At 43.2% G+C, this 144,179-nt stretch overlaps 1 protein-coding gene across 2 annotated transcripts; it reads right to left on the bottom strand.

Moving 5' to 3' along the window:
- Positions 1 to 38,762: 38,762 nt before the first annotated feature.
- On the bottom strand, positions 38,763 to 136,590 carry KITLG (KIT ligand). Of its 2 annotated transcripts, none has more exons than XM_084810341.1 (10): positions 136,335 to 136,590; positions 80,931 to 81,044; positions 69,274 to 69,336; positions 63,504 to 63,683; positions 61,679 to 61,841; positions 59,401 to 59,493; positions 45,837 to 45,946; positions 43,533 to 43,609; positions 41,589 to 41,673; positions 38,763 to 39,734 (listed from the first exon to the last, which is right to left on the bottom strand). In XM_084810341.1, exons 1-9 carry the CDS (start codon positions 136,347 to 136,349, stop codon positions 41,634 to 41,636), a joined length of 855 nt encoding a protein of 284 aa, XP_084666467.1. In that variant the 5' UTR covers positions 136,350 to 136,590; the 3' UTR covers positions 38,763 to 39,734; positions 41,589 to 41,633. The 2 variants fall into 2 exon arrangements, with proteins under 2 accessions (XP_084666467.1, XP_084666468.1); XM_084810342.1 differs by having other exon boundaries at positions 38,766 to 39,730.
- Between the last annotated feature and the right edge of the window lie 7,589 nt (positions 136,591 to 144,179).

Raw genomic sequence — 144,179 nt, 5'->3', positions numbered from 1 at the left:
TGCGAAGGGGAATCCCACTGTTATCTCTAATTACTAATTGCGGATGACAGAGGGGATTCTCCTAGTGGGCTGCTCATCCCAAGTAGGAGGGTGAGCAGTGTGCTAAGTGCTTCGCTCACTCTGCATCCTCCCCAATGGGGGAACGTGCAGGGCAGGCAAAGTGGTCCTGGCTGAGGCATCAGGTGGGGCACCCCTCCACCCAGTGCCTTGGTCAGGGTGGCTTTGCCCACCCTACATCCTCCCTAATTGAGGAAGGCATGGGGCAGGAAAAGCCAGGCTCCCAACTGAACTGGGGCCTGGAGGAGCACCAGACAGCATTTCAGCTGGGGACTGGATGATGTGAGGGGCATGGCCCCACCCACTGATGCTGTCTGTTCCACAGAGGGCTGGGGAAGATCATCTGGCCCCCCTACCCAATCTCAGTTCCCCGCCCCTAATGCATCATACAAGTAGTCTAGGAAGAGCTGAAGACCTCTGATGTTCCCCACTGAATCTTAAAGGTCTTCCTCTCTGTGCAAATTATTTTGTATGGCCAACTGTAGGATGCTTATGCCAGGTCAGACTTTTTGTCCATCTAGCTCAGTATTGTCTACTTTGACTAGCAGTGGCTCTCCCTTGAAAAGGCAGGGGTCTCTCCTGTCATCAACTACTTGGTCCTCCTTCCATCTAGGCATGCCAGGTATTGAACCTGGGTCTTTCTGCTGGCAAACAGGTGCTCTAGCATCAAGCTATGTCCTCTTCCCAAAGGCTCTGAGGCCAAAGGTGGCAAGCTTAGACCTGCGGTTTGGCTGTGACTACTGTCGGATGTCACGCCACTCCATGTACCACATGCTATGGCACCATATCCTATGGCTTTGTTTCTCAATAGTTCCCTCCTTGTGCACCTGCCCACATGAGTGCTATATATCAGTGGTGCCCAACCTTTTTGGCACCAGGGACCAGTCCAATTTTTCCATGGACCGGGGGGGAGGGGCTTTCTGCTGGCGGACTTCCAGCCGCTGGGACGCAAATGGTGTCTGCTGCGCAGACGCCATTTGCATCCCTATTCTTTGCAGTAATCGGCTATGTAAAGATTTATGTAGCCTATTACTTGTAGAACAAGGATGTAGGGATGTCAGAGAATTCTGCCACGGATCTCGGTGAGGTCGAATGCCAGTGCATTTGGCCCCCCGAACTCCGTGGCGGAACGGCCTGCCAACCCCTGCCCCCCCACGGATCCCCCCTGGGATGAGACTCACCTGGGGTGGATCTTCCGGGCGGCGGTGGCTCCGGTGGTAGCTCTGGCAGCGGCGGCCAGTCTTCTGATTGGCTGCCACTGCCGCCATTTCCAGGCTTGTGTAAAAAAAAAAAAAAAAAAGACGTGATAGGCTACGTAAATCTTTACGTAGCCTATCATGGTTGGGCTACGTAAATCTACATAAAAAAGATTTACGTAGGCTAAAACGGGGAATCAAAAAGGGACGCAAATAGCGCCCGCTACGCTATTTTCATTCCCCTTTATTTTCGTCGTCATAGTCTACGTAAATATTTATGTAGATTAAGACGGCCAAAAAGAAGGAACTCAAATGGCGGTGGCCGTAGCTGCCGTCATTTGCGTACGCGGTTTTTTGTGGGGTTTTTTTACCCAGAACCCTCCACGGCTGGAAATCCGGCTGCGGATGGCTCTGGCCTGGCCGGGCCTGGCTGGCTGCTCCATGGAGCTGCCACGGAGCACAGCCGGCTGTTCGAGGATTCTGGGGGGAGGAACGGAGCGCCTCCCCCCCGGCCAGGATTCTGGGGGGAGGGACGGAACGCCTCTCCCCCACCATCAACGTAATCCGCGAAGGTAAGTCACTTTCGTACATCCATACAAGGATGCAAATGGTATCCGTGCAGCGGACGCCATTTGTGTCCGAGTGGCTGGAAGTCTGCCAGTGGCCAGAGCCTGCTGGCAGCTCTGCAGACTCGCCACGGAGCAGAGCCGGCCGGGGGCTGGTGAGGATTCTGGGGGGGGATGGTTCACCTCCCCCCCCACGGACCCCCCACATACCCAAGGTGAGGGGGTTTCACACACCCCTGCGGCCCGGTTGCTGACAGGCCACGGACCGGTACCGGTCCGTGGACCGGGGGTCAGGGACTCCTGCTGTATATGGATGGAGGAAAATTTTGTTCAGTTCACATTTCATTAAGAAATTACCACGTTCACACTCCCGAAATGAATATACAAACGAGAATGCAGTTCTCCTTTGGTATTCACCCTTCTTAGAATTTTGCATGGCAGTTTTCCTTCCCACCCCAAAACATGAATACAAAAATGCATATATTAGGGGAATGTGCATACAAAAACTGGTATATTAGCCTAAAGTGCACACAAATGTGTATTTTAGTGAAAAGTGTGCAAAACTGGTTTAAGGAAAAGTGCTTACAAAATGGGTATATTAGGCAAGTTTGTGTACAAAACTGGGTACATTGGGCAAATGTGTGTATACATATGCATACCTTAGGGGGAAAGTGTACAAAAATGCATACCAATTTTCATGTGAACTTTAAAAAATACTCACAAGCTGATGTGGAATTGGGGTGGAATGGTCTTAAGATGGGGAAAATGAGAATGCAAAATGGACCGAGTCATCCATCCTATATGCTAGGATGGATACAGCAGATCACAGGTAGTAGAGGAACTCTGAATGTAGTTGTATACATGGTTTCTGCTGCAGAATTTTATCCCTCATCTCTTCCTTTGACACTCTTATTCAGGTGACCTCATAGAGGATAGTAAAATGTTCCTTTTCTCCAAGTGTGCTGGTCCAGAGGGCTACATGTGCTTACATGTGCATGTGAGGACTGCTCCATAATTTAATGCAGAAATATTTTACCAAATATTTGTCTAGCTTAAGTCCCATTCATTTCAGTGGGTATAGTCTTAGTAGGACTAACACTGGATACAATCTTACAGTGCAATTCTATGTACGTCTACTTAGATGTAGGTCCCATTGAGTTCAATGGCAGTTACTCCCAGATAAGTATGCACAGGATTGCAGCCTAATTGCGCTTTAATTCTCTCCCCTCAAATATTTCAAGTCAAATAGTTCTGGTGTATCAGGACCAAAAATGAACACAGGTAATTTTTAAGAGCTTTGTTGTTTACTAAATGCAAGTAAAATATGCATGCTAAATTAGATTACACTAGGGAATCAGAAAAATTTCTGATTCAAACTGAAAATTTTGTGATACAAATTATCCTAATTTGCACAGGAAACATTATTCTGAAAAACTTCCAATTCAAAATTTTCCACCAGCACCCCGCCCATATCACTAAAAAGAATGTAGAAAGAGAACATGGAAAGAGAATAAACCAAAACAGAACATTATAGTCCATAGCAGCCTTTTGCAATCATAAACACCTATGTGCTTGAATCCGAGCTCCCTCCCTGATAAGAGATCACAGGGTCGGAATGTTTCCTGTTTTGTAGCCTGGGTAGACTGAGACTAGGAAAATCTTGGCACACAAAATGTTTGCAAAAACAAACACAAAGGATTTGAAAAATGTGGGTCCACCCCCACTCCCCCTTGCTCAACTGAAAAGCAGCAACACTTCAGAGGTCAATCAAATCTTCTGGCTGTAAATAAAGTCAAAATTCCAACAATTACATGCCAAACAGTAAAAAAAAAGCAATGGGGTAAGCGACATAGGTGTTTTATTCTACAAAAATAAGTAGTGACATCGTGTTTTGGATGACGTGTAAGTCCTTCTTCAGGGAAATCTATAGAACAATGTATACAATTGTTCTAAAGTTTTCCCTAAAGAAGGACTTCCATGTGGTCCAAAATGCATTGGAACTATTTATTTTTGTGGAATAAAACACCTATGTGGCTTACCCCATTGCTTTTTGGCATCTGTAAATAAAGCCTGTAATAAAATATTGATGATCAATGACATGAATAGCATTGCAGAGACCCATAGTCGGTGCCCCTGAACCAATACAATTTTTAGCCCAACGTACTGAGTGAAGCAGTACATTGCTTAATGTACTGCCTTCTCTCCTGACCACAAATAAATCTAGAGGCCAAAAATGACTTCCAAAAAAGAATGCAGTAAAGTGCATCTAAAACCATCACAATCTAATAAAACCACTCTCCAAAAATCAATAATGGTCACCTGAAAATAGTTTGTACTATGCTTTTTAGTAAAAATCAGAAAGACTTCCAAGTAAATGTGTCCAGGATGAAATAGTAATTTACCCTTAATCTCAGAGGCCCAGCAATTAACTGTGATCAGCTGCGTGCTGGGGGTGAATGCTGTATCATTTAGGGTGCAATCCTATGCACGTTTAGACAGAGAAAAGGCCTACAGCTCCCAGCATTCCCCAGCCAGGCTGGCTGGGGAATGGTGGGAGTTGCAGGCCTTTTCTCTGTCTAAACATGCACAGGATTGCACCCTTATTTTATTTTATTAATTAATTACATTTCTATGCTGCCCAATAGCCGAAGGTCTCTGGCTGGTTCACAGCAAGTAAAACTACAAAATGTAGCATAAAATACAATAAACATTTAAAACTGGAGTATAAAAGTAAAACCAAAATAAAACCTAGCAGCAATGCAGAGATTTAAAATACCATGATTTAAAACAACAGAAGTAAAAGACTAAAAATGACTGAAATGACTGACTCAGTGTACTTCTGCTGCTGCTTGTGTCATCGTCACAGCTGATGTGGTTCTGCTGGGTGGCAGTGGCGCCAAGCAGAGCTTGGGGCGAGCATGATATGCATGTGCTGACTGGTGTTATTAGCCTGGCGACACCAGCCAGTACACACATGTGGGTCAAGAGAACTGCTCAGCACCACTGGACTGGACTGGTGTAGTCCTCGGTAGGGACTGGAATGGCTGCTCAGAGGTGGCATGGAACAGAGCTCCCAGTCCATGTGGGCATACTAGTGTACTGGCCAGTGCCCCCATGTTAGTGACACCACCATGAACGTACAGAAATCAAGGTGGAGCCAACATTGTGAACAAGGTGACATTGCCAGCCAGTACACTCACATGGCCAGGGAGTTCTGCTCAGCACTGTAGCTTGCCCAACATCAAGGAAATGGTGCTCAGGGGTAAGGATGTAGGGATTTTCTAAAATCTATTCTGTCTGTGTTCCATGGATTGTCAGGGGTGTTTTGTTCAGATGTCTGCTCATTGTCGGAATGGGATTTTTCCCAATTTCCCAAATTTGCACAAATTCACACTTGCGAAAATGCACAAATCCTCCCCAAATGCATATTTTCATGGTTTAGCCTATGGGGAAAATGAGCATTTTTAGCTGGTGTTTTTTGTTTTGTTTTTTACTTTACATTTTTTCAGTGACTAAATTTGCATACAACTCTGGAAAGTAAACAAACAAACAAGTCCACAAGTCTGTAGAATCCATGCAATTTGGGAAAAGCCTGTCTGCTGTGGAATCCAAGGGTCGGATTCATTGAAATCTGAACTCATTTGATTCCATTGCGGATTTCTCCAACATCCCTACTCAAGGGCGGAATGACATTATGGGTATATTTCACCATCAGTGGGTATGGATTGGCTCCCTCTGCAATAAATTACTGAGGGGGACATCACTGACAGGGAGCTCGGTTGTTGGTGGGAATTGACAATGTTGCCATGGATGACAGAGGTGTGGCTGGGGGCAGAGTTGCTCCATTCTGTTTTGTGGTGCTTTCTTTTTCTCCTTAACTTTTGGGTAGATGTGGGTATATAGGATCCTGATTAAGTTACAGCAACATTACGCCATCGTAAGTGGCCCTCTGGCATGCCAACACTATAGGATTGCCTGGTTAATCACGTATAATTAGTGTTGTCAAAGCTTGTTCATTATACAAGGTAAAAAAATGGAGAAACTAAAAAATCTTCAGAACACTCATCTAGCAATATTAGCAATAAGGGAGCACTTGTTTTCTTTGATGCAACAAAGTGCTGATATTTACAAGCATACAGATGCAGATTGAGATTGAGATTGATAAGGAGCTATTTAATGTTCTCAGCAACTGTGAATAAGATTTCATATACAGTCTGGCAATGAACAAGGTGTTGCACAAGTTACTGCTTGCTTCAACACTCTGTCAAATGCTTTTCGAATCACCTGATAAGGATGAAGAGATAATATTCTCTGCATGTAAGAGATTTTGTTTTTGTTTTTTCAGGTGATGATGGTGTGACATGGTGATGCCCCTCCCTCAGTTGCTTTACTCCTCAAGTGCCACTGCCAAGCCGAAAACAGTGCAGGAGGTGTCATCATGCCACTTCTGGCCTCTCTGGTGGTTCCAGGCCAGTTCTGACCTATGGGACATTGTCCTATTTTGTGTGGGGGAGGGCACCAGTCAAATTGCAAGAGGTTTGCTTCCCACCTGGTTGTCAGGCTCCCAGCCAACCTGACCTCAGGGGAGACCTCTTTGGAGGAGGAGCATTTGGTTTCCATGGCACGCCCCACTCCCACAGAAGACATAGGGCAGCCTGAAGACTCCTATCACAGGGATACCCTGCTTGGTGTCCCAAAGAACCCTTCAAACCTATTCTGAGCCCTGCTGGGGCTCCCAACTCTCCCCGCTCATCCCGTGGCTCCCCAGAGCATAGGCGACAATGGATCAGGTGGGAGACTCAAGAGTCATCATCAGGGCATGTGCCTAGCCACCAGAAGACCATTTTATCCAGGGTCTCCTCTGAAGGATGGGTCTCCTCAGGAACAAGTGTCTCCTCAGGAGGAGGGAAAAGACTCAGCTGCAGACAGTGAGAGAAGAGCTGTAGTTGACAGGAATGGGGAATGTGTGGTCCTCCGGACATTGATTGACTGCAGCTCCCACCGTTAGTTATGCTAGCTAGGGCTAATGGGAGTTGCAGTCTACCAACACATTCCCCACCCCTAATATAAGTCCTCAGTCTCATCCCAGACCTTGTTGGGTTAAGAGCTCCCATTGAGCTATTGTTCCAGCTGTGAATGCAGGACACTGGTGCAGGTAGGGGCTGAGCCACTAAACATGGTTTGGGATGCGGCCTAGTTAGCCACCACCCCATTTAAGTCACAGAAATCTCTGCACTCCAGTTAGCATTCTTTATGACACTTTTAGCAAGAAGGAACCCACTGAGTGATATGCGGTTTGGGGTTGTGGTGATTCTCTTAGGCTCTGATGGAATTTAAGCTAAAGTTTCTGTATGTAAAACCTTCTGAAGCTCTCTTTAAAAATGGCTTTGTCTCCATGTTCCAGAATTCACTTAATGAAGATAATGGATTTCGTGGGGGTGGCCGCTATCCTGTGTTTCTTCAAAGAGTGTCTGGTGTCTTGCAAATCTGGCACAAAGTGGCCAAGATTCTTCACTGGTGTAAAGTGGCAGAGCTAATTTGATTTCCATGGAAATCTGTTTCCCAGTTGCTGAGCATCTAGTCCTACCCCTCGCAAGTATGCTTTCAGAGTCTGCTTATTATTTATCCTGTAAGTCCTGTAAGGTGCCCTTGATTCTGAGAATGTACCACGCTGGCTTGGCAGAAGCATAATAGCTTAGCGTGTCCGCTGTGCCATTATTAATCTGAGTTGGAGCTCAGTCAAGGAAACCAGCCAAAGGAATCCCCAAATATACTGGTACTGTTTTGGTTTTTCTCCCTTAGCAGTTGATGTCTTTCTGCCATCTGCTTCTTCTCAACTGGAAGAAGTATTCCTCCTTGTCCTGCTGAAGTTTATTTACACTGCAAAAATCTGTGCTTCTAAAGCTGAATTTAGAAATGACCTGGTGTGCTGTTTCACCTTCTTTGGAGTATGCAAAGTATTGTAAACCATGTGGCTATCCAAACAACTGCTGAGGAATTCAAATGACTCTATAATTTTGAAGCAGCCCCCCACCCCCCAGGAGCTATATGCAGTACCATACGTAATCTTAGTAACACTTCCACGGAAAGCTGAAACTTTTTACACTTCCAACTGCAGTAACTAGAGTGTGGTTGGGTAAATTCCTTATTCCAGTTGGATAGTGGGACCCACACTTATTTTCTTTGTTGTTGGAAGAAGCCAGTTAAACAAAATGAGTAACCCTGAACACCACCTCTAGTTTTTGCAACAATCTCTAGTAGCTTTCAGCACTATTGACCTAAATTTAACCCTATTTAGCTGTCCTGTATTCCCATAGCATTCACTGGGATTTTTTCTTGAAATTTTTTTTATGAGACCCTAGTATGCCTGAGCTGAAATGGACAAAGCTGTCATGAATTTAATGTGACAGATTTGGCAAGTGGGGGTGCAGAGTGCTATAATGCATCTATAACTCATCACTTTTTAGAGGAAAAAGGATATGATTATAATGATGGATTCCTTGTAAAATCTATTAAAGATGTGTAGAGAAATGAGGATGAATCATGCACATGAATCGTGTGTGTGTGTGTGTGTGTGTATGTATGTATGTATCTGTTTTATTCACATTCAGGCAATACTTAGGTGCAACCAAAATTACAAAATATAATGAGCCACCTTTTGAGTTCTCTAGAACACTTCATCAGGCTAGATGTTCAGTAAAGCAGCGCTGGGGTTTGGGGGCAGGAGAAGTAAAAACAAGTGTTGAAGTGTCTCAGTGGTTATTGATGATTTAGTTTTGGAGTTGAAGATTTTGTTTAATACTCAGTCTCCCCTGCCCACACAAGAGGATTCCTCTGTTAATCTCTTAACTTCTATGTTTCTATGAAGAGTTCCAGCATCTTATGCCAGGGCAGGAGTCAGTCATAAGAGTCAAGGGCAAGTGGCAACATGTTTGTAGAGGGGCATTTGTCCCACCTCATTTCTAGATGGAGAACTTTCCCCTATAGTGGTATCACTGTCTCCTCTTTCACTGCTGTCATTACAACCATGATCACAAGGGCTATGGGGGTGAACTGAGTAGAAGAGAGCCAAAATTCCTTAATAAGAATTCCTGGCACAATTTTAGTTCTTGAAAGATGCAATCCTGTACAGGTTTAAGAGTTCAATGGGATTTGATCCCAGGCAAGTAGGATTGCAGCCTAAAACACCGTGGATAAAATCTTGGAAAAGTGCAAACGTTCTCCTAATGCAATGAGTAGAGATTTTATCCAGGTGCTATTTCTACCTTTCATCTCACCTTACCATGCATAATGGCTACCCAAATCTGAAGCACTGCTTTTTGAAAAAGGTTTGAGGGTGGTGGTGATAACACATATTTATTAAATTGACTTACAGGCAGCATTAGAGCCTTCTTTGTCTTCTCTTTGTCTTTGTTTTCTCTTTGTAATTAAATTTAAGATATAATTTTTAATTATGTTTGTTATTCATCAACTGGAACATAAGGATGAAGAGCTATGTGTTCAGATAATTTCAAGAATTCTTTAAATGGGAATTAGGCAAATGTCTTACTGGTACACACAGAAAGTTGGGCCTAAGCTGCAATTAGGGATGGTGGAGAAATCCGCTGCAGATTTAAATGAGGCCGGATTCTCAAGAATCTGACCTGCAAAGTCTGCAGTGGACTGACCTCACTCACTGCCGGGTCCATCGGATTTCCTGTGGGGCAGCTCTCCTCCATTCTAAACAGTATGATCAGCTAATGGCAGCTGCCATTAGCCAATCGTTGGGAAGATACACCCTCAAATTGCATAATTTATGGCATTTGCAGCTGCAAAGCACTTTCTTCTAAGTAAATTGTGGTGCAGATGGCCACAATTTACACAGAAGGAAGTGCCATAAACTATGCAATTTGCTGCCGTATTTTTCCCACAATTGGCCAGTGGCGCCTGCTATTAGCTGATCACGCTTAGAATGGAGGAGAGCTGCCCCGCAAAATCCGACAGATGCGGTAAGGCTCCAGGGAAATCCACAGGGCCCCAAGCAGCCTGAATTTTCCCGCTGCAGACCCACCCCCCTTCCCCCGGACTGGAAGTTGTGAGGTTTGTACATCCCTAGCTACAATACATGTTCAAACACATTACGTAACAATGCAACAAACTCATAGCAGATAAGGCTGTCAGTGGCTACGTGTTATGATGGCAATGTGCTACCTCCAGGGTCAGAGGCAGTTGCTGCGGAACAAAGGCAGGAAGGGGCTGTGGGTTTTTCAGAGGCACCTGGTTGGCCACTGTAGGAAGGAAACACAATACTGGACTAGGTTAGGGATGCATGGGAATGTTGTTTTAGTTCATTAAACATCAGAACTTGCCTTGTTCACAAAGGAGAACGCAAGCGCATTTTTCAGGCACAGTGCACCTATTCCTGAGCTTGAGATCATGTTCCAAAAAATGCAGTTGTTTACTAAAATGTGCACTTTAAAATGCACATTATGAATGCAATGAGCTTTCTCATGCTTTAGTCAATAGAGGGAAGCATGCATTTGGGTGCATTCTTTTAAAAATGTGCGCTCGAATGCACACTTTCCCCGTTCTCATAACAAAAGCTTGCATTCGGGAATGGGAATGAGGCAAACCAGGTGGAAATCAGAGGCCTGGATAAGCTTGAGCCTTGCTGATTCTCCCATCCCTAGACTAGGCCCTTGGTCTGATCCGGAAGGGCTCTTTTAATGTATGTTTTTGTAATTATGCATACGATTGGTATACTGCTTTGAAAACATAATGGTTCCTAAAGAAATTGTAAAAAAAAAAAAAATGAGCACCCACATATCTGGTAAATTAGCCCTCTGGCTAGTCTAGTCCCCTTACTCAAGAGTAGCTATGTTGAATCAATGGGACTGCTCTAGAGGAATGGTTTGAGGGCTTCAGGCTATGTTTGCCTCTCTTTGGCAGCCTTGTGGGGCTGGCTGTTGGGTGTGGTGATGTTGGCTGATGTGGACTTCCCTCTCTGCTAGTGCAGAAGGAGTTCCATTTGCAGGAAGGGAGGTCTCCTTCCAGAGGTCCTCCCTGGACAGCAGTGGAACGTTCTATTGCTCTGGCTGCTCCATCAGTGGTAGGACCAAACCTGGGGTGGTTTGGGGGATGTATCAGGAGCAGTTGAGGATCCTCAGCATCCTAGGCTCCCTCATTACCCTGACACACCCCTCAACAGCAGGGCCAGCCCTACCATTAGGCAGAATGCAGCAGTCACCTCAGGCAGCAGATGCTGGGAAGCAGCAGCAAGGTATTGGAGGGAAGAGTTGTGGGGCACCTGCCCTGCCCTGTGACCCTTAAGTTAGCCTGCTGCCTTCAGGTGTAGTGGAGGATGCTGCCCCACTCTCAGTGTTAAAAAAAGGTTCAACTGTCTGTCCAGTTAGTTTTTGTGTATGGAATGTGAGGAGGACATTCTTTGTTCTTTGCTTCAGGTAGCAAAATATCTTGGCCATCTCTAGTAAACAGGACATAAATTAATTAATTTGCTCCCTTTGGAGCCAATGGAAGAGGGAAAAGGTAGGCAGGGGGATTTTAAGTTGGTCTTTCCGTTCTTGGGTTGGCAAGCCGTTTGTTTTCAGAAGAATTATGTCACTTTAGTATGTCTTCTGTGTCATCAGTTAAATGGGGAGAAAAGCTGTAATCTCTGGGGAAGTAGATTGAGCTTCACAGGAAAGGATAAAACCCTTCCCCTGAGAAAAGAGTAGCTCAGAATAAAATTAGCTGACCTTCCTCTCTCTGTGACTATTTCCCCCCTCTTCCTTCTTAAAATCTGGCAACTTGCTCACATCATACAAGAGCAGCAGAAGCAAACAGGCGTTGTTGTTACGGTGGCCATGTGTCCTGCTTAACAGGCAGTCTTCTATTTGAACTGCTGAGGCACCTCTTTGAAGGTGTTCTGTTTAAAGGGCCATCCAATCCAAAGCCTGTTTAAAGACAGAGAACCATAAAAAGGGAGGGAGCACAGGGCCCTTAAAGTTGCCCATCAACAGTTAACATCTGGACAACAACTGACTGAACAGGCACACAGGTCACCTGGTCATAAGAACATAACAGTCATGCTGGATCAGACCAAGGGTCCACCTAGTCCAGCATTCTGTTCGCACACAGTGGCCAGCCAGCTGCCCACAGGAAACCCACAAGCAGGACCTGAGTGCAACAGCAACCTCCCGCCCATGTCCCCCAGCAACTGGTGTACATAGGCTCACTGCCTCTGGTACTGGAGGTAGCATAGAGCCATCAGGACTAGTAGCCACTGATAGCCGTCTCCTCCATAAATTTGTCCAAACCCCCTTTAAAGCCATCCAAACTGGTGGCCATAACTACATCCTGTTGTAGTTAACTCCATAGTTTAACTATGCACTATGGGAAGAAGTTATAGTCTTTCTCACTATGGTCAGATGTACTGTATTCCTATTTACATTATAGTGATTATTTCTAAATTTGCATCTATATGTCTAAATTAGCATATGCAAATATTACACAAATATGTGTCCTCTTTTGTCCTCTTCGTTGGTGATGCCTAAGCAGCTGCTCCAATTGTTGTGGCTTAAGGAGACCATGTACAGAATCTTGAAGCGTCCACCTGAGTGCCTCTGGGTAGTGGGGGCTGGGGGCCCTGATGTCAGTGGGGCAGTAAATCTGCTCTGGGTTTCAGTTGGAACCAGTCAAAAATCTAAAGGATTTCCTTTAGAGTTCTCACTAGTTCTGACTGAAACCCAGGGTGGATTCAACTGCCCCATTGACATCAGAATCACCAGCCTCCACTGCCTCTGGGATTGGACAAGGCCTCGTGCTCTTTGCAGCTTGCTTCACGGATTGTATACACTTTGTGCCAGCAGGCTGATGGATGGCTTGCGGAGCTGTATAAATATTTCTTAACTTTCTGTGCATTAGATTAAACATGATAGGTGGAGAGAGGGCTTTTTGTACCAAACGGCAATTCTTCATACCAGGGGGGGAAAAAACCAAACCTCTTCTCCGAGACACAGTTCAACCCTAATCATCAGTGAATGCACTGTGTTAGCCCTTGAGACCAATGTTTCTATTTTACAAATAAATAGAGGTGGGGAAAACTTGTAGGATTCTTTTTTTGAGCTACTATCCTAAATTCATCTATTATGGCAGGATGTAACAAAGTGAGAATATATTAAATGAAAAAAGAAATGCTGGAAGGACTCCAGTCTAATTATTTTAAGTGGAAAAGAATGCACAAGATACTATTTCTGTTGAACCACGGGAACACGTTTTTTAAGAGAAGTGCACTCCCAGGGATTGGTCTGTGGGAAAAGCTGTAACAAATCATCTCCCACCATTGTACTGCCAGGCAGATTAAAAAGCAAATAAACAAAACTCTTCCTTTCCATTTATAGAAAATTTCTGCTCTTTATAAGGTTGCTGTTCCTTCAGTCCTCCAAACCCCATGAAGTCTGTAGCAGTGTGCAAGGACGTTGCACATTTCACCAAATGCATCAAGAACAAAATATGCTGTATCCAGACATGATCCAGCTTTGTATTTTTTAAAATGCAATCCTATGCATGTTTAGATGGAAAAACGTCCTACAGTGCACCGCATTCCCCAGCCACCCATGGCTGGGGAATGCTGGGCGTTGTAGGCCTTTTCTCATAGGATTGCGCCTGAAGTCTCTTTTCTCTAAAGGAGGGATGTGGAACGTGTGCGGCTCTGAGGGTCCCACACCACTAGTTCTACTGGCTAGTGCTGATGCAAGTTGCCTTCCAACAATGCCTGGAAAGTTACGCCTTCCCCACCCAGTCTTCAGCCCAAAGGTTTCCTGGAACTATTGGCAAACAATTAGTTCATAGAATCATAGAATAGTAGGGTTGGAAGGGGCCTACAAGGCCATCAAGTCCAACCCCCTGCTCAGTGCAGGAATCCAGGTCAGAGCATCCCTGACAGATGGCTGTCCAGCCTCGTCTTGAATGCCTCCAGAGTGGGAGAGCCCACGACCTCCCTAGGTAATGGGTTCCATTGTCGTATTGCTCTAACAGTCAGGAAGTTAAACAAGATGCTCCTTGCCCACAGGCTCACAATGGATGGAAGAAGGTGTGACACACAAGAAAAAAAGGATGGTTAGGAAAGGGCAGGGGCGGGCAGGGATGATGTAGTCTTTTTTGCATTCCCCCCCAAAGTAAATTGCAGGTATGGGGTTTGCGATCCAGATCAGGACCGTAGTGTGGATCAGGACCCTACACCTGCTATTTGTATTCAGTCCAATGGGAGTTTCTCCCCGCACCCTAATAGAAATAGCAGGAATCGGTGACCCAATCTGGATCAGGACCACAGCGGGGGCAAAGGGTTCAAGCTCCACTCCCTCCCCACATCAGGGTCTCAATCTGCATTGGCTGGCCCATGCCTGCAATTTACTTTTTAAAAGCCATTCACACAAATTATTTGTCTATTTATTTAGGGCTATCCCCTCCCAAACCAATGTACAAAAAGAAGTGAGAGACAAGATACAATTTAACAGTTATCACATCAACACAGGTCTGCGGGATGATTTTGTCAAGCTGCTCTGTCAACATAAGCTATTTATTTACATTTCTAATCTGCCCAATAACCAATGTTCTATAGCACATTGAAGTTCTTGAAGGTCCGTCTAATATTAGAGTGGAAAGGGCAAGGCATAGATCTATTGGAAGGGACTCCCAAAGACCCAGGACCACCACGAAGCAGGCTCTGTCTTTAGGGCACACCAACCTCCCTGGGATTAATGGTGGGCACTCTAGAAGGACTCCTGAGAATGATCTTAGCATAAGGGCAGGATTCTATGGGCATATGTGGTATTTCAGATAACCTGATCCTGAACTGCTAAGGGGATCAGCGCTTTCAACTAGGCCAGGGAATACAGAGGTAGACACTGCAACTGATGCAAGAGAGAGGAGTTATGTGTTTTTTGCTGACCCCCCACTAGCATCCAGGCAGCATGGTTTTGCACCAGGTGTAGCTTCTGGACTGTCTCCAGAGGCAGTGCCACCTAAACCACCTTGCAGTAGTCTGTTTTGGAAGCAACCAGAACATGAGTAGCTAATTGCATGAATAGCATCATGTCTAGTTTGACCCCAACTATAGACTCTTCCCATGTTCCCAAAAGACCTGACGCCATGGGTTAAATAAATGAGGAGACATTTTAGGTAGAACTTTTCATTGGATCAGTGTTTCTCAGTGGGACATAATTCTCATTATTTCACAGAATCATAGAATAGTAGGGTTGGAAGGGGCCTATAAGACCATCGAGTCCAACCCCCTGCTCAATGCAGGAATCCAAGTCAGAGCATCCCCAACAGATGGCTGTCCAGCCTCATCTTGAATGCCTTCAGTGTGGGAGAGCCCACTACCTCCCTAGGTGACTGGTTCCATTGCCATGTTGCTCTAACACTCAAGAAGTTTTTCCTGATGTTTAGCCAGAATCTGGCTTCCTATCACTTGAGCCCATGATTCCGTGTCCTGCATTCTGGGATGATTGAGAAGAGATCCTGGCCTTCCTCTCTGTGACAACCTTTCAAGTACTTGAAGAGCGCTACACTATCTCCCCTCAGTCTTCTCTTCTCAAGGCTAAACATGCCCAGTTCTTTCAGTCTCTCCTCATAGGGCTTTGTTTCCAGTCCCCTGATCATCTTCGTTGCCCTCCTCTGAACCCTCTCCAGCTTGTCTGCATCCTTCTTAAAGTGCGGTGCCCAGAACTGGACACAGTACTCCAGATGAGGCCTAACCAGTGCTGAGTAGAGGGGAGCTAGTACTTCCCTGGATTTGGAAGCTATGCTTCTATTAATGCAGCCCCAAATAGCATTTGCCTTTTTTGCAGTCACATCACATTGTTGGCTCATATTCAGCTTGTGATTTTTTTGTGATCTACCACAATTCCAAGAACCTTCTCGCTTTGATCCTTATTTATTTATTTATTTCAAGGTAATGTACAAGGAATAAAACAGTATAGCTGAGTAACAAGCACCCTGCTAGAACAAATAGTATCTGCGTGCAAAAGTAGTCCCTAGGAGGCAAAATCCTTTGGGTAGTATCCAAACGGCACACCTAGTGGTGCAGCGCTAGCACTAATGATGTTGTGCTAATGATCTTGCATGAACATAAACCAACACCGGTCCAACATCATTAGTGCTTGTTATCGCAGAAGGGAAAAGTGGCGATTTGCCACCGAACATCAGCGGCAAGTCACCACTTTTTGCCTTTGCTCTAGCAAGTGGTAAGAATGCTGTGCTAGCACTGGTTTATGCGAGTGCAGCATCATTAGCACTGCACCACCCCTGGATGCTACCCTTTGCTTGCTTGCCTACTTGTTCGTTTGCTTATCTGGAGAATGTATAGCTCACCTTACAACGGACCAATTCTCTAGGCAGGGAATAGAAATAAAATTGAATGCAATTATAACATCAATAAAACGATCCAAAGGAGGGGATAAGTGGGTAAAATAAATACACCAGCCAATAAAAGCAAATAGGCACACCTGTCAGGAACTGCCCAAACAGGCTGGATCTGAATATCCAGCTAGATGCTAACTGGCTCACCTTTTGAAGTTCTAATGTTAGGAAATACAATTAGAAGCAGAAGGTGCCACCAGATCTTCTGTCAACAGAGTCACTGTGGCTCCTTCTATAGGCCACATCTATATTTGTAGAGTGAATTACAGTACAATTGTCCCTGTCGACTGTGCAAGCTAGAATTTCTATTGGAGTTAAATTTGCTTATTTATATATTGCTTCTCAGTTCTCATAAAAAAGAATTAGATCCATGTTATATGTATATCCGACCACACCCTTCCACATTTCTAGGACTATATAATGTAGCAGTGTTGTTGTTGTTGTTGTTGTTCAGTCGTTAAGTCGTGCCCGACTCTTCATGACCCCATGGACTATAGCATGCCAGGCCTTCCTGTCCTCCGTTCTCTAGTAGTGACAAACATTTAACTTAGTAAATTACTCCTGTTGTTGCTTGTCTTTGTACCTAGCTTCTGTAACTGAGCATGATTAAATGCTTTTCACAAGTTGATGATGATGATCGTAAAGAATATTTATAAGTAACATCTTAGGTTATTGCAGTTATTCAGATTTCCAAAGGAATCTTATAAACAGTTTGGTGAAAACTGAATGATCTACTTCTGTAGTAAATGAATTGTTTGCAAAATTATTTCATTACTGCATTATTACAACATGACTGGAGGAAATATATGAATAGCAGAATCTCTTCTGGTCTTCCTGAAGAAAACGGGAAGTCAGACAGATGGCCTGCAGAAGTGATGTGCTTTGTGTCCGACTCATCAATCTACAAGGAATGTTGCAAACTGAATTTCTGCTGTTTGTGCCACAACATACCCAAGGAAAGTGCACACTGTTCTGGCCCCTGCATTGCAAAGAAAAGGGCAGCTTGTGTGTAATCAAAATATGTGGGTTCATCGGAACGCAGTGCTCTGGATACTGAAGTGCATGTATTTTTACTCAAAAATGAATTTCCCCCCTTCTGTTTTATGTAGATAGCCAATAGGGAAATAGTAAAAGGGAAGTTAATTACAAATGCCTAGCCTGTGCTAAAACAGGTAAGAAATCTGTCAACTATGGCTTGAATCCTATGATAAGCTAACTTACACTAGAGTCCAAACAGACAATAAGACATGCAAAAAAAGCACTTTGAGGAGCATATCACTAACAACAATATAGAATTCTTTAAATATATCAGAAGGAGAAAACCAGCTAGGGAGGCATTTGGAACACTGGATGACAATGGAACTAAAGAAGGATAAGGAAATTGTGGAAAAGCTAAATGAATTATTTTCATCTTTCTTCACTGCAGAAGATGTAGGACAGATACCTGTGCCTGAACTGATGTTTTCAGGAAGTGAGACTCAGGAACTGAGGCAAATAATGGTGACAAGAGATGACGTTCTCAACCTTATTGACAAATGAAATAAATCACTGGGCCCAGATGGTATCCATCCTAGAGTTCCTAAAGAACATATGTGTAAAATTGTAAAAAAAAACCCAAAAAACATGCATGCAGAATCATCTAACAAAATAAGATCAGCCTCTGTACCAGAGGCCTGGAAAATGGCCAATGTAACACCAATTTTTAAAAAGGGATCCAGGGGGGAACTGGGAAATTACAGGCCTGTTAGCTTAACATCTGCTCCAGGAAAAGTAGTTGTGAAAGCATTATTAAAGATAAAATTAGTAAGCATATAGAAGGACAAGACCTACTGAAAAAGAATCAACATGGCTTCAGTAAAGGTAAGACCTGTCTCACTAAGCTTTTAGAGTTCTTTGAGAGTATCAATAAACACGTGCACAGGGGTGAGCATTGGTTACTTGGACTTCCCAAAGGCTTTTTGACAAATTCCCTCACCAGGTCTCCTGAATAAACTTAGTCATGGAATAAGAGCAGAAGCCATCTTATGGATCAGTAACTGGTCAGAGAATAAAAAGCAAAGTGTATGAATAAATGATAATCCCACAGGCATCTGTATAGGGACCAATGCTTTTCAACTAGTTCATAAATGATCTGGAATTAGGAGTGAGCAGTGAAGTGACCAAGTTTGCTGATGACACCAAATTATTTAGGATGGTTAAAACAAAAAGAGATTGTGAAGAGCTCTAAAAGGCTCTCTCCAAACTGGGAAAATGGGCATCAAAATGGCAGATGCAGTTCAATGTAAGCAAATGTAAACTGATGCACATTGGGGCAAAAAATCCCAACTTCACATATTAGCTGTTGGGAACTGAGCTAGTGGTGACTGACTAAAAAGAGATCTTGGGGTTGTGGTGGGCAGCTTGATGAAAATGTTGACCCAGTGTGCAGTAGCTGTGGGAAAAGCCAATTCCATGTTAGGCATAATTAGGAAAGGAATGGAAAATAAAACTGCCAATATCAAACTGCCCTTATACAAATCTATGGTGTGACCACACTTGGAATACTGTGTACAGTTTTGGCCACTGGACCTAAAAAAAGGGATATTGTAGACTTGGAAAATGCAGAAAAGGGCAACTGAAATGGTCAAAGGGCTGGAGCAATTTTTCTATGTGGAAAGATTACAACATCTGGGACCATTAGAATCATATATCCAAAAGACAGCAAGATTGAGAAGACAAAAAGATAACACACATTTCAAAATCAGTAGTAAAACTAGGAGCAATGAGATACATAGAAAAGTGTCTGTGTGCATGTGCGCATGCATGTGTCTGTGTGTTCAAAAAGGGGTGATGGAAGTGTGGCACTTTAAAGAGAGCAGTTTAAATTAAAGCATGGGCAAAAAGACAGCAGCTGGCATCCTCATGAAAACTAGCCCTTGAAGGGGGAGTCAAATGCCAGTCCAAAATTGGTGATCATGAGTGCCTTTCTAGCAAAAGTATGTGTGTATTGCTAATTATGGAGAAGGGGGGAAGAAAGGAGCCTGGAGAGTGGGGAAGAAGGTTCAGCCTGGGATGATTTGCACGGGGCAGGGGAGAAACAGTTTTATCCCCAAATTATGAACATTATGGAGGGTGCGGGGTAGAGCAAATGCAGGGGGGTTAGAAGAAAGTAGATGGAGAGGCTTAAAAGAGCAACAGAGAGATCCAAAACCAAGGGTTTAGGGAGTTGGGCTTGGGATGGGATATTAGTAAAAGCAGAGAACAAGTCCTAATCGGCTCATGGGCCCATTAAAAGGAAAAACAGGAGTTAGTGCAAAGTGCAAAGATTATCTTATCCATATCTGCTGAATTGTGAGCACTGGAAGCTCTGCTGAGGTCCTTCTGAAACAAAAAGACAAGACAAAGTGAAGGAAAAGGGTTATGGGTTGCTCTTATGAGCAGCAAGTGTGAGGGCCATTCCTGCATTGAAAGAATCTACCAAAAATCCAGGGACTTGGGGGTGCTCCTTTTATCCCTTGTCTCAGGATTCAGTAAAACAAAACAAGTTCTCACCTCAAGGTGGCCCATCAGATTTGGGAGATGAATTTCAAGGTGCCAGGTGCTTTCTCTCCTCTTTCCTTTTGCCACCTTTCTAATTGCTTCTCAGCCTACAAGAGCTCTAGTTTCCGGTTTCTATTTCCAGATAGAATGTGAATAGCATGTGATATGTCTGAGTGGGGAAAATCTCACTCATTCCAAAAACAAAAACAAAAAACAACGAATAAGATTTGTGGAAACTTCCATACTGTGTTATGTCTGTCACTGAAAAGTGAAAAGATGCTCAGCATCTCCTAAAGTGTCCAATTTCAAGTTCAAAGAAGTTCCATTTAAAGTAAAACATCTTGTCTGTGGCCATGTTAATTAGATTTTGAGTGAATTCAATATGCTTTAATCAGACAATCTATCCCACAGCAGGATTATAACAAGTCTCTTTATGTCTAGTGACTCAATCAGCTAAGATGAGAAACTTAATTTCTTAAAAATGGGTCCCAGAAAGGACCATATGCTGCATCTTAATGGTACTTTCATGCCTTCAGTCCAGATGGCCTGTAAGTCTCATTTAAGTGAAGGATACTGTTTATGCAGAGTATTGTTTAAAGAGGCATTGCCATGATTTTTTTATTATGGGCATATAACAATAATGGATACATAACAAATACGTATACCCAAATACTAATTTGACTTGAGGGATGTAATATACCTCCTTCAACTGTTCACTCATCACACACATAGAAGTAGTTGAGCAATTCGCAAATATGTCAGTCAATAACCTTGTCATCAGGTGTTATCTTTTGTCCATGTCTAATGGAGCGGACCTAGTCCACAAGACTAGACTTGTGCCATAATAAATGTGTCAGTCCTTAAGTTGCCGCAAGACCCTTTGTTGTTTTTGCTGCAACAAACTAAAATGCCCCCGCTTCTGTAAATTATTTATAGGAGGATTGACAACTTTTGGGGATGATATTTCAACTCCTCTTTATTTTGGGGCATTAACATTTGCCATCACACCAAGCACGGATGATTTAAAACTTAGATTCCTGAGAGTGAAAGGAACTCTGACTTAGACACATAGTTTGCATATTCCTCTGTCCCCTGAAGAGCTGACTCCTTCAGTTTGACAGTACATAGAACCAGAAAACACAGGATCCACTTAATGAAAAATGAATAATGAAGGTTTTGTGTAATGTGTACAGCAGAGGTAGTCAGCTCTCGCACTTGACTGAGCCCATGCTTTCTTTTAGATTTATGCTGCTGTCATCCTTTGTGACTTTGGTTTGAGGAAACAAATGTCCTTGTTTAAGTACTGTGTTTGGATTTTCACCTATTCTGTGGGGGCATGGGGTTGAGGGTGTGTGCATTTGGTGGGGTGGGAAACTGGCTCAACAGGGTATGGAGCCAAGGCATCGCCAGGGACGGAGCGGACTTTGGAATCCCCAACATGCCATACCACAGAAACAGGAAACTGAGGCACATGAACTTTAAAATCACGAGTGCAAAAGGGGGGAGGATCCACACAAAGGGACTTCTTTGGACTCTGTCGACTTGGACTTCCAAAAGGCTTTTGACAAAGTCCTTCACCAAAGACTCCTGAGCAAACCTGACAGTCATGGAATAAGAGGAGAGGTCCTCTTATGGCTCAGTAAGTGGTTAAAGAACAGAAAGCAGGGATAGGAATAAATGATAGGGATGTTGCGGACACCCAACTGGGTCCGGGAGCCCATTGGGACCCACTGCCCACAACCCTCAGACTGGGCCCGCCAAGCCCCTGCCCTCGCTCGCCCCCGGTCACACCCTCCAGGACTCACCCTGACCCGTCCGGCGAGCGCGTGCCACTTTTCCACTTTGATGGGAAAAGGGGGCTTTAAAAATGTGCATATTTAAATATGTATGGTTTGAGTCCAGGAAAGCTGAATATGCACAATATTCGAGGCATAATGCCTCGAATATTGTGTATATTCAGCTTTTCTGGCTCCAAACCACGCATATTTAAATATGCACATTTTTTAAAGCTCCCTTTTTTTGTAAAAAAAAAAAAAAAAAGTGGCAAAATGGCAGTCTTTCGCTGGATAGGCCCAGGGTGGTGCTTCAGCTGGCACCCGGAGAACCTGAGCTGGGTGGGTTCGCAAGTCCCTAATGGATGGTGAATTTTCTCAATGGAGGGATGTAAACAGTGGGGTCCCACAAGGATCTATATTGGGACAAATGCTCTGACCCAAAATGTTACTCTTCACTGCATGCTGGGGGATTAAAAAGGGGGGGAGTCCACTGCAGCCTAAGAATGTTCAGTTTGCCCCTCAGCATACTCCAGTCCTACTTGAGCCAGCTTCTCTCTCTCTCAGTGCCCAATGGAACATCTTTTCTCAGTACCACTCTGCAGGAAGGCAAACGCAAGAGACGACTATCAGGAAGAAGTTGAACTACCATTGCTCTCTGTTCCCTACCACACTGCATGGGCTCAGTCATGTACTTTGTTGTTGTTGTTTCTAAACACACTAACTGGGGATTGGTTTGTGTGCTGCTGCCCATGACCTTAACAAAGGGTGGGTGGCTCTCTCTCATTGATCCCTCTACTGCCAGCCAGTGAGCACTACTGAAAAATCACTGGCTTTCAAGGGAGCAATCAATTGGTTGCCCGGCCCAAAAGCCACTCCCGCAGTCTGTGCGCACACTCACCATAAACAGACACACACACATGCACAGGGATGTCGGGACAATCTGCAATGGAAACAAATGAGTGTGGATTTCTATGAATCTGACCTGTGGATTCTGCAACAGCCTGGCTTTTTTCACTTTCCAGAATTTTACACAAATTTAATCATAGAAAAATATGAAAAATAAAAAAGGCTGATAATGTGCATTTCCCCATAGGCTAAAGCATGAACATTGCATTTAGGGGGCATTTGTGCATGGGGGGTTTGCACATTTTCACAAGTGCAAATTTGTGGAAATTCAAATTTGCGCAAATCTGGGAAAATGGTAAAAAAAATCCAATTCCATCAATGAATGGACAACGGAACAAAAGGCACCCAACAATCTGTGAAATGCAGACAAAATGTATTTTACAAAATCTGTACTTCCCTACACACACATACTCAAAATGTTCCCCCTAGCCAGCTACCAAGACCAAAAAAAAGAGGCAGTTGCGGCATTTGCTTTAAAGATCTGGTGGTCTGTGAGGACTGGGGAAGTTGGAGAAGGGAGGTGAGAAATGGTTCACTGCCCTGCAACAGACCCCGTCTTGTGTATGTGTGTATCAGAGTATTTTTAAAAATATATACTGTAAGCTAAACATTTTGGCTTTCGCCCTTGTCAGCTGTGCTGTTAAAAGATACCAGGAGTGGCAGTTGGGGATGCCTGGAGATAAAAATTCCTTAGGAGAAAAATAAGAGCTATGAGTGGTATAATGCTTATGAATTGCCAGATTAAGGCCATTTGGACTAAGAGTTACCAGTCTATAGATCCAGAAATTTTCCCTTCTGTCAAGTGTGTCAGTGTCCTTTGTTCTGTTGGAAGCAACTGTACATCCACAAATATATGTGCAGGTGAGTTGAAATGTCTTGCAACTGGCTGCTCCAGTTTTTGTGGGTTTTTTTGTAAAAATTGCAGATTTGTAGTTACGGAATCATGTTCTTAGGTTTGTTGTAGTTTTCCCTACATATTGCAACGACATCCAGGTGTTTTTTTTTAAACACTCACTTAAATGAACCACGTCAGTGGAGTGCATGTTACCAATTGTCTAATGCAATAAGGTTTGTTAGTAACTGTGCTCTTGCCTCCGCAGCACTGGTCGTGGTATGCCTGTGTAACTTCACGTTGCTGGTATATTGTATTCAGCTGGTACAAGGCTGACTTTTTCTGTTTTTGTTTTGTTTTTGTGGTTTGCAATCCTAATCCTCCCCCAGTCTGGAAGTAACCTGGGGATCTTTTTTATTATGAGGTACTGTGCAATAATGACTGCTCACAGGAGCGTTACCGCGATCGTGGCCAAATAGCATTGTTCCAAATTCAGCTCTCTTAAGCTTAATTCCATCAGCTGTCTATAGTGGTTTTGACAGGTCTTTTTGTTTTGTTTTTGGTGGTTAGCTTATTTGTTTTGTTCTAATAACTTCTCAGCATCAGTTGACTAATGCTTTGAGTACTGCCATCGAAAATAACCGAAATAAACTAAAGCTGCAATCCTAAACACATTTACTGAGGAGTAAGCCTCATTAAAGAAATGGGTAAAATCCAACATAGGTCCTACTTAGAGTAGATCTATTGAAATGAATAGGACTTAAGTTAGTCATGACTAACTTAGGCCCCATTCATTTTAATGGGTCTACTTTAAGTAGGACTTATATTGGATTTTACCCAAAGGGACTTCCTTTGGGTAAGAATACATAGGATTTGGCTGTAAGTTAATTACGGAGAGTTGACTGTGATTTGTTTTTTAGAATTTAAATTCAGTGTTGTGTGGCAACTGGCGAGGGAGGTCTGCGGGTGGATGAGGTCCATCCCTGCTAACTTCCTTATTGTTAGCGCAGAAACCTCCACTGCGTTGTTGTTCCTCCATGGGCGCTGTGATTCTCGGAGCGGATCAGGGAAGCTAGTTCCAAATCTCTCCCATTCCCTGACATGCCCCCAGAACAGGGATGAGGGAGTGTGCTGGCTCTGGAGCTGGCATACTTATTTTCCATCCCATTTGGATCAATAGGATGGAAAATTTGAAGAGGGAAAAAAAGAATCATTCACAAAAGTGGGGTATGGAGAATTGCTGCCCTCACCGTCCACTACACTGATGCACACCCAGCAGGGCTCTGGATTTCATATTGTTCCACCTTGTATTCGCCCTGTCCTGCCCTCATAGGATTGCCCTGTAAATGACTGATCAGCTAAAACTCATGGGATTAATCAATTAAAATCTCTTTAACTAGGTTGTAGCTGGCAATGAATTGGCACAAATCGTGAATCTTACAATAATGGCTGATAAGAATATCCTGTGTATATTCAGTCAGCCTAAGTTAAACAGTGAGGTGGGGAGAGAATTGTTCTGCCCAAGATACTACTCATACTAGTATGTTTTGAGCAGGGGAGGCTGGGTGGATCCAGTTTCAGTGGGGCAGAGATTCCACTCTGGGTTTTAGTTACAATCAGCCAGAAGTCTAAAGGAGCTATCCGAGGTGCTGGCTAGGGCTCAGCACCTTGGGTAGCTCCTTTAGGCTTCTGGCTGGTTGTAACTTAAAACCCAGAGTGGAATACCCTGCCCACTGAAACTGGATCCACCAGCCTCCTCTGGTTTTGAGCAGCCCAATGTGTACATTACCATTTACCCTTTTTCATGTAACATTTCTTCTTAGCACAAAGTCAGTTTCAAATGGGCCTAAGGGAGCAATACATTTTTTAACCAATAGAGTGACTTTTCAAGGACCGCTCAGGAAGGTCCTTTTAACTGAGAGCTAAAAGGACCTCTGCACTTCTGATATGCCTACATATAGATTTGGCAAAGCTCAACAGCAACATCCCCCCAAAGGGTTTATTTAAAAAATCTACAGGCAGTACCCTTTTGTGCACCAGTGGGAGCAAGTGCTTGTGCAATGGGGATTTTGTGGTTCTTCAAGCAACCCGAAACAATGCTCGCTTCTGGAGTGAGGCAGGTCAGTGCAGTTTGCAGAAGGGAGCTCTGCTGGAAGCAAGCATTTCCACTTGTTTCCAAGGTTACTTTTAGAACCACAAAATCCCTGTTGTGCAAGGGGTCACTGCTATGATGGTAACTCTTGTTTCTCAGTGGCCCCATTTTGGCTCCAATCCTGTTGGCACTTACCATCTGAGTTCAGTACTAGAGTGAGTGGTTCTTTGGAGCGACATACTGCAAAGAATAATGTTACTGTCTCATAAATTGTGGCTGGTGGAGTGTGTATTGCATAGTTCTGTAATTCATAAAAGTGATCTTTATAGACCTTTGGAAGCAGTAAAAATAGGCACATTTGTTACAGTGTGGTCTAGCTGACTTTTTCTGCCAAGGATTTACAAAATCTATCCCATGCTGGCTCCTTTTATTTCCTACTGAACACAATACAAGTTCCTGCATTAAGTTGATTAGAAAATAATTAAATGATTGGATTTGTTGTGAAAAACCAATACTCCTGTTTTTTTAAAGAATCTGCTTCAACACTTCAATATAATATATTTATTTGGCTTTTAGATGGCTGCTATGATTTTCTTTTTCTACTAATTATTTAGGGTTGAATCCAATATTAGTTTGAGTTAAGTCCCATTCATTTCAATGGGCCTACTCTAAGTAGGACTAACATTGGATATGACCCTTAGCTGTTCTACTTAAAATGGGTACTTTTTATTCTTCCACTATTTTTAAAAATGAAGTTGTATTTCAGTCATTACAATCCCTTGCTATCTCTCACTGTCTCGTCTTGCAGCCAAAGTAAGTTACATTTTAAGATGCCCTCAACTATCAATTCTCAAGCAATGGTCATCATAACAGTACTATAGACCAGATGAAATCTGGGAAGTTTTCATAATGCATCCATGTAGTATAGCATATCGACAGCTGGGTGATACACTCTCCATTTATTATTGGATACTTGGGTTGGAAAAAAGGGATTTTACTTTTTTTTTACGGTCATCGAGCAGTTAGAGAGGTCACCATTCAAGAGTTAAATTGCAGGAAGCACTAGATTTTTGAGAGCATTCGTTACACAGGAACATAGGAAGCTGCCTTATACTGAGTCAGGCCATTCGTCCATCTAGTCCAGTATTGTCGACACTGATTGGCAGCAGCTGGTTTAAGCCATGGCACGTGCTGGCTCAAGCCGGGCACCATTTGGCTAATTAGCCACTCAGTCACGGCTTGTCATGTCTTCCGAACCTGGGCATCATGGCTCGTTTGAAGGTGAATCACGCCCTTTAGGGGGAGGATCCTGTACGCCTGCCACTGGGAGTCCCTTTGCCAGTACCACGGATCCCTCTGCCAGTCCCGTCAGTGGAATTAAAGTGTTGGATTCAAGCCCTAGATTTATCATTTAAAAAGATCTCTCCCCCCCACCCCCGGTTGTAATCCTGACAGTATTATCTAGCTGAAATAATAAATATTAAAAGAAATTCAGTTTTACGGGCAAGGGAGATTAATAAACAGAGAGAATAATCAACAAGTAAACTGTAAGGTATGAGTGAAAATGAGGAATTTCTAACATGCAGACCATTTGGCATTTTTGCGATGGCCACTTAAAACTGAAGCAAGCCACACATTCTGCCTTTCAGCTTCTTTAATTGGGTCTATTTTATTATTATGCTTCATTCATCATGACACAATACCTACAAACAAAGAGACACTTGTAGTTGCTAAAGAATGTTTTTTTCGTGAGGTCGAGAAAATGCCTCATTTTGCCAAAAAAGACAGAAAATTGCCCCTGTGTTTGGGCCTGGCCAGAAGCCCAAAATCTCACATATGTCTGGAAAAAATGTATTTTGAGTTTCTATTTCCTTTCCACAGAATTTACCAGAAGGGTCTTGAAGTCAAGAGAGCAATACTTGTTTATAGAGTTGGTCCCCTATTGTGTCCAAGTTGTTGAAGATGAACTAAAGACAAAGACACAAAAAGAGAGGACACCCCAACCTCACTGCCCAAGAAGTGCAATTTCAGCTTAGAAACTAGGAGCTGAATCAAATAATTTTAAAAATATTGTGCTTATCAATGTCTGTCAACATTTTGATTGACAATGGGATCGCTAAGTGACCTATTGGTTTTTATTTGTTTTACATTTTGGGCCACTTGCCAGCAAAGCAAGGGGGAAAGCTTGTTTTATCTATCAGCTCTACTGTTTATTTTTTTAGTTCTACATTTTAGGGGAATAGAAAACTTCTGTGTCCAGCCCAAGACCTGTCCCCAAATTGCTGGGCTCCTCCCTTTGCCTCCACCTCCAGTCCCATTCTGTTTTCTGTTCAGGGGCTCATAGATCTCTGCCTGTACATGGAGTGTACAGCTGCTGTGAAGAAGAAGAAGAAGAAAAAAAGGCCAAGTCCAAAATAAAACCAGCAAGGTCATAATGCCTATACACTTGGAATACTTGGTACAGTTCTGGACACTGCACCTCAAAAGGGATACTGTAGAGCTGAAAAGGTGCAGAAAAGAGCAACCAATATGATCAAAGGTCTGGAGCAACTGCCCAATGAGGAAAGGTTTGAGGCATTTTAGCTTATCCAAAGTGAGTAAGTGGGGACATGCTGCAGGTTTATAAAATTATGAATGGTGCATAGAAAGTGGATAGGGAGAAAACCGCTCTCATAATACTAGAATCTAGGATCATCCAGTGAAGCTGATGGTGGGAGATTCAGGACAGATGAAAAAAAGTACTACTTCACACAGCGGATAGTTAAACTGTGGAATTCACGATGACAAGCTGTAGCAATGGCCACCGAATGGGATGGCTTCAAAACAAAATGAGCCAAATTCACAGAAGATAAAGCTATCAGTGCTTCCCAGTCATGATGGATCTTTATTACGGGTGTGGACTGGAGAATTCAGCAGAATCCCTAATCCACAATTAACTCGGGCTGATTCAGACAGATTCGGGAGACGTCTGAATCAAAGTGGAGCTCCTCTGAAGCAGAGCAAATCCAAATCTGAACATTCCTGAAGATTTGGGATTTGGAGGGACACAGATAGTATGTCTCCAAACTTGCATACATTTCTCCCCAGTGTATGGTCCATATCCATATCCATTCCTATCCTACTGTACTTTTGGTGACTTTTGTGACAATTGAGCAGAAAACAAAAGAAGTCTTAAACGGTTTTTCATTCACTGTAAGTCTGAAATTTTGCAGGTTTCTTGCCTAGGAATACCTCTATGACATATGCCATTTTCATACAAATTGCCAAAACAAAAACACCCCCCCACACACACACACACACACACCATTGGGTTTAAGGAGAAGTGAATCCCCGCTCCTAGGCCCATGTCTTTTTTTTTTCATAAGAATTGCTCACAAAAAAATATAGGTGAATCCTTACACACACACACGCACGCACGCACGCACACACTCTCCAAACTGTAAATGGTGTTCTTGGACACAGATCCCTACACCTATTCAGCTGAAACTTGTCAGGCTTGATGCCCAATTCAGACCTGAGTTGAAATGGGTGGCCTCCAAATCAGTCTGAGCTGAATTGGTTGCATTCTGAATTGCTGACTTGGGGACAGTACACACCCCTACAATATGTTATCTCCAGTATCAAAGGCAGTATGATTCTGAAAACCAGTTGCTCGGGAACATGAGCGGGAGTGTGTTTCTGAGCTCATGTCCTGCTTATAGGCTTCCCACAGTCATCTGGCCAGCTGCTGCAGGAACAGAATGCAGACCTTTGGTCTGATCCAGAAGGGCCCTTATGTTTCTGGGTACCAGAATTTTTGATCCAAGAGTTGGCAGCTCTGTTTGAACATGCATGTAGTGAACTAGCTGTCTATGAACAGTCTGCTACATGCAGAGTTGGAGGTAAGGCTATGGTGAAAAATAGGAATAACATCCTGTACATTTTTGTAGGTTTTTCTGGGACATAGGCTTGGAGTGAACAACCCAGAGGCAAGTGCAAATATGTTTTTACCTACAGCTCCCATAATCACTCACTATTTGCTTTGCTGGCTATGGCTGATGGGACTTGTAGGCCAAAACATGTGTAGGGCCACAAGTTGGTCATCCCTAGGCTAGAAGGTCAGTCTAGGATTGGGGAGGTGCAGGTTCAAATCCCCACTCAGCCATGAAGCTCATGGGATCATCTTGCACCAGCCACTATCTCTCAGCCTAATGTACCGCACACAGGGTTGCTGTGTGAATAAAAACAAGGGAGAAACATGTATACTGCCTTGAGCTCTTTAGAGGAAAATAGGACTAGAAATAAATCAATTAATCAATTGTGAATTGGTCCTAACTGGTAAATTGGGGCATGAGGTTTTGGTAGGCAAAAAAATCCACATCTACATTCTTCTGAAGGGATAAAACTCTAACTTCTACATCATATCTTTTGAATACAAATATTTTGTGTTAATAGAACTGCATGGTTGTTTCTGTACATGCATCAGACTTCTCAGGCTTCCCCTTCCCACAATAAGGCCCTGAAAAGTCACTTGTGAAGTCTAGAAGACTTCCAGCCACAATGACACATTCAACACAGCACTAAGAGCTGCTGCTGAAAGCAAAAAACAGCCAAGGTCCATATACATATGGAAATGATTTAGCTCTATGCTGGGGACTTTTTGATCGGAGCAAAGAGAAAATATCACTCTTTTCTTTTCTTTTCTTTTCTAATATCAGCCTTAACTCTTTATTATATTAGTACATGCTTCAATGCATATTATTTATGTATTTATTGCATTTATACCCTACCTTTTTCCCTCTTGCAAGGAACCCAAGGCGGCTTACATTATCCTCCTCCTCTCCATTTTATCCTCACAACAACAACCCTGTGAGGTGGGTTGGGCTGAGAGTCTGTGACTGGCCCAAAGTCACCCAGTGAGCTTCCATGGCTGAGTGGGGACTAGAACCCAGCTCCTAGACCAACACTCTTGCCACTACACCACACTGGCTCTCAGGAAGTTTCAGTTCCTTTACAATTATTTTGATCTTGAGAGTGATTTTAACCAGAAACGTGTAAACAATTGATAGCGGAGCAGATGAAGACTCTGAACTTTTAAAGTTACAGCATAACTTGAACTGCTGAACCTGTTTGTCTCAATGAAACAAGATACAATCCTCAGGTTTCTAAAATGTCCTGCAAAAATGGCTTTTGATAGCTCATATGGAAACACTCCATGCTAGTGTGTCAGCTAGAATTATGTATGAGTCACTGGACTGGACTTTCACCTAATATAAACTGATGTAGCAGTATGAAAAGGCATAGAGCTAGGACGTTTTGTGTCATATGAGGGTTGGAGCTATAGGTGAAAATGTTTATGGCTGTTTTAATTGGAAGGAAGGTTTATTTGTTTTTATCATTCTGGAGCAGATGGCCTGCAAAGCCAGCTTGTCACTGTCCTCTCTAATTTTCAGAAGGACATTCACTTGCAAAACTGGAGTAAAGGGCTGGAAATCTCCTTGTAACAGGCTATGTGATGCTTTGGCCGCTGTGGCACAGGGTACCTTTCACCATATTTGGTTGACTTGTCAGTTGAGGTCATTCTCAGCATGGATAGTTTGGTCATACTCAGATCCATGCTCTGGTAACCTCTTGGTTGGATTACTGCAGGGGTGGGAGACCTTAGGCTTGGGGGCAGAATCTGGCCCTACTGGGGTTTCAATCTGGGGGCAGAATCTGGCCCTACCGGGGTTTCAATCTGGCCGTCCTGGGTTCTCCAGATGGCTATGCCCCCTTGCACTGGTCCCATCCCCTCGACCCCAACCACAGATTGTTTGTTAGGTTCCTGCCTTTAGCATGTTTTTTCCCCCATTCTAAAAGATTGAAATTAGAGCTGTGCACAAATGGCCTCTCAAAATTCTCCAGCCTATTTGTGGGCAGAGAAATTGGGGCAACAATTTAACCAAATTTCTCCTAGGAGAGGAGAAATTCTCCATCAGTTTCTCACAGGTAGGGCTCACTTTTGGCAGGGGTTGCCACACAGGTTCTTTCTCTTTTCCTAAGGGTTTTTGCTTTATTGTACTGCTTCTGTAGGTGGCAACAGCATCAATTGTGTTGAGGCGTCCACTTTTCTGAGGCAGAATTTTGAATTTCTTTTGGTTTTTGAGCTTGCCTAATCCCTGTGACAGTCCATCCTAAGGGAAATCAACCCTGAGTGCTCATTGGAAGGACAGATGCTGAAGCTGAAGCTCAAATATTTTGGCCACTAATGCGAAGAGAAAACTCTCTGGAAAAGACCCTGATGCTGGGAAAGACTGAAGGCAAAAGGAGAAGGGGACGGCAGAGGATGAGATGGCTAGATAGCATCACGGATGCAATGAATATGAACTTGAGCACGCTCCGGGAGAGAGCGCAGGACAGGAAGGCCTGGCGTGCTATGGTCCATGGGGTCACGAAGAGTCGGACACGACTGAATGACTGAACAACAACAACAACAACAAATCCCTGTGAGGTGGCCAAGGGTGCTGCGTGTGTTTTCTCTCTCATATTTCCCTCACTCTGAAGGCTCCCAGGCCCCTTGCCCTTCCTAAACTGAAAGAGCCCCATGGGAGTAATTGCCTCCTGATGCCTTCCTCATGATGGCTTTACCGGAAATGTGGGAAGCCCAGGAGGCTACAGGCTGCCACAGAGATTATTGTACAATGACAGACAGGACACTCATGCACACTCCTCAGCCACCTCACAAGGTAAGCAAAAAAAGCTGCACGCCTAACCCATGAGAGTTTCTCTGAAATTTTTCCTTCTTTGAATTTCTTTTCGAAAGCAATTTCTCTTCTATCAAATTGGATGAGAATGGTAAAAAAAAATGTGGGAGAAATATTTGGCACAGCATTAGTCAAAATGCCTCTCCTAAGGCTTAGTGACTGGCAGGAAGAGCTTTAAGTGACAATCTGCTCACATTTTTTTATACCTGCCCCTGTTGCCTTTGGCTCCGCCTCCACCCACCACTGGAATGCAGCCCAAAAGAGCTTCTCTGACATGGAATTTGGCCCTCAGACTGAAAGGGATTCTCCTCCCCTGGATTACCATGATGGCGCTGCTCTTCAAGATGACTTGGCAGCTGCAGAACTTGGCGGCCAAAACTGGAACTGGTACAGCCAGGTTTCTTCATATCATACCATGATTAAAAGGACTGCGCTGGCTGCCTGTTTGCTCCTGTGACCAATTCAAGATGCTGGTACTTACCATTAAAGCCTTAAATGACTGGGGACGCAAATATTCATAGCAGCCCACCCATGCCTTAAGGTCTTCTGCAGAGGCTTTTCTCTGAGTCCTTTGCTTTGGAGAGATACTTTATGTATCTACAAAGGAGAGGGACTTTTCTGTGATGGTGCCATGAATTTGAAACACCCCACTCAAAGAAGTACTTCTAACACCAATATTAGAACCTTTATAGGGCCAAGTTAAGATTTTTTTTAATTGTCAAGGCATTTTAGATGGTAATGTCACTTCTGTCTGCTCAATCTTTTTTAAAAATAGTTTTATCTGGCTGTTCTAATCATGATTGATGTTTCATTCTGTTTTATTTAGAATCTTATTCATGCCTTTGTACACTGTCACCCTGGAATCCACTTAGATTTTAGGTCCTAGAATCCCCTAGAGGAACCCAAGGGGAGGTCAGCAGGCTGGATTCAGCCCACAGGCTGGAGTTCTGCACCCCTGTTTTAGAAGAAGAGATATTTAGAAAGATTTTGAATGAATGAATGAATGAATGCCTGGTAAAGGCTCAAGGTGGTCTTCCTCTATGACTAAGTAGATCAGCCTGTCACTCCATATTTGAAAATCTGGGCATGCATGTAGTGAACACCCATGTGCAAATGTGCACCACAGTGGCCAGGGAAGGACCCAGCACTTCCTCTGCATCACCACTCTCTGGCAAGTGGGGAGGCAGGGCAGACACAGAAACCTGAAGTGGCCTGTGCCCACAGAAGACTTCCATGTGGTTGATCAGTGCTCCCCAGTAGAATTGTCTGTGTCTGTACCAGAAGTGTTGGGTCGGTGTCACCTTGTTTGCTCTCTAGTATTGGCAAAACACAGGCCTTCCCCCTTGCTTGACTGCTGCTCGATGATGGTAGCCTATTTGCTCAGTGCATATGTCTACACAGGCTGCAAGTGCCTGCTTGGATATTCATCACCACTGCCTTCACAGTAGCCCAATCTGTTGTTCCAGCCTCACCCATTCTGGAGTCTCAGAGGGTTAATGCAGTATCAAGAGATATGCAGCATATTGGTAGATATGGCAAATGTTTAAACCTCATTGTGTTACATCCCGAGTCTCAAACACCGAAAGCTGGCCCAAACCTTTTCTAATATGGGGGCCTTATAACATTTCTAAAAGATGCTCAGTCTTTTGCCAGTGTCTAAGGTAGTGGATTCCACAGGAGTGGGACCACTACTAAAAACTACTCCCCACATGCCTTTGTTATTCTAATGGCACAAATTATAAACTAATCCAACACCAGCTGAAATGTCTCAACAGTCTTCCCCTGCAGCCCCTGTGATGTGCATTACAGTAATCTAGACAAAGGGTAAGAAAGAAGACATGAATAACGGCTGCAAGGCCTCAATCTCCTAAAGCAGGGGTAGGCAACTTTTTGGGGCCTGTGGGCACACTTGGCAGTTTGAGAAACTGTCCTGGGCACCACCACAAAATGGGCGCACTGCAGATTAAAGCATTGTCCTGCAGACATCTGCCATCTACATTTCCTAAGAATGTCTGTGGGGCCCAGAGGCATTCATGGGAACAGCTAGAGGCCCTCACTTTGCTTTGAAGTGCTCCCAGTTGCTAGTAAGATTATTTTTTTAAAGTAGGTAGGGCTCTTTAGTGGACACCAAGAAGGGTTTCAGATACTTGCTTATAAATGTCTTTTGGTATGTAATAAAGTGGATGTTCAGTATGTTAGAGAGGAATGGAATAGGGAACAGGAATACTCTACACAGCCTAATCAGTGGAAAGTTGCCTTAGCTTCCATATGTACTATTCCTCTAGATTTAACACTGAGGCTGATTCAACTAAAACTGATGTTTCATGTATATTGGACACCACAGAGGCTGGTTAAGAAAAAGCTGGCTAGCTCTGCTAGATGCTGGCAATGTAATGTGGGTAATGCATCACTGAGGTGTATGATGTGGGCATGCCCTGTGGTGGCTTCCTTTGGCTTGGGAGCTACTGTCTGCATAAATTTTGTTCTTGAAAAATCTGTGATCATTGTGGATGCTCATGAGCTTTTAAATTATATTCCTGTGATGTGGAGATTAACAGATGGTCAGAAGAAGTGGACTCTGAGAGGCCTAACAGTTGTAAAGAAACTTATACTCCAAGCCTGGAAGGATAAACACCCAACACCTATTATTCAGTGGACTGAAGATCTTAACAGCTCATGCTGCATTTGAAGGCATGTCTTACAGTTGTCATCTGGATGCTTATATAGACATATGGTCTGCTTATATTAATACATATATTTGAAATAGAAGTGTAAAAATGTGTAATTTGTTTCTTTTAAATCTATGATGTTGTGAACACTTATTTCAATCGGATATACTTTTATTCTTGTTCTTGCTAACAGTGTTACTGTCTGTAGCCCCCCCCCCCACACACATCACACTTTGTTTTTTTCCATTTTGTGCAGTGATGCCCATGGACATCACATTGTCTACACCTGTTCTAAGGCTTCCAGCCATTTCACCAGATTGAATATCAAGGAACTGTGTCTGTCTGTCTATGTGAGATATATCTGTAATTCCAGATTCAACCAATATAAGAAAGGACAAGGGTATACATCTATTTTTAAGAGGACACATAAGATACACATTACATTTCATAAACTTGGCCGATTAACCTTCCGTTAGATTACAGATAACAATACAAAAGATTGTGTTGATATTTACATCAAAATATACATAACTGCTACCCATAAACCAGCCAGCAAACTGTTGTCTCTGCCCAATAAGGAGGAGCCTGAAGTTTCCAAGTTCCAAGGACTTAAATATATTTAATAATTATTTATACATGGTTCTTTTAAAAATACAGTTGAATGAAATTACTGGTGATGCAGGGAACGATTACACAATTCTCAAATTCTCTCAAATTCCATAGCTGGAATAATACAAAAGTAGCTTTTTGAATTAACAGTGTATTGTATAGTGTATTGTCTGGAGAGTCTCACCATATTCAGAAAAGAAAGGAATGAATATATATATATATATATAGAGAGAGAGAGAGAGAGAGAGAGGGAGAGAGAGAGAGTGGCACAGTTGTATTAAGCATAGGTCTAAAACAATCTTGCAGTGAAATGAGTACCATTAAGCCATTCAAGTAAACTCCCTTGTAAAAGAGTATTTGCTGTCTGTCATTAACTCCTTTCTGTTTCCACAAAACACACAAATGTAAATGACTTCACCATATGCACTTTATGAGTGAAGTAATTCATAAAATGGAGTTGATTTAGGGCCTGTTTTTAGATAGGCAAAAAGTCCAACAAGTCCCCCAGCATGCTGGCTAGGGGATGCTGGGAGTTGTAGGATTTTTTTTTCTGTCTAAACATGCATAGGATTGCATCTTTCATTGTTTTATACATTTAAAAATGTATTCCTTCCTCTTCTTCCTTTAGAGGCATATATTGCAAAAAAAAGAAGAAAAAAGTTGTACATGCTTCCCAAAGAGAAGGGTTATCCAGAGATAAGCCAGTGGAAGACATTCGGGCAGTGGAGATGTTCTGCAACTGTTGTGGAAGAGCTAGCGGAAGACTTTGCACACCACCACAGACTTGGCACAAGTATGCATCTTGAGATGTGCAAAGCCTTGCAAAAGAGATTGCACAACAGCTTGTGCATGGATTTTGTGGTGCAAGGAAAAACCCTTCAGGTTATGGAAGGACACTTCTGGATATAATCCAAAGTCTTTAAAGATTTCCTTTTGAATGATAATTACCTTGTGTATGTAAGATTATACCCTTATACTCACTGTAGAACAATCCAGATCAACTCATGCACATAAGTAAAAACACACTTTGGTTCTGTCCTCACAATGGTTAACACTGATTAATATCCTCACCCCACTATTAAGCATGCATTGAAAGGTCAGATAAAACCCACCCTGTTACAATCCAGATTCCAAATATTCATTTATTTAATAGATTATATACCATTTTTCAAAATTAAAAATGTTTCTAAGCAAAATATGACAGAATGAAGAAAGGATAAGAAGAAGTAGCTAACCTGTGATTTTCTATATGTGTTTTATAACCCAAGAAAGAGAGAATTGCCAATATGGGCTTTTTACCAATAAAACGTTGTCCAGCATCCTGAGACAATTCTCTCTTTCTTAGGTACACGTTGGATGCTCACCTGCTTTTGCACCTCCATGTGCTTTTATAAGCCAGCTTTCATTTCTTTGTTGAATAGTATTTGCCCTTTTTCCAGGCTGGTATTAACATACCCTTAAAGAAATGTTAGGGAGCAGCTGCATCACACACAGCATTTTGCACCATTGAAGCTAAAATAGAATTCTATGCCTCCAAAAGTTATTCAGCTCTGCCCACCTTGCCATGAAGAATGGTAAACTCTTTTCTATCGAAACAAACTGGATAACAGGGCTGCTCTGACAGTGGTAAATCCAAGTTCTGACACAGCGACACCAATTTTGCCTTTGTGATGGACCTGGGACCCTTAAGCCTGACCGTAGCTACTCCAGCAACACTAGAATTCAAATTCTGGCCACAAGTCATTTGAAATCACAAGAACAGGGGGTGAGGGGGTGAGCACAACCAAAATGAGGTGCCAAACACACTGGGTTAGAATCAAAAGTTGCCTCCCTCTGACAAAAGGACTCCTTCTGTCAGAGGAAGGGAACCTTTGGATCCAACCCATTACCATTTTCAAAATCAGATCACCAAACGGTGACCCGTAAGTAGTGAAGTACTCTCCAGATATTTCATCTTTGTGACATTTAACTGAGAAGGCCCAAACCACTCAGCCAAACCTCTGAAGCAGAAAATGTTAAGGAAATGCTACTAACTGCCAAACTGATTATTCAGCTTCAATTCTGATGGGATGCTATTCCACTTTGTGCTAATGGAAGTTATTTACATTAAAAAATGAGAACAATGGTTATGCAAGCATGGTAATGCCAGTAGGATTATACTTGGAATTTCTAGTTGGCTCTGTAAATGCCTCTTGACCTTAAATTTGTCTTGTTCTGTTTTAAGGGTAAAGAGAATGTGGCATTGTTAGAGCCTGCAGTATAAATAAGCTTTGCACAATATGTACTATAAATTCCAACAAATTCGCAATATTACCTTCAAAGCCATATTGATCAAATAACAAATATGTTCTTTGTTCCCTTCAGAAAAGTTTTTTTTAAAGCAGGTTTGAGATATTGCACACATAATCTTCATTTAGAACACTTGCTGGAATGTGAAATATTGTGCATGTTTATAGTGTGTTTAGTGATTTATTGGGGCATGTTACTGTTGGTTGAGGCTCTGATTTCTTCCTTGTCAGAACCTGTACTAGAACATTATCCAAGCAAAGCTTTCTATCCATCTTAGGCTGCACAGAAATTTCAATGTCTCTGACTCTAACAATAGGCTGGAGAGTCACAATTTTGGGTCCTGATCCAGCTGCAGTCGTGACCAACTAATCACATGAGTGCTGGTGGCTCTGAATGCCATTTCGCCAGTTTAATATCAGCTTTGTGATTTTGATTGGTGTGTGCGTCCAAAATGCACATCCTCAGTTGCAGATCTCTCTTCCTAAAAGCACATATTGCATGGTAGTCCTTATGCTATCAGCTTCATTATTAGCCAAAAATAATAGGACAGGACTTTAGGAATGCCAGATTTGTGTTATTTTAATCAATCCTAAATATGTTCTATAGCTTTCCATATATTATTTCTAAGAGTTTGTGACAGATATGAAAATAAATAAATCTGTGAAAATCTTTAAAGTTTTAAATTAAGTATTTCTTAAGCAGAGATAATTTTATCAATGCATTGCAAATGAAAAAGTAACAATGGTTTAATTACACTTATAATATTTAAACTTATAGACTTATTAGAGTGCAATCCTATGCATGTTTATAAAGACAAAAGACCTACAGTTTCTCTTCCAGCCAGCCATTTTGGCTAGGACATGCTGGGAATGGTAAGATTTGTTTTCTGTCTAAACAAGCACAGGATTACACCCTTATTGGATTAGTAGTTTGGAACATGGAGCAATCAAACTATTTCACAGAACACAAAGTGCTGTGAACCTATTTTGAGGGGGAAAATAACTTAAATATATTCTATACGAAGTCTGAGTAGTTTTCAGTGCCTTCTTCCAAATTTATGAACAGATTATTTGAGTCTCAGATTTGCTGTCCACAGCTTTGTTACAAAAAATATCAGGAGGCTGACAATTATTAAGAAGAAATTTTCCTTTTTATTTGAGCTGAACTAATAATAATAATTGATGGAGAAAGGCTAAGTGATGAAAAGTGTATTACTTTTAAAATTCATTTGCAAATATTAAATGACACACAGTAAAAGCTAAACTAAACCTTGGTATCTTCGAGATGACCTGATTTTTTTTGTAAATATCAAGAAGAGAGGTTCATGTTCATAAGCATTTAAATAGGCTTCATGATAATTTTCTGTTCCAGATGTTGACTTTTTCTCTTTTGATTCTCCCACTGGAACATTAATGGACATCTTCTTATATCCAGCAATCAATGTTCCATCCTATTACAAGTGCCCTGTTTTCATGTTCCAACGTTAACGTCTCCTCAAACGATGCTAACAGCTTTGCTGTTGGTTTTCTGTGACATGGAGTTTTCTGTGACATGGAATTCAATTTCACGTACAGCTTGAAAGATATCGAATTTTATTTCATATGTGACCGTCCCTCAGTATGAACCCTGTTCCACCACTGAAAGAAAGCTAGCACATGAGTCCATTGCATAACCTTACTGCAAGTCTTATGTACAGTACTGAAGATTGTTATTCTCATCCATTTCTGCATTTTTCTCCTATTCAGAGTCTCCATTTGTACACAAAATGCAAACTTCCTTATGACTTTTGTTTCGTATCACATGAATCCGGAATCGTGCATTTACTGCATTTGCCAAAATCCGCTGCAAATTCCAAGATGCAAAGAAACACATTTGTCTGCATATTAAAAAAAATACAATCCTTTTCAGGGCAGACTCTTCTTTGATGGTATTTAATTCACCGTTGGTTTCACAGTAGCACAGCCTTTGTCCACAGCTCTATATTCTCAATATGGAGTCACGGGCAACAACAACAGATGCAGACTCAGTCTGTCACTCCAAAAGGAATACAAATATGCTTAAAGCTGCTTCATTTATGAAGCAAACATGGAACTGTTAGCTGCCTGGTAGAGAAGAGAGGGGGGAAAAAAACACATGATTGTTTTGGGGATGTATTTAATTGAAAATGTTGCAGTTTCACAAATTAGTAAAGGGCACTTTCATTTAATAATAACAAGTAATTTCCATATCTTGAAGCATTTTCAGCACATCTTGTCATATCGTATTGTGTCTGTGGTGGTGGTGACGTTTTGCCATCTCAGGGGGGAGAGAGAGAGAGAGCAGAACATGTACCAGGGAAGAAGGAAGAGAGAAAGGAAGAAAAGACAGGCAGGAGTGAAATGTGTGGAAGATTGAGGGGGTGGTGCTTTGGGAGCAGGCGGAAAAAGTATGGTAGGAGAGTAGGGGTTGAGGGTGAGAATACAGAGAAAAAATTACAGCAGCCTTCCCCAACCTGGTGTCTTCAAGATCTGTTGGACTGCAACTCCCATCATTCCCAGCCTCATTCCCAGCTGGCATGGCCAGGTTGGGAGAGGCTGAATTACAGCATGGAGAGAATAAGTTTCCCCAGTTTGTTGATTATGTGGACACCTTTGTGTTATAGGCATAGGTATGTATTATCTAAAAACCTGACAGCAGACCTCTAGTTTAATGTACAGAAAGCTTGGAGCAGTATCCAATGGTGACATTCTGCAAACTCAAATAGCGCTAGCAGAGCTCTGCTGAATCTTTCCATTGTGCAAGTGGTTGCCCATTACTCTTGTGCAAGCAGTTGCGCAACTGGTTGCACAACGGGTGCAAAGCAGTTTCACAACACACAAGCGGTTGTGTAACCCAACCATACTTGCACAAATGTACGTCTACTTGGATTCTTCTCTTGCACGTAGTTCAGAACCTAGTTTCCACTAGTGCAACATCATTTGTGCTAGTGGAATGACACAGCTGGATACTGTTCTTTTCAGCTCTTCTACATCTTAAGCATCAGCTCAGCTCACATCTGAAACTTATCAGCCAGCTTAGCCTAGTATCATCAAAAAGCTCAACCCCTAGAATGCCTGATTAAAGACAGGATGCTTGATTTTTACATCTCTCTCTATTCTTCTATAAATCATTTCGAACCTCTTGAATATGATGGGGCAAACTGAATATCCAACTGAATGTTATGGTGCAAGTGAGAAGTTCTCTGGGAAGGGCCCATGCACCCAATGCTATGAGATATGCCATAGCTGCCATATTGCATATATTGCTGCAACTAGTGTGCTATCTTTTTCTTCATCGTTCTCTGCCCCACTTGCCATGTATATTCCTTTAATACAGGGGTGGGCAACTTGTGACTGTCCAAATGTTGTTGGCCTGCAACTTCTATCATCCCTCACCATTGGCTATGCTGGCTAGGGCTGATGGGAGTTGCAATCTGATAACATCTGGAGGGCCCAAAGTTGCCCATCTCTGCTTTAATACTGTGGAATAGCAATGCATTTTCATTGCTTTTTCCAGCGGCCAGGCCTTCAAACAGCCTGTAGGCTAGTTTTAGGGGAACTGCATCACTCAGAACGCTATGGGAGTTCCATTTGCATCATAGCTGTGCTGCACAGAGACCAGTGGGGCACAAGGCAGCTGCTGCACTAGCACTAGATTAAATTCTAGACTAGAGTCTCTTTTCCAAAAGCACGAAAGCTCAGATGTCTCAGAAGACAGAGCCACTGTCTTCTGATGTGAATACCTCTTTAAAGGGGAACAAAAAAATGGTATTTTGTAGACTGTGACTCCACTGTTAATGAAGTAGCCATATAAATGTCCTGTTGGCATATAGGTTTATAAAGGAAACTTTACAGAATAATTACTCTAAATTTCAACAGGCTAGTCCTTAGTAAAGGCTAATAGTAAAGGCAATTCCAAATTTCTTTTTCAGAACTTACCCAGATATGAAACAGTAACAGTGTATATATATAAAAAAGCAACCGCTACACTTGTAGAAGCGATTTGTCTTTTTGCTGCAGCATACTGAAATAGAAACAAAAACCAAAGTGCCTTTTTATCATATTGCAAGAAAAATCAATTCTAACATACTTAGAAGATTCCTGGTAGAGGAAGAATTCTCATTTGTAGAGAAAGGTCCTAGGGGGATTCACTGACTTATTTTTACAGCATAATTGTATGAAAATGAAGCTTTTCTGTACTTAAGATTGCAGAATAAGAGGGTAATATCCAATGTTAGTCCTACATAGAGCAGACCCATTGAAATGAATGGGGCTTAAGTTAGTAACATCTGAGAGTCTGTCTGAGTTTGAGACAGTGGGCTGGTCTGGACAATCACCAAGGGTTAAATAAGCCAGCATGGTTTGTTTAAGCTGCAGCGGAGAACCGGACATGGAACAACCAATTGGTTCAAAATTGGGAAAGGAGTACAACAAGGCTGTATACTGTCGCCCTGCTTATTTAACTTATATTCAGAGTACATCATGAGAAACGCCAGGTTGGATGAATCACAGGGTGGAATTAAGATTGCCGGGAGAATTATCAACAACCTCAGATACGCAGACGATACCACCCTAATGGCAGAAAGCGAAGAGGAGCTAAAGAGCCTCTTGTTGAGAGTGAAAGTGGAGAGTGCAAAAGCTGGTTTGAAACTCAACATTAAAAAAACTAAGATCATGGCATCTGGCCCCATCACTTCCTGGCATATAGAAGGGGAAGAAATGGAAGCAGTGACAGATTTTATTTTCTTGGGCTCCAAGATCACCGCAGATGGTGACTGTAGCCATGAAATTAAAAGATGCTTGCTCCTTGGGAGGAAAGCTATGGAAAACATAGACAGCATAGTAAGAAGCAGAGACATCACCTTGCCGACAAAGGTTCGTATAATCAAAGCTATGGTTTTCCCAGTAGTAATGTATGGCTGTGAGAGCTGGACTATAAGGAAGGCTGAGCGCCGAAGAATTGATGCTTTCGAACTGTGGTGCTGGAGAAGACTCTTACGAGTCCCCGGGACTGCAAGGAGGTCAAATCAGTCAATCCTAAAGGAAATCAACCCTGATTCCTCATTGGAAGGACAGATACTGAAGCTGAAGTTCAAATATTTTGGCCACCTAATGCGAAGAGAAAACTGCCTGGAAAAGACCCTGATGCTGGGAAAGATTGAAGGCAAAAGGAGAAGGGGACGGCAGAGGATGAGATGGCTAGATAGCATCACCGATGCAATGAATGTGAACTTGAGCACACTCCGGGAGAGAGCGGAGGGCAGAAGGGCCTGGCGTGCTATGGTCTATGGGGTCACGAAGAGTCGGACACGACTGAACAACAACAACAACAACAACAACAACCCAACAACAGAATATGGGTTATTAGCAAATCGTTTTCCCCTCCAACGAGCCATGCCACCAGGGTTCAGACAACATAACAAGTTATGCCTGGGCAAGGAATTAGGGAAATAGCACCTGCACGTGCCAGCACACACCCAGGATTAAACAAGCCATGGTGGCTTGTTTAACCCTCAGTGATTGTGCAAACCAGGTCAGTGAATTTGGCTGAAGCATGGCTACAGATCTGGATTCTGCATGGGGAGCATGAAACTTGGAGGTCAAGGAAAAGATTATGCTCTAATCTCAGAGCATAATCCTATGCATGCCTATTTAAAGATGAGTCCCAGTGTGTGCCCATGGGTCTGCTTTGTAAGTGTGTTTAGGATTTCAGGTTTAATGGTACATAGCATAGGGGCATAAAGAACATGTCTCAAAGTTCTCCCTTGGACATCTTTCATTGTCAGAATGACCTCATGACCTGAAGGAACATGTGCTGGAAGGTTAAACGATACCATTGGTTTAGTTTTTTTTCATAATGAACTAGAAATACAATCAACATACCTTATTTCATTATCCTCCTGGCAGTTGTTAGATTGTGTAGCCTGGTCACTTTCCAGCATATGTTTGCGGGCTTTTTTCTATGGAAAAATAGCATTAGATGCCGTACAATGTTAATATAGAAAATGTTACAGTCTAAACAATAGTAAAAGATCATTATTTTTCTTTGATCGGTGCATTCATTTAAAGGAGGGGTGAGGAACTGGTGGCTTTCTGAATGCTGTTTGACTACAAATCCCATCATCCCTGACCTTGCTGGCTGGGGCTGATGGAAGTTGGAGTCCAGCAGCATCTGGAAAACCACAGGCTCCCCATCTGTGATTTAGGGTGCAATCCTATGCACGTTTAGACAGAAAAAAGTCCTACAACTCCCAGCATTCCCCAGCCAGCCATGAAGAATTTTTTTCTGTCTAAACATGCATAGGATTGTGCCTCTAAAGCATTTTCACCTTGCATTTCTGAATCCCCACCCCAATACACACACTTTTGTGGGGATGACTCATACTGTGGAAGAGGGCTGGGAATTTTCAGCCCCGCAGTATAGATTGCAAAAAGAAAATGTATGAATGTATGTAGTAGTAGTTGTTGTTATGCAAACATCTATTAAAGAAGGCATTGGCTTTGTATATTTTACATGCATACAATTTGGATTGGTAGGATCATACTTTCAGAAGTTATTCTAGTTACACAACAATAAAGGAACAATAGGATTGGATCTTTCTAAATGATCGTTTCTTTGAGCAGTTCCTATTTATTTCTTGCAGGTGATTCAGCTGTCTTTTCTCAAGACTCTTTTCTTAATCCCTGTGTTGCAGGGATAACACATTTGGGGTGGTGGTGCTTGCATTGTATGGGTGTAGTTCATTTACTGGAATATCTTTAAACTTGTTAATTCTGCTACATTTTATGAAGAGGATTTGAACTACTGCCTTTCTGGGCCTTGATAGAGCCCAAAATATTAAAAAGAAAAAAGCACTATGTTCTAGGAGAAACCACATGCTTTCCCAGGATATCCAAAGGAACATGCCACATTATGACATAAGAATCAAGGTGTAGTGCATTGGGTGATGGGAAATGGAATTCACCTGGGAGCCAGTGAAAAGTGGCAGAGCAAATTTAAGCTTGAGGCCATGGCTCAGGATTGAGCACATGATTGATATGGAAGTCCCAGGTTCAATCCTGGCATCTCCAGTTGTGACATGTAGCAGGGCTGAGACACAGGGGCACCACTGCCAGAGAGAGGAGGCAGAACTGGGCTAGATGGACCGATATTCTGACTCAGCTTCACGTATACCCCCTTGGGGAACAAAACATTGTGCGACTGGCACTGTTAACTGCAGTAGAGCTGGCTTTAATGCTTTTATCATTTTGGAATGACCTCTAACTAAAACCCAATCCTAAATACACCCACAATGCCATTGGCACATCATGAAATACCAAACTCAAGTCAATTTTTGCAGTGCCCCATAATGCACTGTGCAGGATTTCATACACCGTATCCCAAGGTCGACTGATTCTTTGAAGAGCTTGCTCGTTGCTTTGTGAATTTTGGGTCAGCCACAGTCAGGGCACAATCCTATGCAAGTTTAGACAGAGAAAAGGCCTAAAACTCCCAGCATTCCCAGCCAGCTGGGAATGCTGGGAGTTATAGGCCTTTTCTATGCCTAAACATGCATAGGATTGCACCCTAAAAGTATAGTTTTACACGGATTGGATCTAGTCATACTTCAGCATGGTGTACTGGCTGGAGTGCTGGACTGAGAGCCGGGAAATCCAGGTTCTAGTCCCCACTCGGCCATGGAAGCTCACTGGGTGACTTTGGGCCAGTCACAGACTCTCAGTCTCAGCCCAACCCACCTCACAGGGTTGTTGTTGTGAGGCTAAAATGGAGAGGAGGAGGATTATGTACGCTGCCTTGGGTTCCTTAAAGAAGGAAAAAAGGTGGGATAGAAATGTAATAAATAAATAGATAGATAGATAGATAGATCTAGTCATACTTCAAGAAGACCCATATAAATCAATGACTAACATAAGTCCCGTTGATTTCATTGGGACTCCTTTAAGTATGACTAAATCTGGATTGAACCCTGTCTTTTGGATTTTTTTTCCCTAAAGGAACAAAATAGCTATCTTAAAGAAAACATGGTATGTTTTGTTTTGTTTTTACTTGAGAGGAAATCAATGCTTCACAAGCAGATTTCCTGGCAGAATAAATATAGCCTTCATACTTCTGCCACAATATTTTTATTTTCATGGAGCTAAAATTTAGTGACCTCCTCAACCACAGTTACATTTGTTATTTCTCACCTTCCAGCATAGAGCTCCCAAAATAAAGCCAATAAAAAGAGTCACCAGCGATGTTAGTGCCATGCTGATTCCTTGCATGCTGGGGCTGCTGAGGAAGCCCAATTCTGCTTCTGTAATTAAAAACATTTTTAATTGCATATAAGTCTTCAGAGCAGTGCTGTTAATAAAAGGTAGCTTGTTAGGTAGCACCTCTGTAGACCATACATTGCAAGTTAAACCTTTAAAGTGGTTTGTTTGTCATTAGCAAGTGTTGGCTGCCTGATATTCACAGCTTTATTTGCACTAACTCCGGAAAGGCAAACATTCTGGCAACTGTGTAATCAGATTTTTACCATCTGCAGAGCAACGTTTACCAAAGTATTTTCTTCTTTTCTTTTTACGGCATTTCAGCTGAGGATCTCCCCTCTCGCTTCACCCCCGCAAAGCAGTTTAGCAAACCAGACCAAATTATTCAGCAGGGAAATATGCTGAGCACCTCTTGTATATGAACTCTCAAGAGACAGAGCAGTATAGGTTTTAAAGCCCCCCTTTCCCTCTTCTCCCTGATAGTACAGCAGTGCTTGCCAACATGCAGTGCTGTTGAGCATTGGACCAAAGTACTCACACTTCCTAATGTACAGACTGTACTTATAACTAGCAATCTGGCAGTAGCTTGTGGGTAGGTTTTGTTGAGCAGAACACACACATACAACCAATAATGGATTTCACTAATCACAAAATTCATTGCAAAAATGAAGGCTGGGTCCTCTCATCCTTTGCAAGTACTCTTTGCTCATTATAATATATCCCTTCCCACTTGCTGGCAGGGCCAGTGATTTATTTTTGATTTCCTTTGTCATTTTTTTATTCCCTTTTGTTCTCCAAATAGATTTGAGCATGCAACAAACAATGCACGTTTATGCATGCATCTCACTCATGCTTCTGCTTCATTTTACAGTTTAGCATGATGTTAGTGGCATGTGTGCCCATATAATGTTGTGCAACACTGATTTCTGGTTTCTTAAGCAGAAATATTCTAGGTTGGAATTGTGCCAGGTGGAGCTCATGCTCTTGTCTATTATGGAGGCCAAGGCTTGTCCAGAGAGTCTAAGCTTGCAATACTATGTACACTTACCTGGGAGAAAGTCCTATTGAACTCAGTGGGGCTTATTTCTGAGTAAACATGTAGGATTGCACTGAAAATCTACCAGGCATAAACATCTTGTGTAAAAATGATATCTTGTATCATAGTGCACTGATCATAAAATGTGTTATTAATAACAAATATGGGGATGTACATGCTGCCAATGGCTCTTGGCTCATTTCCACTTGAAATGTCCCGTGGAACCACCGCCTAAGTTTTTCATTAAGCACATGGGAGTGGATTTAAACAGTTTACATTTGCTTTTTTAAACCTTGTTTACATTTAACTGTTTACATTTGTCTTCTTAAACCTTTAGTTTTACATTTAACTGTTTACATTTGTCTTCTTAAACCTTAGGGCTCCGAAGTCTAGAAGCAAGTGGGAGAAGACCTCTCGAGCAGGGGTGTTGAACCTCTTAAAGCCCGAGTTCCATTTCAGAGAAGCTCTTGGGGGCCATATTCCAGTGGTAGGTGGGGCTGAAGGCAAAAGAGGCAAGGCCATAATACCACCAAATTTTACATTAACGCTTGTACTGCAAGTAGCTAAGCCTTAGGAGAGGCATTTCAACCTTTTAGAATGGGGAAAAACTGCACAAAAGCCAGGATACCACCAAATAATTGGTGGTCAGGGGGCAGGGCCGGAGGGAGGGTGCATGGCCATCTGGGGAACTCCAGAGGGCCAGATTGGGTCCCCAGGCAGGCCAGATTTGGCTCTTGGGCCTGCGGTTCTGCAGCCCTGCTCTAGAGTAAGGGCAGGCAGAACATTGTCCTTGGTCCACCAACTTACCGCAAGCTGGGTTGTGACGGCCCAGTGAACATTCATGCTGAAGCCCCTCCCTGCCACCAACGTGGCTCTCGGGTTGCACCTGATCTCCTTCTCATCCTGTTCTTGCAGGAGGTCCTGTCTACACAAGAGCTCGGAGGAAGAGGGAGCCCTGGCCTGGATGCTTGCGGAATGTGCACGTATGTGGGTCAGCCTCTGCATACACATTTGAAAGGGGGAAAGCAGTGCTCTGGGCCAACTTCTTACACTGGCAACTAGAAACAGCAGCTGGACTGGTTTGCTGGTCTTACCTCAGCAGCCTGGCCCACTCGTGACCAGGGCAGCAGTCGCAAAGCAGCACACATGAGACAGCAGCAGATACTTTTCTTGTTTCTGTGTGTTTGGGATCTTGGCGAGAGTCAGTGTCCTATGCCTGCATGTGGCAACATACCGTATTTATGCAATATATTTATATTGTCATGTCATGCATTTCTGTGTGTGCATGTATGTGTGTGACAGTGAGAGAAAGTCTGCATGAGAGAGAAAGTAAGAGATTATGGGTCTCTGTTCTGTGCCTGTGTGTGGGTGTGAGACAGAAGGACAACATGTTTGTGGTTTTGCGTGGGTGCTTGTATGTATTTACACTTGGAATGATCTGTTTGCATCTTTGCAAAAAGCAGTCTGTAGCTTTACATTCATGGAGCCCAATTGTACAGCAGGAAACGTGGAAGTCCTGCTGCATTACTCCTAAGTAAATGTGCACAAGATAGCAGCTTTAGTTTCTTTCCCTTTCCCACTGCTATTTCTTAACTACTTGGAACAGTAAAGAGATTTGCTGGCATTCATGTCCATCTCCGTCTCAGTGTCCCCCAGCTGTGAAAGGGGACTAATAATTCTGCATGTCTGTGTGATGTCCTGTATGGTCCAGTTCATTTTTATATCTGCTCTTCATGTGTTTTGAGTTCTTTGCCATGGATTCACTGATTATCCTTGGGATTAGCCTCAAGCCTCAGTGTTCCCCATCTGTAAAATGGGAGGTGTTTTCTAATGTCTTCTCAAGTACTTCATTTAATAACATGCTGCTGCATGTATGTGTGTTATATATGTGACTTGACATGTAGGCTGCAGTTGGACTCTCTTCCTTGAGTTATCTGCTCTGCTTTTACTTTTTAGTTCTTGCTTTGTGCTGCTGAAGCAGTGGAACTGGAAGTCTGTATTGTGTTTGGCTGATGTGTGCTGGCTTGATATCATGTGCAAGCGACATTATTTGGTGGCAAGGAATTGGTTAGCACATGCTGTAGGGGTACACCAATGAATACAGGATTTTCTTTTCTTTTTGGTTCCCACCACCTCCCTGACCCACCAGGCCATTTTCTAAGAGCCCCCATTTTCTGACTGTTCCAGAGGGTGGGAAACCCTCTGGAAATCCCACAAGCCTGCAGTCTGTCCACCCACAATAACTTCAAGGAGTCAGCTTAACTGTTATTTTCGTTGGTGTTGTTTTATAAAAAAAGGCTGGATAAGTATGGCCCAGATCCACACCCTGCAGGCCCCCACATGTGTGTCTCCATTCATAGCCAGGCAGCACTTGTGTGACAATGCCATTGGTGAGAACCGGCACCAATGTGCATGGGCAACATGGGCAGCTGCCGTGATCTGCATGACTGCAACATCTAACAGGGATCCAGTGTAGTGTAGTGGTTACAGTGTTGGACGAGGAATGGGGGAAACTGGGTTCTAGTCCCCACTCTGCCATGAAGCTCATTGACTTGTGGTCAGTCACTGACTCTCAGCCTAATCTGCCTCACAGGATTGTTGTGAGGATAAAATAGAGATGAGGAGGAGTATCATGAATGCTGCCTTGGAGGAAAGATATGCTATAAATGCAACCAATAAAACAGATAAATAAAAAATATGTATAGCCCCTCCATACAATTGGCATCTCTACACAATATCTGCAGGGTTCCAAACCCGCTGGCTGGCCTCCAGAGGACTGCATGAGAGGCTAAACTGAGCCTATCTTTTCCTGTTACAGTGCAGGTGAATGACACACAAAACTCTTGTTGCACTGTCCAGTTCTGGTTCTTTTTCTGCAGACAAGCAGCCGAAAACCCGATCTAAACGCAATCAAATTAAAGCCACCAGGGAACAAGATAAGTAGCTGCTAAGAAGTGCCATTATAATGTGCTACCAGATATATTAGCCATTTCAGTTCCTCGCTGTAGACTTGCTATTCATTAGGAACCACTTCGGCTGCTTAAGGGATTTTATTGCACACTTTATCTCTGCTGCAAAAATCCTGCCTGCTCCAGTTCAAACCACATCGCAAGCCTCACTGACAATATAGAGTTTATAAAGCTGCCTGAGATTCTAAATCTTTTTTTAAAATCAGATTTCTAGCCAACATTGCTTGAACTTTGTTTAGACCCTACAGGTGTGCCAACTCAAAAAAGGAAATTTTAGTCAAGCAGAACAGATATTTCATGCTTGCATAATTGGAAGGTGGTTATTTTACACCATGCAAGCTAACCACAGTAGATAAAAGGTGAAGCTCTAAAAAAACCCTGTACAGTCTTATTAGGAACATAGAAAGCTGCCTTAGACTGAGTCAGGCCTCCTGGTCTGTCTACCTCAATATTATCTACACTGACTGGTAGCGGCTGTCCAGGGTTGAAAATGGACAGTGTCAAGAGTTGGAACAGTCATGCACCTACTGAGGGCACACATCTTGTTGCCTGTTCTTCCTCTTCACCATTGCAACCTGCTTGTTCAAACCACCTCTCACACTGTGAGCAAACAAGCAAGCAAACATGCTTCTAGTCCAGCATCCCATTTCCAACAGTGGCCACCCAGAAGCAGGGCAGGAAGGTGACAGTTTCCCCCCACTCTTAGCGCCCCCACCAGAAAATATCATTTAGAGGCCTGTTACATGAGAATTATGGAAGCTGCAGCCCATCTCAAATGGAGGGCACCAAGTAAACTGTCATGATTGATTTGTCTACCACTGGCATCCGAGGTGTGTCAGTCCAACATCTATTTCACTGAAGGTGGATGTAAAGAATTCATGCAGCTTTTCCACAATCACTATATCCTTCATCAGCAATCCTATCACATTATTGTTTTCTAGCAGTCTGAGTGCATCCCTGGCTGGTTTCTCGCTTCTGAAATATTTAATGAAATGTACACCTCCATCAAGCACATTACTCCATTTTAATGTGCTGCAGTGATCTGGTCTACAGCCAGGAATCTGGAAAATGCAGTTCTTGCAATAGCAAGAGGTTCTGAAATAACCAATTTTTCAAGAACTCACAAAGTCCTGTCATGCTGTTAGGTTGCAGGGTGCTGGTAGACTTTGGGAGAGATTGTACTTGAAATAATTCCTTCTCCTGGAATTCTCTGCACCTAGAGTCAGTCCGGGCCTGAATGAAGGATTAAGGAAAGGAAGAAGGTAGGTGGAGGAGGAAAAGCCTCACTTTTGCCTTTCACCACTGCTGCTGCTCATCACCAACAAGCTAAGGGAGAAGGGTAGGAGGGGGTGGGTTTGGCTGCTGGAACATCCTCCCTTGAGCCTTAGTTATTAATCCAAGTGGGGAAAGAGAGATGGGAAACTGGAAATCTCGTGTCCCATTTTGAGGTGAGTCATTCAAACCCCTGGGGTTAATTTACAAGCCAGGCTCAGACAAATTCCCATGACATCCCCAAACCCAGATTCAATCTTTGACATCTCCAGAAAGGATCTTGGGTAGCAACTCATGGAAAGAGCCCAGCCAAGACCTTAAAGAAGACTGCTGCCAGGTAATGCTGTGCTAGATCAGGGGTGTATAACCTCAGGCCTGGGGTCCCAATCCAGCCCTCTGGGGTTCTGAAAATAGCTATGCCCCCTTCCACTGGTCCCACCCCCTTTTCCCCAGCCACCAATTATTTGATGGTTCCCTGGCTTTTGTGCAGATTTTTCCCCACTGTAAAAGGGTGAAATGCTTCTCTTAAGGCTTAGTTACTGGCAGTACGAGCTTTAAGTTAAAATATACTTGTATTTTGATATTTCAGCTTTGCCCTCTTTTGCCTTTGGCCACATCCACTACCAGAATGTGGTCCCCTCAGAGCTTCTCTGAAATGGAATTTGGCCCTCAGGCTGAAAGTGGTTCTGCACTCCTGGGCTAGATGGACCATAAGAAAAAAGTTGCTTTTCATAATCATTTCCTCACTGTATTGCAATTAGTGCTGTGCTTAAACCTGCCCCTTATTTTTGGGAACGTTTTCTCTCCCTGCAAAAGAGGCATTGTTTTTTCTGCCTCTTTCATAGGGAGGGGGAGAATTTCAGAGAATTTTCGCCTTGCAGAGGGGGACAGGGTTTCCATACACTTTTTTTTAAGTGTAGGCCAGAGCTTTCCAAACTTTTCATGTTGGTGACACACTTTTTAGACATGCATCATTTTGTGACACGGTAATTCAGTTTTACTAGCAAACCAGAGGTTAAAATAACCCGTTATAAGAGATACGGACACATACATAAATTGTAATAACGAAATGTATGGGGATAGAACATATCTCATGAAAACCTTTCATTTATATTTTTAAAAATATATGATTTGTAAGATAATAACATACATTGTTGTCATTTATGAGTAACAGTATGTAAATATGTGCAAGAAAATGTGAAAAATAAACAAAATTAACTGAAGTATTTACAATACATATTAGGACACATAGGCCCAGGTAGGAGCTCAGCTGCAAAAACACATGAAGTAGAGATGCAAAAGTCCAACAAAAATGGTGTAAATATATATGTCTCACTACAAGGCTTTATTGCTGTAAATATTCGCAATGCCTATGTCCAGAGTCCAGTTTCAGCACTCTCCAGTGGTACACTGCCGGTGGGTGGTTAATCCACAATTACAGCAGAGTAAAAATAAAAGGCAGAAATCAAATTATAAGTGCCATGTGTTGGGTGGCTTGCTGTTTGCCACATTGGGTTCGGGAGGGTGGCCTCCCTTCAGCCAGCAGCAGGTGGGTTGACTGGGTGACAGCCTGCAGCTGCGTTTGCCCGGGTGATTGGGAGCACAGTGATTCTGAGGCTTCTGGCCTCCACTGAGCTCCATTCCAACTGGCCAAGATGGCGGACGGCCCGCTTGCAGTCCCAGGTGGCGTTACCACCCGCGCGCTACTCTGGCCTGGCCGCGCAGGAGCGCAGTGCAGAAGTCCGCGAAGGGCACGCTCAAAATCTCACAGGGCTGGTGGCCACTGCCATTTCTCTGTGCCGGCGTCGGCCAAGCTCTGCTCCCAGGGCGGCACCTCCCCTCCCTTCTCTTCGCCCCGCTCCTCTACCTCGCCGTACTGCTCCAACACCACCAATTACGTGCATCCTACGTCAAGATGCCACATGATCCTAAAGCAGCTAATGTTAAAGCAGCTAAGCGTTAGCTGCTTTAACATTAGCTGCTTTAGGAAGTTCTGGGGGAGCGGCGGCAGGGGCCAAGGGAAGGAAACGCGAGTAAGGGAGCTCCGCGGTGCCCTTCTGCACAATTTTCTGCATTTCGCGCGACACACCTACACACTGCCGCCGACACACTAATGTGTCGCGGCACACAGTTTGGAAAGCTCTGGTGTAGGAGATTCTTGAGGGGACTTCTGTCTATTTTATACTTAAAAAAAAAACACTCCTGGCACTTCCAGGAGCTGAGGCCTCTTTACCAGCTGGGAGTTCTTCCTGAATGCCTATTGGAGAGGGAGAAGTCGCATGGTCTCCTGGGAGCTCAGAAAGAGCTGCCGGGCTGGAGAAGAGGGCTGGGCTCCTGGAAAAAAGGTGGTGTTGGGCTGGGCTGGGCTCCTGCAGGTGGTGTTTTTACAAAAATTAAAAAAATAGAAAGAAGACCCCCTCAAGAATTGCCTACACTTAAGAAGATATGTGAAAACCCTGTTCCCATCCCCAAGAGATAATCTCTGAAATTCTCACTTCTCCCAGCCTCTTTCTCCAGAGTTTTCACTTCCCCCGCCACAAAATGCCAAAAATGGATGAGTCAAATTTTTTGGCACAGCACTAATTGTAATGACAAGAAGAGTTAAAAACTTACATTTTTCTTCTATTGGCAGCAAAGGGGCTAAGGGCCAAACCACATGTGGCATTTTGTTTTACAAAATGCAGTAACTGAAGCCGTAAACGAAAATAGAAGGGTTGATCTACACTTACGGGTTTTTTCACTTCCAATGAGGTTTCACCACCCATCTTTCACACTACGCAGTACCCGCCTCAAATTGGAACCGGAATTTCCCGCTTCTGTGCTCCCGCTTTCAATACCCTGATATCCCGGTATTTCCCCTTAATGTGCTCTGATTTTCCACCTTCGCTACCGTATCTGGTCGTAGTCCCCTCCCCGGCCTGTCCGGCAGTGTTTGTATTTCCCTCCTGTCCAATCACAGCTCTTGATGGCCCCATGTCATCTTCCGGCTACTGATCACATAGCTTCCTCAGCACTCAATGTTTCCTCGGCAACAAGCAAAGGGCTGGATGTGCATGCGCTTGTCTGATCTTGGAAGCTAAGCAGGGTCGGCCCCGGTCAGTAGTTGGATGGGCGACCGCCTGGGAATCGGGCTTCCTCCACTGACCAGGGGGTTGTTCTATCCCTTCAAATGAGACTAAGTTTTACCCCCTCCTATTGCCCGCTCCGGATGTTTTTTTTTAAAATTAAGGCGTTATCTTTGAAGAATTGTCACTTCCCGCGATGGTTTTTTTTTTCTAATTCAGGCACGATCTTCGAAGATGTGATATAACTCTAGGTGGCACTGTGGGATAGCAGGATAACACAAATACACAAGAGAAAATCATGATTTCTTTCACTTTCGTAATTAAAGACCACATTTTCCCTGCTCTAAAAAAACACGCCAAAAGTGCTGGTTAGACACAGAAGCAAAACTAGACAATCACATCATCATCTAAAGAACCCGTAAACAACCATACAGAATGATGAGTGCATGATAAATGCCTCATGTAGAAAAGCCCTCCATGGCTGCATTTTATAAAACAAAACAAAAAACCATTGGGCAGGGGACAAATTCCATGTGACTCAGCATTACGTGTAGTTTTGTTCTTGTTAAGCAGAGAAACTATGGTTCTGTTTAACACGTCTATCATGACATCATAACTCTTCAAGAATGTAACACTTTCCCATCTAGACTCAAGCAAGGCAGATTACAGTGAAAAATTATCACAGAGAAAAGCATACTGATACTGTTGCCAGATTTGTCACTCAAGGATTTGCTCCAAATTCATTAAAACAAGCTTTTAAATCTATTATTACTTCAAGGCATCTTTCACCAGTACATTACTCTGGTGATGTAATTTTTTTTTTTAAAGTTGAGCAGAGAAATGCCCTCACCCCGGCGCCAGCTTGTCTGGCTGAAAAGGGGGGGGGGCATTGCGGGCGGGTGGGGTGACAAGACATAGGGGCCTCTGATTGGTGCTCCCCAGTGGCACCACCATGCAAGGAGGGGCAGGCTGAGTTGCCTTAAACTCAGCCCCCCTCCCAATCTCAGCTCTCTGGCTCGACGCAGCTAGGCCCAGGTAATTTGCAGCTCTGAACCCACTGTTGTTACCTTGAAGCAGTCTCCATGGTAACCACTGGAGGTTTCTCTCACAGGCACGTTATGGCAGTTTGAAAATGGGGCTTCACAGCGTTCCGGCCTGCGTTCGCGGGTTGGCTCCTTCTTTCTGACACAATTCTTGCTTTGCTTGCCCTAATGTGCTTAGTCTTTAGACCAGCAGACTCGTCGTACGCCGGAATGGGTGCTCTTACTTGGGCACATTATGATGTCTTGAGCTGCACGATGGGCTTGTATGTCGTCTTCAGACTTCAGCTTCTGTCACCCTGTCACATTAAGATCCAGTGGCTTCACAGACGAGGCATACGATGGGAGTCCCCTCCTCACTCTGTTCCACCAAAGTTTGTCAGTCTTCCTCCGCAGGTCCAGGTGCTGCACGTTGAGAGGAATGACTTCGGCTGTAAGCCAGGCAAGGACCTGATCGAGCAGGCCTTGGTTGAGATGCAGGTGGTCTGGCATACCTGGCCGGAAGTAGGCTATTGCAGCCCTCACTGCTCCCATGGATCAATGGGAAGGCATGGAATGACGTTGCCAGTGGCAGGGCACGTCGGAAAGCACACAGAGAAATGGCTTATGGCCTATGCAAATGAGGTGATGGATGCACCACCCGCCAGGGAATTCTGTGGACATGGAGGGAGCGTTACAGGAAGGACGGTGTCCGCCTGTCTCATGTAGTGAATAACATATTTCTGTCTGATCTGCAAAGGGGCCTGCGGGAAGTTCTTCTGCGCAGGTGGGGGGAGTTTCACAAGCTCTAGGCGTGTGACTCCTGTGGCGGCTAGGACGGGCAAAACAGGAAAGTAGGGATGGTGTGCATGCAGAGGCACCTTATGGTGACAGGTGACGCCCGAGGCCCCCCGAACGGGTTGTGCGGCTCGGCGGGGGGATAAGGGTTGCCTGGGAGACCAACCCTACTCACTCATCCAGGTGTTGTGCGGCACCGGGTCAGGGGTGACACCGGAAGGTCTACCTCCCCCAGAAGGGGCAGTCCGGAGGGATGGCGAGATCACCGCCACCCCTCAGGTTGGGTGTGTTTTCGCCCAAGAAATGCCAGCTAGCCGCTGTCACAGTTAGATGCCCGTCCTAGTTACCCCTTTGCAGGTATTGCAATAAATGTGGCCCAATTTTCAACCCAAGCTTGTTGTCTGCATCTTCTTTAACCCATCTCCGCTCGCAAACAAATATGCAATCCTGATTCTGTTTATTGGAAAGTACAAATGCCTGAAGACTTAGGGATCTTAACCGACTTAATTACAAGGATTCCCACTCCCCCATTAACTGGGAACATCAAAGTTATTTCTGCAGTTGTGTAGCCACAGAGTTCATAGGGGTGGTTTCTGAAAGGACGTGTTAGTGCCAAGCCACAGCCAAAATGTCAAGGGGCAGCACTTCATTTTAACAGTGAGTTGAGCTCCTTGTGAAATGCACTCACTGAGACAGAGGCTAATAAGAGTATAATACAAATAAATACAGCAAAATTCTAAAAAAATAATGGGAAGCCAACAGAGTAGTTGCACATATTAGATAGAAGAAGATGCACGAGGCTGCTTTGCACCACATGTTGCCACTACACCCAAAAAGGAAAGTCATGGAGATACTTGAACCTCCAAGTGCCCACAGGCATATGCCTTTTTGGCACATATTTTAAACAAGGCCTCTGACTATGTTACGCTCAGCTTGGCTCAGTGTCCTAGCCAGCTTGTTAAACTGGTTCCTAGATGGTATCTTGTCCCACCTTAGTTGTCCTCTTCCATTCTGGGACTGCACTCTGGTTCATGGGCCAAACTTCATGTTGTGATCTCTGGAATTTTGGCTCCTGAGATTCTGTGAAACAAATAGGGAGCTGCAACACTATTCCCAGCCCCTAATGGGCTCCTGCCAGTCTGGAACAGGACCTTGTGTAGCACTGACCAGGGTTCATGGGGGAGAAAGGAAAATGCTACTTTTTCTTTTCTTTCCCATACTCCTGTAACCTTTTCTTGCTGTGCTACATAGAGTGAAGGGCTCGGGTTCAGCGCAGGCTGCCAGCCGTTTATCAGAGCACTTTATTGCTATATAGTGGGGAGAGGGGAGGTTTCTGGGGAATGGAAAAGTGTCCATTTCCCTTCTATGTCCTCCTGAAATAGTGCTGGCCCAAGACATTTTGCTGCCTGAGACAAAAGACAAGATGGTGCCCCTGTCCATTCCGTGACAGCTAATTCTTTAACAGTGGAATGGGACAGGAACCTCCACCACACCTGAAAGCAACAAGTTAGCTTAGGGGGCAACAGGGCAGGCTGTGTGGCACAGCCAGGGCTCTCCTCCAACATCTTACCACTACCTCCCAGGATCTGCCACCTGAGACGACTGCCTCACTCTGCCCAGGTGTTTTTATCGTCATGGTGCATGTACCACTGCTCATCTCCCAGTTGTTAGTAGCTTCAGCGGGCCAATCCCCTTGCGCCCTCCCCAGCCCACCCAACCCTACCCCATACATACCCACAGTATAGTTTGTTTTTAATTTATTTTTCTTTTAATATATAAATGAATATATGTTTGCATATCTGAAGAAGCCCCTGAGTATGAAGAAGCCTCTATGTTGATTCTGGGTGGTCTTGTTTCAAATCATGATCAGGGATTTTGTTCGTTTGGTATGTTTGCTTTTACTCTCTAGGCCCTTTCATAAAATTTCCACAATTTGTTTAATTGCAGTGTATAACTTTTATATTATGAGGAGAAGGGAACACTAATGACAATTCAACAATAGCATTTTGTAAATCACTTCTGGCGGGTTTGAACTACCAGTATCACTTCTGGCGGGTTTGAACTACTACAACACAGTATTCTTGAAAATTATTTCATTAAGTTGCAGAATTATTTCTTTTGATCTTTATTTCCAGTTCTCAACACTGTCCTGCTTAGAATCATGAGCCAGGACCAGGAAAGTTACATCAAACTCTTTTGGAATCATATAACATGGTTAGGAATGGTCAAAAAAAGAAAATCATACTTGTTCTTGGAAGTGATCTTACAGTATTGGAAACATTCCTTCATATGACCACCTAAATATAAAATAGCTGCATGGAGAAAGTCATCTCATGGTGACTTGCATTTCCCGTATAACATAGACAAGTACATTATGCTAGAGATGGAAGATGGTTGAGAACTGATTCTCAAAAGAAGCAATTGAATCCAGTATCTGGAGAAAGTGTTCTATTACTGCTTTGCATATTGTACCACAAGGATTACAAGACTGAGAGTTGGATTTGAAAGTGCCCTTCCATTGGCATAAATGGAAGTGGCTTTGATTCAGCAGAAGCTCCTGCTAACTTAAGGAGGCAGGGTGATATTTGCTAATGCCTTGTCATCCTTGCAGGCCCCATGCCACATCCCATGCAGTTCTGGAGGGTCCTCTAACCTTCCAGAGGTATTTCTTGGGACTACAAAGGGAAGAGAGAATTGGCAAAAAATGCCTCTCCCCTTCTACTAGCAGGTAACCCTTTTTGAGTGGAACTCTGCCCCTGGAATCTTAGGATAGAACCCAAGGTATGTCAAGCACTTTTGACCTCTGGATGTGCTATATAAATGCAAGGTATTATTGATTTATATATGTATTTATTTAAATTATTATTATTTATTACATTTATTAAACACCTTTCTCAGAAAAAGACTCAAGGTATCTTACAGCAGGGTGGGAGCAGGACAGGAAATGGAATGTAATCGTAGAGGAGGACATGCCTGACTGATTGGAACAGTGAACTCCACACTGCAACTTTTTGTTGCAGATAAATGTAATCAATCTTTTGTATGCACATACTATTCTAGACTTCTGACTTGGAGCCATTCTATACCTTATAGAAAGTTTTAAGCTTTTACCAATACGTAAAAACCAATAAACCAAAAAACCATGTGCTCCCTCGGACTATATCATGAGCTCCACCATTCAGCCTGAGAAGTAATATTAATTCTAAGTGTTACCGTGTAGAAATAAAATGCTTATTTACCATACTGATGATGTACAGCCAATTTGCCCAATAGAGCTATTTTCTCCTTTAGCCCCCCCCCCATGCATAAACACCAATAAGGACAATCGTTTATATTTACCATTGCTGTCATTGCTGCTGCTGCTGTCATTCCTGAGGGAGCTGGCTGCAACAGGGCGTAACAAAAATGGTTTTGTGGCACTGATGCTGGAATCTAAGGCAGAAGGAATGCATAAGAATTCTGGGGAACTGCAAATCCTTTTACCCTCATTATGGCAATTCAGTGGACATTATTACAAATAAGATTGATCAGAAGTGAGTTACAATAATTGGTTGATGGAATGATTAAATCTGATCTCCCAAATTCCAATGCTGAAAATACACAACTGTACCCAGTTCATGTTTTCTGCTTCATGTCTCTATAATAAAGAGTGCAGAACCTCTTTCAGCCCAAGGGTGGACTCCCATTTTAGAGAGGTTTTCAGGGGCCGCATTCCAGTGGTTGAAAAAAGGGGGCAGTCCAAAGGCAAAATGTGGGCCAAAATACTGCCCAAATATTAATTAATTAATTAATTATACTTGTATACCGCTCCACATCCACAGATTTCGGAGTGATGAACAGCAGATAGGATAACAGAATAAAAACCATGTTAACATAATTACCATTTTTAAAAAGAAACAGAGTTCTGATATACCGAGTTCTGATAAAATTGTGGCCGATCACTCAAGGAAGGCTTCCTGAAATAACAATATTTTCCGGAGGCACCAGAAGCAACACAATGTTGGTGCCTGCCTGACCTCCAAAGGCAGGGAGTTCCACAGGAAGGGAGCCACCACACTGAAGGCTCTTTTTCTGGTGGGCTCCAGCTGGGCCATGGGCCCATGTAGAGCCACCAGGAGCAAGCCCTCTGATGACCTCAGTGACCAGGCAGGTTGGTAAGGGAGAAAGCACTCTCTCAGATATCCTGGTCCCAAATTGTTTAGGGCTTTGTACACTAGTGCTAGAACCTTAAACCTTAAATACCGACATATTTTTAGCTTAAAGCTCTTACTACCAGTAATTAAACCTTGGGATAGGCATTTCAAACTTTTAGAGTGGAGCAAAAAACTGCTCAAAAGCTGGGAAACCTCCAAATGATTGATGGTTGAGAGAAAGAGGGCGGGGCCAGGGGAGGGGGTGTGGCCATCTGGGGAACCCCAGGAGGATGGGATTAGGACACCAGGCCTGAGGTTCTGTACCCCTGCTATAATATGTCATAGTTGTTAAGAACTTTTTAGAGTTAGTCATCAGAGGGCCTAACTAAACATGACCGTATTTACACAATTAGCAACTGCATGGATGGTTTTTAAGGAGTAAACCGGAGGCGTGGAGCCTCAATCTGGACCGGGAACCTTTAGCAAGGGATGTCTGTCGTAGGGAAATCCAGCCCTTTTGGGGCTTGCCCAGCTTCCACAGTGCACCTGACTTGCCTTGTTTTTGTGAGCCAAGCTGCGCATTTTCCCCGTTTTAAAAAACTTGTGGAAATGGACATTTGCACAAATGTGTATTTTCGCAAATAATAATAAAAAAAGGAAAATCCGCTAGCTGGCCCAACCGCTGCTGACCAAGTTGGCCAGCTGGTGGAAGACAAGCCTAAGTCTGGGAGGCTGAGCTGATGAAAGCTTAGGGATGCTGGCAAATTCTGCCATGGAATCAGATGAGGCCAGATTCCAAAGTCTGCAGCGGAGTGGTTGTGCTTACCTCTGAGTCCAGAGGAATTCCTGCGGGGCGGCTCTCCAGCTCGTAAACAGCTGTAATTTAGGTCAAACTCAGTGCTTTATGACCCCAAATGGTGTACAATACGCCATTTATGGTTGTATTTTTTCCGCAATAGGCTAATGGCAGCCGCCATTGGCGTATCATGTCTTATAGAGGGCCGGAGAGCCAGTCTGCCAACTCCGGCAGATACGGCTGGGCTCTGGAGGATTCCGCAAGGCCCTGAGTGGCCTGAATTGCCCTTCCATTGACCTGCCCCCCCCCAGACTGGGCAGTGGGGGGGGCTCGTACATACCTATGAAAGCTTGTCGAGCTCCACCCCCCAACCAGATTCCTCCAGCATCCTTACCGGTAGCACGGGGGACAGGGTAGGGGGTTTTAACCTTTGCATCTGTTACAGTCTTTGCTCCACCACCCTGCTATTTGTATAGGGAGGAAAGCTCCCATAGGCACCAAATGCTCTCACATTCAGTTTGGCCCAAAGGTGAACGGCTGATTGTCATCGCTAAAGAGATTTATGTCTACATTTAATCAATGGCAATTATCCGTGTAAAATAATAAGAATATCCGGCAAAACACCATTAAAGGCATCAGAAGTCTTTGTGGCATTTCAGGATGCTTCCATGTAGAAAAGAATGCTTACCATTTGGGGGGGGTTCTGTTGTTGATGGCAGAACACAATCACTCTGTTCTGATGTTTTTGCAAAGATTTTGTAGACATTGATAGTGCTATAAAAATGCTCAAAGAACTCTTCTGGAATGAATTTGCCTTCTTCATAAAGATGGTCATTATGTTGTCTAAAACTCTAGGGAAAAAATAAAGAATCCGTTTTTAAAAGGAGTACAGATAACTTAGACTACAATGGTGTAATGCAAATTGTCTCCATGCTAGGAAGGATATCGACCATGAGTTCCTCACTAGCTGGCCGAATAGTTAACAGGTGGCACAGACTCTGAGGTAAAAACTGTAAATTATAAATGTCAAATTCAGTTGATAGTATTTCCCTTGACAGGGAAACTAATCCCTGGATTTGTAATTAGTTTCTTTCACTTTGCAAAATTAAGCAGTTAATTTCAAAATTGGCTATAAACAATATGGTTTCCTCATGTTACAACATCCTTCTTCATGCAGTACAGTAATGTGATATTTTACTTCACTACTGAAAGATATATTTGACAGGACAGAGTAAATTGGCATGCAAGCTGGTCTGTTGTGCTGGATACTGTTTAATTCTGTCTCTGTTGTGCTTTTAACTGTGTTTTAATGCATTTGTTTTATTATTGTTTTAACCAAGTTTTGTTTTGAATGTTTTAGTTCCTATGATTGTTAGCCACTTTAAGTGCCATTTTTGGAATGGAAAGTGGGGTACAAATCAAATAAATACATTTGTACATTAGGGCCAAAACTGACATTACTTTCAGTTCATATCTAGCAGCTCTTTTGTTTTGGCACAGGGCACCCAATCTGGATCTTAAAAGCTCCCTAGGGTCCCAGTCCAGATGGGGAATGCTGCACTTACTCTAGAATAAACATAAAACAAGACGTAGCTGCTAGGTACGGATTTGAAGTAGTGTCTGCTTTGTTGCTTAATGCCATCTGATGTGCTGAACTGGATTGGACAATATTTTCCTAATGAGTCCCACAGATACGGTTTTAATACGTGGTCATGTTAAAATCTGCCCCACATCCAACATCACAGGCATCCATGTGGGGGCATAATGTTCTATCAGGAAATGCATGAAACTGAATGTGTGTACATCCTATTAGAATGTTATGCCCCAGTGTGGCCATTCTGTGACCTTGGAGCAGAGCAAGAATGCTGGATATGGGCTGTCCCCACCATGTGTAGTACAGCAAATGGGAAAGTATCATCTAATCCAGCCCACTATGTGACTGCAACCAACATCTAAATGAATGTGTGTTGGCTGTTGAGTTATGATATTTCAAGCTTGCAAATAGCCACTTGCCTGGTCACTTACAGTGAATTAAAAAAATCCTCATAAAACCAGGCAGGGAAGCTTTATATAAGTAGGTTCTTCTTTTTTTTTTTTGCACAAAAGACTAAAGTGGTGGACTAGCAAGGTAGTAAAAAATTTGTAGTTTTTGAGGACTTACTTTGTAAGGCTAAAATATTTCAGGTTTGGGGGGGGGGGGAATAGTTCCTAGCCAGCATCCCTAAAACTGTATTAGGCATGCCCCAGGTCTGAAATATGAATAGTGACTTTTTTACTTATGGGCAACAACAACAACAACAACACACACACAACTGAATTTCAAAATGAGTTTTCTAGATGTCTAAAGTTCCTTTGGGTGCATGCAACTAGCGGTATCATTCTTTAGATCCTTTCTGATCATAGTGGCAAGAGAATGATTGAGGAACACTTTCTGTTATCATCTACTCTATACGCATGACTACCACATATTATTATTTATCAATATAGATGACATATCAATATTAGATTATTACCTTATATTTGGTAGAAGACAGGCATGCCATAAGATCATTGATGATCCTTCTGAGATTATTGATGATTGAATAATTACTCAAGACATTTGGCATATCTGAAAATTCGTTAAATTTGTTGAGAAGATTATTCAGACTCTTTGACAATTCAGGGACCATCAAATGCAACCAACAGTGATTAGGCTGTCAGGGATAATAAAAAGAAAAAAGATAGATAGATTACATTTCACACACAGCAACTGTTAAAGTAATTTAAAATGCGTAAAAGTAGATTAACATGTCCTTTCCAATTGGCATTAGCTTGCACTTTGTTAAATTGAAATTCAACTGCCATTAGGTTGCCTGCTGTTTTCTCAAGTTCTTTTTTGGAATTCATGACAACCTTCCTTAACATAACTAGGTCAGCCATGACTGACAATGGATGCTGCTGGATCTGCTGTATCCCCATGTCTACCAACTTCAAAGCTGTCAAAAAATCACTGCTAGCATTTAACCTCTGTTATACTTTAGTCTGTTAGAATCTATAACATTATCTTGCACTTCCTCACGTCATGACTACTAGATTAATAATTACGCTTTTTTATTCTTGCAGTTATTCTATGCTTTAAAAAGATATGAATCTTCACAACATGTTCCAGAAAGGGAATTTAATTATGCAATACTATTTCTCGTTTTATGTACTGAAGCGGTGTATCTCAGTGGCAAATATGTTTCATGGGCTCCCCATGTGATTTATAGGGTTGGAGAACCCTTTGGAACAACATGGGAGTTGTGCAGAGGGTTGAAGTGGGGAGGGGGAGGAATACACCCCAAACTGCTTCTTCTCCCCGTCCCTCTGATGGAAGTCTCTGATGGATCAAAGAGCCTTCTGTCAGAAAAGAGACACCAACTGGATACAACCAATCAAAAAGCAATTTAAGATCCTTAAGTCAATCTGAATTATTTCCCTCTCATGCTTCATCACTGGCATTGCAGCATACTGATCTAGTGATTTGGTGGAGCTTTGTAAGGGATTCAATGTAGACACCAGAGCTCCCCTACTCATGAGTGTTTCCATTCATTTCAATGGAGGGAGGAGCTCCATGTACATAGGTGAACCTTCTGTTGATTTGCATTAGGCTGGCCATATATGCAGGACCTCCATGTGAATTGTACCTTCAGTTTATGACCTATATGATATCTGTGATGGAGTAATTGGATATGTGTTGACCCTAAGATTGGAAACTAATGACAATGAACATGAATCAAAGCAAATTACACTCCCTTTGTAGTCTTGGAGTAGAAAAAAAGTAACGCAACAGCAGCAGCAGGGTTGTTTTACTTTAACCACTAGTCCAGGGGTGGAAAACCTCAGGCCCAGGAGCCAAATCCAGCCCTCCTGGGTTCCCCCAAGAGCTTCTCCAGAATGGAATTTGGCCCTTGGGCTGAAAGAGATTCAACACCTTTACCTGAACATCACATTTTTATTGAGCACCAAGCCTTCATACAACTGGGGAAAAAAATCCAATTGCTGGAGCTGCAGTAGTTTAAAAAAAAGCAAAAATGTAGCTCATTAAATAAATGCACCTAGCATACAAAATAGTTTTAAAAATCCAGTTGTGTATGACCTGAATATCATGACATGGTCTGGCACCTTCCAGCTACAACAATTATCAAACACTACCTCTAAAGCACTGCTGTCTAAAAGTGGGAGACTAGCCAAAGCTAACTGAGCAGATTTGTTTGAGATACAGGAAGAAACAGAAAGAGCCACTTTAAGAAGGTGTGCCCCCCTTACTAATTTCATGAGGCCTCACTACAATTTCAGCATCAATTAGTCCATTTTTTGTGTTGGTTTAATGAGCATTAATATGTGTCTTTATTGTGCATTTGTTTTTGTAATACAATATACGTCCTATCTTCTCTCTGTGTTAGGAATGTTATACTTCTGCATTATAACAAAACAAGACATGTTTCAACACGCATATTGTCCTGCATGTAGAATTTGCAGCACAGTTAAGGGGGGTGGGGAATAGGGGAACACAGAGAAAGAGAGCAACTAAATTCATCCTACACGTAGCATGCTTTAGGGAAGAAGTGGAAACTATTGATACTGCAGCTGGAATACTAATTTATATTAAAGAACATCATGTTTGTTGGATTTCTGAAGGCACATGAGGCAGCCACCTTGCTGAAGATAAGCAGATCTGGGACTGGTCAGTGCTTGGAGGGGAGACTACCTGGGAACCACATGTAGCCACTTTGAGTTCCACAATAGAAGAAAAGTGGGATATAAATGTAATAAATAAATGTAATAAATAAAACCAGGTCTGGCATCAGGGGTAGGCATCATAGGGCAACTGCCAAGGCCCAGACCCCAGAAGAGGTCCAGTGCCAGTCCCTGGATCCTCCTAGTCCAATTCATCCTTCTTCCTGTGGCTTTCTGTTCACCTGACTCGCTGAGTGCACAAGCAATGCAAGGAAAAGGTTCAGTGACTTCTGTATGCCTTGTTTTCTCTCCTGATAGGTGGTATCAGTTGGGCCTAGAGGGAAAGGCATGTAAATAGGCAGTGGCAACAGCAGGGAGGAGGTGGATCCACTGAGAGCATCTTGCCCAGAGGTCCCCCCAAACCTGGAACCAGCGGTGCTCAAAAGCACCTTTTAAATGCCCATGCCTAGCATGGTGGCAAATGTATCCACCCTGTCTATTTGATCACTCACTGAAGGAAAGATAGCTATCTCCCTTATGCCTGTACTCTGCCTCCCACCCGCCCACCCACCCCTCTCTCTCACACACACACCCATTTTTATTATTCTTCCTGCCAGCAAGAAGATTTCATTAGGCTTTTAGTTAGGCAGCAAGAAGAACCTCTGCAGTTTACATGTTTGCTTTTTGGTCAGGAAAAATTAGATGTGCAGCTGGAGGGCATTTAATATATTTTACAGTTTACTGGATGTCTGTGTTGGCGGCATACTTTTTCTTTTGAATGCTTTTGTGACCGCTGGTGCCAAAAATAACACATTTCTTTGACTGGCTGAAAGCTAAGCTATTGCTCTTGTTCCACTTTTCCCTTTCCCACTTATTGATTTTAGTTCAGTAAGTGAGAACTCTAGACAAATCGTTGGGTATTTTGATATGCAGTGCTGTGAGACTACTGATAACGGAGCTTTGGCTTTCTTACTCATCCAAGTCAAACAGTTCACTGTGCAGACAGGGCAGTGTGAAATTAGTGGAATTTATGAATGTCTATTGCTACTATTAGACATAGTCTGATCCAGCTATTGCCACAAATGGTCCAGCTGTTCCAATGCCCATGTGTTTTTCATTTCAGATACAGAATAATCAGCGTGAGAAAACTTCACCATAAGTATGAAAAGAAAATGTTGTTCCATTAGTCAGTGTGGCTATGTTAATAACCACACACCTACGTTTTTGGAGAACCAAAAGAAGCTAGCAGAACTTCAGGTATAAGAATTGAAGAATATCCCTGCTGCACCAGACCAAAACTCGATCTGGTCCAGCATCTGGATTCTCATAATGGTCAACCGGATGCCCAGGGAAGACCACAAACAGGACATGAAGGTAATAATGCCCACCCCACCCAAACGGTAGTCAGCTCTTTCTATACCCCTTTGCCTTTCTGTTTCCCCCTCTCTCCCAGTTTCTAGCTTTGCTATTTCTCTCCCCACCTCTTTACCATGCTGTTTCTCCTCCACCCAGCCTGTAGCCTTGTTCTTTCTCTCTCTTCTGCCCCTTTGCCTTGCTATTTTCTCCTCTCTCCCAGCCTCTAGCCTCACTATTTCTCTCCCCACAAACCTCTTTAGCTCACTTTTGCACAGCAGCCATTATGTCACATCCTTCATGGGAGCCATTTTGTGGTGTTGCCCACAGCTGCTTCTCAAACTCCCAAATGTGCCCACAGGTCCCAAAATTTTGGGGACCCCTGCTCCGGGGTATCAGAGATTAGAGACAGGAAGTTGTGTGACTCGGCTAATTTTCTGCATGTACGAATGTTTTGTTGGATGGGCATTCAATGTTGCGATCTCCCATCTTCTGTGAAAGATGGTACAGTTAAGAAACAGCTTTACAAGTGACAACCTACTTGGCCTGGGGCAGATAACATTCCCAATCTCCTAATTATGGTTAGAAGATAGGGATATGTAATCTTGCATGTGTGCTCCCTGCTCCCCTCACATGAATTCCATTGTCACTTCCATGGTTTCTTTTAACCCTGGTGTAGAGGTATATGTTCATTGATACTAACTATGGTTAATGCTAACCTGGATTGCCCACTGCACATCCTGAATTCAAACTTTAATTATGAGGGCAATCCTGTTCAGTGCTAATCACAGTCAGCGTTAACAAACATGTAACACTATATTATGGTTGAACACTATACCGTAGAAGAAAGGGGGAGTTCATACTGGAGAGGGGAGGAAACTCACAAGTCTAAAGCAGGCGCCCTGTCTCTTAACCATGGTTTGAAGATGTGGAAGGTTACATCTACATCTGGCTTTTGTCTAAAGTGGCTTTAAAAAATGGAGGCAGGGAACAAAAGTCTAGATGAATGATCATGCAATTTACTGTACTTTAAAGAAGAAGTTGTCTGAAGCTTTATTTGTCTGAAGGGGCACGACAACTGACTAAATCAGTGTTTGCTTTGTTGATTAGTATGTCTGTTATTGTTGTTCTGAACATAGGCTGTACTCACCTAGCTGCAAAAATATAGTCTGTAACTTTTGTTTTTGTTAAGTCTGCCTAGACCCTGAAAAAGCCTTAGTCTCTCTGGACTAAGCGTCAGCTTTTGGAATATGTTAAAGGCCATCCAGGTGGCTTACAGTATGTGAAGGGAGTCTCCAAAGGAAAAAAAATGGAATACGTTATCATTTATCAGTTACTTATTGTTTATTTTTTACATCTAGAAAACTTGTTTTTTGTTTCGCACGTAACATGCAAAATTAATGAATCACATTCATTAGTTTTTGCCACCCATAACAATCTTAAAAATTAGCATAGTTACAATACATTTTAAGGTACAGCATCTTTGTTTTCACATTCCTTAGCAATTTGAACAATAAAAGAGCACTGACCTGAGCTAATAGAATAATCTTTTAGGCAAAGTGTGCAAATATTTATTCTTTGGAACAGCATCAGAATATTTCCAAAATAACATGAATATTACATTAGAATAAGGGGTGCTTAGGAACTACAAAATTACTAAGGAAAACAATGAAGCAAGGCATATATGTCAGAAAAATATATTTTTGATTACCCAGTGCATTCATTATGGTAGATAATAGTAATAATTATTGCAACTAAAATAGCTGTTCACCTCTTTATCTCTGGCAATGTCTTACATGGATTTCCCTTGAGGAAATGATAATTATACACATGCTTCTCTTTTCTCTTGCCAAAGTCACTGCACAATAGGATCTAAAAAAATAAATCTTTTTACAACCAAAACTTTATATTATACCCTGTCTTTTCACACTAATGAGGATTTATGGCATTTTATAATTAAAGAAAATATATGGGGCACAATCCAACCAAAATGTATCACGTTGTATTTTAATGTGAAAGCTTTAAGCTTAACTAACCCATAGAAATCAATGGGTCTTAATTGTGCTCAGCTTTGCCTGGGTTGTGTCATTTGAGGTAAAGAGTTTTTTTGAAAGGCCTCTGAATAATAAGAGCTAAAAAAAATCTGTACACATTTCATAAGATCAGAAATCAAGAATCATTGATGGCTCCCTTGGTTATTCTGTGAATAATAATTCAAGTGGCTGTACATACCAGAGTGTCCATCTTCCGGACATATTTAAGGGCTATCATATAATCATTGGGAAGATTTCCAACCTACAGACAGACAGCAAAGGACATTAAAGGTTATTTAATTATTCTATTTTAAATAAAGCTTAAACTTAAGCATGTGCTATACACAATATTATCAAATGCTCTGCAAAAAAGAGATCTAACTTACAAACTGGCACCATGCTGGCTGGAGTTAACATACTCCATACTACATTTGCACCTTATGTAGCAATGCGCATAGAAAATTCAAGTTAGTTTCTGAGTGCTGGCATTTATTTTTATGAGTTATGCACCCTCTTCTAGAGGTTTGGGTGAGACATATTTACAACCATGCTTTCAGATTCTCATTTGAGAAAAAGCTATGGTCTGTACTGACCACAGTTTGCCACTTGCAGATGAAATAGCAAGCTATGGTTTATTGCAAACTGGAAATGGAAGGTTCTGAATCATCTCCCCTTGCATACAAAAGAGGGGAGGCTGGAGTATGTGTGTCCAAAGGTCACCAGGGCTTGTTCTAATTTGCTCTTATAACTCAATTCTGAATTGGACCAGTATGTTCTTGGGCCAGGTTACTGACCCCCAACCTCTTTTGGAGCAGCGATACTAACAACCATACCTATACTTGTTCCTCTTAGAGGGGTGATGTTAACAGAATATTTAGACATATTGTATGATGTTAAGCTTGCAGTATACACCAGTCTAAACCAGGGTGCTGAATTACATTTCATAGGTCGGGGTGGGGAGGACATTCCAGTGATGGGCAGGGCCAAAGGCAAAAAGCTGGAGCTGAAAATACCAGCATATTTTACCTTAAAGCTCTTACTATCAATAACTAAGTCTTAGAACAGGCATTTTGACCTTTTAAAACAGGGCAGGGGGAACTACCTTAAAGTTGGGAAAGCACCACAGAATTGGTGCTCCAGGGAAAGGGGGAGGAGGCATGACTATCTATGGAATCCCAGAGGGCTGGATTGGGATCCCAGGAGGACCATATTTGGCCCTTGAACCAGACGATCTGCACCCCTCGAGCTTTTAAAATAAATTATTGAATTCTGACATTTTGAAAAGCCTCTTTTCAAAGGATGCTAGGGAAGAGTTTGGCTTTTGGGGTGTTGCCCAATCAATTTCCATAAGCACTGAGTTAATTTAAGAAGCTAATCTAGGATCAACCAGTGCTAACAAGATTTCCTTGGACAGGTGGATGGTTGCACCTTTCAAGCTAGAATTCATGTAGTATATTAATGGGTATAAAAGATCCTCTGACTTAAGTTCCTTATAAGATTAAAATATCTAACAGGCAATACGGACCACTAAACTAAGGAAAAGGTTAATGTTTTCTCAAGAGAAATTAATTTACACTTGAAAAACATCTCAAAAAAGAGTTCATTTATATTTTACAAACCTCAAACAAGCAAAAGGAAAGGTTGGTAATTAGTTTGAAATGCACATTTCCTAGGACTTTCACTGAGCAGTGAACATTTTACAAGATTTGTCAGTCTCTTCTTTCATGTTGGATTTCCGTACAATATATCAAAAACTCATGCCAATATGTGAATGGTGATTTCATGCTCCACCTTACTAAATTTAATTAATGTGCAATCCTATGCAAGTTTAGACAGAAAAAAGTCCTACAACTCCCAGCATTCCCCAGCCAACATCACGGGCTGGGGAATGCTGGGAGTTGTAGGACTTCTTTCTGTCTAAACATGCGTAGGATTGTGCCCTTAATGTTAGAAATAGATAGGTCCAGGTTCATTCATCATAAGTGCATCCAGAATTTGTGTTTGTTGTTGTTCAGCCGTTAAGTCGTGTCCGACTCTTCATGACCCCATGGACCATAGCACGCCAGGCCTTCCTGTCCTGCGCTCTCTCCCGGAGTGTGCTCAAGTTCATATTCATTGCATCGGTGATGCTATCTAGCCATCTCTTTGATGTAAAAACAAACATTATTCTCACATTTTTAGTACATTGTTGGAGAGAGAGGAAAAAACTGCAAGATTTTTGTCTTTTATATGACAATGAAAAAAAAGCATATTGAATTGAAAATATTGGTTTCCTATTTTAAACCTATTTCTATATTGTCAAATCGCTTTGACTTCATTTCATATTTTTCCCTCGTTTCATTTTGCTACATTTATCATCAAACTGTGTCAGCCGATAAAGAGAGTTCAGATGGTCATATTTTGGCCTTTTGGTTGTGAATGCAGCTCTTTCGCAGATGCTGGCAAAGAAACCAAGAAGGTTTCCATTAACTATATCTTCCTGTTTTGCCTGAACTAAGAAACTATGATTAACAGCTCTGGAGCAAGCCAGGATATTGAGCTGAGGTCAAACCGTGGTTTAATATCCTGGCCTGTTCTGAAGCTGTTAACCACAGTTTCTTAATCCAGATGAATCAGAAAAATACAATTAATGGAAGACTTCCTGGTTCATTTGTTCACTCGTGCCAAGGGAGGAGCAACGGTGCTTATGTGTGTGGTTAAAACACTTGTTCATATCTCAGATTTCTAAGCCTACATTAGCTGCACTTTAGGAGAAAGTGAAGATGCTGTTTGCCATACTCAGTATGGATACTTGATACTTAGCAATGTTCAGCAACTGCATATTCCTTTAAGAAAAGCCACTGCATGATTAAATTTGTTCCAGATCAAGGAGCACTACAAGAATTGGCATGCATTATGTATACAATCTACTTTACAGGCATCAAAGCCTGTCAAGCACTTTTCACGCACAGTTAAAAAAACATAAGTGGCCACGTCGAATATTTTAATAACTTCTAAACTGAAAGCAACTCAGCATTATTAGACTGCTTGTGCCTTACATCAGCCTTGGACTCCCCCCCCCTTTTTTTCTTTTTTAAAAAAGCACAGTATCTTACCCAGGAAACTTTCCTTGATATAAAATTATTTATGGAATGACTTGCCTAAATATAGTTGTAAGTTTGCTGTGTCATTCATGTCCATTTCATAGCAAGTACAAAGTCATCATACACACAGTATCTTAATGGCACATTGTAGAGATTACATGTTTGAAACTCACTGGACCTCCTCCTCTAGTCCTGTACCCACCCTTCTTAATCCCCCAACCCTCTTACTCTTGCAATATCTTCCTTGACTTCAGAAATATCTGCCTGCCCCACCTCTTTTGATGCCATTGGCTCACTTGCTTTGAAGTCAAACTGGAGCTTTGCAAGGAAAAGGTGTCATGCTTCCCATGGCTTCCTTCCATGTTGCAAAACACCTAGATAGCCTTCAGCCTGACTGCTAAGGAGGGCCTGGTAGACCCTTAGAATTTTAAAAACCAAGGTCCACAAACAAGATTTGGTAAATTCAACATCATAAATATTACCCATAGATCAGAGATGCCAAATGCAGTAGTCCTGGGATCCTAATCTGGCCCTCTGGGTTCTCCAGATGGACAGGCTTCTTTTTCCAAACCATGGATTGTTTGGTGGTTTCCTGGCTTTCGTGCAGGTTTTTTCCCCATTCTGAAAGGCTGAGATGCCTCGACTAAGGCATCTTACTGGCACTAAGAGCTTTAAGGTAAAATATAATGGTCTTTTGGGGGTTTTGGCCCTGCCCTCTTTTGCCTTCGGCTCCAACCACCACTGGAATGTAGGCCCGAGAGCTTTTCCAAAATGGAATTTGGCAGAAAGAGGTTCTGCACCCCTGCTGTAGACCATGGAATTCAATAGGACCATTGCTGGTTCCGATCAGTTTAAACTATTTCAGACTGTTTTGATGGAAGTACTTCACCCAAAAGAGAACACTTTGTCTTGCTGGGTGGGTGCATGTGTCTGTCACGTAGTGGGGAGAGTCACAATTGGACAGTATTAGGAATTCCCTCAGGGAGTCATAGGCAGCTCATGGGCCCTACGTTATGCAGGTCCGTTCTAATTTTTTGGATGGATTACTATTACTATAGTACCTCAGCTTTGCTATTCTTCTTTGCCTTTCCCCTCCTTTTACAGCCCAAGTCATTTTGCCAGCTGCTTTCTGCTGGTGGAATTTGCAAAAAGCTGCAGGAAGATGAAGTGAAATCATTACTGAATGATCAGTCTAATAAATGTTTATGTGCTCAGTAGCAGCATTGCTGGAAGCGAGGATCAAGGTTTAATATCTCATTCTAAAGTTTGTTTTGGGAACAAATGTTGAATGTTTTCCTCTTGGAGCTCATATTAAAAGGCTTGTTATAAGTAATTAAATATACAAAATGACAAACACATGTATTATGTACTTAGCCAAGACTTCTTTTTTTGTTTGCTTAACATTAGTAGTTTGAGCAATGTTCCCAATGTTTGAGTAGCCTATGAAATTAGGAAGCACTTCTTCCCATTAAATAAAACACCCCAGTGCATATATGCGAGCAAATAAGAGTCAAAATTCAAGGTCAAAATATATCCCCCAAATCAAGAGCTTGTGTAACAACAATAGTCACAATCCAGCCATCTTCTTGGTGAAACATGCCTGAGAGCTCCTTGTTACGGGGCCAGGTGTGAGAAGAGAAGCCAGGCAGATAGGCATACTTGGCCATCCCCCTTCCCTTTCCCAGGTCCTGTAATGGCTGGATCTGGGGTGGCCAGAATATCCAGCCAGCTCCTTCCTTTTCCTTCATAGTCCTACCAGCACAGGAGTGTTTATACAGCCATGTCTCTAGAATTAAAGCTGTGACATTTCCAGAAGCTTCAAGCTTGTGCTCTTTAACTGATGGTGTGTCACAAAGATCAGTATTTTGTTGTTCATTTCAGTATTATTATTATTATTATTATTATTATTATTATTATTATTGGTCAAGACTTGACTCAGTTCAGTAATGGAGACCCATTTTATAACATGGTCTCCCTAAAAAGTGAGCAACATTGTACAAGAAGGTTTCCCACATGCAAAACTACTGGGGAAAGAAAGTTAGGTTCTGCCAATGAGCCTCTTCTAAGGCTTACTGACAGTAAGAGCTTTAAGCTAAAATATGTTGGTATTGGTATCCAATGGAATGTGGTCTTTGGGAGTGTTCAGATGATCAGTGGAGGAAACAACACAATATTGGTTATTTCCCCCGCCCCCACGTGTGCCGGTCGGGTGACCAGGATTACTTTAATGACCCGTGCTGCATGTTGCTGTGTCATCCAAACCCAGCGTGTGACACAGCCATGGTTACTTTTCACCCACCCTACAACCCATGGCTTGCAGTAGAGGTTGTAGGGTTGGTGAAAAGTCACCACAGTCATGCTGTGTGCTGGGTTCGGACAACACAGCAAACCCCAATGCAGTGCGGGTAAATAGCGTAATCCTGGTCATGTGACTGGCACGCATGGGGGAAACAACCAATGCTGCATTGTTTCCCCTGCTGATTGTCCAAATCCAGTCTCCAAATGGAATTTGGCCCTCGGACTGAAAGAGGGGCTGCACCTGCACTTCTTTATATATACTTTATATGTATATAGTGTCTACCATATTAACAACTGATTGCACGAATTTGTCCTTAGAATCAGGTTCTGAAGCATTCAGCCTTTCTAAAGACCATTTTATTGGGGTGTGCATCCACCCCACCTAACATTACATCTGGTAGTAAATGTTTCTAATACCTCAGAATATAAGTGAAAAAATCCTTCCTGATCCCAATGGACCATTGAGAAGACACCAAAATCCAACTATGAGAGCAATCCTATGTCCCCTGGACAGCATCTGGGAGAGATAGAATTGTTCGGTTTCCCAGCTCTGAGCTTGTAGACAGTGCTATGAGCTCGTAGCTGAGAAACTGTGTTCCCCGCCCCTCCCCTTCATAGCCAGGACGGACAGAACCGCAGTGGCTGCCCCTCCATGCTCGTCCATGCTCGTAACACAGAGCACCAACAGGGCAAAAAGGGGGCATTCCCAGGGGCGGGGAGGGGAGGAGACTGCAGAAGCTGTTTTAAACAACGTCCTATGTGGTCTCCAGCCCTGTTCCCAGCCCCTCCCCAAAGCCATGCTCAAGACACCCAATATCAGGCATCTAAGGAAAATTGCAGGGCAGCCAGAGCACGGAAGGAATCCTCTCCTCCATGCTTCAGCTGCCTTGTATTGGATAGGCGGTCACCTCTGACTTCAGAGGAAGTCAGAGGCAACCATCTATCTCAATACGATTGTGCCCTAATAATATCAGTGGAAAAATATCAAGTTCTGCCTTTAAGCCAGATGTGTTAATTTATTACAACTGATACATACGGAACAGCCTTGACTTGTATTAACTCCACTAAAGTTTGATCCTTTATGTGTCATCTTTCATCTATATTGTATTATTCTTGTAGCTCTTAAGCCTCTGACACTGATTAGCTGAGCTGGTGTGATGTCATGGATGTTCAGTTATGGAAGTAAATGGTTTGCAGTCCAGTTTCTACTTCTCTCTGAGAATAAGAAAAGGTACTGGAAGGTAGGGAAGTTTAGATGCAGGGAGCCAATCAGCAAAAGGCAAGATGCTGGGTAGGCAATGGATTGGGGGCGGGGTGATGGTAGAAAGGAACTTGATGAAAAGTTAGATGAAGAGAATAAGACACCGTCAAAGATGACATAGATCTGAGTTGTCAAGAAAGGGCTAATCAGAAAGGACTCTGAAAAAACTTCATAGTTCTTAAGGTCAGGAGAAATCTATGTGCTAGGGAACAAAGGAGAGCAGAAAACAATCCTAAAAAGGCTGGTCAAGAAAGAGTGACTAACAGTGTAATCCTATACATATCTGCTCTGATGTAAGCCTCACTGAATTTAACGGTGCTTACTCCCAGCTAAAGGGTGTACAGAATTGCAGCCTAATAGATGTAGCACAAAGTAGGCAGTGGGCTGAAAAGCAAGAGCCTGAGGAAAAAATGGGTGGTACAGTTTGCAAGTAGAAGAGTGAGCCAAGGAGAAAGTTAGATTAGGCCAAAGCCTCATGAAGGTCCTAATGATAGAAAGGGCTATGCACCACTGGCAGGAAACAAAATGAACAGGCAAGACAGGCTTACAAGGCTATAGACCATGGGCCAAGGAGCCAAGGGGGCACAGGCTTGCTAGATCTAGAGTCTAGACTCTGACAGAGGAACTATGGAAATTGTGGCTTCTCCTTTCAGTGCAGAATTGTGACCTTGGGCAACCCATAGGGGGTGAGGGTAAAACACGAAGGCAGTAAAAACACGAATTAACCAGCTTCTAGCATATTTGTATTTTGCAGCCATTTTGTCTTAGCCACATTTTCATCTGCTAAACAAGGAATGCTCCCTTAACCTCCACTTATATGATTGGTTATTTGTCCCTGCAGTCATTTCAGTTATCATCCTTTACAACTGTGCTAGTTTGAATCTATCCTTTTCAAACACAAGTGACCTCAATGGGCAGATTATACAAAAGAAAATTTCCTGTTGTCTTACCCAATAGTATGGATACTTCTTATCCCTATGAAAAACTATCCAGCTTTCAGCAATCAGCTGTCTTCCTGTTTTTAGCTAATTCAGCACCTGCAGTGTGTAAAGTGGCTCTCTGTATCTGACCTAGGCAAAAAAAGGGGATGAGGACAAGCTGAATCCATATGGGTCAAACATAATTATTTTAGTTTCATGATCAAAGATAGGCCAGAAATATCTGCCATTGGGAGACAACGTCCTGATCACTCATATGATCATATCTGTAGCATTGGAATATTCCTGAATAAGTCATGGCTGCAGTGGCCAGGAGGCTTTTCCCATCAACTTCATATGACAACAAGGCCATTGTCTCTTTTTTGTCTTGGGCCATCCTTGCCCTCAAGCACCATAATATATGTGTTAGGCCAACTAAAGACCAAGGATGCAAAATACAATAGCCAATCTACTGTCACTATTCTAGCAGCTGTACTGATGAATGCTGGATGCCTTAGGAGCACAGTTCAAAATGGTGGCATTGATTTATAAAGCTTGCAATAACTTTGGCCCAGCAAACCAAAACAATTGCCCTTTGTCTTTTGTTACTTCTTTTTTTTTGATTGACCAGAATTACCCTTTTTGAGCTTCATGCATAAGATTAAGTTCAAAGGCATGTGCATGTGCAGAATGTTCTTAGAGACTGGTCTGTAACTGTGGAATCCCTTTCTGCTGGGGCTTTTCTAAAAGCTACAATTTGAGCAAGAGCTTTTAATCTGGGCTCAGATGAAACTAGGTTTGAATGCATGTTAAAATGTAACGTGTTTTAGGGCGTAACCCTATGGCCGGTAGACAGTAGCTAGAGGGCCATAGGATTTTTCATTTTCTGGGAACCAAGCTCACAGCCAATGCTCCAAGATCGGTTCTCAGAAAACAGCCTCCCCAGCCCCTCCCCCTCATAGGCAATGCAGTTAATCTCTGGCTCTGCTCTCATAAGAGCAGCATGGAGCAGGGGAAAAGGTGGTGTTCCTGGGGGCGGGGAGAGAACGGCAGAAATGCCATTATGATGCTTCCTATGTGCTGTCCAGCCTCCCCTCTCCCAGTCCGAGGCATCCTGGGTAGACACCTGAAATTGGCCGTCTAGCCACAAATGCAGGGTGGCCAGAGCATGGAGGAGAAGATCTCCTCTGCACTCCACCTGCCCTGCATTGGATAGTTGGTCGCTGCCGAGTTTGAAGGCAGCTGACTATCCCCATAGGACTGTGCTCTCCATGTGCCTTTAAAATTCATTTAATTTAAGTTATAAAATTTAATTTGTTGGTACTCAGCCAGAGTTTACAGGCTATGGCTGGTTAAAAATTAAAAATAATGAATGAGAAGAGATAGAAAAGCATTGTTATCACAGGGAACGTTGTGGGACTATAGATAGAAAGAAAGTGGAATGGTTCAGACAAGACTGGAGTAGAAAGTAAGAGGAGGACGAGAAGGGGCCCAGGGTCAGTTCCTTTAAGATGGCAGCATTTTCTTCAGCAGTGGGAAGGAAGATTGCAAAGGAAAGGGGTTTCAGAATACATGAAAGGGAGAAAAGAGATGGCAAAGATTATGAACAAGCCATGAATGCCCCTTGTTGATGGCAAGAATGACAATTTATTTTGTTATTGAAACACACAAAAACGATACACAGCTACAATAGGGTTTTATTATAGTGCAACCTCAGCAGTGCAATTTATTTCCAAAAATTAATCATGAGTTTTGCTAAGAGGGCTGAGAACGTATTTATTTGTGCCCCATGGTTTAGGCTTCATTGTTGTTTGTATAATACCCTCCATTCAACCAAGAACAATAATAATGTTAAAAGAAAGTTTGCTCTTGGATCAAAGCTCATATGTGCTTTTGTGTAATAACAGAACATTTGCTATTTGAATAAATAGCTGAACAATGAAATATACCTTCCTTTGGGACAGCTGCTAGTTCTTCCCTTTCATTGCCTTTAACCCAACCCTACATTTCAGCCTGTTTCTTCTGTGTAGATCTGTGATTCTCTTTCTTTCTGAATTGTGTATTTCTCCCGTCTTTCCTTGTCTTTCTTAGGGGATTTATTCCCCCTAACGAAGTCCATTTCCTAAATCTGTTCATTCCATCTATCTGAACCCAACAAAATTGATTTATGTCTTCTACCTGAATGGAGCAATGGAAAATGCAAATGATATTCACTCATTCAACACTGCAATACAGAAACCACTTATGCCTGAGTAATTCCACTGATGTTAACGCAAAGACTCTAGAGTTTAGAATAAGTGGTTTGTGAATAGCAGCCATAGTTATCATAAAACTCTGTTATGTCAACACAATTAATAGAAAGTTCATTTTCTGTGCATGGAATGTTGCCAGACCGTTCATAGAAATGTCAGAAGAAAAACATCACAATCCTGGAGTATAGGATGAATAAAATTAAAGACGGCAATAAAACATAGTTACAACAATGCACAATACAATTCATAATTTCTGCCAAATCTGAAAATGCCATCATACTGAATAAAAGTAAAGAGGCAAAATGAACAGGCTAACATATGAGAACGTCTATTGAAATGGCCTGTAAATGGCCAGACATATATATACATACTTTCAGAAATCTGATGAAAGACTGTAGATAGATCTAACAAATATTTGGTCCCAATCGAAAGTTCTGCTTCTTCTCAAAAAACTGATACACAAAACGTCCAACAGGTTCGAGCACAGATACACACTTGGAATTGTTTCTGACATGTAAGTGCATACCTGCTGGAAAGCATCAGCTACTGTAGCTGATGCTTTCAGGTAGCACAGATGGGGTTGCTGCTCACTTGGCTATTTGTATCCCTTGATATATTAAAAAGGGAATAAATCTTCTTCACTTCCCCAGATATGGTGAGATGCTCCTAAGAGCCAATAATACCTTTCAGAAATTTTATGGGCCTGTTCCTAAGTCAGTGTCTCCCAAAAGAAAAGTGTCTCCCACATCAGAAAACAAACTAACACACAACTCTCTTCTTTTCCCTTGGGAAGCCTATAGGTGTGATGGTTCCTGTTGCATGAGTTAAAGCTTTAAAAAAAGGCCCTTAGGCCCACATATTTTCTAATGCAGAGGTACAGCCCATCAGTGGAGGCAAACCAGGTGATTCTTCTACCATAAATATTTTGCAGTGGGATCCACATGAAACTGGAGCACATGAAACCATACAACTTGAATTCCAGGTTCAGACATCACATCAATCAACCCAGGAATGGGGTCATTCCTGGGTTTTTTTATGAAAAAGAATGCAAAGCAGAAGTGACATGGGCAAGAGACATCATGCTCGCTTGTTCCCACATGGCCCTGATAACCCATGATGTAAACAACCCATGGGCTGTCACTACATGCCAGCTGGGCCTATATGTCTTTACTTATTTCTAAAATGAGACATGAGTTTCTCACTGAATCATTGAAGGATGTGAATGACATTTGGGAACATGCACTTTCGAGAAGCCAGACAGCTTTTCCAAAAATGCTCAGCTCTCAACATCAGTGTACATGCATTTTGACTTGCTCTGAACTTGGGAGTATAACATATAAAGCTTACTGTGCATTATAAATAGCCTTCCAATGACACTCCCATTGTTGGATTCTCAGTAAGATGATCTAGGCCAGCCTTTCAGAACCTGGTGCCCTCCAGATGTTTGGGACTTCAATTCTCAACAGCTCTGGCCAGCATGACCAATTGTTAAGGATGCTAGGAGTTGTAGTGCAAAGACTGATCTAGGCAGCTATGCTGGCAGGGTGGGGAGAAAGCCTTGAAATTAATTTTGTGATTTTCTCTTTTTTAAAATTATGACAACATACAATCTTCACTTTTCCTTCTATAACATTTGTGAAAACACAAGCAAAACTGCTCTCTAACCAAGAAAATATTTCCCAATAATTAAAAACACTTGGGCTCAGTTTTGAGAAGAATCTGCTAAGGTACCTACCATGGGTTTGAGAGGAAAGCTAGAAGTAGCACTTAGGGGAATTCACTGATAGGCATAACAACTGTTCAGAGAAAACACACGAAGGGCATATGACATGCTCTGCTGTTAAAGTAAAACCTTGAGTTGTAAAGGAAGCACTAGAAGGAGGCTGTCTTGTATGCTAGAAAATATTAACGATTTTTGTGGACCTATCTCCAATCTGTGTAAGTCAAGAAGAGCTTCAGTCAACATATTTCCCCAGAGTGTCTCTTCCTCTTCCATTTAACAATACTTAGTATTTAGAGAGGATTTTAAAAGAAAAACCACTTGCCAGTTTTGTAATGTCATTCACATCATCTGTCACAGGATTCCCACAGCGACTTTGGGCTTTGACAAGAGGATTAAGTAGGAGCAGTTGAAGATAAAAGCAAGTGATAATCCAAGTCTGTAAAAGAGAGGGAATAAATTGCTTGATAACCTTTACAAAGACAAATGACATACAGTAATGTGTGATACTTTAGAGCTAAGAATCATTGGTTATAAAAATGCAGACAACGATGGTCAAAACCTGGTATCAAGTGGGTCAAGATAACATATTTTACTGGACAATATTTTCAGAAACAAATGCATACTTTCAAGGTGCGTTTATAACACACACAAACATACTCCTGTCAATATTTTCATCACTAACTAGGTAGGCTGAGAGCCGGTTGTAACAATACCATCCCCATGGTGAGTCACTAAACATTCTTCCCCACAGAAACGGAAAAAGAAGTTGAACTGTTTATATTCACCTTCCCTAGCCTGGTGCCCTCCAGTTGGTTTAGACTACAACTCCCGTCAGCCTGAACCACCATGGCCAATGGTTAGGGATGAAGGGAGTTGTGGTCCAAAACATCTGGAGGGCACCAGGCTGGTCTAGATGTTTCTTACTTAGGCGTGAAAGATCCTTATTTCACATATACACTGATGGGGCCTGAACTGGTGGTGACTGATCAGAAAAGAGACCTTTCAGGAAAAACATTGGTTCAGCAGTGTTGCCCTCCACATATAGAGGGCAATGAAAGACATGACGAGAGGGTGGGGCCTGTATGCTCCCACTCCTCATGTGTTCAGCCTCCCTGGATAAGGAATGCATAAATAGGACTAGAATCTCTCTGCTTTTACACTGTTCCTCAGAATCTCCCTATAGTGACTCATCAAGGTCAAAAAGGGTTGAGATGCTGGCATTCCACCAGAGGGCTGCACTCACATTTCATTCTATTCGCCCTCCCATCCTGCAGATATGAACTTATGAATCTCATAGGCTAAAATGGGGTGGAAAATCACACTTTTTCCCCAAAACCTACAAATACCTTATACTTCTTCTCGGGCAAAACACATACTACACCTTCTCCCTTACCTAAAATGACAAACTGTTTTCCAAAAGAGTCTGTACAGATGGAGAAATGTTATTACTACAAACTAAACTCCATGGAAGTCTACAGTGGTGTAGCTGAGGCAGGGCTCACAGGGACACAGCCTCGGAACTTCTTCATTAGCAGGGACTCTGATGTCATCTGCCACCCCCCTCAGAATTCCCTGTTCCCTCTGAGCTTAGCTGCGATCCTCACTGTAGCTGTGGGGGAATGAATTTTCCAAGCAACAATATATTGTCCGTTGTTGGAATGCAAAGTATTTGGGATGACTTGGTCTGGAATGGGCAATTAAGACCTAGTCGCTGTACCAGAGATATGCTCCTGGTGGAGATGAAAACTCCTAGAACTGGTTTGTTGATATGGATCAACACAGCTGCCTGAAATTTTTGGACTGCCCTTGGAGACTGTCACAGTGAGCTCCTGCATTTCCAAATCTACCACTACACCACTCAGTGTGTGTGTGTGTGTGTGTGTGTGTGTATGTTTCTGTTTCTGTTGGAGGGGGAGGGGAGATATAATGAAGGAGCTTAGGGAAGGCAAATGGGTAACATTGGGGTGCTAAGGGAGTGTGCAAGGGGACTGTTTAAATGAGAAGGGATCTGTCCATGAGGACTGAGTTGAGAGGGTGAAGCTTCCATAGAGAAGCATATTTTGAAAACCTAAAATGTCTGTGGACCAATCTACACTTACGGGTTTCTTCGCTTCCAATGAGGTTTCACCACCCATCTTTCACACTACGCAGTACCCGCCTCAAATTGGAACCAGAATTTCCCACTTCCGTGCTCCCGCTTTCAATACCCTAATATCCCGGTATTTCCCCTTAATGTGCTCTGATTTTCCGCCTTCACTACCATATCTGGTCGTAGTCCCCTCCCCAGCCTGTCCATATATGGTGATGTTTGTATTTCCCTCCTGTCCAATCACAGCTCTCGATGGCCCCATGTCATCTTCCGGCTACTGATCGCATAGCTTCCTCACCACTCAATGTTTCTTCAGCAACAAGCAAAGAGCTGGATGTGCATGCGCTTGTCTGATCTCGGAAGCTAAGCAGGGTCGGCCCCGGTCAGTAGTTGGATGGGTGACTGCCTGCAAATCAGGCTTCCTGCATTGAGCAGGGGGTTGTTCTATCCCCTCAAATGAAACTAAGTTTTACCCCCTTCTATCCCCCGATTCAGCTTTTGTTAACAAAATTAAGGTGTTATCTTCAAAGAATCGTGGCTTCTCTGCAATTGTTTTTTTCTAATTCAGGCATGATCTTTGAAGATGTGAAGATTCAAAGCTTCACATCTTTGAATCTTCGAATCTTCAAAGATCATGCCTGAATTAGAAAAAAACAATTGCAGAGAAGCCACGATTCTTCGAAGATAACACCTTAATTTAAAAAAGAAAGCTGAAGCGGGGGATAGAAGAGGGTAAAACTTAGTCTCATTTGAAGGGATAGAACAACCCCCTGCTCAATGCAGGAAGCCTGATTCCCAGGCGGTCGCCCATCCAACTACTGACTGGGGCAACGTGAAGCTTTGAAGCTTCGAAGGTGCCAGCAGCCCCCCCAAACGTGAATGCTGGGTGCTGCCGCCACTGCTCCTCTTCCTCACGGTGGCTGTCAAGGGCTGGTGTGGGGAAAAGAGCATTGGCAGACACCCCCCCCCCAGCTGCTTGCCCTGGCCTTCAGCACGTGTGTTGGGGGGAAAAGGATAGATGCCTCCTTCTTCCCTCCACCCCCACCTGCTACAGCAGTGACAGCAAGGGACAAGCTGGTCATTTTCCCCAAGGCCAGGAAAACATAAGGAAAACAATAAGCCTCTCCTGCGCCACGGCCGCTCGGTGGGCGTGGAATCAGCAGAAACAGGAAGAGTTTCTGATCATCCAATGAGAGCCTCCATCTTTAAGAGCAGGAAAACAGCACAGCACTCAAGTGTGAACCGAGTTCGCACATTCGATGAAGCACTGCAACGAGGAAAATGGCTGAGTGTGGATAATCACGTTTTAATGCGAGAGCGTTTAACGTGACAGGACACTGAATTCGTTGTGATGGCGGGCGCAATGTAGATTGGCCCTGTGTTTGAGTGAGTGAGTGAGTGAAAAAGATTTTAACACCCCTGCATTTTTTCTCAGACATCCAATTGAAATACCACTGCCTTACTCTCAGCTGCACTGTTTTTTGATTCCAGTTGAAGGCTGTATATCTTACAAGGTTGTACAATCTTAGAAGGGGGCGTGGCTGTCACGAAGGGACCCTGCACTTCTGAATTTGCCACTGCACTACTGGAAGTCTATGGAAACAAAATTAGACACTACCTGTCAAACTGCTGGTGGGCACTCCTCAAATTTTAAACTTGTATAAATAAGACATTTCTTGCGATTTCTACCTCAAAAGTGGCATGGACCATCCATCCCCACCCCACCTCTACTCCACTGCCAAATTTCAAGTTTCTAATCAGTCCATTGAGCTATTTTCTTGGTGTAAGCCATAGAACCTATTGTCCCCCCATCCCCCCAGATTTCTGGTTATAAAGGCAGAATGTAATTCAGTCAACTCACCTTTAACAAAGAGAATCTAGGGCTTTTTAATTTAGAAAAAAGGGGGAGACAACTAATTGGAGCCATGAACGAGGCTTATAAAATTATGAAAGAAGTGGTATGAAGGAAATGGATAGAGAGAAGTTTCTCCCTTGGTCATAATACCAGAACTTGAGGGTAATTCAACTAAAATGATTGGCTGTAGATTTAGGACAGACAAGTCGTCACACAACACATAATTATTTTATGAAATTTACTGCCCAAGATTCATTCATTCATTCATTCATTCATTCATTTCTATACCGCCCAATAGCCAAAGTTCTCTGGGTGGGTTATAAAGATTGAAAACCTTAAAAATATAATATTGTACATAATATAAAAACCTTTACATACAAACATATAAAAAGACAGCACACACACATATTAACAATTGTAACAATCAACAATAACAAATTCAGGACCTGGATTAAAAACCTTATCATATGCTGCCAATGCCTGAGCGCAGAGGAGGGTTTTAACCTGGAGCTGAAAAGATAACAATGTTGGTGCGAGGCGGGCCTCACTGTGCAGATCGTTCCATAATTGGGGGGGCCACCCCTAAGAAGGCCCTCTCCCTAACTGCCACCTTCTGAGCCTCCCTCAGAGGAGGCACCTGGATGAGGGCCTTAGAAGATGAGCACAATATATGGATTGGTTCATGCCGGGAGAGGCACTCTGTCATGTACAAGATGTGATGATGGCTACTAGTTTAGATAGCTTTAAAAGGGAATCAGACAAAATCATGGAAGATCACTCTGTCAAGGGCTATTTGTCATGCAAGCTATATGGAATCTCCATTCAGAGGCAGAATGCCACTGAATGCTAGTTGTTTGGGAGCAAAAGTCCAGAGTTTTGAAGTTCGGTGCCACCAATATGCTGATGACGCCCAGCTCTACTACTTCTTTCCACCAGATTCCAAGGAAGCTGTTTCTGTCCTTAACGAGTGTTTGGCATCAGTAATGGACTGGATGAGGGAGAGCAAATTGAAACTTAATCCAGACAAGACAGAGGTGCTCCTGGTCAGTCAAAAGGCAGATCAGGGAATAGAGATTCAGCCTGTGTTGGATGGGGTTACACTCCCCCTGAAGACTCAGGTTCGCAGTTTGGGGGTGCTCCTGGATTCAGCCCTAAGCCTGGATGCTCAGGTTTCAGCGGTGGCCAGGAGTGCTTTTGCACAGTTAAAACTAGTGCGCCAACTGCTCCCGTTCCTGGAGATGTCTGATCTGGCCACGGTGACACATGCCTTAGTTACATCCCATTTGGATTACTGCAATGTGCTCTATGTGGGGCAGCCTATGAAGAGCGTTCGGAAACTTCAGCCGGTTCAAAGAGCTGCTGCCAGACTGTTGACTGGGGCTGGTTACAGGGAGCATACAACTCCCTTGTTAAAACAGCTTCACTGGCTTCCAGTCTGTTTCTGGGCACAATTCAAAGTGCTGGCTATGACCTATAAAGCCCTATACGGCTCCGGTCCAGGTTATCTGAAAGACTGTATCCTCCCTTATGAACCTGCCTGTGTCCTGAGAACTTCTGGGGAGACCCTTCTCTCGGTCCCACCACTGTCACTGGCATGTTTGGTGGGAACCTGGGAGAAGGTCTTCTCAGTGGCTGCCCCACAGCTGTGGAACACCCTTCCCAGGGAGGCTAGGATGGCTCCCTCCTTGATGTGTTTCTGGAGGCAGACTAAAACATTCTTGTTCCAGCAGGCCTTTGGGACATAGTTGGAACCCGGGGGTAAGCTGCTAAAATGCTGTTTTAAAATGCTGTTTTAATGTTTTAATATAATTTTAGTTGTATTGTTGTTTAATTTATATTTTAACTTCTGTATATTTTCATTAGTTTTAATTCTATATGTTTTAATTTTTGTAAGCCGCCTTGTGTCCCAGTACTGAGGAAAAGGCAGGGTATAAAATAATAATAATAATAATAATAATAATAATAATAATAATAATGGGAGCAGACTACTGTCTTCAAGCTATATGGGTGGGCTTCCAGAGGCAGCTGGACTAGATGGACCTTTGGGGTAGATGGAACTTCAGTCTGATCCAGTAGGATTCTTCTTAGGTTCCTACCATGCACATCCAATGAAACATGTGAAATGCCACTCCAGAAAAGCAGTAGGACCCTGGGGATAATGATGCTGGGATGTCAACAGAAATTGGGGTAACGCACCGCTTTCTGATGCTACTTCTGAGCATTTCTAAAGGGCAGCGCTTTCTGGCAGCACACAAGTGGGTAGTGTTGTTTGAAATGGCCCTTTGCTGAGATGTACCATGATACTGTACCATGTCCCAAAGTCTAGACGTTTGCCTAACATCTCAGATCTGTTTGAGGAGGTAGCCATCAGTTCAGAACAAGGACAAGAATCATCACCATGCTGTACCTGACAAAGGTCCATCTAACTCAGCAACCTGTCTAGAATAGTGGCCTGACAGCAATTCAAAAGCAGAGTAAGATGGCGCTAGTCCTCTTTTCCCTCTGCAGCATTTGATAATCAGAGGTGTACTCCCCAGGAACACAGAGATTCTATTCTCAACTATTGTGGCAACTAGACACATTTTTCATCAATAAGTTGTTCTGTTTTTTTTAAAGCAAACTATGCTAGATTGAAATGTCAAGCACAGTCTGGAGACTATACATCTTGCACAAACAAATCTGTATATTAATTGTGTAGGAAACTAGCCATTCATTTTCCATGGATTTATCTAAATGTTCTTAGGTTATTTTTTGTTAATAACCATCCTAAATTCATATTTCAAGGGATTCCACAAATTAAATTATGTATGAGGTAAAGACTTGAGTTGATACAGATGTCCATTTAACTACCTGATCTGTGGTAAAATTCTCTTTACCATTTGGCAGGTTGAGACAAATGGCCAAATTCCCTCATAGTGAGAGAGCTAATCCTGAGATAGTTTGGCCAACTGTTGTGGGCTCATAGTTCCTTTTTTGTTAAAACTGCCTGTTGGTTCCATTGGATAAGCCCAAATTCTGTGACATCACCTTCTCTTTTTTCTGAGAAAGTGATTATATGTGTGTGTGTGTGTGTGTGTGTGTGTGTGTATCTCCTTCCTGTTTTTAATAACCTCTGTCATGTGATGCCCTGTAGTGGAGTGGATCAGTGCTCACAAAAGCAGCTTTGTGATCACTGACTATGGCTAATGCGAGTAACGTGTTAAGTTTTGAAAAGATGTCAAACTACATTTCAGGGCTGCTTCACAACTGTAGAGATTTTCTCCTTTGACTATAAAAATATAAAAACCTTTACATTAGTGAGGCTATTGTTGGCTGTGTTTAAGCTGGTAGGAGGTGGAAGGGTTAGCAACTTTTTTTTTTTTACACATTCTTTTGTAGCGTGAGCGCTACAGTGGAACGCACTTCTCATGAGCTTGTTTCAAGAGTGGCAAGCAGCAGCAAAGCTATCCCACTCCCCAATCTGCAAGCCTGTATTTCCTGAGGCATAGTTGTCCACCCCATCTCATATATGTGAATGGGATATGATACCCTTGTTACGGAGAAAAGGGACTTTCAGGAGTCCTGAAGAAGGGCATGCAGAAAGACGTTCAGTTACCACTATTCAGGGCCAGCCCTACTGTTAGGCAAAGTGGCCGCTTCAGGCAGCAAATGCTGGGAGGTGGCAGCAAGGTGTTGGAGGACAGAGCTGTGTTTGCCACATGGCTTGCTCCGTGCCCTCTAGGCTGACCTGCTGCCTTCAGGTGTGGTGGAGGATGCTTCCCCTTCATCAAAATTGTAGAAAGATTAAATGCCCGCCCAGTCAGCGGCTCCATTTGTACATGGAATGGAGAAGGTGGGATCTTGTCATTTACCTCAGGCAGCAAAATGTATGGGCCAGCCCTACCATCATTTGACAAATATGAATGAGGAACACCCTTCCGCCCAGCTTTGATCCTCACACCGTGACAGTCAAGTGGTTTTTTTCTGAAGTTGCTGGAACTTCTCTGAAATAAATGCTTCAAGAACTGCAGGACCCTACACAAGAGGAAGAGAATTTTACAGCACTTTATACCACCTAAGATGGGACTTTACTCTCTGAGAGTTCATCTCCTCCAACTACTAAGTAAAACTACCCAATTTGGCTTCTATTGACTCTTCTTTTTTTTAATCTAGCACAGCTTTCAACTTTATCTCCAGCTTTATTAATATAAAGAATGCTTAGTTGATCTCCACTTCTGTTTTCCACCAACCAGGGAACCTGTCTGGTTCACCCTGGATGGAGATAGATTTAAGTTAAAGCTGAATGTTAACATTTTCAAAAATGGGGGGTCCATAATCTTCTACCCAGTAATCCGAGGGGCACTGAAACTATCACATCACCTGGCAGAACGCAATTTGAATATCTCCTCCTCTTCCATATCATCTTAAGACTCTGACCATGCAAACATCCTGATGACAACCTTTGTTCAGGCTTCCCCCCCCCCCCGCTATTCCTGCCCCCCACTTGCCAACCTGCTTTTGGTGACATCTTGCTTGATGAAGAGTTCTGGAGATCTTGAAAGTTTGCACATTTTTTGTAATCTTTGAGTTGGCCTAATGAAGGTATTACCCTATAAATAAATACATTTGGAAAAAATTCTTATGGCCAACACACGTGCCTTGTTTAAAAAAAAATGTATTTCCTATGTGTAGGCAAGTGTGAATATGTGAATAGGTCACCATATGTGATGATCATACATGCATTGCAAAGATATGACTCATCATAATTTCCCAGAACACATATGCAAAACCATATATTTTACTAACATAAGAACACAAGAAGAGCCATGCTGGATCAGACCAAGGGTCCATCTAGTCCAGAACTCTGTTCACACAGTGGCCAACCAGCTGCCCACAGGAAACCCACAAGCAGGGTATGAGTGCAACAGCACCCTCTTGCCCATGTTCCCCAGAAACTGCTGTACAGCAAGAGGCATACTGCCTTTGATACAGGAGGATGAATATAGCTATCAGGACTAGTAGCCATTGATAGCCTTATCCTCCATGAATTTGTCCAATCTCCTTTTAAAGCCATCCAAATTGGTGGCCATCACTACATCTTGTGGAAGCGAATTCCATAGTTTAACTATGATCTAAGATAACTTCACTATGTGCTGTGTGAAGAAGTACTTCCTTTTATCTGTCCTGAATCTCCCACCAATCAGCTTCATGGGATGACCCCAGGTTCTAGTATTATGAGAGCGGGAGAAAAATATCTCCCTATCTACTTCCTCCACACCATGCGCAATTTTGCTTTCTTTGTATGCAGTTTATTACTTTGGAAGACACCCTCAGCTAATTCTGGAGTATTCAGTCCCTTGGTTTCTCTGATAGGTTCTCAAAAACACATTGCCAAATTAAAGATCCCTTTCCTTATTTTCAATGTATTAAACTATTTACATTGAAAACATTTATGAACCTGTGTTCATGATATATTTATGGCTGACAACTCAACTCCTTGTTCAAGAGAACCATTTATCAGCTGCAAAAGACTTGTTTATACAGGATACAGAGCTTTACACAGGAGCTGGTCTGAGATTGTGGAATGTGCTGCTAGAAGAAATAAGGACTATTGTTCAAAATACAAACTCATTTATCCAATCCCCTATTTATAAACATTAGCTTTCTCTTCCTTAAAAATGTTCTCCCTGCAGAATGAGACAAACAGTAGTCCCTTTCCTTGATTTCATACTGGATAAAGTCTCAAATACTATCACAATGTAATAAGAGTATCAAGGTAGATCAAAACATTTCAGGAATTAGGGAATCTGTACAGTCATCTTGTTAAACAGCTGCACTAAAACATCCTATACCCAACATTATACATATTCTCATAGAGGTAAAATGAACTAGGGATATCCGTTGCTAGGAAATCCGGTTCTTTTTTTATTCGACAGAGTTCCATGGTGTGTACAACTTGATTTGCATTTGTGAGTTGAGCTACGAGTTTTCCCCCAAACTTGGGAATTTTTAGGGAACATTTTTCTGCAAGTTCCGCAATTTGTGCAAATTTCTGAGCAATTTGTGCAAATTGCTCAGAAATTTGCACAAGTTGCAGAACCTGCAGGGAAAAATGCACAAAATGCCCAGAAAATCTGCAAACTGACCCAACTCACTGCAGACCAAGTTGGGCGCCACAGTGGGAACCGGAACAAAGTCTGAGGGGCTGAACCTAGTAAAACTTGTCGAACTCCACTCCCCAAACAGAATTCCCCAACAACCCTACTATGAACTATGGCCCAGTTCAGACTTATGTAGATGAGCCTCAGGCTCATGTTCTTCTCCCTCCTCCTTTACACACCAAAGGAAAAGATGAGAAGTTTTGACTTGGAGAAATGTTGTTAAACTCTAGCTAGTAAGAACAATCCATGATGAAGCCGTGGTTTGTTCAGTTATTAATTTAAACAAGCCATACTTCTTCAAGCTTTCACATAAGAGGAAACAGTTGTTTGTTTGAAACTGGAAGAGGAAGCTCCTAATCTCCTCCTCCTCATAACCACAACAGAGGAGTTGAGAGGAGAGCATACAAGCTTGAGAGTCACCATTTCTTGTTAATTTCCTGCCTATTACATCTGAATTCAGCCTCAACACATCTGGCTTCCAAGTAAGTATGATTAGGACTGCTGGCTAATGCAATCCTATATACTCTTTCCTGGGAGTACGCCACACTGAGCAAGTAAGTGGCCCTTCTGAGGAAACATGCATTGGATTGTTCTGTACGTAGTTACTGACTGTACATTGCAACAGACATTTGGGGAAATTAGCTACTGACAAGAAAAACTGGAGATATTTTCACAGTTTATACTACTTATTTTCTCTTCTCCTAAAATTATCAATAAAAAACAGCTTTCTGTTAGTAACTTCCTTTCAAGAAATACCCGATACACTGGAAGACAGGAGTTTCAATCATAATTCTTGCACAAACCTGCAGAATGCATGGTGTAAGAGTGTAAGAGTGTTTTATAATGTGCATATGTAATATGCCAAGATGCTGGGAATGAGACAGAGGAGAAATAATAATCAAAGTCTTTCACCTGGATAGTTTTCTGTCTGTGTTTCCTGATTCTGAGAGTTGTTAAATATCATGGCCACTACAAATCTCTAGGTCAATTATAACTTTGAAGGAGACAAAGAAAACTTCACATTCTGACTATCTAGGGCCTGCTTCTCATGCTATGGCTGCCACATGGAGGTCTCTTGAAATTGCCTCAATGTGATAGTTGCTCCACAGAGATTAGCCATTTCATGTTTACTGGCTTGCACACAGTGCAGAAATCACCATACGGTGGGTGGCAGGGTGGGTTGTATGTGTGTAGAGGGTGATCTTTGTGGTGTGCCAGTGTCAGGTTTTTAAAAACTATATACCTCAAGATTTGAGGCTGAGATCTAGCCTAGTGATCTATCCTGGCCCTTGTGCATAAGAGGCCTCAGAACCTTCTTCAGGTACAGAAAGAAATATGGCTGTGTACTATCAGCAGTATGACGCTTTTGAATTGGCCAGAGCTAATATAAATGCTAAGTGAGTGCGAGACAGCACACAACTGGGGCCTGCACACAATTGTGTGTTCATGTGGAGGCCCTGCTTTACACAGGTGTATCTGCATAGTGGAAGGGTAGGGCTTGTGCTTTTCCTTTGCCATGCTATGTTCCTGCTGTCCCCTGGAAAACATATAAATTGGAACTGAAATTGAGGCAATTTGGGCTACATTCACACCATCTTTTTTTTTTTTTTAATATGAAATGACTTTCAGCAAGTGTTAGGGCTGGGTTAGGGCAGCAGTCAGAGGTCAGCCAGGACCATAGGACAAAGCCTCTCTACCATCTGGACTGAAGAGTAAGTCAGGCCTGAAGGACAAATCAGGGTCAAGGAGCAAGTCAGGCCTGAAGGTCGGGTTGGATGGACTTACCTCCGTCCGTCCCCACTGGGTGCTCACTGAAACACCGCTGCCACCCACCCCTACTTCTTGCACTGCACGAGCCACTAAACAGCCTGGTGAGCACCCAGTCGCTGCCCATCCCCTCGCTGAGCTGACATTTTGTGAAAAAATGGCGGTTTGGGGTTTTCTGTAAAAGTAATGTTGCGTAAATAGCAGCTGTAAAGGGGACCATTTATGCCTGCAGTGTTACGTAAATGACCCCTTTATGACCACCATTCATGCAACATTACTTTTACGGAAAACCCTGGGCTGCTATTTTTTCAAAAACTGGTGGATTGGCAAGGGGGACAAGCAGCCACCAGGCACTCACAGATCGCATGGCGCTCAGCGAGCAGCTGGGTAAGCATGTGGTGGCTCAATGAGCAGGGTCTAGGAGGCTGAGTGGGGGGAGTCCGCTAGACTCCACCCTCCTCTTGGACTCCCATGACATCCCTACCCCAAAGACACAGGAGGCAGGATTGAGCAACAAGTCAGGAGTAAGATACACAGTGTAGTAGAGTTCAGGAGAACTTGGTTGCTCAAGAAAGACTTAGCTGGAAAAAGAAACCTTGTCATAGTCCAGGAGATCCAGCCTGGTTGGGCGGACTCAGTACAGGGCCCAAGGATACAATACTGCCTAGGCAGATCCTGCCACATACAGTAGTTCACCTGAGATTCCCAGTTTGACCCTTGGCAGAACCTGACAGTGAGCTGATGGTGGATATGTATTTAAATAAACTACCATGCAATCCTACTCAGAAGTTTCATCCAACTGAATTCAATGAGGCTTAATCCTAGGTAAGTGTGTATCTTATGCTTGAAAATGACTCAACAGGACATACTGAAAAAAGTCAACCTGTGCTACATTTATCTGAATCTACTCTGTCAAGTATCCACTTCAAACTCTTTTGCCTCTAAAGGAATGAGCTGGAAGAGAAGAAAAACTGCCTACTGTCCAGAGATGTGTAAAAGCCCAAGCAACATTCACACCATAAAAACGAAATCAAAGTCTTCCTCATAAAATGTCATTCTCCATGTTAAGAGTACACTTTGGCTTATTATGTGTCCATAGTTTACTAGATTATCCTTTTTACTAGAGATTCTCTTTACTAGAGATGTGGGGATTGAACCTGAGACCTTCTGTATGCAAAGCATGTGCTGTACATGCACTTGCATGTAGAAAAATCTGACCCTGTGGATTATTTGTGGGAGGTAAACCAAAGACATCCAAAGCAATAATCTATCTATCTATCTATCTATCTATCTATCTATCTATCTGCTACAATTCCATGCAAGTCAACATTGTAGCAGCCCCAAACACCCTAAAGGAGGAGTGGGCAACTTCGGGGAATCCAGGGGCCATTTCTATCCCCAGGACCCTCCCCCCATGGGCCGTACTCCATGGGGCATCACACACTCCATGGGGTATCTAGAAAAAAAAAATCAGCAGTTTGCTACTGAAATCTGGTAGCAAACCATTATGAAGCATTAGAAGGGTTGAATTTAGCACTGCATAGTGATAAAACACCATTTTTTAAAATTAAAAACTTGTTTTGCCATCATTGCTGCCAAATTCAGCAGGGTCTGCATGGGGGAGGGTGGCAGGGGCCGTACGTAGGCCAGGGTCTGCACGTTGTCCATCCATGCCCTAGAGGAACGAGGGGAGGGAAGAGAGAGAGAGACCTAAGAAAACTTTATGTTGGGTGACAACTGACAACATGTGGGCAACAACTGAGGTATCGGAAAAGAAAGCTTAAGATGTCTTCCATAAATCTATCCATCTCTCCTTTAACCCAATGGAGATTCAATGCTTCCACAATTGCCAGATTTTTGCACTGGCAGATTTTTGCATTGCTTGTAGCTCAGAATATGTTTTCAGTGCATATATGGGATATTAAGACAAATGTCTTGTTTTTATCCTGGTCCTATTCTACTAACGGAGTTGTTGGAACAGAATGCACAGAAGTTAAGGCAGCCTAAACTAGCAACTGTCTCCCTATAATTTATGCCCACAGTAATTCTGGTAGCATACACACGGATATTGTGGAAATATGACAGGTGTTGTCATCATGGCTTTATGGAGGTATGTAAAAAATAACATTCACACCCTGTCTCCAACACAGCTCCTCTTTTTTTCTTTCCTTTTTTGCTACCATTAAAAGTATCCTAATGACAAATTATGGCTACAGATTTTAGCGAAGTCAGAGCCTGACCCAAGAGCATCCGGTCCAGTACTGTGTCATTAAAACCACTTTCCCACAACAGAGGGAGCATTAGCAGTCACAGGAATGTCATCCTCCCCCCCAGCTGTGTATGCAAAAAAGGTCAAAGGAGTGTATGTTTTATTATGAAACCAGATGTGAGCACCCCAGAATTTGTCTAAGGCCCTTTCCAAATGATAGTCTTTTTTAATGCAAGGAAAGAATGCATAGTGGCATACTTGTTGTTGCACAGGATCCAGATCATGTTCAACTTGGAAAGCCATCTGTAGCAGGGGAAATGTTTTTTCCCCAACACTGAAACCACATATTGATTGTAGAGTTGCCAGGGGAAATGGGGAAGGAGCTAGATTCTCTGGCCTTGCTGGTCATTCCAAAACGAAAGGAATGTCGCCATGAAGAACCCCAATGGTGGGCCTGTAGCGGCAGCCACTCTCTGGAATACCCTCCCCCATGCAGTTCGGGAAGCAGAAAATATGGCATCTCTCAAATACCTCCTAAAAACACACCTTTTCATCCAGGCTTTCCCTGGGTTGTAACTGCTGTTGGATTTTACTTTGGTTTTACATGCTAGTTTTAAACTTTTTGAAGTCTTATATTATGTTTGATCATGTTGTATTTTGTGGTTTAATTGTTGTGAACTGCCCAGAGAGCCTCAGCTGTTGGGCAGTATATAAATGTAATAAAATAAATAAATAAATATATTCCATATTTCCTCCAAGGAGCTATGGGTGATATGAAAGGTTCTTTCCAATTAGGGAGGTTAGGCTGAGAGATAGTGACTGATCCAAAGATCATAGAATCATAGAATAGTAGGGTTGGAAGGGGCCTATAAGACCACTGAGTCCAACCCCCTGCTAAATGCAGCAATCCAAGTCGAAGCATCCCTGACAGATGGCTGTCCAGCTTCATCTTGAATGCCTCCAGTGTGGGAGAGCCCACTACCTCCCTAGGTAATTGGTTCCTTTGTCATACTGCTCTAACAGTCAGGAAAAATTTTTGAAATTTGTAACTTGAGCCCATTATTCTGTGTCCTGGCTGCACTTTGGGATGATTGATAAGAGATCCTGGCTTTTCTCTGTGTGACAACCCTTCAAGATGTCAAGATCACCTAATGGTTGAATGAAGATGTGAGCAGTGGTCTCCACTAGGGGTGGTTTATTTTCTCTGCATTTCAGGGTGTGCCTGATTTCAGAGAGGTGGGTCTACATGAAGCAATTTGTACCATTTCAAGGGGAAAGGGCTTACTATAGCAGCAGGGATGGACTCATGAGTCCTCAGCCTTTCCCCCTTTCTTTCAACATTTTAAGAAATGCTGTGCTGGTGGTGCAGCAGCAGGAGCAAAGCAGAAGGAACTCTGGGAAGGAATGATAGTGGCAGCAGTCAAAGCTTTGCTAGCTCTCACCAGCAGCCAGAAATCATAATTTGATCCTTAAAATGGCACCAAAATGCCCCCAATTTACCACCTACAAATGGTGTGGCAAACTGGAGGCGGCAATTTTGGTCCACCCCTAGAACGCCACCACACTCCTAGTCTGGCATGCTAATCATTACAACAACACTGGTTCAGAGACTGTTGCATAGGATTGCACTGTCTAATAGATGGTGACTGAGATAACTTTACTCAGTAATCCAGTGCCTGGAGTAATGGGGAAAAGATATCCCCAAGCAACCAGTCTCCTTTGCTCTTTGGTTTTTTGTAGGGGTTGGGTTATAATACCACTGCCAAAAAAGCACTAAGGGAATGAGATAGATAGATGAGAGAGACAGAGAGACAGAGGGAGAGAATTGTCTGGGAAACCCCAAATCAGGGATTTTCTAACTTTGCAATTGAGAATGTCCCCAACTGTATTCATCTATTCAGACATATAGATCAAGTTAAGAAACAAAATAGTTTGGGCCTCCCCAATTGTAACTATAAATCAAAACAAGGTAACTGATGCAAAACTGCAGATTCTTGGCCATAACGTCTAGCCTAATTTTTGTACTTTGTTTCCTCCACCCCACCCATAACTTTTTGTACCACCTAACCTGACGAAGAGTTCTGGAGAATTCGAAAGTTTGCACACTCTTTTGTGACATTTTGGTTGGTCCTAATAAAGGTATGCAAATAAAAGGTCACTCTCCTCCAAGACACAGAGCCAGTCAGATCAAAAGAAAAAGGAGGGAGCATTTTAAATTTCCCATGGGAGGGAGGAGTTCAGAGAGGAGCGTGTAGGAAAGTGCATCAAATCACTGATGTAACTCTGACACAGCATTCTGCATTTCCTTGTGTGAATCTATCCAGGGAACATAGACCTCTAGTGAGTCAAACTATTGGCCCACCTAATTCAGTACTGTCTACACTGACAATATGTGACTTTCTAAGATTTGAGATGGGAATCTTTCCCATCCCTACCAGGAGATACCAGAGATTGAACCTGGGGCCTTCCTCATACAAAGCATGTGTTTTACCACTGAGCTATGAACCCTTCCCAGACTATGGTCCTTCCTACTGATGACCATTTAAGAATATTAAATTGCTACTCTTGAGTTCCCTATTGAATTTGGGATGGGCAAACATGTGATGTTCAAGCCCGTTGAGGTTCTCTAAATTCCTCCTCAAAGCCAGTTTGCCTTGTTTGCACAAGCGCATATGCACATTTAGGGGAATGCACCACTGCGCAAGCGTGCACTTTCAAACATAAAAGCAAAGTTTGGGAAACTGCAAAAAATGCCAGAGAATTGCTTGCATTCGGGTTTGTGAACGGGACATAATTGCATGATTTGTGAACAGGAAACCCCCCCAACTCTTATACATGCTACAGATGTCAGGCACAGAAACCTAAAAGGAAGATCATTCTGTGCACAAGAAGATAAACTATTAAAATCAATACAGGAATTCAGGCCAAGTTTTCAGAAGATGTGAATAGTTTAAGCACTTTCGATCAATTGAAGATTAATTCTGCATTTTATAGAGCAATACTATAAATTCGTATATATGTGGTGTATGCATGTATGCCATGCTTGTTATTATGGTGGTTAGCAAAGGAAAGCTTAGTAGGTTTGGGACAGATAGCACTTTGAAGTGTTGAAAGTCAAAGTACACGGCTCTCAACCAGGTCTTTCTCTACTGAATTATTGAGATTTGTACACAGATGGCAATTATTTTGTGCAAATAGGGGCCCATGAATAATTCAGGAGGCAACAGAACCTTGATTCCTTTGCTCCCCTTTCTTTCCCCACCCCACAACAAATGCCCAAATCCCCACCCAATTGCAAGTTTTTCTTGGTGAAGATGCAAGATCCCATCACTAGACAAAGAGTATTTCTATACCAGCCTAAAATCCCACATTTAAAATGGGGCTCTCTGCTTCCGTTTTAAATGCAGGATCATGACGGGCTCCCTTTACACGTGCTTCCTTCCCCCACCTTTCCCTTCTTATCTGAGTCTTCCATGTTTCATTATACAGCTGCTAGATGGCACTGTGGTCTAGCTCCTCTTATTGTTTTCCTCTTTTCACTGAGGGAACTCAAGTGCATTTGATAGCTCATTATCTCCGATCCTTTTACAAATAAAATAAAGGTCATTTAGTGCAGGAGATGGCCTGGAGGTTAACAACATCATCTAAAGGACCCACAAACTTCTGTGAGTAACCAATCTCAATAGCAAGATAAAAGCTCCCTGTGAAGAAGCCCAAAATGTCTCAAGGTTAAAAGCCTCAGGGTTCAAAGGATGTGTGCTCAATCCCCCCTCCCACAATGGCAAGGAGACAGCATCCCCTTAGTGCTGAAGGAATCCTTGGCAGAGGGTAAATTGAGGCCCCAGGATTTTTAGACAAAGAGCTCTAGACTTCCATTTAGGAAATGGGTAAATGGAGCAAATAAAAACATACTACTAATAAATACAGATAACATTTTATGAATGTAAGCATTCCACTAGGACTGCATCCTTCTAAACATTGGAATCACATCCTTTTGGTCACTTTCCTGTACCCTGGATTGCAACCCAATGCACAGTTAACGTGAAAATTGCAGGGTGTTTCTCTACACAGTAAAGGGATGTTTATCGTCAGTGACACACTAATGGAAACCATCTAATCTTAGGAGCCCAAAAGCTAATTTGCCCAGAAGTGGATAAATTAGTGTTCAAGACTAATCTTCAAATCCTACTAACAAGTCTTCTTAAGCAGAAGTGTGAGACCAGGTGATAAGCCTTTTATTACAGATGGCTAGAGCTGGTACTGAACAACCTAGATGCTTATGCCAATTAAAAACAGAACCTTAAAGATTGTGAACCTGGTAATTATTTTTTTTTCTAAATCTCTACTTCGATGTTGCCCAACTTTATAAAGATAGCAATACAGAATAGAGTCTTGATTAGTACAATATTTCTTTATTTTTATTTATTTATGTATTGCATTTCTATACTGCGCAATAGCCAAAGCTCTCTGAGGAGGCTCACAACAATTAAAACCATAAAATGCAAGATGATAAAATACAATATAAAATGTAAAAGTTTAAACTACAATATAAAAAAATTAAAAATAATCATAAAATAGACACTCACAATAAATGGTCACCTTTGAACTATGTACTTTGAGCGTATGTACTTTGAGAAACTGAAAAAGTACTGAAACTTTTGAGGCAGTGTCTTTCTTATTCTTTCTTTCTAGAAGGAATGGTAGAAATACTAGGCAATCTGCTATAAAATGCTAAGCTTAAAATAGCAAGATGAAATGAATGGGAAGAGAACAGATCCTTTAACATGAAAAGCCACTTAAAATATTATTTTATTAGAGACACATGTCACCTGTCTTATAAAATATCTTCTAAGGATTCTTCTACTTTGGGGGAATAGCCACATTTACATTTTAAGAATTGCTGCTATCACAATGATTATTGAATGAGATGTATGCATAAACATCATTCTGGCATATACTATAGAAAATTTATTCAAATAACTGACTTGTTTAATACATCCCCTAAACTGCAAGCATCATACTATTTCTCGCCCCCACCTCCCATCTCTTTGAGCTACTTCCAATTATAATAGAATGAAGGCACAATCCTATGCTCTCCCACCAGCAGTTGGAGTGGCTTAGGTTCTTGTAGAAGTCCCCATGCCAACTAGGGATGGACAAATCTATCAGTTTCGCTTCCTCCCACATCCAGTTTTTTTTTAAAAAATCAATTTCTTTCTGCACCATTGATGAAGAAGGTGCTGCTGCACTCATGTCCTGCTTGTGGGTTTCTTGTGGGCAGCTGGGCAGCCACTGTGTGAACGGAACAACGGACTAGATGAACCCTTGGTCTGATCCAGCATGGCTCTTCTTATGTTCTTAACAAATGTGTGAATTTTGGTAAGTTCATATCAAAAAAACAAACTGAACAAAATTCTCACCCATCCCTGCAGATCTCAAATACACCTCAGGGGATGTCATGATGGGAGGACAACAGGGATATCCTGGCAGAACCTTACATTAGCAGAGGGAAGTGAGAATGTCTGAGGAAGAGCAGGCTCATTCTAAATCCTATACCCTGTCCCCTGTTCCCAGCCCCAGTGTAATATTATGCTGTCATAAAGGTAGCATCAGTTGAACCTCTTCCATTGAACTTAATAGTGAAACAACCCTCCCTCAAACACTTTCTCCCACTCTGCCACGATAGCAAGGGTGGGCAACTTGTGGCCCTCCAGATGTTTTGGCCTACAACTCCCCTCACCCCTCACCATTGGGTATGCTGGCTAGGGCAGATGGGATCTGTAGACCAAAACATCTGGAGGGCCACAAGTTGCCCACCCCGGAGTATAGGATTCAATTTAACTATACCAAAGTACTACACAGCCACAGCAGTATATAAACCTCTGCCAAGAACATCACAGAGCATGGGCCTATATTTCTCTGGCCTCACACTTAGAACATACAAGGGGCACTTTGATGACACTGACAGGTGCTATGGTGAAAGGGCACTTGGCACACTAAGGACACACTTTGTACAGACAGGCAAGACTAAAAAACATTGCTAACACTTGTCTTTCCAGGTCCCTCACAGGGACTATCTCAGGACTCCACACACACAAATACCAACAGAAGCATCCCACTCCACTAGCTCAAGATGCAAGGACAATGGCCTCCACACAGGTAAGTAAAGAAAGAGGTACCATGTCTCCCAAGTAGTGCTGCTTCCCACTTAATTTGGATGGCTTTAAAAGGGGGTCGGACAAATTCCTGGAGGAAAAGGCTATCGATTGGTACTAGCCTTGATGGCTGTGTGCTACCTCTAGTACCAGAGGCAGTGAGCCTATGTACACCAGTTGCAGGGGAACATGGGTGAGAGGGTGCTGTTGTGCTCATACCCTGCTTGTGGGTTCCAGGTCAACAGCTGGTTGGCCACTGTGTGAAAAGAATACTGGACTAGATGGACCTTTGGTCTGATCCAGCATGGCTCTTCTTATGTTCTTTTGTTCAGGTATGCCCTTCCTGTTCCCCAGCTCACCACCACAAATTGTCTACTGTGTATTGGTGAAATGTTGCTGGCCAACAAACTTTCTTCCTCAGCAGCTAGGAACACTACACAGGAGACATAAGAATAGGTATGCAATGCTCAGAAGGAGTGAGCTGGTGTGGCCACGATCCCTCTGCTCGTAGTTAAGAACCATAGTAGGCAAAGTTGCCAGGAGCACCATCACACCCCGGGAAGCAAAACCGCTCCACTCTTACTAGTGTGCCATTGCTGGCCAAATACTTTTTCTCCCTTTTGCTTTGCAAGATCACAGCTGGTCACAACAAACAGACCCACCCACAGAGTTCCACTACAACTCCCCATAGGGAGCCATGTGCTGCAGCTCTGAGCCATTACTCATCACTCTCTCTCTTGACTCATCATAGATAGTCTTCCAACAGAGGCAGAGGTCAAGATGCCTTGGAATGGCCCCAGCTTTCCACTGCAACTGCCCTTATGGTTTCCTGACTGCCTTGTTGTGGATAGTGGTACTAGTCATAAGTGAATACAGCAGCCTTCTCCAATCTGTTGTCCTTCAGATGTGGATGTGGCTCACTGTGGATAATAGGAGTTGTAGTCCAACATACTTGAATGGCATGAGGTTGAGGAAGGCTGGTGTAGATGAATAGACTGTCTCCTACTACCCTCAGGAGAGCACTGTCATCTCTGGCTTCCCATACTCTTTCTCCCTTTTGCTCTACAGGATCACAGCTGGCTATATGGAGCTCAACATACAGGCCCACCCAGATAGTTTCAGCACAATTCCCCACAGGATAAGGGGAAGCTATGCCTAAACAACTGCAGTAGAGAGACATCTTGTCTGCCATTTTGGAAAGGCAGAATGAACATGTGTTCCATCAGCAATCTGCAACCAGGATGGACAGCTGGAATTTCCTATTCCATCATCACCTGCTGTGATGGCAGCATGACATGGCAGAACAGATGAGAAAAGGGCACAAGGGAGGATGACATCAGCAATGTTGCCATGGCACCCAGTGTGCAACAGACAGTAGCAAAGTATGCCAAGTCTGCTGTCACCATGGGATATATACTAGCCCTGCTGTCACCACCAGTAGGCACAAAAGACCCACAGAGTCTAATTTAGTCACCCACAGAGGCTTGAATGAAGCAGCTGCTGGACCAGCCAGTACCATGGTGTAGCCAAATGGATGGGGCCACTACAACCATCATCTGGCATTGTCCCATAGCTCTGAAGGATATGTTCAACCCCAAGGCTATGGTGTGCAACATGGCAAACATGAAAAAGACCTTGATGATCTTCTTTGGTTGCCTCAAGCACTCCCCAATGTGGCACACACACCAGTAGTGCATCTTCAGTCTCCCAAATGCTTGTTCCATCACCATGCCCTGTTCCATCAAACCTCATGTGCCTGGTTGTAGGACTCGAAAAAGTCTGCCAGGTATGGAGTCAGGAAATATGGCCACAGTGCATAACACATGCAAGGGTGAGATGTTACACCTGCCATTGTTCCATGGCAGCCTCTTGTTGTTCAGTCTTTAAGTCGTGTCCGACTCTTCGTGACTCCATGGACCATAGCATGCCAGGCCTTCCTGTCCTCCACTCTCTCCTGGAGTGTGCTCAAGTCCATATTCATCGCATCGGTGATGCTATCTAGCCATCTCATCCTCTGCCATCCCCTTCTCCTTTTGCCTTCAATCTTTCCCAGCAATCAGGGTCTTTTCCAGGGAGTTTTCTCTTTGCATTAGGTGGCCAAAACAAAATATTTGAGCTTCAGCTTCAGTATCTGTCCTTCCAATGAGCACTCAGGGTTGATTTTCTTTAGGATTGACTGATTTGACCTCCTTGCAGTCCAGGGGACTCGTAACAGTCTTTGCCAGCACCACAGTTCGAAAACATCAATTCTTCGGTGCTCAGCCTTCCTTATAGTCCAGCTCACAGCTATACGTTACTACTGGGAAAACCATAGCTTTGATTATACGAGCCTTTGTTGGCAAGGTGATGTCTCTGCTTCTTACTATGCTGTCTAGCTTTGCCATAGCTTTCCTCCCAAGGAGCAAGCGTCTTTTAATTTCATGGCTACAGTCACCGTCTGTGGCGATCTTGGAGCCCAAGAAAGTAAAATCTGTCACTGCTTCCATTTCTTCCCCTTCTATATGCCAGGAAGTGACGGGGCCAGATGCCATGATCTTAGTTTTTTTAATGTTGAGTTTCAAACCAGCTTTTGCACTCTCCATTTTCACCCTCAACATGAGGCTTTTTAGATCCTCTTCACTTTCTGCCATTAGGGTGGTATCGTCTGCATATCTGAGGTTGTTGATAATTCTCCCGGCAATCTTAATTCTGACCTGTGCGTCATCCAACCCGGCGTTTCTCATGATGTACTCTGCATATAAGTTAAATAAGCAGGGTGACAATATGCAGCCTTGTCGTACTCCTTTCCCAATTTTGAACCAATCAGTTGTTCCATGTCCGGTTCTTACTGTTGCTTCTTGAGCCTCGTACAGGTTTATCAGGAGACAGGTAAGGTGGTCTGGTACTCCCATCTCTTTATTTGCCACAATTTGTAATTTACTAAAGCACCATTACAGGCCACAATGCCAGGAGCTGCTTCAGAATCAGAGCTGCTGCATCCAACATCTGAGCACTGTGGACCCTGTCAGGGAACTTTGGAAGGACACTGCTGAAGATTACCTGCATGTAGGGATGGATGAAAGTCCCTTACCTGGTCCCGCAGCTTGCTTCGCGGTGGGGGGGGAGGCGCTCTGTTCCTTCCCCCGAAATTCTTGGTGGGGGGGAGGCGCCCCATCCCTCCCCACCGAAATTCTGGCCAGGGGGGAGGCGCCCCGTCCCTCCAGCCGAAATTCTGGCCGGGCAGGAGGCGGCCAGTCCCTCCGGCCGCGAATCCTGTTCTCCTGCCGGGTTGCAAATAGCGGCGGCCATAGCCACCGCCGTTTGCATCCCTGCAGTCAGCCGTGATTGTTGTTGTTGTTGTTGTTCAGTCGTTCAGTCGTGTCCGACTCTTCGTGACCCCATGGACCATAGCACGCCAGGCCTTCCTGTCCTGAGCTCTCTCCCGGAGCGTGCTCAAGTTCATATTCGTTGCATCCGTGATGCTATCTAGCCATCTCATCCTCTGCCGTCCCCTTCTCCTTTTGCCTTCAGTCTTTCCCAGCATCAGGGTCTTTTCCAGGGAGTTTTCTCTTCGCATTAGGTGGCCAAAATATTGGAGCTTCAGCTTCAGTATCTGTCCTTCCAATGAGCAGTCAGGGTTGATTTCCTTTAGGATAGACTGATTTGACCTCCTTGCAGTCCAGGGGACTCGTAAGAGTCTTCTCCAGCATCACAGTTCGAAAGCATCAATTCTTCGGCTCTCAGCCTTCCTTATAGTCCAGCTCTCACAGCCATACATTACTACTGGGAAAACCATAGCTTTGATTAGACGGACCTTTGTCGGCAAGGTGATGTCTCTGCTTCTTACTATGCTGTCTAGGTTTGCCATAGCTTTCCTCCCAAGGAGCAAGCGTCTTTTAATTTCATGGCTACAGTCACCGTCTGCGGTGATCTTGGAGCCCAAGAAAGTAAAATCTGTCACTGCTTCCATTTCTTCCCCTTCTATATGCCAGGAAGTGATGGGGCCAGATGCCATGATCTTAGTTTTTTTAATGTTGAGTTTCAAACCAGCTTTTGCACTCTCCTCTTTCACCCTCAACAAGAGGCTCTGGAGATCCTCTTCGCTTTCTGCCATTAGGGTGGTATCGTCTGCATATCGGAGGTTGTTGATAATTCTCCCGGCAATCTTAATTCCGACCTCTGATTCATCCAACCCGGCATTTCTCATGATGTACTCTGCATATAAGTTAAATAAGCAGGGTGACAATATGCAGCCTTGTCGTACTCCTTTCCCAATTTTGAACCAATCGGTTGTTCCATGTCTGGTTCTTACTGTTGCTTCTTGACCCTCGTACAGGTTTCTCAGGAGACAGGTAAGGTGGTCTGGTACTCCCATCACTTTAAGAATTTGCAACAGTTTGTTGTGATCCACACAATCAAAGGCTTTAGCTAGTCAATGAAGCAGAAATAGACGTTTTTCTGGAATTCTCTTGCTTTCTCCATGATGCAGCGAATGTTGGCGATTTGATCTCTAGTTCCTCTGCCTCTTCGAAACCCAGCTTGTAGTTCCGGTAGTTCTCGGTTCGCATATTGCTGAAGCCTAGCTTATAGGATTTTGAGCATCACCTTGCTGGCATGTGAAATGAGCGCAATTGTGCGGTAGTTTGAACTCTCTTTGGCGTTGCCCTTCTTTGGAATTGGAATGTAAACTGACCTTTTCCAGTCTTGTGGCCACTGTTGAGTGTTCCAGATTTGTTGGCATATTGAATGCAGCACTTTAACAGCATCATCTTTTAGGATTTTAAATAGCTTGGCTGGAATACTGTCATCTCCGCTAGCTTTGTTGTTACTAATGCTTCCTAAGGCCCACTTGACTTCACTCTCGAGGATGTCCGGCTCAAGTTCAGTGACCGCACTATCATGGCTATCAGGGACATTCAAATCTTTCCTGTATAGTTCTTCTGTGTATTCTTGCCACCTCTTCTTAATCTCATCTGCTTCTGTTAGGTCCCTGCCTTCTTTGTCCTTTATCATGCCCGTCTTTGCACAAAACGTTCCCTTGAGATCTCCGATTTTCTTGAAGAGATCTCTAGTCTTTCCCATTCTGTTGTTTTCCTCGATTTCTTTGCATTGTTCATTTAAGAAGGCCTTCTTGTCTCTCCTTGCTATTCTATGGAACTCTGCATTCAGTTGGGTATATCTTCCCCTTTCTCCTTTGCTTTTCGCTTCCCTTCTTTCGTGAGCTACTTGTAAAGCCTCATCAGACAGCCACTTGGCTTTCTTGCATTTCTTTTTCTTTGGGACGGATTTCGTTGCTGCCTCCTGAACAATGTTACGGACCTCCGTCCATAGTTCCTCAGGCACTCTGTCTATCAGGTCTAATCCCTGAAATCTATTCCTCACCTCCACTGTATATTCATCAGAGATATGATTTAGGTCATACCTGAACGGTTTAGTGGTTTTCCCGACGTTCTTCAATTTAAGCCGAAATTTTGCAAGAAGCAGCTCATGATCTGAGCCACAGTCAGCTCCAGGTCTTGTTTTTACTGACTGTATGGAGCTTCTCCATCTTTGGCTGCAAAGGACATAATCAATCTGATTTCGATATTGACCATCTGGTGACGTCCATGTGTAGAGTCGCCTCTTGTGCTGTTGGAAAAGAGTGTTTGCTATGATCAGCATGTTCTCTTGGCAAAACTCTATTCGCTTTTGTCCTGCTTCATTTTGTACAACAAGGCCATGCCTGCCTGTTATCCCGGTGATTTCTTGACTTCCTACTTTAGCATTCCAATCCCCTATGATGAAGAGGACATCTTTTTTTGGTGTTAGTTCTAGAAGGTGTTGTAGGTCTTCATAGAACCGATCAACCTCAGCTTCTTCGGCCTCAGTGGTTGGGGCATAGACTTGAATTACTGTGATGTTGAATGGTTTGCCTTGGATTCGTACTGAGATCATTCTATCATTTTTAAGATTGTACCCCAGTACTGCTTTTCCCACCCTTTTGTTGACTATGAGTGCTACTCCATTTCTTCTAAGGGATTCTTGCCCACAATAGTAGATATGATGGTCACCTGAATTAAATTCGCCCATGCCTGTCCATTTTAGTTCGCTGATTCCCAAGATGTCGATGTTCAATCTTGCCATCTCATGTTTGACCACCTCCAGCTTACCTTGATTCATTGATCTGACATTCCAGGTTCCTAAACAATATTGTTCTTTACAGCATCGGATTTTCTTTTCACCGCCAGACACATCCACAGCTGAGTGTCCTTTCGGGTTTGGCCCAGCCGCTTCACTCTTTCTGGCGCTACTTGGAAATACCCTCTGCTCTTCCCCAGTAGCATATTGGACACCTTCCGACCTGAGGGGCTCATCTTCCGGCGTCATATCTTTTAGCCTTGTGATACATTCCATGGGGTTTTCTTGGCAAGAATACTGGAGTGGGTTGCTATTTCCTTCTCCAGTGGACCACATTTTGTCAGAACTCTCTGCCATGACCTGTCCATCTTGGGTGGCCCTGCACGGCATAGCTTATGGCTTCACTGAGTTATGCAAGCCCCTTCGCCACAACAAGGCAGTGATCCATGAAGGGGGTCAGCCGTGATAGGCTACGTAAATCTTTACGTAGCCTATCACTGCTGACTTTGGGGAAAAAAACGCTGACTTTGGGAAAAAACGGCTGACTTTGGGGAAAAAAACGCGTATGCAAATGGTGGCGCCCATGGGCGCCGCCATTTGCATTCCTTATTTGGGCACGTGTAGTCTACGTAGACATTTATGTAGACTACGGCGAAAATAAGGGCAACGCAAATAGCATTGCCCTTATTCTCGCCGTAGTCTACGTAAATGTTTACGTAGACTAAATGTGCCCAAATAAGGAATGCAAATGGCGGCGCCCATGGGCGCCGCCATTTGCATACACACTTCCCCCCCCCCCCAAAGTCAGCCGTGATAGGCTATGTAAATATTTACATAGCCTATCATGGTGTTTTTTAAAAATCTAGCCGTGATAGGCTACGTAAATCTTTACGTAGCCTATCACGTTTGTTGTTGTTGTTGTTGTTTTACACTTAGAAATAGCGGCGGCGGCAGCCGGTCAGAAGACCGGCCGCCGCTGCCGCACCGCCGCCGCACCGCCGCCGGGAGCTTCCGGCGCCAGGGACATTCGACCAAGGTAAGTCCCATCCTGGCAGGGGGGCGGACTGTTTCTCCACCAATTTCGGGGGGCCGAATGCGTTGGCATTCAGCCTCCTGGAGTTTCGTGGAGAAATTCTCCAACATCTCTACCTGCATTACACAGGTGGTCTGCACAGTCAGACAGCATTGGTGGCAGCAATTCTAATATAGATTAGCATAGACCAGGTTAGCACTCCACCTTGAGTGCGATTTTTTGGTAGAAAGGCAGGGTACAAATCAAATAAATAAATAATTAGAAAAATAGACCATGGAAAAAAGATAGCTACATCTCTAGAGTCTACAAACCTGATTACATTTGGAATACTGTTGATACTGCATAGATCACCCTCAGTAGTGGGGAAGAGATGTCAAAGCATCACATCCAGGAACACATCCACACACTGACTGGCTGATGACTGTGGCACCTGGAGATTGCTGCCCACATCCCAGGAGAACCTACTGGAGGACTAGGATCCCATGCTAGGCCACATGGCTCTTGAGGAGGGGACACAGCAATATACACAGGTTCATATTCATAGCCCTGTCCAGTACGTAGGACTAGAGTTGTTCAGCATCTAAAGCAGTCGGAGTGGGCTACTGGAAGGGAATAAACTGGCTCCTCTACATCCAGCATTGGTGGGCGACCACCTCCATGTATATGTGGAGGAGGATGTGGATGGCATCTGTAGGTTGCAGCAGAGATAGTCAGGGAAAAGGGATGAAAGAGAGCCCAGGTACATCTCTTTGGTCACCATGACTTGTCATAAGATGGTCTCCAGGCTGACAGGACCATAGGCTTGTCTGGCAATTGGAACAACATGCTTCTAAAGGTCCTTGTGATAATCATGACACACTAATCTGTCATGATCTATGGTACCTTCTGTAGACTGCAGGAACACTGAAATAATATACAAAATACTACATATGCAAGTAAGGAGAAAGCTATTTCATTTGTGGGTTAGAGGTGAGATTAAATGTGGTTAAAATGGGGTTTGGATAACTGAGCAGACCCTGGGGGTTGAGTAGGCAAGCAGCATTTCTAGGGAAGTATGAAATGAAAAGAGATTAGATTTGCAGCTGAAAGAGCTGCAAATCTAATCTTAGTAAACTGCCTTAACAGAATCTAGTCATTGTTAGTGCAAAGTTCAAAGGTTGGTATTGAAAAGAGTTTGTAACCATTGAATGGCCTAAGGCATACTGTAACTCTGTCAAATTGTTACTCATACCTGAACAAGTTAGTGATCTATCAATAATATATCAATATGTCAATAATATGTTAGGCCTCAAAGAAGGTGAAGGGACCCACATAATGCTCACTTCTGAATTCACCTGTCTATACTATCAGCAAGGCTTTCTCATGGATAAGATGATAATATCCTCAATCACATTTGTTTTTAGACTCATTCTAATCTGAATCCTATACTCTGTCACTATGGACAATTTAATATCCTATGGGTTCGTGTCTGCATTTTCTATGTTTCTAAGAAAACATCTTCAATCTATTATCAAATCACATGAGCATGCAGTATCTTATTATGCAGTTAATATGACTGTCAAATATCCATCCTCTCTTCTCGGTTCTATCACCATGTTCTATTTTTTGTGTAGTCTCCAGGAGCCCCCTCAGATACAGATTATTCCGATGCTGCAAGTGTGTAGCTCCTCTATGTGTAAATCATGTTTGGAATTTGCCCGGACAATGGAGGCATTCACACAAATGCTGCTCTCGGTATGGAAATAACCCCCACAAACATCCCAAGACAATCTGCAAAAGATGAACTATTGTGGTCATTCTTCATTCCTTTTGTTGGCTCCAACAGACCCAGCTACCCTCTCTAGAAACTGCTCTAATGCCATAGGCACAATGACTGTGGCATTAATAGACCACCACAGTTCAGACCAACAATCACAGAAAAAGTGGGGGCACAACTCAACAGCAGAAGAATGCCTGGAGCTCAACTCTTAGTGAAAGCAAAGCACGGCACGAACAGGCTCACTGTTTCCATCAGCACATGGAGTTGCTACTAGGGCTCCATGTTCCCCTGATTTCGGAACTGTTCAATAGCATTCACAAAAGAACAGAAGTGGATTAAGAAGGCTTACTGAAGGAACATGTTTGCATAGAAGTAATGCTGGTAACCTCTTCTTTCCTCTCAACTGATGGTCTTTTATTAGAACTAGCTGGACCAACACCTTCTGAATAAACTCTAAAATGCATTGAGCTTTACATCTGGCAGAACTCTCCATCCCTCTTCTAATATTTCCAGTGATCTATAATTTCCTGTATCTAACATTCTTTTCCAATAAACAGTAACCCACAGTCTATAACAGTATCATAATATTCCGTATGTATGTATGTATGTATGTATGTATTTACTAACTATATTTCGGTACCATCCAATTGCCGAAGCTCTCTGGGCAGTTCACAAAAATTAAAACCACAAAGTACAGCATAAAAACAATGTAAAATATAAAAACTTAAAATGTCAGTACAAAAATACAATCAGAATAAAACCTAGCAACAATGCAGAGATTTAAAATACAGTAACAAATGTAAAACAGCAAAGCCAAAAGACTAGAATGCTAAATATTGGGAAAATAAAAAGGTTGTCACCTGGCGCCGGAAAGAGCACAATGTAGGCGCCAGGCGAACCTCTCTAGGGAGCTCATTCCACAGCTGGGGTGCCACAGCAGAAAAGGCCCTCTTCCTGGTAGCCACCCTCCTCACTTCCTTTGGTAGGAGCTCCCAGATAGCTCCCAGCATTTTCACTCATTTCAGTTTTCAGATCCACATCTGAGCCAGTGCCTATGCCAAATTCCTGTTCAAGATCCTGCATACCAAAGCCTAGGTAAAATGGGAAAAGAAAAAAAAAACCCATGCATATGTATCCAAAGTCTAATATTTAAATATCCTGATCCTATATATCTGTCCTGACTCAGTTTATTTATGCCAAACTTATAATCCTTCCACAGGGCCACGTGTAAAATATCTGCTTTAGCGTGTTTTCAGTGTTACATTCTAGGATTTACCCTGTCCTAGCAATGTTTACGAGACCAACATATATATCAATGGTGCAATCTTATACATATCTACTCAGAAATAAGTCCCATTGAGTTCAATGGTGCTTACTCCCACATAAGTGTGTACAGGATTGCAGCCTTACAGCTCAATCATATGCATGTCTACTCAAAAGTAAGTTCCATTGGATTCAATTAAGCTTGCTGCCAGGTAAACGGGTACAGGACTGCAGACTTCATCATCTCTGCCATTTGAGATCTGTATTTGGTATAAATAGCTACAACTACATTAATAGTTTAACTATCACAATGCATTTAGGCTGTTTATGTTTTTCTTTTGAAAACATCCTAGCTAGCGAGCAGGCCAACCTCCCAGCTTTCCTGTTTGTTTTTCACGTTCTTTTTGCTAATCTGTGCCAGCCTAAATTACCCATGTCATCACTAATCTTATCATCTGCCATAATTCAAGGTCAATTCTCACTGTCGATTTTGTACAAAATACATGCCCCTTTGGTCAAGTCTGAAGCATGGGTGCATGTAAAATATAGGTCTCTGGCTGGCCACTCTCAGAAACAGGATACTGGACTAGAGGCCTTTGGTCTGATCCAGTTCAGGACTCTCTTTGTGTCCTTATGTACCCTTGGTCCTTTTAAAATCCTCAGAAACAGGGGCCCAATCCTTTCCTGCTCATAACGTGCAATGATTTTAAAGTGACAGATATCTAAGTTTGTATGTGCATCCTTCAGACTTGATGAAAGGTGTATGAATTTTGCACTAGCAGGTACATACCCAAACGCAAAATGTAAGGAGAATTAGCCCTGCAATCAATAAATTCCCACTGTAGGCATGGAAGTTTGGGGTACCAATCAACCTTTAAGTTAGACTTCACATGTCTCCTGAAAAACTGTTGTGTAGCCCCTAAGTTCTGATCACTCTCTATTTTAACAGTAAGGCTACAATCATTGGGACTTACTTCAGAGTAGGCATGTATAGATTTACACTGTCCATTTGTAATCCTCACAGCTGAAGAAAATTACTCTCTCATATATCTATAGATATATAACTCTCTCTCTCTGTCTTCCAGAGTCAGTCATGCATAGAGTAAACCCTTTGATCTCAATTAGAGTTAAGCTGTTGTTGGTTCAGTCGTGTCCGACTCTTCGTGACCCCATGGACCATAGCATGCCAGGCCTTCCTGACTGTCCTCTGCTCTCTCCCGGAGTGTGCTCAAGTTCATATTCATTGCATCGGTGATGCTATCTAGCCATCTCATCCTCTGCTGTCCCCTTCTCCTTTTGCCTTCAATCTTCCCCAGCATCAGGGTCTTTTCCAGTGACTTTTCTCTTTGCATTAGGTGGCCAAAATATTTGAGCTTCAGCTTCATATCTGTCCTTCCAATGAGCACTCAGGGTTGATTTCCTTTAGGATGGACTGATTTGACCTCCTTGCAGTCCAGGGGACTTGTAAGGGTCTTCTCCAGCACCACAGTTCGAAAGCATCAATTCTTCGGTGCTCAGCCTTCCTTATAGTCCAGCTCTCACAGACATACCTTGCTACTGGGAAAACCATAGCTTTGATTATACGGACCTTTGTTGGCAAGGTGATGTCTCTGCTTCTTACTATGCTGTCTGGGTTTGCCATAGCTTTCCTCCCAAGGAGCAAGCGTCTTTTAATTTCATGGCTACAGTCACCGTCTGCGGTGATCTTGGAGCCCAAGAAAATAAAATCTGTCACTGCTTCCATTTCTTCCCCTTCTATATGCCAGGAATTGATGGGGCCAGATGCCATGAACTTAGTTTTTTTTAATGTTGAGTTTCAAACCAGCTTTTGCGCTCTCCACTTTCACCCTCAGCAAGAGGCTCTTTAGATCCTCTCCGCTTTCTGCTATTAAGAGTTAAGTTAGTCATGACTAATTTAAGTCCCATTTATTTCAGTGGGTCTGCTCTAAGTATGACTAAGTATGAATCCAATGCAATTTATTTATTTATATCCCACTCTATCCCAAAGACTCTGAGTACCTTACACCAATATTGAACATTTTTACATTAAGAAAAAAGAGGAATGTTGTCCTTGAAATATGGAATAGTGTACCAGGAGAGCAGAAGTCTAACCATCTAGTAACCTTTCTTTGGCCAGTGACTGGGTTCAGAGTGCCCTTATATAGGATGGCAAACATGTCTAATGTGGTTCTCAGGATCATTAGTACTGACTATCATGTATAATAAGGAAAGCCTATAAGAAAGAAAGCTAATTTACTGCAGGTTGAAATTCCAAATGACACACTCTGGAAGCCAAATTGTTTAAATTGAATGGGAACAGTCTAAATTAAGAAAATTGTACAAAATACAGAATTATAATGGAAACAAACTAAAGTGAGTATCATCAGGTGCCATAACAGCAGTCTTTCTGCTGGTTAACCGAGAGCAGGCAGAGCATTGCTTGCCGAATATACTGAATTTAAGGTTTTCTACCTGGTTATATCCCCTTCATGGATCACTGCCTTGCTGTGGCGAAGGGGCTTGCGTAACTCAGTGAGGCCATAAGCTATGCCGTGCAGGGCCACCCAAGACGGACAGGTCATGGCAGAGAGTTCTGACAAAATGTGGTCGACTGGAGAAGGAAATGGCAACCCACTCCAGTATTCTTGCCAAGAAAACCCCATGGAACGTATCACAAGGCTAAAAGATATGACACCGGAAGATGAGCCCCTGAGGTCGGAAGGTGTCCAATATGCTACTGGGGAAGAGCAGAGGGTATTTCCATGTAGCGCCAGAAAGAGTGAAGCGGCTGGGCCAAACCCGAAAGGACACTCAGCTGTGGATGTGTCTGGCGGTGAAAAGAAAATCCGATGCTGTAAATAACAATATTGTTTAGGAACCTGGAATGTCAGATCAATGAATCAAGGTAAGCTGGAGGTGGTCAAACATGAGATGGCAAGATTGAACATCGACATCTTGGGAATCAGCGAACTAAAATGGACAGGCATGGGCGAATTTAATTCAGGTGACCATCATATCTACTATTGTGGGCAAGAATCCCTTAGAAGAAATGGAGTAGCACTCATAGTCAACAAAAGGGTGGGAAAAGCAGTACTGGGGTACAATCTTAAAAATGACAGAATGATCTCAGTACGAATCCAAGGCAAACCATTCAACATCACAGTAATTCAAGTCTATGCCCCAACCACTGAGGCCGAAGAAGCTGAGGTTGATCGGTTCTATGAAGACCTACAACACCTTCTAGAACTAACACCAAAAAAAGATGTCCTCTTCATCATAGGGGATTGGAATGCTAAAGTAGGAAGTCAAGAAATCACCGGGATAACAGGCAGGCATGGCCTTGTTGTACAAAATGAAGCAGGACAAAAGCGAATAGAGTTTTGCCAAGAGAACATGCTGATCATAGCAAACACTCTTTTCCAACAGCACAAGAGGCGACTCTACACATGGACGTCACCAGATGGTCAATATCGAAATCAGATTGATTATGTCCTTTGCAGCCAAAGATGGAGAAGCTCCATACAGTCAGTAAAAACAAGACCTGGAGCTGACTGTGGCTCAGATCATGAGCTGCTTCTTGCAAAATTTCGGCTTAAATTGAAGAACGTCGGGAAAACCACTAAACCGTTCAGGTATGACCTAAATCATATCCCTGATGAATATACAGTGGAGGTGAGGAATAGATTTCAGGGATTAGACCTGATAGACAGAGTGCCTGAGGAACTATGGACGGAGGTCCGTAACATTGTTCAGGAGGCAGCAACGAAATCCGTCCCAAAGAAAAAGAAATGCAAGAAAGCCAAGTGGCTGTCTGATGAGGCTTTACAAGTAGCTCACGAAAGAAGGGAAGTGAAAAGCAAGGGAGAAAGGGGAAGATATACCCAACTGAATGCAGAGTTCCAGAGAATAGCAAGGAGAGACAAGAAGGCCTTCTTAAATGAACAATGCAAAAGAAATCGAGGAAAACAACAGAATGGGAAAGACTAGAGATCTCTTCAAGAAAATTGGAGATCTCAAGGGAACGTTTTGTGCAAAGACGGGCATGATAAAGGACAAAGAAGGCAGGGACCTAACAGAAGCAGATGAGATTAAGAAGAGGTGGCAAGAATACACAGAAGAACTATACAGGAAAGATTTGAATGTCCCTGATAGCCATGATAGTGCGGTCACTGAACTTGAGCCGGACATCCTCGAGAGTGAAGTCAAGTGGGCCTTAGGAAGCATTAGTAACAACAAAGCTAGCGGAGATGACAGTATTCCAGCCGAGCTATTTAAAATCCTAAAAGATGATGCTGTTAAAGTGCTGCATTCAATATGCCAACAAATCTGGAACACTCAACAGTGGCCACAAGACTGGAAAAGGTCAGTTTACATTCCAATTCCAAAGAAGGGCAACGCCAAAGAGAGTTCAAACTACCGCACCATTGCGCTCATTTCACATGCCAGCAAGGTGATGCTCAAAATCCTACAAGCTAGGCTTCAGCAGTATGCGAACCGAGAACTACCGGAAGTACAAGCTGGGTTTCGAAGAGGCAGAGGAACTAGAGATCAAATCGCCAACATTCGCTGCATCATGGAGAAAGCAAGAGAATTCCAGAAAAACGTCTATTTCTGCTTCATTGACTACGCTAAAGCCTTTGATTGTGTGGATCACAACAAACTGTGGCAAATTCTTAAAGTGATGGGAGTACCAGACCACCTTACCTGTCTCCTGAGAAACCTGTACGAGGGTCAAGAAGCAACAGTAAGAACCAGACATGGAACAACCGATTGGTTCAAAATTGGGAAAGGAGTACGACAAGGCTGCATATTGTCACCCTGCTTATTTAACTTATATGCAGAGTACATCATGAGAAATGCCGGGTTGGATGAATCAGAGATCGGAATTAAGATTGCCGGGAGAATTATCAACAACCTCCGATATGCAGACGATACCACCCTAATGGCAGAAAGCGAAGAGGATCTCCAGAGCCTCTTGTTGAGGGTGAAAGAGGAGAGTGCAAAAGCTGGTTTGAAACTCAACATTAAAAAAACTAAGATCATGGCATCTGGCCCCATCACTTCCTGGCATATAGAAGGGGAAGAAATGGAAGCAGTGACAGATTTTACTTTCTTGGGCTCCAAGATCACCGCAGACGGTGACTGTAGCCATGAAATTAAAAGACGCTTGCTCCTTGGGAGGAAAGCTATGGCAAACCTAGACAGCATAGTAAGAAGCAGAGACATCACCTTGCCGACAAAGGTCCGTCTAATCAAAGCTATGGTTTTCCCAGTAGTAATGTATGGCTGTGAGAGCTGGACTATAAGGAAGGCTGAGCGCCGAAGAATTGATGCTTTCGAACTGTGGTGCTGGAGAAGACTCTTACGAGTCCCCTGGACTGCAAGGAGGTCAAATCAGTCCATCCTAAAGGAAATCAACCCTGACTGCTCATTGGAAGGACAGATACTGAAGCTGAAGCTCCAATATTTTGGCCACCTAATGCGAAGAGAAAACTCCCTGGAAAAGACCCTGATGCTGGGAAAGACTGAAGGCAAAAGGAGAAGGGGACGGCAGAGGATGAGATGGCTAGATAGCATCACGGATGCAATGAATATGAACTTGAGCACGCTCCGGGAGAGAGCGCAGGACAGGAAGGCCTGGCGTGCTATGGTCCATGGGGTCACGAAGAGTCGGACACGACTGAACGACTGAACAACAACAACAACCTGGTTATATCATATGTATCTTCTTTAGGGAAAGAGAATAGCCATCAGTTCTTGTAACACCTTCACTGAAGACATTGCTGCTGCATGTAATTATATAGAAACTGAGCTGTAAGAACACCCTTCCATGTTGCAAAGGGACCTGTTTTGGGGCTATAGCACCACAGTCCCCAGAATTGAACTCTAAATGCCTCCTTTTAGAAAAAAACTTCCAAAAGCCTGCAGCTTCCTTGGCTCCCATGAATAGCAGCACAGAGAAAATGTGTTGCAGTATAAAAGGCTAGTGCAACCCTACTGAGATGTGCTGATTGCATGAATGTAATGGGCACTTTCACTATATATGCTTTAATAATATAAGGCTTTTTTTTTTTTTTTTTAGCAAGAGTCTCTACCCGCCCCACCCCCTGCCCCCCGCCCTCCATTAGTCAAGGGTTTCTGGTGGTAAATTTTTCAGCTATAAGATTATTTTTGTTGTCGCTGCAATTGTTTTTCTACATCTTTGACAAAATATCCAAAAAGCAATACCCTTTGCTTGGAAAATAAAAATGTATAGAGAAGAGACTATCATTAGAGAAACCACCCACGCACTAGGTCTTATTCACTGCACAGTAGTTAAACTGTGAAATTTCACAGTTTTGACCATCACATTTAGTACCATGGTTTAAGAAAATGCACTGAGGCGTAAATTGCTTACTGACATTTGATGGTGCCACACAGTGGGCAAAGCTTGACTCCCAGCGATAATAAAAAATAAAGTGGTAAGCTACAAATTAAGTTTACTCATGGCTTCAGACATTTTGTTAATAACGAGAAAGATTCTAGAACTATCCAGAAACAGCAGTTATTGCTTGCCAGTTTTGCATGAGACTGGGACGACGTTGTTTAAAGAATAAGACAAGGAAAAGGAACATTAAGGGAACAACTAATGCATTTAGAAAAGTCATGGTTATAAACTTTTTTTCATATTGAAATTATTCAATGGGATTCAAAGGAGCAGTAAAAGACAAAGCAATGCAACCTACTAATGAACTTCTCTTACAGTGCAATCCTATGCATGTCTACTCAGATGGAAGTTCCATTGAGTTCACTGGAGCATACTCCTAGTCAAGTGTGTATAAAAGTGCAGCCTTATACAAAAATAAAATAAAATTGCAAGTTATGAAATGTATCTGACACACACACACACACACACACACACGCTTCCTTCAGTTTTAGTCCAACTCTAGCTGAGGCTTTGGAATGGCTAGCAACATTCCAGGTCAGACACCTATAAAATATTAAGAGAGCATCACAAACTATCATTGTCAAAGTTCAGCTTTTAACAGCCAATAAAAACAAGCCAAAACAGAAGCACCTTGCAGAACTTCTGGGGGATGACAGATTTAGATTGGCCTTGGTTGCCTGTTGCCAGGATTCTGCCTCTCTGCCACTGGAGAAGGGATCATTCTACTCTCTGGCATGACTATAGGTATCTGCAGGAAGAGGCAAGGGGGAAGTTGACCCCCCCTGGATGAGCCATAATCTCGATTCCCAGCTTTCATTAAAGAAAAAAAAGAGAGAGATCCCCCAACCTTCTGAAGCAGATTTTCAGGAGGCACAGGAGGATGTCGTGAAAAGGGAATTGGTAAAAATCACATCCCCTTCTTCTGTAGCAGGTACCAGGCGCAAGGTCTTTGGGCACAATCCACTCTGGCCATTTGATGCATTGTGCAACTGCCTCCCCTCCCCTCATCAGGAGCCCCTGCGATCAACAAGATCTTTCCTCAATTCCCCTCCCCATCATAATGAGTAGCAGCAAAAGGACAACATGTAAAAGAGCATTGCCATGGATAAGTGGATACAAGGAACGTAACTTATCTTGAGAGATAGCTTGGGAGGGTAGTATTAGGCATTACACAATGCAGGTGATAGTCATGAAACCACACAAAGGTTTACTTTGCTTACTGACTGCAGGGTTGCAAGACATTTCCAAAATAAGAGACAGAGGATTTGTGGCATCTTTTCGGAAGTGTGCTAAGGAACTAAAGTGCTCTAGAATAAGAGACACCATCTTAAAATGACTGACATCTGGCAATCATCCTGGAAAGACGAAAGGTAAAAGAAAAATTACCAGTGTTCTAGAAATGCCTCTGAAAGGCACCCAGAGAATGAAAACATTTAGCTGTGGAAAATGTACATGGTTAAAGCTGAAAATTGGCTTTTTGTGACACTGTTTTAAAACAGCCAGCTGAAACACTCCATATGATCTGGAATCTATACTATTGTTGGCGGAGTAAGCAAGAAGGTGCATGAAAAGGCATAATCAGGGACACAATCTAGATCAGTCTTTCCCAGCCTGATGCCCTCCAAATGTGTTGGACCACAACCACCATAATCCCCAGCAAGCACTAGTTGGGGTGATGGGAGTTATAGTCCAACACATCTGGAGGGAGAGATCTGGAGATTGGGGACAGCTGATCTAGAGCATGAAAACTGGTCTAGGTCTTCCACTCTGCCATATATTCTTGCCATAGTCAGCAGTAGGAGTTCCATGTGCGTGCAGAGCTGTGCATTACAGTCTCAGAATTTGTAATCAATGAGGATTGAGTCTGTTTGCACTGGGAAACTCTGTGCCACTACAAAAATTCTTATAAAACATACCAAAGATTTCATAGTTTAACACAGGTACCAGTTTTGAATGTTCAAAAAGAATTCTACAGGAAGGAATTCTTTACATTCTTCCCTATGGAAGCTTACTTTGCACGTTTAAAACGAAAAACAAGGAGGGAGTGTGCCAAGTGGCATTATACAAGTTTTCTAAATTAAGCTGGCTGTCTATTGTTCACCCTCCCACATATGACTCAAAGCATGTATGTGTGTGTAGATATTGCTCAGTTGGCATTCAGTTCAAACAAGAGTTGATATCCACATCTATAACAGTTTTACAAGTAATTACCAAGTAATTATTGCATTAGATACTGGAACAACAAAATTCATTACACAAGCCCTGATGGATACAGCATTGGCAGAGTTCATGTTTTATGTAAGTTAATGCACTTCAAGAGACTGAAGCCTGGTCTACAGACCCAGCAGAATGAAAAAGTCCAAACATGAAATTACTATCAGGACTGTAACACTTCAAACTACCAGTGTGGAACAACATTTTTGAATGATCCCTCATGTAAAAAAAGAACCACCACCCCCCACCAAAAACCACTCCCTGTAAGTTTTAAAACATACACGCACACACTTGCAATAGCCCAGCCTGTTCCTTCCTATGTGAGGTTTCTACTTGCAGTGAGGTTAAAATAAATAAAAATGGACAAGCATTCCAAAACACATACACACCTGAAATCTGAAATGGTATAGTCTATTTACCAAGTTTGGATTTTACCATGTCGTTCCCATGTGTATGTAGGCCAGGTTTGAGACTTAGTCTATTCCAAAGATGTGTGCACTATTGTGGGCAATCTTCTGGCTGCAATGCATCTGTGTTGTAGACTAGCATCTAACAAACCAGACAGGTATACTTGATTACGGGCCAGGTTCATGACCATTGGGCAAGTGATGCCTAGAGTATGTGGAAGAGGTCAGGCAGATATGGTTGTCCAACCACTGCCCTGAAACCATTCTGGAGGCTTCTCTTCTCATCAACACTCCATCTCTATCTTCCCAAGTGGGGAGAGGGAGAGAGAATAAAAAGAAACCTCTTCAGTCCTTCTGCTTCCCATGAGAGTTACAAGATGAAGAAGAGGCAGAAGGAAGAAATCATGTCAGATTTCTTCCTACTGCCCTACCCCTTTCAGGGTATATAGGGGTAAGGGAAGAGAAAGGGGAAAGGGAGGATGACAAAGTGGGAGCATCTTTCCTTCTTTCACACCCCAACCCCCCAGTACTATGATGTGTGGCAACTCCCAGTTTGTCACTAATATGAGCAAAGCCTCACTATCAGCAAGAGATGATCGGTGAGCACCTAGGATTAGCTTTGTATCCTGCCCATTCATAGAACCATAGAATCATCGGGTTGGAAGGGGCCTACAAGACCATCGAGTCCAACCCCCTGCTCAATGCTCCAAAGATAATAAGACCTTCTGCTCTTCACTCAGCAGAACAGCAAATATTCAAGTAGGTTTCTTTCTAAACAGGAGAGGATAGGCAGAAAATCATACCAGGGCAAGGCTTATTATGAGCAGGTCCTCCCTACCCCAGAGCTTCCTTTTTACTGGTGTATGCCACAGAATATAGCCACTCTGTTCCATTGTCTGTGGTATGGCTGCAAGTATGCCCACTATCTTTACAAGTGTAATGTAGCAGCTTTATTTTTAAACCTAAATCCTTGAAACATAATGGCTGAAAATGAGGTGAAGGAGGGGGCAGGTGATTTGAGCATTAGTGTTATGGAATGGGATGAAAAGATTGAAAAAACTTTTAATACTGTTGCAACAACTCTGATACAACAAGCTGGTTTCCAGCAAGCCAGTTTGCCAGCTGAAATGTTTTACTTAGCAGTGTAAGGAAAGAAAAGAAAAGAGCTTGCATTCACTTTCCCTACCCAATTCGTACATTTTTGCACTTTGACGTTAAAGGAGTGTGGCACATATTTTTCAGGCACAGAAATGTGAAAGTGTTTAATAATAAGTGGAACACATGCTTGCAGTGATTCACAAGTTGTGGCAAAAGAACAGAAGAGGAGATAAAAGAGCAATCTGCAGCTTTTCCTGCCCTACCCGGAGATGCCGGGGATCAAATTTGGGACCTTCTGCTTGGAAATCACGCACTCTACCACTACGCCATGGCCTCTCCCCATAGTCTTAGAAACAGTCCTTTGTCCTTTTCTCCTGATCAAAATAGGCATATATTGATTGAATCAGTGACTGTAAATAGTCCACCATTTTAAATGTTATTTTACTGTCCGATAGCTATTGAAACCTCAGTGTCTGGAGGCAGTAGACTTCTGGATTCCAGATGTTGAGGGCACACAACCCCTATACAGATTTTCTTTTCTTCACATGAATAGGGACGTGCTAGCTAAACCCGCTGCCTCTGTCCTTCCACTGTCCACCACCTTCCACATGTTGGAGAGTGAACACCTGCAGAAGGGTGTCCCCTGTACTTGTGTAGGTTCCTTAATGCAGTCACCCACGCTTCAATGCATGTAGGGCAGTGGGGCCAGGCATGGGAAAGCAATGGAGGGGCAGAACTAGTTGACCTGATCCCAATCCCCCTGCCGCCCATCGCAAGGAGAATACCTGAATAGGGCTGCAAGAGGAATGTTGTTTAGATCTGTTGCTAGCGCTAATTGAAACCCACTGTTTCCTTGCAATGCAGAGAGCAGAAGCCAAAGAAGTAATAGCAGTTCTTATATTAGCAAATCTGGGGAATAATTGCTGGTGATGTACTAAGACAACAACACCCAAGAGAATTGTTGTGACGAGAGTTGCTGTGTACCACCTTGCATTCCTTCAAGGGAAGGCAGAATACAAATGTGATGAATATACACAGATGACTGCTGATATGCACCAGATGCCACAACAGAGAATACTAAATCAGCAGAATTTAAGACATTACCTCGTTAAAAGTCAAGCAAAGCAATATATAAGTGTCCTTGCATTTTTCTGAGACAGTTTTAGAATTCTTTGTCTCTGTTCCCTTTACACAATGTATTACAAGGATTCTCTTTTAATCTTTATTTACCTATTCTGTTTTTTTAAATTCTGTTGCAATCCATTTGACAAATCCGAACATCTGTTTACCAAAGGCACCCTGGGCTGTCTTCCATTAAAGCTTCAAAAGCAATCCTTCACACCACAAGAAATTGCTGTTTTCACACAATCTAATTCAATTTACAATTCCTAATACATTCTAGGTGCCAGATGAAAAGAAAGATCTCGGGATTTTTAAAGTATAAACAAGGTCAGCGGGAACATCCCTGAGGAGATACAATTTCTAGAAGTATTAGTGTGAGTCTCCTTTGTGAGGAACAGCACAGCAGGTAAAAATGTGAGGAACGATTTAGAGAAACAAAATAGCAATGTAGTAAAAAGCTGGCCCGGGCAAGATAGCTCACAAAAATCAGAGTAGTTAGATAAGCAGAAAGAACGATCATTCATCAGCTTAGCATTTCATTGTCGTTAACACTACTAATATGTGAAATAAAACACCTGACTGAAAAAATGTGGTTTGGGGGCCCTTTTAAGCTTTTCAAAAAGCCTGCCTGTTTAATCTACAGGGAACATGTTCTTCAAATACTTAAAACTTGCAGATATTCTAGATTTATTAAAATTCCAAAGACTGCAATCCTATACATTTCTACTCGGAAGCAAGTCCCACTGAATTCAGTGGGGCTTAGTTCTGAGTAGACATGCATAGGACTACACTGCTGAGTGTGGGAAAGTGGTTTGAATACACATTTGCTTCTTTGAAACAAACGCCTTGAGCATCATTCACCCAACACCACATATACAGTGAACATGCATGGGGTGGGGAGGAATGGTTTGTGGTGCTATGCCCTGCCCCCAGCCTACACATGCTCACTTGACTATTTGTGTAGTCCCTACATGTGCACTGTATGTGTGCAGGCTCTGGATGTACAAGTTGTATACTGTAAAAATCACAGTCCCTGACCATCTGCAGTTTGTATGTGCAAATAGATGGTATAGAGAAAATCAAGTTGCCACACTTTATTCATTTATTTAAAATACTCCTAGACTGCCTTTCAGGACAGGAGCCCTCCCAAGGCAGCTATTTGCTGCTGAAATGCCCCCCTCCCACCCATACCTGTTCAAGGTGTGTGCGCATTTCCATGCTCATTGCATGTGCATTTACTCATGTGTAAAACTGAGCTACTGAGCATCTGGCAGCTCACAAGTGTGTGGAGTTTCAAATTTACCACTGTCTGACTGCCAAGCATTGCACTAAACCTTTTCTTGGCAGATTCAGGATTGGGAAGCATCCAGGAAAAGTATCCTGTGCTCATATGCACCCTCTCAGTGTTGTGGGCAGCTAACAAACACAGTGCCCTGCTGAACAGCCTCAGCAACAAGAAATAGTCTCCAACCTTTCGCTTGTGACATTAACCACAGCCTTGGTATGGCTGTACAGAAAGACTCTTCAAATATCTGTTAATTACAGTAATCTTTTTCTAGAGGGTAGCCATATTAGTCTATTGCAGAAAAACTGACAAAGAGTCTTGTAGCACCTTAAAGACTTAACATTTTTTTCTGGCATAAGTTTTTATGTTATAAAAACATAACATAGCCCTGTACATCTGATCACCTGGGTACACTGAACACATCAAGGGCATGGGAGCAGGATCACAGCAGTGGATCCCATCTCTTTTTTCCACAAATTAATCAGCTCTTCTACACTCATGCACAGATGGCTACACATGTACAAGCTGCATGAACTAGGCTCTGCCCTTGCAATCAGGAATGCTGAAAAAGCATTGTCTCCAGTCATGTGGGCAGCCAGCATATCACACGTGCATAGGCTCAGTGAAGAAGAGCCAATGAATGCAGAGAGGTTAGGTGCAAGTTCTGCTGCCAAGGTTTGGTCGTTCATCCACCCATTCATCCATCCATCCATCCTTCCATCCATCTTATGACTTGTTCTATTGCCAAAGCTTTCAGGGCAACATACATAAACTAAAACATAAAACACAATAGAAGCAATGAAAAGCGATCCATATTTAAGAGCAGCATCAAAACATAATGTGCAAGAGCAGAGAATAAATATCAAAGCCAATAACTAGCAAAAAGATCTAAAAATATCCAACTGAGAAAATAGTTCTAACATGGAGCTTTAACATATGACTGGCAGTCAAACAAATTACAAGTTAAAAGGCCTGATAGAATAAAAAGGTCTTTGCCTGGTACTGAAAACTAAACAAAGGATCGACCAGGTGGATCTCTCTAGGAGGGACATTCCACATTTGGGGGCGGGGGGGGGGCTACCACCTCAAAAAAAAAGCCACCTCAAGAGTAGCCACCCACTGAATCTCAGGATGCAGTGAAAGTTGGAACAGGGTCTGATGTAGGGATGGTGGAGAATTCCGCCACGGATTTCAGTGAGGCCGAATGCACTGGCATTCGGCCCCCCGAAATCCATGGCGGAATGGCCTGCCACCCCCTGCCATCCTCCCGCGGATCCCCCCCAGGACGAGACTTACCTAGGGCGGATGTTCCGGACGGCAGCGGCTCCAGCAGTGGCTTCGGCGGCAGCTGGTCTTCCGACTGGCTGCCGCCACCATTTGCCATCTGGCCTTTTTCTTTTTCTTTTACATAGACGTGATAGGCTACGTAAAGACTTATGTAGCCTATCACGTCTGGGTTAAAAAAAAAAAAAACGCGTGTGCAAATGGCGGCGGCTATGGCGGCCGCCATTTGCGTTCCTTATTTTTCCCCGTCTTAGTCTACGTAAATATTTACATAGGCTAAAACGGCGAATCAAAAAGGAACGCAAATAGCGCCCACTATGCTATTTGTGTTCCCCTTTATTTTTGCCGTAATAGTCTACGTAAATATTTACGTAGACTAAGACGGCAAAAAATAAGGGACGCAAATGGTGGCCGCCATAGCTGCTGCCATTTGCGTACGCGGTGTTTTTTTTTTTAAACCCAGACGTGATAGGCTATGTAAATATTTACATAGCCTATCATGGTTGAATACAGAGACGCAAATGGCGGCGGCTACGGCCACCGCCATTTGCATCCCTGCTACCCAGCGGCCGGATGTCCGGCTGCTGGCGGAGCTGGCTGGCGGAGCCGGCCGGTGGCTCCGCGGAATCGCCGCGGAGCGGAGCCAGCCGGGCAGGACTCTGGGGGGAGGGACGGAGCGCCTCCCCCCCCACCGCGAAGCAGATCCATGAAATGGTAAGTGACTTTCGTACACCCCTAGTCTGATGATGATCTCAGAGCAGGGCTAGGAATATATAGGAAGAAGTAGATACTTCAGATACTGTGACCTGTGGAGGATTTCACAAGTTGAAACCAGCCTATTGAGCTGACCCTGGAAACAGACTGGGAGCAAGTGAAGATGATACATTATGGGCATAGTATGATCGCAACACCCAGTTCCAGTCACTACTCTTCTGCCATATTTTATACCAACCGAAGTTTCCTGGCTGTCTTCAGAGGCAGCCCCATCTACAATGCATTGCATTAATCTAAATGGGAAGTTACCAGGGCATGCATCATGGAAGCCAGGCCGTCATTATCCAACAGATCTGTCTCCTGCCCTGTTCAATACACCCAGTTGGCCATATTAAGAGGCTCGTTGTTTTACCCTTGATCCTTCAGGGCTTGTAGAGCCTCTATCCTCTTCAAAATAGTGGCTGTTCTGGCCCTTCCTCCAAACCTTACAATTCCTGGCTTCTTACCATTATTTTCCTCTTTACCCTCTCATCTTATTCAGAACAGAAAGCACAATACAAGCCCCAGTACTATCAGCAGGAGCTTTTCTACATGAGGCATTTATTGTGTGCTTGTCATTCCCTACTCTTAGCTGTTTATGGGTGGGGGGGTTAGATGACGCTGTGACCCTCCAGTTTTGCTTGTTTTTAAATAGCACTTTCAGCAAGTTCTTTTTTAGAGTAGGGATAATGTGGTATTATTTGTGCAAGCAAAAGAGAACACTTTTTCCACTTGTGTAAATATGCCATTCTGCTATACCACAGTGCCACCTAGAGGTTATGTAGTGGGAAAGCAGAAAAGAAGATACTCCTTGTGTTGTGCTCGCATCTCAATTCTGTGACAAAACCAAAAGTAAATACAACAGATTAACAGCCTCATATAGAAAAGCTCTAGTTCTTTGACTATTTTAGATTAAAAAGGACAATTCAGACATTCAAGATCCACCTGGTAGAACAGTCTTCTAAATAGCGATGTTACCACACATGGGACCAATTTATAAAGCACTATAGCCACATGAAACTTTAAAATGGTGACTTTTGGGAGCCTTTAAGGAATCAAGTCTGAAGGCTCCAAGCCAGCTAGGAAGCTAGAGTTCCCTGTGTTAGCTTGTAGGCCAATCTACATTGTGCCTGTCATCGCAATGAATTCAGTGTCCTATCGGGTTAAACGCTCTCGCATTAAAATGTGATTATCCACACTCAGCCATTTTCCCCATTGCGGTGCTTCATCGAATGCGCGAGCTCGGTTCACACTCGAGCGCTGTGCTGTTTCCCTGCTCTTAAAGATGGAGGCTCTCATTGGAGGATCAGAAACTCTTCCTGTTTCTGCTGATTCCACGCCCACCACGCCAACAGCTCTCGACGGCCCCATGTTGTCTTCCGGCTACTGATCACATAGCTTCCTCAGCACTCCATGTTTCCTCAGCAACAAGCAAAGGGCTGGATGTGCATGCGCTTGTCTGATCTCGGTATTTCCCTCCTGTGATTGGACAGGAGGGAAATACAAACACCGCTGCATATGGACAGGCGGGGGAGGGGACTATGACCAGATATGGTAGCGAAGGTGGAAAATAGAGCACATTAAGGGGAAATACCGGGATATCAGGGTATTGAAAGCGGGAGCACGGAAGTGGGAAATTCCAGTTCCAATTCAAGGCGGGTACTGCGTAGTGTGAAAGACAGGTGGTGAAACTTTATTGGAAGCGAAAATACACTTAAGTGTAGATCGGCCCTAAGTCTAAATCTCACTGAGGTAGTAAAACTGTATCTGGAAAGGGTCAGTTCAGACCCCATGTGACAGTTCATTTAACTGAGGGAGCAATCCTATGGCTGCTAGTAAGTGGCTAGACAGCCATAGAATACATCGGTTTCCGGGAGCCAACCTTGGAGCCACCGCTCCGAGGTCGCTTCCATGAGAACCAACCTTCCCCCCCACCCGCGCTGCCTGGCAGGCAGCTCGGAATGGCCCTGCACTCCATGCTCGGAAGAGGAGTGCGGAGCGGCAAAAACGGGGTGTCCAGGGGGTGTTCCAGGGCAGGGAATGTGGAAATGCCAGTACGACACATAGGATGTGGCTCTGCCTCCTGTAGGCTCCGCCTCCCATAGCTAGACAGCAGAAATCGGCTGTCTAGCCACAAATGCAGGGCAGCTGAAGAGCAGAGGGGATGATCCCCTCCGTGCTTCTCCTGCCCTGCATTGCCTCTGAGTTCGGCCACGGCCGCCTTTCCCAACAGGATTGCACCCTGAATGTTCCTCCAGGCAACAATATTCCATCCAAACAAAATGGAGAAGGCTTCCAGCATAGTCTTCTCCCTCACATGCAAGTCTTTTTGGACAGAGAAGCATTCACTCCTGTGAGCCCCATCTGCAGCCTGAGATGGGATAGCTCAGATTTAAGATTACCTCTTCCGTTGGAACCAAGCCTGAGAATGCAGAGTAAGAGGTGGCTGGGGGAACTCCCCTGAATCCTATGCAGATTTCACCCCCTTAAAGTTCAGTCCCAGGAACTTGCTTTCAGGTGGCAGAGACTTTCCATCATCCATTGCATTGGTGACTCCTTGACCCACACCTCCAACCCACACCCTCATGCCAACCTTTATAAAAGAAAAAGAACGAATAAATAACACAATGAGGCTGCAATACTCAACACAGTTGGCTCCCCCCTTCTTTTCTTCCTCCAAACTTTACCTTGTTGGCCAGTGTTTCCAGATTAAATCAAGCCAGCAAAATATAAAGGGCCGTTTCCAATGTTGGTCCTACTTAGAGTAGACCCATTGAAATGAATGGGACTTAAGTCCCATTCTAAGTAACTAAAGTTCTATTCATTTCAACAGGTCTACTCTAAATAGGACTAACATCAGATACTACCTAAAGAGTTAAGTTTGCCAATGACCTGGTGAGCCTGACCTTCAAAGGATTCTAAGACCCACAGCTTGGAGGTGACTCACGATTTTGGAATTATTGGATTAAAAAACCAGTCTACTCCTGTCACAAATATTTAGGAATTGCCATCAATACTGCACTCTTCTGATCTTGTTTAAGCTTGCCTTTGTTGACTCTTTCTAGGTATTAATGTCTGTTTGGCATCCATCTCAAACTGTTGCCTCTACATACCTCATAACCAAAGACTGCTGTATGCACTCCAGTACTCTGTATCCTACAGTAATAAGAAGAGACCACCAGGATCAGACCAGGCATTGATGGCAATTGTGACACCTTCACAAATGTGTCTAATCCCCTTTTAAAGCCATCCATGTTGATAGCCATCACCACATCTTGTGGTAGCAAACGTGCTGAGTGAAGAACTTCCTTTTGACTAAATCCTAACTCTCCCACCATTCACCTTCATTGGATGACCCCATTGGGGTCTATTATTATGAGAGAAGGAAAAAAACTTCTTCCTATCTACTTTCCCCACACCGTGCATTATTTTATTTTTTCTTAATATTTCTTTATTAGTTTTTAGTTTCATATCACAAAAGAACAATATATCAAGAAATCAACAGCGTCCGCTAGTTGTACTGATTACTCATGAATAAACGTTCTCAAATCCTGGACATGGTTGCATGAAATTCTGTTTCTTTTTCTTACAATCCTTTTCCCCCTACCAACGCTCCCTTCCCCCCACCCTCCAATAACACCCACCACCTGAGTGATCCCACCTCAGGATCAACCCAGACCAAAACAAAACCAAAACCAGACAGACAAATCATATTCAAAGGAAAGCAAAAGGGGAAAATAACTTAATCAAAGTGGTTAATCAAAGAGTTCCACATATGGCTGCCAATTCAGGACTGTACATTATGTTATGAACATTGACCATTTCTCCCCAGCCCCTTACTCATCTTTTGTTCTATATTTCACCACTGCAGTTTACTTTATTACAAAATGGGTATGGATTTTGCAACAATCCAATGGACAAGCAGTTCTTGTACTACTTCCAATACATAGCACGTTGTTGGCTTTTGCCTGCTTTGTCCATTCTCCTAGTATAAACAGATATAACAAAGTGCACCCCTGTGAGTCTCTATTCCACCTTGTATTTTCCTGGAATTCTCCCTCCCCACTCCAATTGTTTTCACTGCACTTTATCTAGCAGTGTAACAGCCTAGCACCCTCGACCCAGACTGATAGGCCTACTCTAGTGAAAACCCAGTATGTCCATGAAAGAGGAAGGGGCTAACACATCACAAAATGTGCTGCAACTATTGCCAACCAAAATCACAGAAACTATTGCCAGGTCAGCAGTGGTGCAGAGAAACCCTTTAACAGTAGTAAAAGGGAATCTATGTGAGTCAAACCACTTATAAATTATGTTTTAAAATAGTAATGGAGTCCCACCATTATAAAACTATTGAGGTCACCTTGTATCTTGCATATAGTTGTTCATCTAAGCAGCCAGGGATTCATTTTAGCCACTATAATGTCTGTTTAAATAATCCCAGGTTGCAGATCTCAAACCAATTTCTTAGAAGCAGACCCGGAGACCTTGCCAGATCTATGCCAGAATGGGTAGCTTGAGAACTGCAACCTGTGGATGCTTGCAGTGTTAAAAATAAATTATTCAATTAAGATTCCATCTCCCGCCCTTCAACTCCCTGCAGCTGTTCTTGTTTTAGATTTGAATTTTAATTTTTATACCAATAAAAATACTAACATTCACTCTTAAACAAGCATTGGTCATGACAAAGACTCTGGAGCAAAAATCTTTTTTTCTTTTTTTAATTTGCCAGATACACTCATTAAGTGTTCTATTAAAAGAAGAAATTCATCAGTTTAATTAAAATTATCTTTGTTTTTGTTTTTTTAAAGCCAAGTGTTCGGAAGAAAAGTGTGGGGGGAAAAATCCCCTTCAATGTAACCTTTATTCAATCTCTCTTTCCTGCCACCTATCTAGTATGTTTACTGATCCGGTATTTGGCAAGTCCCAGAACACCCACCAGCAGTATGGAGCTTCCAACTGAAAGAATGCAAAGCGAGTAGATACACTTTCCTTGAAATGCATGCCAATGTGAAATTCAGTCTCAATTTCCCACATGTATTCTACACTGTACAACCCCCTTAGCTGACTTAGAATGAAATACCAGTTTCCCCTACTTGCACAGTAGGAAGATGACACAATCCAATGCATTGCTGAGCCATGTGAAAACCCAGCTTGGAACATAGCATTCATGTCAAACATCACTTCTCTCAATAACTGAAACGTTGCATAAGGTGTTTTAACATTCATTTTGAGAACACTAAGCCTGAAATGCCCATGTGAGTTAACTGAACATTATCCAAGTTATAAAAGAAATGATCCATGCAAACAATCATAGCATTTGAGCAGAAAAGCAATACCTAAAATTCCCATATGTTCTGCCTTGCTGAAAAGCCTTTTTCCCTAATCCAAACAGTGGGTGATATGGTTGTGGTGGTCAAAAACTATCCCAAGGAAAATTCACTCTGCATAAGTAAAGCAGGGGTGAGCAGCCCTTTTTCTGTTGAGGGCTGCATTGTCAGGCAGGGACAGAGCCAAAAGTTGGTGGGTCACCCTTTTCTCTTTCTGTCACCCCATTTTTCTCTGTCCCTCTTCCGTCCTGACCAGCAGGCTGCCAGAGGTCTTGCCAGAAGTCTGAATTGATCACATGCAAGAAGGGATTTGAAATTAGGCTGAGGGCCATCGCTGGGTTAAAGGCACCTTTCTTTATTGTTATTTTGCATGTCCCAAGGTCAAGTATTAGTTCTTAATACAGTTCTTAGGGCTAAGGCCTGGCCCTGTAAACAAATCTAGAGGTAAAAAAGGGCAATTATGAAAAGTCACTGAGTTTTAGAGGTAGTACTCCAAGCAAATAAACAGCCACACAGCAACATCTTATTTCATTGTTGTCAATCCATAAACGATGATTATGATGATGACAATGATGATGACTGTAAAAATGAGTTGTCTCAGGCTCGCATAGAAGCTGAAATCTAGATCCAGTTCAGCTCTTTTTCCAACCAAGTACGATAACTATTTGATCCCTGGGCCTTCCCTTGTCTCTTTTTCAAGGGCCTTGGCTTTCCTCTCATCGCACGTCTCTGTATTATGCCCCTTCATTTTTCTGAACTACCTCAGTAGCACAGGGCAGTGGGTTTGACTGCTGTTTTCTGCTACTGGCAAATGTGGGCTATACTCGTAAAGACCAGCCCACCATTGAAGTCAATGAAGTTGGAGCTTCTGCAGGCTTTTGAATCAACTGCACAAGTTCTACAGCTGCATGGGAAAATGCTTCATCTGAACAATGCAATCCTAACAGTGCAGTTCTATACATGTCTACTCAGGAGTAAGCCCCATGGGGTTCAATGGGGCTTATTCTGGGATAAGTAGATATAGGATTGCAGCCTAAGTCTTCCAGCACAGAATAAAATGTCTCTTCCCTTCCTGCTCCATTCCCTCAGGATTTCTCTTGCACAGCTTGTGCTGCGGACCTATTTCCAAAGATTCTCTTCCAGCAACAAGAATGTTGTACTACCAGGACTGTCCTTATTGAGACGCCCTGAAGGTCATGTAACTGCTGGCAATGAATGTACCCATTCAACAAAAGAAAGCTGTATTATTTCTGCCTCTAGCTCTTTTCCACTACTAAGGTCTCCTAAAGTTTGCATGTCTAGCCAGCAGGTCAAATTTCTGACAGTCTTTGGCTAGTTATCACCAAATTTGTTATTAAGGCCCATATTTCAATGCCTGACATACAACAGTTTTTGCAATTTGGGCAGTGCCTTTTAAAAGGAATTTCTCCCGATGTCATACAGCATTGCTATTTAATCAATAATTACAAAAATAATATTTCCTTGCAAGTTCACAATATTCTAATACTCCTAATAACCAGTTTTGTTCATTTTATTTTATTTTTTACTTAGGTTTATCATAATTACTGTGATAATTATCACAGTAATTATGTGATAATTTATTGCTTTGAACATCAAGGTGAAAATTAATAAAACTTTTATTACTAAATAAACTGCTAAATTATTTTTATTGCTGAATAAACTAAGCAACTTTTATTGCTTTGAACATCAAGGTGAAAATTATATAGATTCGCTTCTCATACTAGTATTTACTTACTCAGCCATATGATCCTGCAAATCCTCTCACCAGAGTAATCCTTCAATGGGATTACATGAGTGTGATTACTGTAAATGAGAATGTGTAGGACTGAATCCTAAATGGCCAATTTAAATGCCATGACTACTGTGTGATTTTTTTCAAAAAAACACCACTTTTCATATACAATAGAATTTCATATGTACATGCACAGTTTTCCATTCTGAAAACTGTTTTCAGATATGATAAAGTAGCATCATCTTCTTTCAGTCCATTCTTTGAAGTGTGTAAGGTCACAAACTACATGATGGCAAAACTCATTATGTCAAACTCTTCCATTTAAAACCATTTTCTAAATTTCCCTATGTGTAAGTTTCACTCAGCTAGTCTCCTAACTGTAATCAAAGAGTTAAACACACAGTTTACAATACACTTACATATTTGCATACATCGGGTTTTTCCTGATTAGGGCCATATCTGGTGTATCTTTTGTAATTAAATTTGAGGATTTCTTTTTTGATAAGGCCAACCCTCTTCTTTCCAGTCCATACCATTATTCAAAAGCTTTGTTTTTACAGCTAAACGTAAGCATTTGATTCTTACTGAGTTCAATGAGACATATTTCCTAGTAAGCATGCTTAGCATTACAACTAAGCATGCTTATCAGGAAGTAAGTCCTACTGAACTCAGAAGAACTTACTTCAGAGTAAACATGTCTAGATCAGTCTGAAAATCTTAATTCAAATATTGAATACCAATTCCTAACGCAAAGATCCTGCAGCAGAAACAGTTCCCTTATCACCTTGTTCCCCTTCCCCCACCCCCAACACGCACACACACACTTCAAAAAGCCAATGTGCAAAAGTTCCATGAACAATAGGGCATATTACAGAGGCAAGATGAAAGGTATAAAACAATGGCTGAGGCAGTATGAGGCAGTAGCTGATTACAACGTACACTGAGGTGGGGCCCTAAAGGTCATAAACTCCAATCCCCTTGTCGAAAGGGAGTGGTGTACTCACATCAACCTCTATGCACACCTCAGGAGAAACCTCCTTCACTTTAACCGATTCATTGAGACTCAGAAGAGAGCCAAAGGAAATAAGGTGCACTTTACAATCTACAGGATTAGTTTCCACTTGCCTTGAGTGTGGAATGTTACTTTTTGCAAAGTGGTGGAGGGGGAAAATGCACCTTATTCCTCGAAGCCTCTTCTATTCTAACCTCTCCAAGGGGGATTAGATGCTTTTGTTTTTGTCCTGCTCATGTTCTCATGTTCAATTAATATCTAACACAGTTCAGCAAGATGAAGAGAGATTTATCTGCAAGTGTTGTTTCTCCCTCCCCACTCCCCAGTTATCCATTTACCCCCCACAAAAAACCCACACACCTTCAGCCTAACTGCATCCCTGTAACTAACAGGAAGCCCAGGCTCTTGACAGCCGGGCTGATGGATGCTTCGCTGTTGGGTCAGAAATAGGGCCGCAGTGAGGACCTCCTGAGCTGAGCCATACGGTCCAGTCAAGGATGCCAAGGATGAAGTGGAAGCTGGTGGCTCTGATGTGAGTGGGTGGGTGAATCCCCTCCAGGTTTCAGTCAGAACTCTTAAAGGAGCTATCCAAGCAAGCACCTTGAATAGCTCCTTGAGTGTTCTGACTGAAACCTAGAGCGGATTCACCACCCCACTGACATCAGAGCCACCAGCATCCACTGTCCCTTATCAACCCAGTGGGATGGAAATGGAATCTATCACATCAGTTTCACTAACCTTTCAAAATAAACTTCCCATTTCCAAAGGACTGAAAGCCAGGTCTTAATGTGACTCAGTGGGCTGCAGCCTGTAGGCCACTCGCACCTCTTCGTGTTCATTGTAAAGGGTTTTTTTGTTTTTCTTTTTAAGTAAATCTCTTGCCCTTGTTGCATAGAAACTAGATCTTGGAATATTCTACTTCAAGGATGGTTTTCATTCCAGCCATATTCAGACTATTTTCGTCTCAGTACAGCCTAAGCTTGTATTTTAGGTGGAAACCAAGCAGTTAAAGGCCGGACAGCTGACAAATACAGTTTGTGTGATTATGTCCTTGCCATAGAATGCACTTGAGGAAATTTCTTTGCAGTACTGTGAAGAATGGCAGTCTACTATGCATCAGCTAACACATGTTAAATGTCTCTGTTAGCAAGTTCTCATACTATGAGAAACATATATTAAGTGTCTGATAGCCACCGAAGCATGCAGCCATCAATCATCATCATTGCTATTATTTGAAATGTCGCCTATGCCCCCCCCCACAGATTCCCCCCACTTGCTTGGATTTCCTTTCTTGCTTGCTTTCTTCCACTGCATCCCTTTCCCTGGAACATATCACATTCACAAGAGACCAGAAATGGCAAATAGACCAGCAGGTATCAGAGGAAGTGGACAGGAAGGCACAGACCTGCGAGATAAAGCCAGGGGTGGGAAGGTGGTGGCACATGGGCTCTGTGAGAACGAAACGAGAACCAAGTCACTCCAATATGGGTGCGTGTCTGTTTGTACAGAGAAGGCGAGAGCAGGGCAGACTGGACACAACTTGTATGTGTCACCCATCTCCTTCAGCTCACACTTCTGACAGTTCCTTGCAATAAGGCAAAAAGCAGAGGGCTGAATCAAATGGTTTTTAAGCCCCATTCTTTTCACTGGGTCTACTTTAAGTAGGACTAACATTGGATGCGAACGAAAATGATTCTTGTCCATTTCGTTTCTCGGCCAATGCCGCCTGCCCTTTTCAAAAGTACCCAGCACAGTCATGCCTTGTCATCTGGGGTGTGGGTGGTGGTGGTGATGGTGGTGGCGGGGGGGGGGGGTGTTTTGGCCTCGGAGGGAAATCATGGAACAATGTCGAATCAACACTCCGAGTCATCATTTCTTTAGGTGAGGAGCGGCAAGGCGAAGAGAGCAAAGCGGAGGTCGCGGCCGAGGGAAGTGATGCACGGAACAGGCGGACTGAACTCGCCGCAGCAATTTGCGCCTTCGTCCCAGTTACATTGCACGGGGCCGGTTCAGGGCGACGGCCGCCTGCCTCCTACTTCTCTGAGGCGTGCATTATTCGCACCCTCCGTAATAATACTTCATCTATTAAAAATCGTGCCCTATCAGCCGCAGCCAGGAACTTCCCCGCAAAACTGCTCAAAGGACAGTTTGAGCAAAACTGCTCAAAGCACAGCTAAGACGGCGGACCGTGCTGCCGGCCTCCGCTCTCATCGCCAAGGCACCATCGCAGAGCAGCGGAGCCTCCGCGGTCCCTCCGTGCCAGGGCACAGCCGGGCTCTGGGGCGAACGCCCCCGCCCGCGGAGCCCCGCTGCGCCCCCTGCCCGCCCCCCAGCCCCGCTGATGAGGCCCATCGGGGCGGCAGGGGCGACGTTCCCGGCCACCCCGATTCCACGTGGGCCAGAGGGAAGTTCGCGGCTTCTGCAGCCGGCCCGTCAGCCGGCGGCTCATTTGCGAGACATGCTCCGGAGCGCCCGCGGCGGTCCTCTTTCGGCTCAAGAAGGCAAGCCGGGGATTGTTCGACTTCCCTGGGCAACTGCCCTCCCGGAGTGGACGACGCGCCCCTCCCCGGCCCCGTGCGGAATTCGATGCGAAATCGACCGGTGATCACCAGTTAATAGCGATCAAATGACCACGCGCGCCCCGGGGCGCAGAACTTCCCGGCTTCGCGACTCACTTGTGCCTTCTTCATAAGGAAAGAGAGCGCTGCAATCCAGCCCCAGCCGCCGTGTGCAAAGCCCTTTCAGCTGCTGCTGCTCTGTAGCTCCAGCATGGCGCAAAGGCGGCTAGTCCGCGCATTGGGGCTCCTCGCCCAGCGCCCTCTGTGGCTGCGCGCCTCTCGCTCTCTCGGGCCCCGGGGCGGCGCTGCTTCGCTCGGCGCGCGGCGGCCCCAGCCCGCTGGAGTCCGGAGGCAGAGGCGGCGAGTGTGGCGCTCCAGCAAGCGTCGGATCGGGTCTTTTATAGCTCCGAGCTGCCTCCCGCAGTCGCGGCGGCGGCGGCTCTGAGGAGGAGGCGGACACGCCTTCCTCGCGAGTCCTGCTTGCCAGGGAGGGGAGGGAAACCCTGGGGAACTTCGGCAAGACGGCGCTCTGAAGGACGGGATCGGGCCCGCAGGCCACCGGAGGGAGGCTTGACCTGCCAGCCAGGAGGAGGAGGAGAGGAGAATAGTAGGGTTGGAAGGGGTCTACAAGGCCATCGAGTCCAACCCCCTGCTCAATGCAGGAATCCAAGTCAGAGCATCCCTGACAGGTGGCTGTCCAGCGTGGTCTTGAATGCCTCCGGCGTGGGAGAGCCCACAACCTCCCTAGGTAATTGGGAAGTAAAAGAAGAAGAAGGACGTTGTGGCTAGGGATGTGCGAAACTCACTTACCTTTTTGAAGGGGGTGATTTGCCGTGTGTGTGTGGGGGGAGGCGCTGCACACCTCCTCCCGAAATCCTAACCCAGCCGGCTCCGCGGCAACTCTGCGGCCACCACTTGCGTTCCTGTTTTTTTGCCATGATAGGACACGTAAATATTTACTATGTAAATATTTACGTAGCCTATCATGGCAAAAAACGGGTGCAAATGGCGAAGTGGCTGCCATTTGCGCCCCTGTCTTTCACCGTGATAGGCGACGTAAATATTTCAGTAGCGTATCATGGCAAAAAAACAGGGGCGCAAATGGCGGCGGCTACAGCAGCCACCATTTGCGTTCCCTTTTTTTTGCCGAGATAGGCTACGTAAATATTTATGTAGCCTATCACGGCAAAAATGGGGAAGCGAATGGCAGCCACAGATGCAGCTGCCATTTGCAAAGCAGCACAAATGGCACCAGGTAAATGCTCCGTTTCGTGTGCCTTTCACTGGTGGGGCGGGGGGCTTTGTTCCGCCACGGATTTCAGGGGGCCAAATGCACTAGAGAATTCTCTGACACCCCTAGTTGTGGCTACAGGAAGACTGGGTTTAAGGAGTTTGGTATCCTCCTTACTGCTACCCTCTCTAGGCTTCCTTCCAAAAATCACCTTGCTTTCAGCATACCAACTCTCTGGAGGTGTCCATCCATTATTAAGGGTGTAAGCCTATACTGGTGTTTTCCTGGCCCAGAGGCTGTAGGATGTGGCGGAAGCCCTGCTACGCTGGCAGAACTCGAGATACACCAGTGGCACAAAAGACCGCGCCCTTGGAAGACACTGGCAGAACCCTCCACCAGTGGAGCTGTTCCGTCGGTGAAGATACATCAGCGGACTGGCCAAAGCAGGATGGAGTTGTGGGTGGGATGTGCATGGCAAAAGGCAGGAGCATACTTATACCATACCGTACACTCCTCCAGACTAAATGTCCTGTCAGCATCACAACTTTGCATTGACCCTGGACATGGAGCATTTAATTTCCTCCCATTGAGTTCAATGGGGGGAGTTAAGAATGTCCACACCACACCCACAGCAGTGTTTGATATGGTGTAACTTCATTGGTTCCTTCTGAGTTTGGATGGCATGTGGGGGTCAACATTGGCACAGTCCCTGATTGGTGGGCTTTGACAATTTGACATTCCAGGGATGCTAGGGGAGTGTCTGCCATTTTGACACCATCTTTGTATTTGGGGGGAGGGTTTGTGATTTTCCTTTCCTTGGGGCCTGCTTGGTGAATAGGATTGCTCTGTAAGCCACTCGTTTGATTCAACACAGCTTCACCAATCAACTGCTTTGAGAAATTAAATGATGGTTGATGGCAACTATCCCAACACTTCCATTTTAGATTTAACATAAACTATGAAGAAGAGGAAAGGTGCTAGAAGAAATTAAGGCACAGATACACAAGTTACAAGGGGAATACTTATAAATATAGTGCAGATATATGCTAGCATAGTGTAAACTGCATGCTATTTTCACAATTATGTTTTCCGTGTGTGTGATTCTAGTGTACAATCTGTACTGGCAAAAATGCACATTTTATTTCAAATTGGCTGTATCCTGCTTTCTTTCCCACATTTGCAGAATTCTCACATGCACACAATTGGCAGGAAAGGATCTAAGTCATTGTAAGGGCATTTTCACACATGAGATATGAATATAAAATGTACATTGGCCAGAATGTTCATTTATAGTACAAATGCCCCTCTTCTGGTTCCTCTTCCCTGTTACTAATGTAGGTGTCCTATGAAAGGAGAACATAGCTTTTATTACTTTTAGGACCAGAACCACTTTCCTTTCTCCAAAGGTGCTTGATCAATGATTATCCTTTTACTCATCTATTCAGAGTAGATGGTTGGTAGAGGTTCACTGTCACACTTAGAATGGCAGATATGGTGTACCATCCCATAATACTTTGTGTGCTACCTTTCAAAAACAAGTTGTTGTTGTTGTTGTTGTTATCATTTGCATTTCTTAACTGCCATTCAAGACTGTACTCTTCCCAGGTGGTTTACAATATAAAACATACAATTCTATATTAATACAACAAGTACATAAAATCATAAATTACTTTAAAAACTAATTTAAAATGAACCAGAAACAAAAGCAGCATAAATGATTAAAAGCCAAAGTGTTCTTTTAACACAAATAAGGGGTTGTTTGTTTGTTTACTTTCACACACACCCTTAAAACAGTGACAGATGGAACCAGCTGTATGAGGGAGTTCCACAGAGCAGGACCTACCACTGCGAAGGCCCTGTGTTAGCTGTGTATACTACTGGAGCCTCATAACCTCCCTGGGTTGTGAAGCACCCAGAGAGCTTCAGCTATTGTGCAGTATAGAAATGTACTAAAGAAATAAATAAATAGCCCTGTTCAGAGCTTGTGGAGGGGCATGGGCAGTTTCAGGAGCAGGGAGGGGTATGTAGAAACCTCTCATTTTTGGATGGTCCTATTTCGCTTCTGAACACAGAACACAGCCACCTGAGTTCTGTATTACAGGGAACTGTGATAGCTTCTGCATCCTCCACCCATTTCTTTGGCTCACTTTTCTGCTTGTGGTCCTCCCTACAGGATGCGTACAGAACAAGGGTCACTTCACACATGACATTTTTACCTACATGGATATAACCCAAACTTTTATATAGGGGAAACAATGTACCCTGCTGTTTTTGAAGTTTGGTACAAGTGTGTGAGAAGCCAGTGGGTGGCTTGGAAGAGAATGACACCAGCAAAGTTGAGCAATGGACACAGGTCTGGGAATGGAGAACAGCAAATTCTATGAGCAGAAGATGAGGAACAACCAAGGAACTTCACTGAGTTAGGAAATGGGCTGCAGCCTGCATGAAATTAAGAGTGCAGGAATGAGAGTCACTGCCAATCTATCCTTGCATGCCCTCAGATACAAAAGCATAGTACCATAATAGGTAATTGTCCAGCTAGTTTGTTTAATTTGTAAAAATGATTAAAAAAAAAAGTGACAAGAGCTCAAACCTGTTGTCACCCTCTACTGTGTAATGGCTGGATGTGTTTACTCACATTACTTCTGTTGGTAAGGGAAATACACCCTGCATATGCTCAGAGGCAAATGTTTCTTTATCAGACATTCAGGGTACATAACATATCCAGGTACATAATCAGGCTATGTTGTTTTTCTTGGAGTTCATTTCAATTGAGTTTTACTGTGTTCTTCCAAGGAAGACAAACGTAATGCTCAAAGTGCATTGGGATGTTTCTCTGTAAATATTTTCTGCCCAGGTGGGAGGAGATAAGGTGAAGAATCTGTTTCAGAAAGTGTATAATCTTGTGAGGAATGTGTCCAAGAAGCAAATCAAAAGTGATAATTGGGAAGGAGGAGTTTTATAGATTTGCTGTACATGAACCATCATTCTCTCAGAGCCAAAGTGTACGTGACATCTGTAACCCAGTTTGCCATTGCATAGTTGTTGTTTCCTTTACCAAGTAGCTGCGTGGGGCAGGGCGGAGCCAGACCAGGCATGTGGAGAGGTGGGCTTTAACCCTTTGCCCCTACAACCACAATCCCAATTGGAATCACCTAGCCCTGCAGCCGTTGCAGTGCCGGCTCCAGGTTTTTGAGGGCCCTTCGGCAAGACACTCTCCCTCAGGGAGTCTACCTTCTCACTGCCATTGCCACCAAATGTTCTTGATCCTCATTGTCTTTCTCGTCATTGCTACTACTTGCTTGCTCGACAGACAGAGAGCCAGCGAGCAGGTAGGCAGTGGCATCTACTGTTCCTACTTCTCACCACGCTTCTGCTTGTCCAGACCAGAACGAGAGATGGGTGAAGAAGCAGGTTGCAATGGTGAAGAGGAGGAGCAACATCAGTGGGCCCCTGCGGAGGTGCAGGCCCTCAGCAAGTACCCAACCATACCTATCCTTGACACTAGCCTTGACTCATTGGCTTTGTGTCTAGTTTCACCTTCAGCCAATTATTTTTTATAGTGGTTACTGGGTGAATGTGGATGAGCAGCTTACTATCCATAAATGTGGAGAAGTTTGCTCCCATTGCGTCTTAAAATGCTGCAATATAGACAGACAACTATGGTTGGTTTTGCTGTTGTTGCTTCAACCCTAGTTGACTTGTTCATTAGTTCGGCCTATCCCACCATGCACTGCTGCAGCATTTATCACTATTTCCTGGCTCTTTGTTTATGGAAGACTCAAGATGGCCTTCCCCAACCTGGCCCCTTCCGGATGTGTTGGAATACAATTCACATCATCCCCTACCAGCATATAACACATAGTGTTTCCCAAATGTTAGTGAACGTGGGTTTAACAGAGCCTCTCTACCCTGTAACTGGAATTCTCTATGTGTACTACCTCCAAAGGGAAGGGAATGGATTTTTTTTTAATGGTACACTGATTGCACACATACCATCAATCCCATATGGTTAGAAAAAGATTAAGATCGGCCATCAGATATAAACTGAACTAAATATTAATATATTAAATATTAATAACATTATTAGCTTACCTATTCATCCATCACTACAAAACACGTAAGAGATTATATGTGCAAGCATAAGAGAGATTAAAGACTACAGTTTCTCAATAAAAAGAAGAAAAATCCCTCAGTCATACACCAAAAATAAAACAGAAAGTTTTGCATTTTAAATTTAAGCACTTCATCTGCATTTTTATAAAGTTTATCTGGAGACCTGCAACTTTACCATATTGTTGAGCGTGTTAAATGGCTTCTATCAGAGATTGTTCAGCATTAGAGATCATCAACACCACAGCATGAGCACATAGATTTATTTTATAAATTAGGTATCCTACTATGCAATAAAAGAATGAACTATTTATATGCCCCATAAACTAAAGTGCTTGAATAAATTTAATTTTAAACCACTAACTAGATAAATGAAACACGTTTTTCATAATTTGCAAAGGACTCAGCCTATCATAGGACAAATAGCCGCTGTCCTCCCAAAATTCATGTTTTTATTACAGTTATTACCAGAAAACAATTTACACAATTGACAAAAGTTGATCAACAACTTTATCCCCATAATGAGCAAGAAAACAGCTTAAACAATTGACAAAAGCTAATTAATAAGATGCTGTACAGAGATATGAAAGAGGGTGGGACAGGCATTCCAAATCTGCAATGGTACTACAAGGGCTAGTCGATTAAACCATAAATCGTCAACAGGAATACAGTGGACATGCGGATCCAAATTAGCGTTGTGCCGAAAATTTCTCCCACATTTTTTCTGACCATTCTCATTCAGGCTGGGGTTGGGTTTCTTGGGCTCACCTTATTTAGGAGGCAGCTTGGAGTGAGCACAAGTATGCAATGCTTTTCATTGTGCAATCATCTCTCTGGCAGCCTGTAGCCTCCTCAGCTTCCTACGCTTCATTTAAAGCCCAGTGGAAGGCAACATGGGGTAATTCCTCCCATTGTGCTTTTTCAGATCAGGAAGTACAGGCAGCCTGGGAGGCTAGCTGTGATTAGGTACTCTCAGAAACACCACAAACATACATTATAAAACATGCTGAGGATGAGACAGAACAATGGAAGCCCCTTTCATTTGGGAAGAAAACTTTCAGGAAATTGGAGGACTGATTTTGGCAAAGCACTAACTCTACCTCATCCCTGGAGCTAGACACAACATTGCCCCCCGCCCACATACACACACACCTGCATTGTGGGGGATGCAAACTGGGGGCAAGCCTAGCAACACAGTTAATGCTGTTGCAACACGAAAACCCCCAAAACCCTTACCCAAAAAGGAAGCTGCGCTACAAGCCCTGCCAATGGGGAGCCCTACCTGGGAGAAACCACTAATAGTTTCTCCTCCCCATGGAGAAAAACAGTGAATTGTCTCCCAAATTTCTCTGCCCGCAAATAAGGTGGAGAATGTCAAGATGCTATTTGCACACAGCACTAATCCAAATGAAATATACACAATCCTCAAAAAAACAATAAATGGCATAACCATTTACGATGCACAAAACCAAACTAACAGACAGTAATGAGAACCCATTGATGCACCTCAGACTATCTATCTGGGGAAAATGGTACAAAAAACTAGCCACAGCAATCTCACCATTGATCCCTTTTGTATCCCATACACATTTTTATAACCACAATAAATTTAAATTATATGAAAACGGGGGCCAAAAAGACTACTCAGACTACGAGATCTGTGTAGAGGGGGTAAACCAAATAGTCAAGCAATTAGGTCACTTAGAGCGCAATCCTAAGTAGATAGGCGGCCGCCTCTGACCTTGGAGCTGACCGTCTATCAAAAGCAAGGCAGGAGAGGCATGGGGGGATCGTTCCCTCCACACCTCTCCTGCCTTGCGTTTTTTCGCTAGGCAGATGTTTTTGGCTGTTTAGCAGCAGGGAGGCCAACTGGGAGAGGAAGCTGCCGTATGACACATAGGATGTGTTGTACGGGCAGCTCTGCTCTTCCCGCCCCGGAAAACCCCCAGCCCTGCCCCTTTTCAATCGCTCTGCACTCCTCTTACGAGTGCAGAGGATGGGGATCCTCTGCACTGCCTTGGAGGCAGCGCGGATGAGGAGGGAGGTCAGATTTCCAGGAACTGACCTCGGAGTGTGGGATCCAAGGTCGGTTCCTGGATTAGAACATATCCTATGGCCCTCTAGACAGTGTCTAGTGGCCATAGGATTGCTCCCTTACAAACTTTGAAAACTTGATCCTCCAATCCAGAGCTGATGCTAAAGGAATGGTCTCTAACATCTATAAAATATAATCAGTAGGAAAATTGAAGTATGAGGAAAGCATCAAATAAGTATGAGGAAAGACACAGGGGAATCCATTGAAATGGAATAATGGGAGAACATTTGGAAGAAGAAACCATTCAGATCAGTATCTGCAAAAGAAGGTAAAATGTGATGAAACTATCCACAAATGTTATTTAATACCATTATTATTCAGCCGTATTGATAATACTGTTTCACCAAGATACTGATAAGAATGTGGGGAATGGGGTCATATTTCCACATCTGGTAGGAGTGTAGTTATAAAAGAGTTTTGGACAAAACCCTATGCAGAGTGTAATAATCAACCATACTGTTATTAAAGATCTATGCAGAATGTAGTGAAATAATCAACCAAACTGTTATTGACAGACTAAACA

This window comes from Heloderma suspectum, chromosome 7 (genome assembly GCF_057233095.1).
Source record: "Heloderma suspectum isolate Gila_16-S chromosome 7, 16-S_ref, whole genome shotgun sequence".
Taxonomy (NCBI): Eukaryota; Metazoa; Chordata; class Lepidosauria; order Squamata; family Helodermatidae; genus Heloderma; species Heloderma suspectum.
Note: the sequence above shows the minus strand (reverse complement) of the source record. Positions and strands in the feature narration are given on the sequence as shown.

Coding starts and splice junctions, on each gene's coding strand:
- KITLG (XM_084810341.1), bottom strand. Junction 59,494..61,678: donor AACAGAACCCCCCCCAAATG/GTAAGCATTCTT, acceptor CTTCTGCCTTAG/ATTCCAGCATCAGTGCCACA. Junction 41,674..43,532: donor CAGGAGGATAATGAAATAAG/GTATGTTGATTG, acceptor TTTCTATTTCAG/TATGCTGCAGCAAAAAGACA.